At 39.6% G+C, this 144,179-nt stretch overlaps 2 protein-coding genes across 18 annotated transcripts in view; one reads left to right on the forward strand and one right to left on the reverse strand.

The window, feature by feature from the left end:
- Positions 1-7,583, forward strand: part of ABI2 (abl interactor 2) — a 118,978-nt gene extending 111,395 nt beyond the window's left edge. For all 13 annotated transcript variants that reach the window (XM_058549654.1, XM_058549653.1, XM_058549644.1 and 10 more), the window contains one exon: positions 6,442-7,583. In XM_058549654.1, coding sequence (XP_058405637.1) covers positions 6,442-6,617 — 176 coding nt within the window. In that variant the 3' untranslated portion in view covers positions 6,618-7,583. The remainder of the gene's footprint in view (positions 1-6,441) is intronic.
- A 6,863-nt stretch (positions 7,584-14,446) lies between these two features.
- On the reverse strand, positions 14,447-104,572 carry RAPH1 (Ras association (RalGDS/AF-6) and pleckstrin homology domains 1). Of its 5 annotated transcripts, XM_058549663.1 has the most exons (16): positions 104,329-104,566; positions 72,619-72,738; positions 69,642-69,747; positions 67,793-68,298; positions 56,327-56,407; positions 49,691-49,765; positions 40,860-40,937; positions 40,248-40,407; positions 37,591-37,712; positions 36,284-36,349; positions 34,834-34,977; positions 33,851-33,961; positions 26,231-26,329; positions 25,093-25,213; positions 21,719-21,861; positions 19,192-19,800 (listed from the first exon to the last, which is right to left on the reverse strand). In XM_058549663.1, exons 2-16 carry the CDS (start codon positions 72,736-72,738, stop codon positions 19,798-19,800), a joined length of 1,935 nt encoding a protein of 644 aa, XP_058405646.1. In that variant the 5' UTR covers positions 104,329-104,566; the 3' UTR covers positions 19,192-19,797. The 5 variants fall into 5 exon arrangements, with proteins under 5 accessions (XP_058405644.1, XP_058405642.1, XP_058405645.1 ...); XM_058549661.1 differs by lacking the exons at positions 19,192-19,800; positions 49,691-49,765; positions 56,327-56,407 and adding exons at positions 14,447-19,159; positions 97,465-97,596 and having other exon boundaries at positions 104,329-104,572; XM_058549659.1 differs by lacking the exons at positions 19,192-19,800; positions 49,691-49,765; positions 56,327-56,407 and adding an exon at positions 14,447-19,159 and having other exon boundaries at positions 104,329-104,572.
- Positions 104,573-144,179: the final 39,607 nt, after the last annotated feature.

Below are 144,179 nucleotides of genomic sequence, written 5' to 3' on the forward strand. Positions count from 1 at the left end.
GAAACAGGCCCGGAAATGACCAAGATGATGGAATTACCAGACAAGGATGTTATATAGCTATTCTAAATGCCACAGATGTCCAAGAAGGTAGAGGAGAACATAAACGTGAGAGAGAAGTCGAAGATATTTTTTGAAAAAAGAGAAAGAGAAACCCACATAGAATTTCTGGAGATGAAAAATACAATATCTGAAGTGACACTTCAGGAGAAAAAACCAGCAATCTTAATGATACGACAGTAGAAACTGTTCAAAATGAGGCACGGAGAAAAAACAAAAACCAAAAACAGAGCAACAGGTGTGTGGGACAAAATCAAATACTCTTCGTTTGCAGAAGATATGATCTTGTATGTAGAGAATCCTAAGGAATCTACAAAAAAGCTGGCAGAACTAAAGAGCGAGCTTAGCAAGATTACAGGCTACAAAGTTGATGTGCAAAATTAATTGTATTTTCATATACTAGCAACAAACAGTTGAAGATTGAAATTTTTTTTTTTTAAATCTTTTATTTATTTATTTTTTCCCCCAAAGCTCGAGTAGATAGTTGTATGTCATAGCTGCACATCCTTCTAGTTGCTGTATGTGGGATGCGGCCTCAGCATGGCCAGAGAAGTGGTGCGATGGTAAGCGCCCGGGATCCGAACCCGGGCCGCCAGCCGCGGAGCGCGCGCACTTAACCACTAAGCCATGGGGCCGGCCCTGAAGATTGAAATTTACGAAACAATACCTTTTGTAATAACATCAAAAATATGAAATACTTAAGGATAAATTTAGTAAAATATATGCAACTAGTATGATGAAAACTGAAACGAAGAAAAATTAATAAAGGTCTCAAATTGAGAGATATATTATGTTCTTTGATCATTATTTTTAAGAGACAAGTTTGCCCCAAATTAATCTATAAATTGAATGCAGTCCCAATAAAAATTCCAGCAGTCATTCTTATAGAAATTGACAAGGGTATTCTAAAAGTTAACATGGAAATGCAAAAGACCTAGTATAGTCAAAACAATTTCAAAACAAAAGGAGACTAATGTTGAGGATTTGAACTGCCTGATTTTAGAGTTCTGGTGGAAAGCTACAGTATTCAGGACAATGTGATGCTGGTGTAAGTATAGAAATATAAATCAATGGAATAGAATATAGAATCCAGAAGATCCACACACATTGTTTGACAGAGGTGCCAAGGTGATTCAATGGGGAAAGGGTAGTGTTTTCTACAAATAGTGCTGAAACAATTGGATATCCGTATGCAAAACATGAACTTCTACCCTTCACCAGACACAAAAATTAACTCAAAATATATTTTAGATCTAACTGTAAAACTTCTGGAGGAAGATATAGGAGAAAATTTTTGTGTTCTGGAGTTAGGAAGAAAATTTTGTAGAGAGCACATGAAAAACATGAAGCTTAAAAGAAAAAATTGACAAATTGAATTTCATTAAACTTTTCTTCTTCAAAGATGCTGTTAAGAAAGTGACAAGGCAAGCCATATGGGAAGAGTATTTGCAAAATAACTCAGTAAGGAGACAAACAACCTGTAGAAAAAAAGTGTGAATATACTTCACCAAATAGATACATGAATTGCAAAGAAGCACATAAAAAGATGCTCAGTGTTATTAGTCATTGAGGAAATGCAAATTAAGGCCACAGTGAACCCAGCTGAATACCACTAGACACCCTCTGGAGTGGCTACAGTTGAAGACACTGTCAGTACCAAGTGTTGGATGGTGTGGTGAACCGGAGCTCTTACACGTTGCTGGGAAGAATGTGATATGTTTCAGCCGCGTTGGCAGACAGTTGGCAGTTTCTTATGACATTAGACATATACATGTACCAGCTGATCTGGCAGAGGAATGAAGATGTCTGTTCACACAAAAACTTGAATTCGAATGTTCATAGCTGTTTTATTCATAATAGCCCAAACCTGGAACAACCCAGATGTCTTTCACCTGGTGTGTGGATAAACTAATTGTGGGATATCCATCCACATTCAATGGAATACTGTTCAGCAATGAAAAGGAACAAACTACTGATAAAAGCAACAATGTGGATTTCGTGTTATACTAGTAAAAGAATCCAGACACAAAAGACTCCGACTTTATGATTCCATCTAAATGAAATCTAGATCAGTGGTTTCCAGGGACCAGACTGGCAGGTGAGGGAATTTACATAGGGGCATAAGGAGACTTGGGATGATGGGCGTGTTCTGGATGACTGTGGTGTGGTTATACATTTGTCATGTATACAGGTGCATACATTTGTCAGAACTCATTGAACTCTACACTTAAGTGATTGTATTTTATGTCTAAATTACGCCTTAATAAAGCTGTTTTTAAGAAAAAAAAAAAATGAGCCCAAGGTACTACTACACTAGGCTGTGGCTGTAGACATTGACATGCTTTACAAACTCCTCAGCTGATTTTAACACTCTCCTAGGCAAAGTGATGACAGTTTTCAGCTCTGGAAAGCCAGCTCAGTTATTCCTTAAGAGAAAAGCACAATGAAAAGTTTTGCTTTCTAAAAATCTCTTCTATGAACATGTTGTAAAATTCTGGGGAGATTTGTAAGAGAGGAAATAAGTTTGTTTTCAGTCCAAGTAATTCTTGAAAATTTAAAAGAATATGCCTGAATTGTTCCCTAAGATGTTTTTCAAAGTTTGGTATATCTCTGTTAAGTTCAAGTCTTTGAAAACATGAAAATCAAATAAGCTCTTCCTTACTCTTTCTGGCAAAACAAAACCGAAAATAACCAACTCTGTTCAGCTTATGGTTGCTTTTTTGTGCGTGACTGTTCGGGCTGTTGCCTAATGACTCATTTTGCTGTCTTAGACCTTAGGACCTGGTTCTCAACCCTGCCTGCATATTAGAGTCACCTAGGGAACGTTTAGTATGTCTGTACCTCCAGACGTATTAAATCAGAATCTGTGGACGTGAGACCCAGGCATTAGCATTTTTTAAAGTTCCTCAGATAATCCCAAGGTTGAGAACCACTGCCATAGGAGAAGGTTTATCTTACCCCTTGATAACTACCCATATTAGCCAAGTGGAGATAATGTTATATGTAAGTATCTTGATTTAACTTGGGTAGACAACAGATATTTTCATGTATTTATTATGTGCCTGGCATAGTGCAAGACTTATATATATTACATGTGTAAGGCAGTTAGTTTCCCCATTTTTGCAAACTAGGAAATTGAGGTTCAGAAATAATTTATAATACTACAGAATATAATAGAAAATATCATAATGGTTGTTAATGATAATAAAAGCAGCTAACATTTATATAGAACGTTTACCATGTAAAAGGTATATCATATGTGCATTGCCCCATTTAATATAACAGTGCTTTGAGGTGTTAGCACTATTATGATTCCTATTATACAGTTGAGTAAAAAGCAGCTTAGGGGAGTTCCGTATGTTCTATAAACTGATAAGTGGTAGGGCTGGGATTTGAACTAGGTGGTGTAACTCCAGAGCCCATGTTCTTCACCATTGTCCTGACCCTGAGCCCAGGCGGCCCTGGGACTTGGCTGTACCGTTTACTAGGGTTAAACTCTTGGCAAACTTTGACTTCTTTGTCAGTGCCCATTTTATATCCCTGTCTTCTATCATGCCATCTGTTCTCGTGTTCTTCTGGGTCAGTGACATAACTTCTTGGTAGAAGTATAAACAATGTGTGGTAATTTATCAGATGACATTTCTGTCCTCACAAGACTGTGACAGTCCCTTATCTTGTTCATCTTTGTATCTCTAAAAATCAGCATGGATTTTCCATTAATGATTGTCAGAAAATGAATAGTGCCATTAATTCTATCTGGGGATTTCAGAAAGCTTCTCAGAGGACATGGAATTTGTGGTGTGCCTTGAATGATGAGTAGGTGTTTCTCAGGCAGAGAGGAGGGGTAGGAAGGGCCATCCAGGTGGAGGGAACCCTCTGGATGAAAGGGCCTGGCTCTTGAGGCGTGGGTGGGTTTAGGGAGAGAGTTGGGGATATGAGTACAGGAGGGGCAGCGAGTTGTGATTAGTGGTGGGAAACTTTGAATGCCAGGCTGTGGGTGTGAGGTGTTGGGATTTTTTTGTGTGTGAGGAAGATCAGCCCTGAGCTAACAGCTGCCAATCCTCCTCTTTTTGCTGAGGAAGACTGGCCCTGGGCTAACATCCGTGCCCATCTTCCTTTACTTTATATGGGACGCCGCCACAGCATGGCCTGGCAAGGGGTGCGTCGGTGCACGCCCGGGATACGAACCTGCAAACTTCAGGCCACCGAAGCGGAGCGTGCGCACTTAACCGCTATGCCACCGGGCTGGCCCTTTTTTTTAATCTGATGGTAGAGGGAAATTGTGGAAGATTTTTAGGCAGGTTAGTAAGTTCCCATGTACTTATATTTTAACTTTTTTTTTTTTTTCTTAAAGATACCTGATAGTAGTGTAGAGTGCATTAGAAAGGAAGAAAAAATAGGAGTTGGGAAGATCAGGTTGGATACCTTTCTAAGCAAGAGACAAGGGCCTCTACTGAGGCAGTGGTGCTGGACACCTTCTTCACATAAATACGTAGATGTACATGGAAGTGTTTGTCATATTGCACTGCCACTCAATTCTTTTAACTCCCTCAGAGTTATTTGCCAGATATCAAATAATGTTCTGTCTTTAAAAATCATGTTTTGTGATGTGTCAGCTGATAACTCTATTAAAGTCTTTCTTAAATTTTGTTAAAAGCAATGGAACTTGCAAAAAGGTCGTGGGTTCGTCGGTGGAGTAATTCTCACCACGTCAGTGTTTTGAATGGTCCCTTTGGCACCCAGAGCTGTTCTGCACTTTAAGATGGTGCAGCAGTGCACTTCTGTCAAGTAGAAGGATGGACAGGAAATGAGAAATTCATGACTGATGCCTGACTGACGGTATCATCTCAAGCAGGTCAGTTTTAGGAAGCAGTATTTATAAAAGTGGAGAATCTAGAAAGAGTCTCTACAAAATCATCTGCCACTCACACTGCTGAGAATATCTTCCGGTACCCCCAGAGATACGTGTGTTCCTGTGTACAGACTGCTGCACCAACCAGGCAGTGACTGTGATGATGTTTGGATTTGAGTGGTTTAGGGGGTAGAATTAACAAGACTTGGGGATATTTTCCTCTGAATTACTTTTCAGTGGGTTTGCATTTCTGTAAGCATCAAGAATATTATCAACTGTAAAAGAAAGTAAAAATTACTAGGTTGACTAGAAATACGAAATACTCTACGTATCTTGTATTCTCTTACACTCATAGTTAAACTCGTATGTCATTTAATTATATTTGTTTAGGTGTTTGGTTATATTTTGAGAGATACACACTAAACTCTTCCTAGGCCTCTCTAAAGTATTTTCTGGCATCCTTAATAGACCACTATAATGGCAAATATTCAGATTTTAAGAAAGCCATTTAATTTTTACTAAAGCAGGTCAGAAACACAAATTAACTGGGGCAAGTTGCACTATATCAAAAATCTGTGTTTTAGTTTCTGTTTCTTATTTATTTATGTGAGGATTAAGGTTGCATGAGAAACTAACAGTCAGTATATGCTTCTTATATATACTCCATCTCAGGGTAGATGGAGATTTATTGAGTGAAATTCTGAGTGGTAAAATAAAGGTACAAAGGATCTTTTATAAAAAAGATAAATCTTCAAGTGGATTTGAGCAAGTTAGAAGGTATCCCAATTTAACTAAACTATTGAGGTAGATGTAATACTTAGGAACCAGACTGTCCCAGATATCCTTGATAGGCCCCAGTTACCAAGTTATTTAAGCAATGAAACTCAGGAGAGCTTACAGATATCCTAACAGGTTTTCTAACACTTGAGTCTGTCATTGTGGGTGTGTTAAATTGGTGGATAACGCAGCCTGTGTTTTGAAAGAACGTGTATAGTAGATTCCCATTGTTCCCACACACAACTCATGAGAGTTCGGACACTGTTCTCACTCGGTGCACGGGCGAGGGCTCTGGAAAGTGCCGGAAAGGAGGCATAAGCCTGCTCTTCCCTCTGTCTGTCTCACCTGCCTCCTCTCATAGTGCCTCTCACTGCAGTAGTACAATTTTAACATTTAAAGTTGTGTGTTTTTACACGATATGGTGCTTCAACACAAGCTCAACTGAAGAAACAGCGTCTTTCCCAGTTCTGGGATTGTGTCTCATTCAGTGAGGTATTTTCCCATAGGCTGTTGAAGGGTAAGTTTGACTAAATGTGATTTTTTGCCATTTACATTGTTTTGACCCTAACTTCCCCAAGATGGGATTCCATTGTATAAGACTGGGTATTAGAAAAAAATTTTTTTGGTCTGTGTTTAAAAAGTCACTATGTTTGAAGTGCTGTGGGAGTTGGGAAGGGATGCATATTCATTTATTTGGTTCTTTCTCTCTAGGAATGTTATTCTTTTCTTTCACATCCTATTTTTTTTCCCTCTAGTTGTGGCAATTTATGATTATACAAAAGACAAGGAAGATGAGCTGTCCTTTCAGGAAGGAGCCATTATTTATGTCATCAAGAAGAATGACGATGGTTGGTATGAGGGAGTTATGAATGGAGTGACCGGGCTCTTTCCTGGGAATTATGTTGAGTCTATCATGCATTATTCTGAGTAAAGCTCGGCAGGGCCCTGTCGCCCTCACAGAACAGTCAGGTCTTCCCACATTATCACAAGGCCCTGGGGATTCCCCTCCAGTGAAATGAATGAAGGATACAAATGACAAAACTGCTTACGTTTCTTTGGTTTATCCCCCAGTATTAAAACAAACAAAAAAAAGCAAGCCGAGTCCGAACAAATGGATCTTCCTGCCATCACTTGTACTGTGCTGAGCTGTTTGGATTGAAATAAGGTGACCATTTCTAAATATGTCAGAGGTATAACAGCATAATGATGTAAAACAAATCAGGTTAAGACTGATTCAGAAAAAACGGGGATCTCTCTCAGGAATACTGTGTACCCTTGGGATTCCTCCTGCGGTCTGTGGTGTGGGATGTTCTTCAGTGCCCGCGCTGAGGGTTAGCCTCGTGGCCCCACACTGCTTCCCTGTGAGGACGGAACCAGTATTTAAGACCATACGTAACCATTTTTATAATTGTTTCCGATGGCTTATTTGTTCTTTAACACTGTAAATCCTGCATTCTCTCAGCACTTGAGTGCACCGAAGGAGTCAATGCTGGCCTGACTTGCATCCCTTCCTGTTTCTCAGTGTGTGGATCACGAGGAGGATGAAATGAGTCTCCAGACATGCTGAGGGTGGTTAACAGTTGCGGCTTGATGTCAGCCTGCTGCTGCTGCTGCATGAGGCTGCACTGCCGCTGGCGCCCGGCGTGCGCAGACCCGTGCGGTGTGGTGGCCTGGTTCAGGTGCGGAAGGGGCCCGAGAGTCTGAGGACGTGGCCTGTCAGCAGAGCGTTCTGCTCCACAGCGTCCTAGCCCCTTGCCTTAGGCGCTGTTTTGAGGAGTAGGATCCTGGAGGTCAGACCCATTATTTCTTTACTTCTTTCACTGTTTAGAAAACCATTATTGTTTTTTGGAAGATAGCAGTTATTTTCAGGAAGTCTCTTGACAGCCACTGAAGTACAAGGCTGGTGTGCTCTCGGAATGCTGCTGATGGCAGTGTCAGCTGCTGCTGAGTTGCTTACTCCCTTGACTTCAGAAACAGGCAGTACTCTCCTGATTTCGTCTGATTGGCCTTTGAAGTAGCTGCTTTGGGTAAGAATTTGAGCCTTAGATCTCAGACAACGAGTTGTGGCGTAAGTGGTATCAGGCCAAATACTTACCCAGTCACACACACAAAAATTAATGTAACTGAGGGAAACAATAACAAAGTATTTTTTTTCACCTGCACAATTATAGCTTCAAATTCTTTGGTGTTTATAAGGCAGGTGGCTTTAATTGTCACTTCTGTAATCAGTATAAGAAATACTGAAAGAACCTGGGAGGGCTTGCTGCTCGGCGAGTGAACACTGTGGTCATGAACCGGCTGGTCAGGCCCAGGGACGCGGCCGGAAGAGAGTGTGGCCAGGTGTCCTCCCCGAGCTGGTGAAAGAGGGGAGCAGCGGCTGACGTGTTTCATATGTGGGCTTCAGCGTGATGGTGCGCACAGAGGAGCGCGACTGAGAGGTGACCAGTGCGGCACGTGGGAGGGACTCAGGTGGTGGAGTGGCAAGTTCAGATTCCACTTGTGGACCTGTTATCTGAGCACAGAACTGCATCACTGTTAACTGAGACCGGGTACAGATGTCCCTTATCAAGAATTTTTCTTTTTTTAAGTGGCAGGGTGTTTTCCCCCACACACTGCAGGTTAGCTATTTTGCTTTTAGATTTCTTCAACACTTTGAATTTAGATTTCATTTACTTGCCTCCAGTACACATTCTAGGTCATGCTTTTGTTAGGTCATCTCGACATCCTGTGTTCTCTGTTCTCCTTCAGAGTAATGGCCGAGTGTCCTCTGAGCCTTGGCTTCATTATGGACCCAGCCTAGACTATACCTGGATAGATTCGCTCTTCCTAGTATTGGTGTATAGCTAGGAAGACTGTTTCGAAATTAGATGTTCCAATTATTTATTTAAAAAGCTTGCTGAGAAAGCTTAGTGGATTAATAAGGCAGAGGGTATTTTGAAATCCAGCAAGTAGTTCCCACAGCTCACACCTACAGAACCAGAGAAGACAACTTTGCGCGAGTAGGTGGCGTTCCCCTGGACTGCTGGCCCCCTGCTGGACTGGGCTGTGCAGAAGACCCTGGTGAGGCCCTTCCCCCCGAAGACCTGCGGCACGGGATCCGTGGGTCAGCTGAGCTCTCCTGTATTCTTTAGTACTGATGTGTGTGTTTTTGTTTTAAAAACATCACCTCTTGGATTTTCTGCATATTTTAAATTTTTGTACAGTTTTGGGTTCTATATATTGTCTTGGAAGGATACTGTGTAATGATGGGCCAGGCCTACACTAATTGGAGACTTAATGTATGTAATATTTCATAGATTGCATGCCAGTAGTAGTCTGTGAGGGTAGTATTTCTTGTTTTATTGTAAGTTTTCCCCATTTATCTTTTATAAACTACAAGATGGTTGGTAGTAGGAATTCCAAATGAAAGTGGAAGTCTTACATGCTGCATAATATTGTGGCAAAGATGATCCAAGTCTAAAATCTGCTGAGCAGTAAGCAACCATTTTATCAGGATAGAAGGAATCTAATGGAAGACGGGGTTTTTTTTCCCTCAAGTGTTTCTTTTTGACTTTTGTGTCCTCCCCCTTTTTCTAAAGAAAAAGGAGTGACTTAAGAGTTGTTCCTTTTTTTTTGGTATTTACTGTTGGAAAGGCCATGAGTGAAAATATGCTTTCTTGTTGTTGTGGACCTGATGGCCACAGCAGTAAATCGAAAACCAAAATAGTGTCAGCTTGTCAAAATCTAGACCTGAGTGGTTCAGCCTGCTGTGTTTGGAATAAATATGAATCTTTTCAGATGTCTCCTTCAGTATTTTCTATCTTTTGGCCACTTGCTCTTTTTGTCCCTCAGGCACACCTGCTGTTCCCATCTTAGGGTTGGCAAGGACCTGCTACTTTGGCTGTGTCCCTGTCACTGGGGGAGACGTTTTCTTTCATCCTCTTGCTGCTGTTTATAACCCGGCTAGAGAGAATGTTTTATGCATCTTTACAGTGGTCTGTAATGTAGCCATGCTCCTTAGCAGTCTCACATTGATTAAAGATGATTACGTAAGACTTTTCTGTTTGAGAGGCATCAAAATGATGGTAGTTTGCTTTCATCCTTTTGTGTTCTGGTAGCTGGTGACCTTTCTGCAGTAAGAACTGTGCTTTTATTTTTTATTACCTTTTCTCCTCTGTGGAGAGAGCATGGCATGTCCTGAAGGCCACGTTTCCCTTTGAAAAGGCTTTGGGTGGAGGAATTGGCAGGTGACTGAAAACTCTTTGAAAAGAATGGGGATCGAATCACGTCCCAGCTGTTCACTTCTGACCCTCTTGGCAAGGAACTTCTGATTGGTGTTAAGGTGATTTCCCTCACGTGATTTTCACATAGAATTTTAGAGCTAGATGAGATTTTAGAAATTTTAGTTCAGTCTCATTTTACTGCTGAGGTTAGATGTTTCAGGTAACAGCTGGTTAATAACAGTCGAGTTCCTGACTTCACGCCCGGTACTCTTTCTTCAGCTGTCTTTATTGAATGTGCCGTATGTTTCTTTAAGAGTTTAGAGTTCTACTTGATGTCTTGAGGAAGATACTTGAAAAGATATGCTATGTCTCGATAATACCATCTGAGTATTCAAACTGTTGTTTAAGGAGTGTACCTTAATTAGTGAACATAATCTTCATTTTAGCCCTTCAAAAACTACTCTCAGTACAAACGGCCTTTTCCGTAAGGTGTAGGGAGCAAAAGGGTGGTGTTATTTGAGCACTGACGGGAGCACGGTGCAGCCAGCAGCCTTATTTGAGAGCCTTAGACTCAGCGGAGGCGTTGTGTGCATGACCCTACCTTTACTTTATGCTGGTCTTTGTTCCTATTTCTTATTGAGAATCTCATAATTCTTTTAAAAATTGATTAATGAAATGACAGGGCCTAGCTGTGTATAGATGATCCTTGCTAAATATCTTGAGGGTTTTTGTAAAAAAAGAAAACAAAAAAACAAAAAGCTTATTTTCACATTAAAATGGAAATGTCTTTTGCAACTTCAGAATCTATGGAAAAGCAGATTTTATCATATTTTGTGTCCATGCATCTTTTTTCTTAACAAAATGGTTTACAAAAAGGAATGTAAACAATTTGTGATCTGGCCAGTTGTACTTTGAGCTCCCGGAGGGAGGCTATGTTAGGAGTTGAGGGAACACCATGCAGGAAGATGCGAGGGAGCAGTCTGTTGCCAGTCATGTTTCTTGTGTGTGCCATTCAACCACCTCCAGATGGGCGGGGAACATTCACTTTTTAATTTTGAAATCGTATTTGGAATTAATTGTTGCTGTGTACTAAGAACTTGACCTAAATAAAATCCTACAGAGTATATCCAGGTGTCTTGTGAATATATTTACGTAGGTCATCACCTCTCTTCTCAGATGGCGTGTCAGTTGAATGTGTGGGCAAGAATCCTTCCCTGTTGCTCTACACCAGGCGCTGCTTTTTATGACCGAAGTCTTAAAAATTTCAGATATGTAAAGTGAAGTTTTTTCCCCCTCTAGATAGCTGCTCTAAATAATTATTTTCTATCCTTATTTTTGCTGTAAGTGAACCTGAGGTTTTTCTGATCACTTCCCCCAAAATACATAAAATTCTTTTGATAGATAAAAAGGAGAGCTTCTGTTTTGTGCTCCAGTTTGGTAAATGATAAAGTGACTTGTGAACACATCCTGTGTCATGGCGGTCCAGCACACAAATCCCTTTTGGTACTAGTTTGTACTTAGTTGTACTTTGTTTAAAGAAAGAAATCTTAAAAGTTGTTATCATTTTTTAATTGCTAATGTATTTAATGACCAGAGCTCCCTAGTCTGTTCATTACTTAAAGGTTAACCAGTTGAATGCACCACACTGTAGTTTATTTACCTTCACAGTTTGTTCTTACTGCACAGCCTGTCTTTTTGGGACCCCAACATCAACAGCAAAACCAGGTTCTCAATGGTGCCGATCCACAAACAGTCGAGTCCCCATGTTTCAATGAAATCTATGTATTCTTTTTATTAAGGATTGGGTAAGCTGACATAATGAAAACTCATAACTGAAAAACAAAGTTTACACTGACTGTGTGACTACTGTCCTAAGCCATTACAATAGTTCACTGACAGGAACTGGCAAGAATAACTTGGAAAATAACTTAATCCAGCAGTAGAACAAAAACATCGTCAGTAGTACTGAATATATCTCTCTCGTATATATCTCTATATAGATAGGTTTGCACAATCAGGGAGCAAGGCACGTCATGAAATGAGAGCGCACACTGAAGCAGAAGAAAAGAACAGCGACAAAGCTGAAAGAAACATGGGAGCTTCATCTTTACCAGGCGAGCTGGGTGCGATCCTTTGAACAGTGTCCCCTATCGGGTACTTCATAATGCAGTTCCTTTTGCCTTCTTTTTCATGCTCAAAAAAAAGTATTCCTACATTGTATCTATTTATGGCAAAGCTCCCACAGCCTAGATGTCAGTGTGAGCCTTGACTCCATTTTTTAAAGAAAAGGTAAGAGAGGGAGTAATCCCAGTTAAATATAATGTGCAATTTTCCTTTAAAACAGTAAACAATGTTTTTACACCATTTAGCACAAGCTAATGATATTTTAAATGTACATATCTATAAAAGGAGTTCACTAGTGGCTGATAATAAAATAAAGCAAAATCGTGAAACATTCCAGTTAATGCTTATTTTCTAGGAGGGATTATTTACAAGTTGAGAAAAAATATACGACGTGGGAATCATCAAAAATGGCAGTTTTTGGTATTAGGTTACAATAAATTTAACAAACAATGGACAGCTCCCAAAGGCAAAGGTTATTTTTCCCTTAAGTGCTGCAGGCATGTTCTGCCTGGAAGAGGTGGTTTCCACAGTTACAAGCTTGGTATTAGCAGCCATCGTGATCAGCGTCCTCCATCCTGAATTTAGCCATCTGCTAACCATGCAGTGGTCGCTGTCACCCTGACTCGACCCCCTTCTCTCAGTGTCTTTGGTAGAAAGCAGCCAGACGCCGTGTAGGTAGATGAAGCATCTCCTGTGAGACAGTCCCTTGTTCTTTTTCTGCGCAAACTAGCAATACCTCCTTCTCTTTCATTAGCACCTCAGACTTCGCTTGCTGGGTTTTTTTTTTCTTTATGCTATTCCTCCAAAAGATTTCAAGGCACTGGGGATTAGAGCAGATCCTGTTTTCTCTTCTAAATGGTTCACTGCTTCAACAAGCAAAGAGCAAACCAATTGGAGGTTTTTTCCTTCAAGTATTTATATTGTTTTGCTTGTTTTTATTCAGCAAGTTTATTCTACAGCTAAATTTCAGATTTCTTTTACATATAGACCTTCCAATGGCACAATTAAGAACTGAGCTCTTGTTTAGTTTGAGGGATAGACTGGGAAAAGTGGAGAAATGTTCTATTGAATTTTTAAAGGAAAATAAATCTTAAAAGATAGTGGGATATGTAATTCTGTTCTCCTTGCATCTCTCTGGGGAGCAGATCTCAACTCTGAGTCATCACGTAGTCCTACAGGGTTTGGGACAACCTACGTTATGCAAATGATGTGAAGTGGATAAAACAAGACTCACAGTGCCCAAAAGCGCTTGTAACCTGAAGTCATGTTTAGAAACAGACATCCTCATCAAGTGTATAAAACCAAATTGTTATACCTGTTTTACTTAAAGCAGGTCATTACACCTGTAATCATACAGGGTCATACAGGTTTAATTCATCTCAACTTGAATACCTGTTGAGATTACATCAGTTATAATTTGTTAACTCTGAAAGTATATAAAAAAGTTTGGTATGACATATAAAACTAGGAAAAGGTTTTTTAGTTGTTGAAAATCACCTTGTTTGTAACAAAATTGCTTTTAGCTTAGGAAAAAAGATGACAAAAGTTTCTGTTGGGGACCTGATAGTCAAATCAAACCAATCACACCATTACCTGAAAATTTTTTCAGGCTAATTTATAACCTTGCATCCTTGACACAAGCCTACTAGCAGTTCTGTTCTCCCCGAATAGCAGCTTCTGAAACTCTACCTGGACGCACGGCTCCTGTTAACCCTGATCTCAGAGTTGTCACTCTACTGAATTATTATTCATGATCCCCTAATCTTGTTTAGATGAACATTCTGATAGACTCAGCATTGGCTTCAGTGGCAAGTCAACTTAATTACACAGAGGGGGACTTTCAAGATGGTTAGAAGCCCGCAGCAGAATGTGCCAGCACGGGCGGAAGCACCTTGTTTAGAGGACTGTAAGACCACCGTGTCTACATTACTTGGTTTGAAGTTTTCTGATGAAAATCGTTTCCTGTAACTTTTAAGAGTCAGCAATCTTTCTCATTTTAAAAAGTTCCAGAAGTTTAAATGTCCGATTTACAATTAAGTGGGCATCTGTAAAAACCTTAAGAACACTCTTCCTAAGTGAGAATGATAGCAGCTTAAGGAAAACAATGACTATTTGAGTAGTCAAAGCCAAGCTGTGAATATTCCTGTCGCCACCTATGAGCCTGATGCTGGCTGTTTTATTAACAAACAGAATAGGCTCTGCTGCCCTTTGGAGTTGGTGCCAAAACTTTAAGCATAGGGTGATCAATTTTGAAACTACCAAAGTTAATTATTACAGTTCAGGGCGTCACGAGCTCGAACAGGTACCTGTTTGAACTGTCCTCAGGAGCAGGACAAGTCCATCTGTGCTCTTCACCTTTCAGTTCAGCTGAGTCAACTGTGGGTTTTCCCCTTTGACCTGAAGCAGCTGTGCTGGGTGAGCTGCTGAGCAGAAGGCACAGTCCTAGTGTCACATGGCAGTAGGTGTTTCCATGAACACCAAGAGAACAGCTACAAAAAAAAAACCAGAGTAGTCTCAAAACCCCCACAAAACCACATCCCAACAAAAATTCAAATTAAAGGAAACCCCACTAGGGAGTAAAACACTGAAAGTAAAATCTAAAATATTTTGGTTTTTTTTGATGCAGTTGTTTCACACACAAAGGAAAAAAACTAAGTTGATTAATAGCCTTTTCTGTCTTTGGAGAAATGGAAACAGCCTGTTGTCACACAAGCCGCTGGACTGGGGTAGACGTGACACGGACCCTCCTCTGGCCCTGCCCTCTTCTTGGTGTCCTTAGTGTTCTAAAGGACATCTGCTCGTTTAGGAAAAGGAGACACTAAAGTATCGGTTCAGGATGGCTATCAGGATTGACGCGAGCAAGGAGTCCCAGCAGATCCCGCACTGGAAACACAAAGGCTGTAACTGAGGGCTCAAATCATGGGTGCAGGAAGATGGAGGGGAAGCATTGTTCTTTTCCTTCAAGGAAAGCTGAAGTTGTCCACTTTCATATTTAAAAAGACCACCGCCACCCCAACAAAAAATCCTAGTGATGCATATTTCTATCATTGGATTCATAGTAACTCTTTACCCCACAAATAAGAGTGATCTTTAGAATACAAAGCTGCAGGCAGAAGATGATGGGAAGGGACTTCACTCCTGAGTCACAGTGGAGCTGGCAATCTGGACTCAAGCGTAACCCACGTTGGTGTGCATGCTTGAATAACAATGCAGATGTGTTCAAGGTCACTTCACAAGCATAAGAATATCAAGCACACAAAACTTTGTTAACAACTGAAAGATCCACAAAGTGTCTTTTAAAGAAGCAGGGCTTTAAAAATGCACACTGGTGTATATTCTTATTGCTCTGTAACCACATGAATGTACTGACTCACATCCTGGAGATGTGGCGGGGGGAGGTGCCACTATCTTCTCTCTGATGCAGCCCTTCCTGGAGAGCCGGTTACAGGGATGGCCAGGGACACAGCACAGCTTCCACTTAGGCTTGAGTTATTACTATCTGCCCCACTTTTTCCTTGGTAACCCTTATTCACAACAGGCATAGACTTTCACTCCAAGATGTGCTCATTTGTCATTGCTGGGATGGCTAGTTTTTATTCTATGGTTTAAGAGCAGCTCTGAGATTGCATTTTATTCCTAATGGTCAATTTATCATCATAAATTGATGAGATGTACACATTTCTCTCATATACCAAGGAAAATTCACAAGAAAACAATATGAAGTATAATGTGAAGCATACAGAATTATAGTGTGTCATCAGAGCATGATTCCATGTTGTACGAATTTGCACATGCATGTTACGTAATGTCACTTAGTGTACCTGGACTAGACCACTCCATCAGAACACCTGGTGACCTGGTCACAGCTCCACAACCAGGCTACAAGCAGCAAGGGTCCTCGTGTGCTCCAGTAGCTATGGATGAAACTGTCCACAACCTCATTTTTTTTCCCCCTCCATGAAAGTCCCATACTTACATGAATTCTTTCTGTTACACATTACAATCCATATATAACCTGATTAATGACAGCTGCACAGGGGCCAGTTTTGTTCTCTTTTCTAATCACCCATCCTTCTAGAGAACAATACACATAAAGATGCATTTCAGAAGGTGATTTTGTTTTCCATAATGATGCACCGTATCAGACACAGGATGTCTATGTTTGAGAGAGCAGTTGTCTACAGATATCTAATAACATCTACCTCGAGCACACACTATAAGAGAATAACTGGTGACCCAGAGACACACTGGGACAGAGCATTCCAAGGGTATCATGTCGGGTATTCTCTTAGAATGAATCAAAGCAAGGATCATGAAGCCACGCATGAAGCTTCACGAAGCTCAGGAAAAGGACAGAAAGCTGTCCGGATCCCAGCACTCAATGATCCATGTATTGTGGGCAGAGCTTACCTGTGACAGAATGCCTCCCAGATCCGGGCGGGGCCCCTGCAGCAGGACTGCGGCTCCCATGGTTTAGTCGCCCCGTGAAGGTACTGTCTGTGCACAACCATGTACAGAGAGTGCCTGTGGGCGCCCCATACTGCACCATTAACCCGTTTTACGAGGCTGAGACTTTCCTGATTTAAAGTGCCCTTTATGAACAGTCATGAAGTGTCGGTCAAGCAGCTCTTAACTTCAGCCAGCTGGGGAGAAAACCAACACAAAAGCCCCACAGATACACCCAACATTCTGGTTGTCTTCTCAAACTGAGAATCAGCACATTATACATCTATTCCTTAATATATAATACACAACATGCACAGGTAGGCCGCAAATGGACACTTATAAAATACCTTCTAAATAACTCATTAAAAGTGTTTGGTCCAATCCACATGACAGATAATAGAAATCATAAGGGACAGGACACACATCGCCTTCCATGCCTCTTCCACCCAAAATACACAAAACCCATTTTCAGATTAGGAGAGAAAAGGAATAAATAGAATCACTCTCAGCTATATATATATACATATACACATACATATATGTATACATATACATACACAATGTATAGCTGTGTGTACACGCACACATACACACCGCTGGACACGACCCAAACGACGACGTCAGACCAGGAGGCTCTGAACACCTGAATTCACAGATGATCGGGTGAGCTGACTGGAGGACTGATGACAGCTAGCGTGGGAATAAAGTCCTAAAATCACCAGTCTCGGGAGAGCTTGGTGTTCTGGTCTCTTTTGGGGGGTGCCGGAGGGGGCCCTCTCCGCAGGGTTGCATAGCCTGAGATGTGACTGCCTCCGTAAGCAGCTCTCTGCGGGTCAGAAAGCAGCTCGGGGGGCGGCGGGGGCAGCGCCATGTCATCCATGGTGGCCGTGGGCTCCGCCCTGGACACTCGGGCGGAGGAGAGGGAGCCGTGCCGGGTGATGGACTTCCGCTGCAGGGTCCTGTTGAGGTCGGCCAGGAAGGCGGGCTGGACACCGAGGCCGGACTTGGGCGAGGTGGGCGCGGGGGGCACGGCGGCCGCCGGCTGCTCGGGGGGCTCCGCGCGCGTGAGGCGCGTGCTGTCGTTGCGCTTGGGGCGCGTGGGCGGCGGGGCCTTCTTCACGGACGCCTTGGCCCACGGCTGCGGCTGCGGGGTGACCACGGCCACCTTGGGAGAAGCGCCTCCCGAGAACACGGCCGGGATCTCCACGGGGGGCGGCGGGAGCTCTACTTCGGGCGGAGGGGGCGGGAAGTCCGAGTCGGACGGCGGGGAGGGAAACTCAGGCCCCGAGTCCCTCCCGCGCGCGCCCAGGCCCGGCGCTTTCGCGGACACGCCCCCCGGGAGCACGCCCGGCAGGTGCACTCCGGAGAGACTGAGTTTCCCGGGCTTGGGGGGCGCCGCAGGAGGCGGCGGGCTCTCCTTGCTGGGAGACCCCGACGGTTCTGCCGGCGCCGCGAACTTGCTGACCAGACTGTCCACCGAGGGCCTCTTGGGCTCGGGGGGCTCGGCGCCGCCGCCGGACTTGATGCTGGAGTTCCGCTGCGGCGTCGGGGGCGGCTTCTTCGCCCCGGGGCTGGCCGTCTTAGCGGCCTTTTTGCCTGGAGACCCGCTTTTGTCGGGGGCGGGAACAGCTGCGGGTGTGGCCGGCGGGGGCGGCGGCGGCGAGGCCGGGGCCGGGACCGGGGGAGGAGGAGGGAACACCAGGCTGCTCTCAGGAGGAGGAGGGGGGAACTCCGGAGAAGGGACAGGGACGGCGCTGGGTTGCCACTTGGGTTTGGCCTTCACGGCAGGAGGGGACTGCGGCGCCGCACCCGCTGGGGTGGGCTTCAGGGGCTGCGGCTCCCCCGGGGGAGGGGCCGGGAACTGGCTGGCTATCTGCTTCACGACCGAGGGCGCCGGGGACAGCGGGGAGGGAGGCGGTTTTGCACAGAAGCTCTGCTGCTTGGGTAGCGTAGGCGGGGGTACTGGACTGGGAGGGGCGGGGGGAGAGGGAGGGATGTGAGAAACAGGGAAAGCTGGCTGCTTTTTTGCTGGGGGGACTGGAGGAGTAGATGTCGGTGGCACAGCTTGTATCGCAAGGGGTAGCACAGTCTTGGTGCTGGTTGGCGGGGGCACGGTCACGAGGGGCTTGGGGGGGGCCTGGGGAGGGAGGGGTGCAGGCACGGGAGGTGGGGGGGCTGTCGGAGGAGCCGCTGGAGTAACATGCTGAACGTGATGAATCTTCAGTGGTGGCGCAGGGGGGCCGAACTGCGGAAGGGACGGGGCGCAGGGCGCGGGTTTCAGCTGGGCCATGGCCGAGCCCGGAGTGGGCGGCGGGGGTGGCGGCGGAGGCGGGGGCACAACCCCGTTAGGAGGCACCAGGATCTGAGGCTTCCCTGACTGTGAGGCGGAGGACAGAGGCTGCAGCACCGAGGGCGGTGGCGGCTTAAACAGGGGCCCCGAATGCTGAGACGCGTTCTGCAGCCTGGTGATCGTGCTGTACTTGACGAACGTGGGGGCCGCGGAGCCGGCCGAGGGTGCAGACTGGCTGGGCAGAGGAGGGGGCGGTGGTGGGGGCGGTGGTGGGGGAGGAGGGGGCGGCGGCGGCGGCGGCGGGAGAGGCGGTGAGGGCTGGGAGGCAGCGTAGGGGGTGACCAGCTTAGGTTGTGGGGATGAAGCGGGCATCAGTGACGTGTAGGGCCGATTCATGGACTCCATTCTGGCCTAAAAGGAGTAGAGAAGGGATGGGAGAGAGAGAACAGACAAAACAGTTACAGGGGCGCCGTGACTGTATACAACTAAAAAGCAAGCCTCAGGGACAGGGTGGCAGGATGCAGCAGCTGTGGCGATGCAGACGGGCAATGTCAGGAAGGGGCAAACCGGACCTCGGGGCACCAGGGGTGCAGAGAACATTCGTCTACCCACAACACTCTCAAACAACCAGGCTGCCTGACAGTCTGGGGAAAAGGTCGTCCTGCAGAAGCTGCTTAATGGTGCAGGGCAGGCTGCTCTCTGACCTCTGGTGTCACACACCCGCCCCCGGGGGGCTCTCCTGAGGGCTTCTGGGCCCTGGGCCCCGCCCGGCCGGGCAGGGAGATGCCAGGGCTCCAGTGCACCTTTCAGTCCACCACCGCATCCCCATCAAGCAGATGCGATGCCACACGGGGTTCAGGAGCCCTGCTGGAGGGCCTCGCGAAGAGCAAGGGTGGCTCTGGATGCTAGTAAGCTGACGCGTGAGTGTGAGAACAGCAGCAGGCGTGCACAATCACACAGGCGTGAATGAGCTTGACACACACACTTGCATCCAACATGCACAGAAGTCCAGCAATGCAGGTAAAGGGGGGGCAGTCTTTACATTTGTTTTACTGGAAAAATACATAAAGAAATGCTTCATAAACATTACAGCAAAAGATCATAAAAATATCATACAGAAAAAAACAAAAGAAAATGAGAGGAAACTTCAGAAGGCTTGTAAAGGAAACGTACCAAGAAATGGGAGCTAGAGTTTGCCAACACCCTGCTGACCAGCCCATGTGGGCACCTCTTGGCATCTCCCAAATTACCACATCTGGTCATTTATTTCATGGAGCTACTCATGCATGAATGTGGTTCAAGTACTTTTGAAAGAGCAAAGGAAGGATCCTTGGTGTAATAATTTTGGGTAGGTCTTTTAGGCTCTTTGAACAAACTGCGAGGATCCCAGACAATCATTTATTTCCAATTATGAATGACCTCTACTTAGCATGGAGAACGCTTAGGTTAGTAGACTGGAAGGCTCATTACAGGGCTGAGTTCTAATGCCCATCAGGACCTTCACATGTTTCTTTAAAAATTGCACATCAAAGTAAAAGCATTAGTCTGCAAGATCTGGTTACAGGAGTCACCCAGGTTAATGTGTTTCCAAAGATCAGCCCCTGACCTTAACTTGACCCTCCCTTGGCTGCTGCAGGGGTGCAGACCTTAGCTGAGCTGGCCTTCTCATTTGGCACCTGAGACTGAAGTAACAGGAGAAGAAACACACAGGAGGATCAAGACTCAAACACTCGTCCCAGCTGCGCGCAGGGCTTGCGCTCTTTCTGACACTGGGGCAAGGACGGACTACGCTGCTCAATCACAGCACACTTGGACCTCAGCCTTCCTCATAACCATGGGGTAGTTTTCTAATTTAGAGTACACATGGATAACACCATCAGAAACTCAGGAAGGTGAAGGGCTCTTCTTTAGATATCTGCATTGTGGAAACCTTCTCCACAACATACCCAGAGGGTTAGCACCAGATAGTGCTGCTCATCCAAGTGGATTAAGTAGGGGAAGGGAGAGAGAATTCTTTCTTAAAAGTCTGAGCCTCTGACAAGCGACTTCAACTGTCACTGTCTTGAGAATTTAGGTCATTAGAACCAATTTTCAAATACTTATATCTAAAAAAAAGTGTTCCACCCCCACACTGGGCTGCTAATGCCTTCTCCACCCTCCCGAGGGCCAGTTATTCAACCACATATGCAAATAAACAAACTGAGGGAAAATAGCCATTTAATTCTTATTGGTGAATGTACTTGTATAAGTGATCCAGACCATGAGAACAACAAAAAAAATCAAACTGTTCATTAACAAAATGGTCAGGCCGGGGGTGCCACTGGTGCCCTGGTCATGGCTGAGCTCGGGCTGCTGAGGGTGAGAGAGCGGGGACACACCCTTCCCACAGAACTTCAGAGGCAATGTGATACAGTGTCTTTCAACCAGGCTAAAGAAACCTATTTTTCTAAATAGCCTTGCAATAAGTATACTCGTCCTTCAGTATCACTGAACAGTCTACTATGCAAGGCTCAGGGATCCAAAATTTTAAGGAGATTAATTTGAATTTAGTCTTCCACATAAACTATAATTTGAGAAAATTCAAGTGCAGAGAAATGCCAAAAAGCATAAAAGATAAAGGAATGAGTCTGAATGAGTTAAATTAATAATGAATAAAGAAATAATCAACCATTAGCAGCTCCTATGGAACAAAATTAGGGCATTGGCACTAAATGGTGTTGCTCCATCCAAATTAATTAAGGGTAGAAAGGAAAAAATGGTTATTTCTTGATATTCTGAGCCACTGATAAAGGAATTAACCTGCCAGGTTTTTTTTAGATCTTAGGTCATTAGAGCCCATTCTGAGGGAAGTGAAAGAAAGAATACTGAAAGTGGACCAAGAAAGACTCCTGATAAAGGAACAAAAGAGCAACAAACTAAACCCGTGGAACACCACAGGGGTTTCTGTATAAATTAACACAGGTGTGTTACCTTGCTGGACTCTTCCAACTGTGTGCCCCGTTTCCAGGCCTCAGAGAAGATGGAGCTCACGACGCTCTGGGAGCGGGCGTGGCCTGCCGGCTGCGTGTCAGACACTCCACTATCAGACTGATTAGAGTGATTTGACTGAGACTCTGTTCAAAATAGATTTTCAAAAATAGGATCAAGTAAGTCAGTATTCTGACAGTGTGAATATGTACATTTAGACAGATCTTTTACACAAAACCAGATGCCATGTAGAAACAGCAACAAGTTAATTTTACTCAACTCATTTCATGTAAACACAGCCGGTATTTTCCACTAGAAAATTTCCCTTATCTTGAGGAGGATTGGCAATAAATGTTAGCTCAGAGCTGGTCCTCCTCAGCGAAAAAAAAAGAGGAGGATTGGCATGGATCTTAGCTCACGGCTGATCTTCCTCACACACACACAAAAGAAAACTTCTCTTATCTTAAGGCTAATAGGAAATTTCAATTCTTTTTAAATAGTTCACTACGAGAGACTGATAATTACAATAAAAGGTTCATATAACATTATTGGTATCCTGACAACCCATCTTGTAAGAAATCAATTCCTAGCAAATAAGAGAATTAATGAACCATCAAAGAGGAGTGATTTTTTTTTTTCAATCGTGTCTTCACTACATTGAGAATCCATCTTCTTATATACCCCTGGCTCCTGGCCATCCCAGAGAGTTCTCACTTATGAATTCAGATCTATACATGATGATTACTTCCTTTATCCCAGCAACAAACAGCACTTAGAATTTCACTCCCAAGTGAGAAGTGTTTTTTCTAGGATTCAGGTATTGGCACCACAAGGTAGCAGCCCCACTGTAGGCCCCCACAAGGCATGAAAATATCTTCAAAGGAGCTGGGAACTGCTGAGGATACAGTGCATCTTCAATTGACATCCAGGGAGAAGGAACTGGGAAGATTATTTCACTGGACTCCAAGTCAGGTGAGAACCATGCGGAAGCACCTAACTCAATGCCTGGCACCTGGTAGAGATGCAAATGTTAAAGCCAGTCCCATCCAATCACTCTGGGATTACGAGCTTGCAATATTTAGCAAGTCCAGCCAAGTTAGCCAGAGCAGTGCAGAGATAACAGCCACAAACTATTATGGATAATGGTTGGATAAAGTTAAGATATCCTCAGGGCAAAAATATAAGCAACATCAGATAAAACCTACTTTATTTTCTTCTGTCTTGATCATTCAGTAGCTGAGTGGTTTTTAAAAGTTACAGCTTCATCCCTATTTAATTAGTATCTAAGGACAACAGCTTATAAGAGGCTGGAACACATGAATCCTTGAACTCTCCTCAGCATGAACGAATATGATTTTATGATTTACATTAAAAAGTCTGCCTAATACTTTACACACTGTATATGGACAGACGGTGCTGGAGCAGGAAAAGGCACCAGGCCACTTCATAAAATAATTTGTGGAAGAACTTGAATTGCTACCTGCTATACAAATTTTAATAAATATTATGTATCTTGTTTCTCAGTCTTTCCCTTAATTTTTTTTCTTAAATCCTACTTGCAACATACTGTTAATTTGCCTTTCCTAATCTATTATCTCATAGGTTTCTTCCTATTTTAATAAATGTTTCATTTTAGAATAGTTTAAGATTTACAGAAAAGTTGCAAAGTTAGCACAGAGTTCCTGCATACCTAGGACCCAGTTTACCTCGTTATTAACATGTTACATTACTATGGTACATTTGTCACAACTAAGGAACCGACATTGATACATTACTATTAACTACACCCTACACTTTATTCAGATTTCACTAGTTTTCCATAATGTCCATTTTCTGATCCAGGATCCCACATTACAGTTGGCTGTCATGTCTCCTATGAAAGTTTCTCAGACTTTCCTTGCTTTTGATTTGTCTGATATTTTTCTCTTGATTAGACCGAGGTTATGGGATTTGGGGAGGAAGACCAGGAGAGGGAAAATGCCAGTCTCATCACATTGTATCAAGGGTACATGCTATCGGTGTAACACTACCATGATGCTGACCTTGATCACTTGGCCGAGGTGATTTGTGAGGTGTCACCACTGTAAAGTTACTGCCCCCACTGTGCTCTTTGGAAGTGAGCCCCCCTGCACAGGCCACACTTAAGGGGGCAGTTAAGCTCCACCTTCTGAGGGTAGAGTGTCTGCATGAATCACTGAAAAATCTTCTGTATGCAAGATTTGTCTCTTCTTCCTCATTTATTTATTCAATAATTTACATCATTATGGACTGATGGCTGTTTTATAATTTCCGTTATAATCTTGTTATTTTGTTGCTCAAATGGTTCCAGCTTTGGCCATTGGACGCTCTCAGGTTGCCTCCTGTGCCCCTTTTCCATACTCCCATCCTTGTGTTTTCTGGAGCATTTCCTTCATTTCTGGCATTACAAGATGCTCCAGGCTCATCTTCTAGTTTCTCTACCATAGCCCTACAATCAGCCATTTCCCCCAAGAGGCCTGGTTCCCTTTTTTTTTTTTTTTTTTTTTGAGAATGGTATTAGAAACCAAGATCTAGGTGGTCATTATTATTGCTACTGGGGGTCACTGCTCCTAGCCCCTCCCAATGGACAAAACTAGGAAATATATGTATATATGCTAACCCACGAAATACACATTCTAAATTTGTGTTTTTCTTATTTAGGGAGGAAATCACATCATACAGCTTTTTAATCAAATACTTCTTAAAGTAATTATTCCTTTCATAACATGTGATCTCAGAACAAAGAAAAAATTCTGCTTTTAGACGATCCAGATATCATTTATGGAACATTTTGAAGGGAAAGAAACCTTTATCTGAAAATGTGATCACAGCGTACTTGTTAGGATGTGGGAATCTGAAAATAAGCACCTTTTGAGTATCACTGATTTCCTCTGAAAACTTTAGAAAGTTTGATGATGTAAACAGCTTCCTTAACTGACACTGAGCTAATTCTAGTTATTTCCACTCTAGTGAAATGTCAGGAAACGTGTGGGGAAGGCGGGCAGTTTCATCATGGATTCTGAGCACAGAGAAGCTCTCCAAGTAACTTTCGATCCCCAATTATGCATCAACAGTTGTTTTTCAGTAGTATGATTGAGTTTTAAATAAACTTTATATAACAAAACTCCTGGCTTTACAACTCTACATAATGGTTTTTAATTTCAAACATGTTTGTGAACTAGCCCATGATGTTATCCCCTCTAACGACAACAAAAAAGCACATACACCTATTGATTATAATTTAGAAATTAGGTATGGCTCTGGTTTTTAAAAATCACGCTGCGGTAATCAGGTCTACTGTCAGTCTCTAGAGTGAGCCCTTCGTATTGGCAGTAAACAGTGCTTGGCATTCAGACTACCTGGGATGCTGGAAGAACTGGATCCTGATTTAATGCTGGAGCTGGATAAAGAAGTCCAATCATAAGCCGACTCTGTCCTCTTCAAGGCTTCTTGATAGTTCATGTAGAGCTGCTTCCCGTACTAAACAGAAGGCAGGAAATGATGACATCTGAACTTTACTGGGTATAACATGGATGGGGTAGGAACAGGGGACACATTTCTCTAGACTGATTCACAGTTTGTATTAAAATTAATACCTATAATACTTCAAAAATTCTTTTAACACCAGTAAGTTATAATCTACTCTTATTTTTCCTCATTTTCAGAAAGGCAGCAAGAAGTTAACACTTGATTCTGATTATGTTCATTATCAATATAAAGATTTTTTTCAGTTATTCCTAAAGCAACTTTGATTTTATGGCTATAATAAATTTTATTTTCCATTACTTAGTAGGCATAAATATTCATTCAAGCGTTATGTATAATCATCTTTAAGATGTCCTTAAAAATTTTTTTAAGACTTTTTTTTTAGAGCAGTTTTAGGTTCACAGCAAAACTGAGGAAGGTACAGACATTTCCCATATACCCCCAGCCCCTAAACATGCACAGCTTCCTCTACTGTCCACATCTGTTATAGTCAATGAACCTACACTGACACATCACATCACTCAAAGTCCACAGTTACCTTAGGTTCACTCTTGGTGGTGAACATCCTATGGGTTGGGACAAATGTATAATGATCATATATCCACCACTGTCGTATCATGCAGACTAGGAATATTTTCACATCCCTAAAAATCCTCTGTGCTCCACCTATTCATCCCTTTCCCCATCCCAAGGCAATTTAATTTTTTAAAAATTTCTTTTTGTTTAGGCTAAACTCTGCTATGTAACAATCATATAATGTGTTCTCCAAAGCCAAAATAAATCACTTTGATGCTACACAAGCTTTACCAGCAGATTATTCCTTGGATACGAACTGTTAAAAGTTTATCCCCATCATCAAGGAAAAACAACATTTAAAACATGAAACTTAGGCCTAAGAAAACTAGACATTGGCAAATCATGAACATGAAACGATCAGAATAATTGTCATGACAACCAAAGCCATATCATTCAACACCTCGTTGTTCCAGCATCCAACCAAAGAAAGCCCACCTTTGCGATGCGGATGCCATTGACCCACTGGTGCAGGGTCCTCACATCGTCACAACAAAGGTACTTGATGTACTGAGATTTCTTCTGGATCTGTGGATGCTGCAACATTAGAGCAAAAGCCAACTAAGTCCGCTGGAGAACTAGGAGAAATAAACGCTATCCAAGCTTCAGCATATCCTGACAGGCAAGTTACAGGCCATCAGAGTAATGGCCAAATAATTTCTCTCTCTTACATGGCCATAAGCCCAAATAAAACGACCCATAAGTATTTTTTACAAAATAAGCTACAAAGAAACGTGTGTTAAATTTTAGGTCAAGATGTCCAAGTTAAAAAAATCCTTCACATGATAAGAAATTCCCAAATACGTCTTCTGTATTTCAAAGAAACAAAGTCCATCAAGGTTAGCAAAGTCAGTAGAATTCTTAAATCTATAAGACTATGAAAAGGGCAGAGAATGTTTGATTTTACTTTGAATCCACTGAAATCATGGGTTCAAAAGACTCCAAACAAGAGTCTCGGTCGCGCTCCCAGTGCTCCTCTGGAGGTGAACAACGGGCGGGGTGGACGAAGTGCAGGCCAAGCACCTGGGACGCAGGTGGGCGCTCACACAGCTGCAGCAGGGCTCCTTGCCGAGGGCTGAGACAGCTCTGCTGGGTGCACCCAGAGCAGATGCCCTCCAGGGAATGAGCAGCTTGTCAACTGCATCCTCAGACTGAGTTTTCAGTTGAAAACTCCTCAGTTGAGCCTTGGATGCGAGGTGACCGACTTGACCTTGGCTCAAAATGCAAGTGTTAGAACAGACTTAAGGTATTTTAACTCCACTGGGCCACAACCACTAGGTCCCTAGGAAGAAAAACTCTAAATCACACTTGGTTCTGGATGTAATGACTGTTAATTACTACTTCTCTTTTCACTTATTCTGGAAAATAAAAAAATAATGACAATATTTTACCTGCAGAAATATGTAAATTTATGTTTAATGATAAGAAAGAGGCTTTAAAAATTCTCTAATCACATTGGTTTGTTGTGGAAACCAGTCAGATCAATTAAATAAGCAATCTTACTAAGTTCTCAATGCAGCAGGAATAGATGGCCACCAGTTCAAGTTATGTCTCTGTATTGTGAAAGGTCACTCCCTCTGGTCTACAGTGAGAGAAATGCAAGCCCATTTATTCTATTCTATTTTACTCATTGCTTTACAAAGCTCCCATGATAAAACATTTAATACCAATACCAATTTAGTTATGGAAGGTTACAAAGTTTTAAACAATAAACCCTCAAGAATAAGAGGGTAGGGAAAGCTAAAGCAATCCTGAGAAAAAAGAACAAAGCTAGAGGCATCACAATCCCTGCCTTCAAAACATACTACAAAGCAATAGTAATCAAAACAGCATGGTACTGGCACAAAAACAGACACACAGATCAATGGAACACAATTGAAAGTCCAGAAATAAAACCTCAGATCTAGGGGCAGCTAATCTTCAACAAAGGAGCTAAGAAAATACAATGGAGAAAAGAAAGTCTCTTCAATAAATGGTGCTGGGAAAACTGGACAGCCACTTGCAAAAGCATGAAAGTAGACCATCTTCTTTCGCCAGACACAAAAATTAACTCAAAATGGATAAAAGACCTGAAGGTGAGACCTGAAACTATAAAATTCCTGGAAGAAAATATAGGCAGTACACTATTCGTCATCAGTCATAAAGGGATCTTTTCGAATTCCATGTCTACTCAGACAAGGGAAACAAGAGAGAAAATAAACAAGAGGGACTTCATCAGATTAAAGAACTTCTACAAGACAAACGAAACCAAGATCAAAATGAATAGGCAACCCACCAGGTGGGAAAAAATATTTGCAAACCATACATCCAACAAGGCATTAATCTCCACAATATATAAAGAACTTACACAACTGAACAACAAAAAAACAAACAACTCAATCAAAAAATGGGCAGAGGAAACGAACGGACACTTCTCCAAAGAAGATATACAGATGGCCAATAGGCACATGAAAAGATGTTCAACATCACTAATCATCAGGGAAATGCAAATCAAAACCACACTAAGATATCATCTTACACCCGTTAGAATGGCTATAATCACCAAGACAAAAAACAACACATGCTGGAGAGGCTGTGGAGAAACCGGAACCCTCATTCACTGCTGGGTAGAAATGCAAACTGGCACAGCCTCTATGGAAAACGGTATGGAGATTCCTCAAAAAATTAAAAATAGAAATACCTTATGATCCAGCTATCCCACTACTGGGAATCTATCCAACGAACCTGAAATCAACAATCCAAAGAGGCTTATGCACCCCAATGTTCATTGCAGCATTATTCACTACAGCCAAGACATGGAGGCAGCCCAAGTGTCCCTCGACCTGATGAATGGATAAAGAACATATGGTATATATATACAATGGAATACTACTCAGCTATAAAAAAAGACAAAATCGTCCCATTTGCAACAACATGGATGGGCCTGGAAGGTATTATGTTAAGCGAAATAAGCCAGAAGGAGCAAGACAAACACCGTATGATTTCACTCATAAGTGGAAGATAAACTAACACGCGGACAGAAAGAACTATTTGGTGGTTACCGGGGGCAAAGGGGAGTGGGAGGTGGGCACAAGGGGTGAAGGGATGCATTTATATGGTGGTGACTGACAAACAATAACGTACAACAAAAACTTCACAATAAAGAAAAAAAAAAGAATAATAGGTTAGCAAAACAATACCTAACAGTTTTCCCTCCTGATAATATAGGCTCCACAGCCTTCTGCTACAATAAGTTCCCTTGTCCATATTAAGTCACATTATAATAAACCACCATAGTAATCTTGAAAGAGCAAAGGAGGACCAGTAGAGGATGTATTTTTCTATAAAAGGAAGAAGAAGAATTTATCTCATTCATTCATTCAACAGCTATTTATTGAGCAAGAACTATTTGCCAGATGCTTCAAGTAGGTGTTGGGATAGAGTGTGAGCAAAACAGAAGAGGCCACAGTTCGCGTAGAAGATAAAATGGGCTGACTGAACAAGAGCTTTCTTCAGTGTTGCCAGCTAGGGCTTTGAAGAGCTGTTCTCCATCTCCTGCTTCACTGAGGCCCTGACTACAGAGCAGGGATCAGACTCCTCAACAAGGGGCTACAGGATGGCACTCAGGCGTCATCACCAACCCCTTCCTCTGTGGTGATTTACAAACCATTCTTGACTGATTCCTTCCACTTCCCGAGAGCAGGGCCACCACACTTGGGTGTTCGACTGTAGCAGTAGTCCTGCCTGACAGTGTGTGTGTGTTCTATTCGTTCTCCACACAAAGAGAGTGTTTTTATCAACACGACATCAGAGAAAACCAAAGAGAAATGATCCTCTATCCTTCTCTCCACATCTCTCTAAGCTGGGAACCCAAATAGTACCCTGAAGAATACTATGATTAGTTGAGTATCTGCAGATTACTTGCTAGTTTAAAATTCATCTTAGGATCTCAAAAATTCTTTTCCAACCTCTCACATAAGACATTCCGGGCTGGCCCAGTAGCACAATGGTTAAGTTCACACCTTCCGCTTTAGAGGCCCGGGGTTTGGCAGCCTGGGGTCTGCCAGCTTGGATTCTGGGGGCGGACGTACTCACCGCTCATCAAGCCATGCAGAGGCGGCGTCCCACACAGAAGAACTAGAAGGACCTACAACTAGGATATATAACTATGTACTGGGGGCTTTGAGGAGAAAAAAGAAAAAAAAAAAAAAAAAGAGGAAGATTGGCAACGGATGTTAGCTCAGGGCCAATCTTCCAAAAAAAAAAGAATGAATAAGACATTCTTTCTGTAGCCTTCACAATGGTTGTCCAGGCACCAACACCTCAACAGGCTGCCTGTTCCCATATTGAAGGTGGCGCTTACTGAGCACTTAGTATGTACTGGGCATTATGCTCAATACTTCATGGTATTAGCTCATTCCACCCTCACGAAACCCTATGAGTTACATATTTTTATCTCCACGATCCAAGAAGAACTGGAGGCACAGACAGTGAAGACAGCACTCCAGGCTGCTCGCCAGTCAGGGAAGAACTGGGATCTGAACCAAGTGCTCTGGTCCCAGGGCGGGCTCTTAACCATTCTGTCACACTGCTGCCTTGTTAGGGGCGAAGTCGTCTTCTTCCCAGTTTGCTGCCTCTCTCCTCTTTCCCCATAATGTTATTCTACCACTTTTAAAATCCCACAAGAGCTGAGAGCAAGTATGGAGGAAACAAGTCGTTGCTACAAGCCAGAAGCTAAACATTTAGATTCTTAGAGTCCAGAGAACATATAATGAAACTGCTCCCAAAACAAAAGAACAGCTATTAAGAAAGAAAGGTAATCGTTTCACTTTTAAAATGCTGTTGATTTGGAAAGTTTGCATTCTCTGATAAAACATAAAAAATCTGAGAATTGCATAAAAACATCTAAGAATACAATAAGAAATTCTAGATTACTATTGAGCTATCAGATTATTTTTCTGTTTATGTCAAAAATTAGACTGAGACAGCTATTTCCTAAAACTCTGTGACTACAAGTGATGCCCTCACATCACAGTCCAAGTGCCAGAGGGAAATCAGAGTGTAAACCACCCATCATTCTCTGGAGACACATACAGGCTTGAAATTAACCCTCTCAACTGACATGCAAGATGGTAAATAATAAGACTATACAACACCCCTCCTTGTCACTTCCTGATTATCATACATGACATCTCTATCAATACCAGTGTTGGAGAAGTTCATGGACATATTCCAACCCTAAACCCTAACCGCTTTCTCCTTCCTACCTCACGTACTAAAATAAATTACTTTGTCTCATTTCTCTAGGAATGAAAATTTAGATCTGGGTAAGCTGAGTGCTATTCCAACAATTATTGTGGTATATATTTTTTAAAAACACAGGTTTCCGATGTGCAACTATGACATACAACTATCTACTGGGGCTTTGGGGGGAAAAAATAAATAAATAAAAATCTAAAAAAAACCAAAAAAAACCCCCCCAAAAAGAAAAAAAACCACACAGGTTTCCTTTAAGAAACTTATTTAATTACACATGCATACACATGTCCCAACAAGTGTGTACCTCTTTCAGATAATATATCAACATACGTCCTATTTATTCCTATACTGTCAAATTTCATGAATAAGCTCTTCCCACTATTATTTTTTTTACCTTTAAAAAAAACTAATTACTAAACGATGTATTTTATTACTTCCTACAAGTGTGTATATATTTCCTGTATCCTGCTTTTCACTGGAAGGACTCAGACTTAGTCATTACAGCCCGAAGCTGACAAAAGGGATCAGGCCTTATAAATATGTACCTCTGTATCTGTGTAGACCCTATGTGGCAGCACTTTTTGGTTTCATTTGTTTGTCAGAACCCACATGCTCAAGAATAAAGACACTGACATAGGCAAAATCTAGTACGACTTCACAGGAAAAAAGACACGCCTTAAATACTAATAGTTGTGTGGCTTTGGGCAAACTGATCTCTCTAAACCTCGGTTTCCACATCTGGAAAACGGGGACCCTAAAACAGACTGTGAGACTGACGTGTCCGGAGCCCCGGTCAGTGCCTGCCAGCCTTGGTTCTTCAGTGGTGACCATTACGTTTACTATTATTTGCACCTAGTGGTATGGTGTTTTTTTATTTCAATACATTGATATACAGGTTGGCAATATATGAATTTAGCTTAACCTACTTTACTAAAAGGAAATATGAAGTAAATCATTATTATAAAAACAAACAAACAAAAATCCCCTTAAAACAAAAATATTCTTAACCTAAGAATTCTGTGAGCTGCAAAAGGGAATAAAATAACAGTCAGTGGTCATAATTAATTTTAGCTGTAACAGACACTGTGGGTTGCCTTCCCCACAGCTATTACCTCCTCCCCCGCTCCTTCCCGACAGAGCCCCATCTCTGTTTGGAAGTCCACCGCTCAGCTCAGGGTGCGAATTCTGACTAGCCTGAGCCCAAAAACATGGCTTTGTTCCTTGCCAGGGATTGGTGTAAGAGTGAGCATGTACTCCGGGCCAGTGACCCTCAGGCGAGGGCTGTTGGTAGCTCTTGGGAAATATTTCCTTTCTCTTAAAAAAGAAAAATACAGGGAGAAATAGTCCCTCTTCTGCTGCTGGGTCTACATGTGATCCCAGAGCTTCAGGGGTCATCTGAGACTGTGAGGTGAGCTGGCCCGAGTATTCTCTCAGTATTCTGAATATTTTCTCAGTGTTCCCAGTATTCTCTGAGCTGGTATGCAGAAGACGGGACAGGGAAAGATGGAAAGAATTTGGGTTCTCACTGACAACCTTGTGGCATTGAAATAACCAACTCTTATTGTCTTCATGTTATGAAACCCCAAAATAACTTTCATTTATATGGGTTCTGTCTTTTGATATTCACCTTACAAGAAATTAAAACTCAGAAAAAATTTCCACTACCCAAGACAGCAAAGATATCATCACATGTCATGTAACCTCTTAGAAAACTCCACTATATTGGTGAGAAAATGAGAGTGCAAAAGGCAAATAACATCTTAGCATTATTAGAAGAGTAACTCTGACATCATAGACCCCTTGACAGGGTCTCAGGGACTCCCAGGAAACCCTGGACCTCATTTTGAAAACTGCTGGATTAAGCTACTTTGTACCGACTTTTTAAAAATTATTTGCTACTACAGCCTAAGTGATACAGTGGTATTCTTCAAGAAAGGGTTATTTAATGAAGGGTTACCATTACAATACACCTAATTTTACCAAAGCAATCAAAACTCAACCATAAAACCCTAAACAAATACTACCCCCTCAAACCCAACTGACACTTCTCAGAGAAAAGCAAAATCAAACGATGATATTAAGACCTAAGTAGTTACCAAGGGCTTACTAAGAAAGAGCCAATGAGAAAAATTTATTAATCCATAATTACCCTGAATTTTTTAATGCTGTCTTTATCAAGATCCATAATTATGGATGATTACTAAAAATTCACTAAAAATGTCAGTTCTCAAAAGTACAGATATAATCCGTGTGAAAAGCTCAAAAGTTTGGATAAAGGAGGAAAACAAACTCACTAAGAACAGCTCAGACAGGTTATAATACATGGGTGGGCTATCAGGGCTACGGTTTGGGGGAAAAAGAGAGACAAAAATTATTTCTGGACCAGGTGAGAGCCAGTCCACTTTGAACTTGGGCACAGTGCCCTCTGATGGTTCTGCTGAGTAAGTAAAGGAAAAGAACAGAACACACAAAATACCTATGTCCCACTTTTGTCTCTGATCTAAGTTTTCCTAAAATAAGCCTGCTATTAAATGAAAGCCTCAAATTTATAATCTAATCTATTTTGTATAGTATGCCTCAAAGCTTATAATCTAGTATCCATGTCTTAGTAGCATCAATCTAACGAGGGCCACTGAGCTAAGGGTCAGCTGTGGTAGAGCACAAGCTTCTTTTCCTTACCATCCTCACCATTCCTTTAAAAACCTACAGAGAAAAGCAAAAATAGCATACTTGATGGAGAGCCAAACTATTCTAAAACGTCCAATAACCAACTCTATGTCTAACACCAATTAACATTCCTAAAAAGAGAGACAAGTTTACCTTTAGCACTAGGCAATAGTCTGTAGGAGCTTTATACTTGTTCCGATAGTCCTGTCCATAGTACACGTTGACATGATCCAGCTGGAGAAAGCACACCAGCTCCCGAGAGACCTAAGATAAACACACACAAAAGACTGAATTAACAGTCGTGTAAACAAGCAAACATCATACCTGGTAACAGTTTCTAGTTGAGAATCAAAACTTTACCAAGTAGAAATTATTGCTACTTTGCAGAAGACAAGACAGTAAGATTCTCTATAAATGTTTCTTCTTTAACCCATGATGCAACAAAAAAGGCAGTCCATTTTACTTACAGCCTCGCCTTTCACAATGAACACTGACTTGCTTGGAAAGGGTGGCATTTTAAAAGAGACTTTAAATATAGTATAGTATATTAACTACAACACAGTATAACAGAACTCTCTGGAAAGAACAAGAAAACGTCATAGTTCAGCACCTGCAACGTATACCTCAAGTACGATGATTCTCAGGTCAGGGTTTCCTCACCAGTTAAACAGGGGCAACAATCTGTACCTCTCAGGATGGTGGTAAAGACTGGACGAGATGATACTGTAAAGAGCTTAAAACAGTGCTGGCCCCAGGAAACACAGAAGTGACAACTACCAAGGGGCCCTCAGCAGAATCACAGTACTCAACAAGGCTGAAACACCTACAAGCCCCCGAAGCTCTTCTCCCCAAACAAAAACAAGCAAAAACTACTCTGGCAGAAGTTCCAAAAATATTAAATAAAAGTATGATTTCAAATTTTGCAAGTGAATCGAGATGGCCCCACTAATGACCAAAGAGTGGACATTTTCAGATTTCCTCTTCTTCATAATGGATCAATAAACAGAGCAACATTCTGTGTGTCCCACCTGAGCTGAAACAAGTCAGAGCCCGGATTAACCCTGTCAGCATATTCACGACAAACTGAAATCAGTGCGCACAATGAGGAAGCTCAGAAGCCGGCAGAAGGGACACACCTTCGCTTTTCCTTTGGGGACATAGTAGATACCAGATGCCCGCAGGAGAAAGCAACGCTTCTTCCAGGACTTCCTGCCATCATCCTTCAGCCACAGGACGCCTTCAATTTCTGGCACAGTCACAGAGCTTCCACAGAAACATTCCTAAAGTAAGAAGACGATTTGGAAAGACATATGATCCTCGGATTCTCAGAACAAGTTGTGGTTACCCCTGTGAATGCATGACACTGTAATTAAGCCAAAATGGCTTTGTATTAAAACCATGTTGCTCATTGCACCACAATTAGAACTTTCTATTCTCAACATAATATGGATTTATTTCAGAAGTACTTTGGCAATCCCTACGAGCTTTTACCTAACACTGTTTTGAAGAAACTAAGGTGAAATGTCAGCAGAGTTGCATATGACAGTACCTAAATGCACTTGTAAACAGCATAGCTATACTAAGTTTAATAAAAGTGTCAGAGCTAACATAAGCATTAGACTTGATTTTTCTCCAAATTAACATCACATTTAGATTAGCTGTCAAGGTGAACAGGAATATATTTTAAAAGAAAGCAACATGCTAAGTGAATGATTAAACTTTCACAATTTAAAAACTATCAATTTATATGATTCTAAAACAAAGAGGGCATTTATTTTTTAAATATTTAATACTAGGCTGAGTAAAATGTAAACAAACTCAAAATTTTGAATTCCAGTCTATACTTAGATAAAATTAAATTTTAAAAATGAATCATGTATTTGGTAAAAGAAAAACAGAAATCCTCACTAAACATTAACATAGGACATTTTGAGCCTAAATTAATTTCTCTCTCCAAAGTACAGATAAATTGGGACTTACAAAAAGGATTTTTCTTAATTGTAGCTAGTATCACTGTGAAAAACTGAGTGCTGATCTTCATTTTCCTAATAGCCTTGTTGCTAAGTAAAAGTTTATTCAGGTTTTCAAACATACTAATTTCTTTGATATTAGTTTTCTAAAATCAGCAAAAGCCAAAAAGCCAAAAATTCAATTATGTTTGGATTGTTTTATAATAATCATTATAACTTTTAAAATTATTTGAGTTATTGAAGGCTAAGGCTTGAAATAGTTTGTAAACAGCTAACTATACTCAAATATCTCTCTGGAAAAGCAGATAAAACAGCACAATCGCATCCTTCATTGAGCAGCCTTTTCTCCCACTCATCAGCCCCTAAAAGCTCGTGACTCCCTTTAGTCCACTAGTATATTGCTTGGCAAAATAACAGTTTTTAAAAGGTTTGTCAGTGGCCTAATGTTTACCCAGTTGAACTCTCTCTGTCAGGTTATGGAAGAATATAAGCTTCTCTAGTTATAACTCTATTATAAATACACAGCCTTAACATATTTGCCTTCAAAAAGGTGCTTCATATTTAATATTATAATGTGCAGGAGGGAAAAGGGGGAGAAGGGAGGGAAGAGTCATACCTCCAACAGCACTTCTTTGTTTCTATCTGCCATCTCAGCTGTTTCCTTTTTCCCCAGAAGATAATTCTAGAAAAACGAATACATGAAAGTTGAAGGATAAACCTACTCTATAATTCCCTTGGCACAGGTACATGTATGATTTCTTCTAGAGGCACAGCAACTCTGCATCAGTTTCTGCCCGTGCAGAGGGAGAGGAACCCTCCTTCGAAAAGCAACCTGTGCATGGGCATCCTCACTAAAATGCCTAACACTGGCCTCCTCCTCACCTATGCGTTTCCCCTGAATTATTCCAAAAACTGCCCTCCCCCAAATCCTGAGGTAATATTAGATGCAACAGCTGGCAACCATGTTGTGGTATATCTAATGAAAGCTACACTTACAGGACCTGAAAGGTTTACAAATTATTAAGTATGAGTAAGGTAAATTTCCTTAAAATATGCTGAGTTTAACTGGTCCACATACAGAAAATTTTCTCTACGTTCTGGCTTTTACAGAAGAAATCCAAAATTCTCTGATAATAGTCTCATTTGCTTGACTCAACTAAAATCTGATTTCTAATTATTAGCCTTATGAAAAATTTTTTCACAATCACCCATAAAAAGATCTGTTGGTATGTGCATTCTTCACTAAAAATATCCAGTAAAGACATGTCCTGAGTAAGCTGTCTGAGGGATAACTACTCAACACCTCTAACACGGCTACTATTTTTCCTCATCACTACTTTTTAGAGTGGGGTTGTATTCTCTCACCTACTAATTTTTATAAAACCTCTGGGTATTAGGAAGTATTAACTCAAACATTATTTTGGAATAAGCAAAGATGCCAAATAAATCAAGGTAACATATATTAGAATGTGGAACCATTTATAATCAAAGTTACTGAGATTTAAAAAAATAAAAATAAAAAAAGAAATAAAAATAAAGTGTTACCTAGATAAATGGCTGAAGTAAAGAAACTTAAATATGTAAGTACTTTTCCCATGGATGAGAAACTCACCAAATAAATAGCTGGGTTCAACAGAGCTCTGGATTACAGAGAGCAGAAACCTGGTAACTCCCTGGAGTTACTTCTGCTTCCCCAAGGGTTCACCCCAGCTGCCTCTGCAGGACTGGTGACCTCTTGGAGGCCTGACACCTGGACCCCAGCAGACTTTCCACCTGAGCAGTAGGGAACGCTCCCATGAGGTTTTGCAGTCACAATGCTCCAACCACGTTGTTGCCAGTTTTTTAACTCTATTAACTTAGCGGTAATAGAATGATATAAGATGAACGTTTAAAAATCCTGACCTCTATGTTATTCAGCCTCACCTGTGGGTTTTTGAAAAGTGCGTATTTTTCTATACGCTCCATAAATATAAGCTTGTTCTGGCTATCTCTTGTCCAATTAAGAAGATTTTCAACCAAGTTTTCATGATCTTCAAAGATTCTCTCTGTCCCAAAATAAAATGTCAATATCTCATCAGTATTCACCAGAATTGCATCAAAGACATGAAACTCTATGAAGTAATTCACAGCAGAACCATAGAATCTTAACCAACACTATAGTCCTTGGCCCTTAGAGATTATCTGGTCTTCTTTTTTCAAATAAGGAAACATGCCATAGTGGTGTTAAGTGACTTCAGCAAGGTCACACAGCTGCTACATGGAAGAATTAGTTCTAGAATCTAGATCTGATTTATAGGTCTTCAGCCTTCAGCCTTTTCCCATCCCACCCTTAAAAAAAACCCAACATGTTTAGTTGCACTTCATAAATTCTGATATTAAGTACTACCAATAGTGTTCAATTCTTATCATTTTTAAACTTTCTGAGATGATTTCTTATTTGATCCATGGGTTTTGTCTAATTTTAAACATAGATGTATTTTCTAATTTCCAAATTAGGAATCAAAGAACATGTCCTATATATTGAACATATGTTCAAAGAACATATATCTAGATACTGATTTTTTGAAATTTCATAAGAGTTGCTTATGGCATCATAATTGAACCACTTTTTGGAAATATTCCATTTCTGCTTGAAAGAACGTATATTTTCCTGTTATTAGTGTTCTAAATACATCTATTAGATCAAATTATTTTTCAAATCTCCTACATCCTTTTTGTCTGCTTGATTATACTGATCACTGAAAAGGTTCTTAGGTGAAAAGGTTCTACTATGAAGGTTGACTTGTGAATTTCTCCTGGTAGTTCTGTCAACTTTTACTTTATACATTTTAATGCTATTATAAAATAAAATTTAGAATGATTATAACTTCCTGGTGAAGAGGCTGGTTCTCTTTATCTCTAGTAATGCATTCTGCTTAAAGTCTACTTTGTCGGATATTAACACAGTTATCTTTCTTTTGGTTAGTGTCTTTTCACATTCCTTTACTTTCAACCTTTCTGTGTCTTTAGGTAATAGGTCTTTTGTTAACAGCAAATGGCTGCATTTTGTTTATGCATCCTTTCAAATAATCTTTGCTGTTTAATTGAGTAATTTACATTTATCATAATGTGTTTTCACCATCTTATTTTGGGCTCTTAGTCCCTTCTTTTCTTTTATTCATTCAACAAGTAATGGATGACCACATACTATCTTTGAAGCACTCTGCCATATATGATTAAATAATAGTTACTTAAGACACTAGAGGCAATTATTTAAAAGGTCATAGAGAAATACTACATATATGGGTCTTTAACCTATGGCCATGGAAATATTCCAAAAACTTGCATCCAAACATCTTCTGTGTATTATGACGCTATATCTATGAATTCAAACCTTCCCAATTCTCTAAGAATAGCTATAAATGAGTATTGTAAGAAAACATTTTTATAAATGTTAATAAACTTCTAATAACTTATGGTTTACTTTTGGTGGTTACGTATGTACATTTTGAGTGAAAGAGGTTAATAATTATAATTTTATTTATTTATTTTTTCCCCCAGAGCCCCAGTAGGTAGTTGTATGTCATAGCTGCACATCCTTCTAGTTGCTGTATGTGGGACGCGGCCTCAGCATAGCTGGACAAGCAGTACGCCAGTGCATGCCCGGGATCCGAACCCAGGCCGCCAGCAGTGGAGCGCGCGCACTTAACCGCCAAGCCACGGGGCCGGCCCAGAGGTTAATAATTAAATCTTTATTTCTCTGGAAACTGTTGTGAAATATTTAAAGATATAATAGGTAGCAAGAGCAATGCAAATACATTTTTTTTTTGCTGAGGAAGAGTCGACCTGAGCTAACATCTGTTGCCAATCTTTCTCTATTTTGTATGTAAGCTGCTGTCACAGCATGGCCGCTGATAGACGAGTGGTGTAGGTCCACGCCGGGGAACTGTACCCAGGCTGCGGAAGCAGAGCAGGCTGAACTTAATCCCTAGCCCACCAGGGCTGGCCTGCAAATACATTTTTAAAATAAAATTGCCAGTTGATATTGATTACTGATTCAAAAAGCCTAATACAACAATTATTGCAAGGTTTCTGTAATCACCTGAGATTACAAAAAGAAAACATTTTAAAAGAGTCAATAATGGTATAAAGAATGACGAATTTTTAAAATTAGAAAATACCATACCAAACCACAAATCATAAAGCAAGACTTAGCACATCTAGCTAAAAACAAGAAAGATGTGCTTTATGTTTCCCCTGAAATCAAATGCTGGTGTATAGACTTCAGTACAAATGTAAATAAATATAACAGTCTTTAGTAAATGTATTGATCTATGTAGTTCTTATTTGAAGGGAAAGAGTATCTTATTACTTAAAAAAAAAAAAACTTTGTTCTAGCCATAAGAAAATCTGAAGTGAACTGGAAATCTTGTTATTCAAAGAAATCTCAAAATACTTGAAAAAAGAATAGTGTAAAAAAGCCAAGGTTATATTATAGAAAAAAAATATATATAAAGATGTCTCAAGGTGCTTTTATCAACATGAAAACTGTTGAAATTACATAGAAATTAAAAAGTAATTAAAGCAAGGATATTACTAACCCATTTGTAACTCAGAGATGGTTTCCACTAGTGACCAGTCTGAACTGTACCCACAGTGGGATTTGTCCATCAGGTTATCCAGCACTTGTCTCACTGTCTGCCTCTCATCCACCATCATTGTCTTAGAACTATCATCAGACATGTGGATTCTAATCACCAGCTATAATAACAGGTAGAAAGGCAATTAAATACAAACCAAAAAATAGGCATTCTAGAAATTTCTTCCAACATCAAGTAATGTTCTGAGTAATGTCCTCGGTTAAATATCAATTAAAACACAAATAATGACTTTATTATGCAAGAAAGATACTCTAAAATTAGGTATCAAATAACATACCTAAAAAAATTTAAAGCATTTTTAAAACTATAATAACAGGTAAGATTATAATAATAAGACTATTTTGTTTTGCTCTTTTAGGAGAATTTAAACCAGAAAGTTACTTCTTTTATAATGCATTTTATCCACAAAAAATACATGTGAAAAATATATTAGGAAGAAATACCCCTCTGCTTCTCCATGTGTCTTAGGGGTACGTTACAGAAACAAGGTAATTTTTTATAAATCCGTAAAACTGATAAAAATTCCAAACCAGGAAAAAGCCCAAATATCACCTTTTTCACTTGTGCTTCTTTAATTTTCTCTAGGGCAACTCTGATCTTCTCAGCTTTCAATTTTGCTGCCTGTTCTTCCTGTGAACACAAAGCACTTCAGATAAACTAATGCTAAAATAATGAGAATTTTTGAGAAGTTTTTTATCCTTAAGGATGTTGCTAGCATTGAATTTCAGTAAGAATATAACTCCACACACTTACATAGAACACATTTTAAAAATAACCCTGTTCATAAAGTGAGAGCAGACATATTATAAAGGAGTACGTTTTAAGATGCAGACTTGAAGATCTCTTATAATAAGACTAGATTCCATATTCTAGAGAAAAAGAAATTTGTTCTGTAGTAAATTAATGAGTTTGATCTGTCAATCTGAAGCAGATGAATTTCAGCTTCTGGGGTCAGGGAAACATGAGTGTCTAATGGGCTGTCTATGGGCCTGCCAGTTTGTTACACACGCAAAATCCCTTGACTCCTGAATTTATACCCCCTCTAAAGTATGGGCAATTTTTTGCATACTAACGTTTCGTTCTGTTATACTGAAAATGTATCATCATCATAGAAATAGCAAAAAACAGTATCGATTTATTTCTTTGCAACCATATAAAAATCCTTCATAAAAACAGTAGGTATGTTCTCATTAGTATACCAATACAAACAGAGGAGGCTGCAATACATTCTAGGTTTTACTCTGCTTTGGAAAATCACACAATTTAATCAATATCTCATGTCAGTAAACTCAAATTTGTTTCTATTAATTCATGGATAAAATTTTTTTAAATGCCAAATTTTCCAAATATTTAATTTCTAGTAACTTCTACTTTATAAAATTTCAATTATAAGTAGTAGTAAAATTATCAAGAACTAAAATATACTTAAGCCATTTGTCTATTTTTCCCTAAAATAACATACAGTACTGTAATACAGGTACTTACTTGTACTTTCCAGCAATAGGCCATAGTACACTGTAGCATTAATCTCCAGTTGAAAAAACTCATGTAAGTAAACCTTTGCTTATAAAGGATTACTTTCTAATTCTAGGCTTTTGATTACTCCGGAAAATATCTAAGAAAAATATAAAATGCCATCTTATATATTCCTTTATTTAAGACTTAGAAAAAAATACAAAGCAAAAGAAAAACCTAATTATATCAGCCAAATTTTACTTGCTCTGGATTGTGATTAAAAACCATAACCCATGTGTTTGTTATTCTTCATTAAAAAGCTAAGGCTTCCAGGGCAAAAAACAAAAACTCAATTCATTTAATAGATTTATTCCCTGTTTTCTTAAATTCTGTTGGCTTTCTTGTTTCTGAACTGCTTCTGTTTCCATTTAATACTCTAGGCTGTCTCCTCTCATTTCAAGCTTAGTATTTACTACTCTGCGGAACAGAGAAGAAAACAAGTAGGAAGACAGTGGGCTTGTTTGCCAGAAATCTGATCCTTTTCAATGAAGGGAGCCAGTGAATTAACATAATAACCAAGGTCTCAAAATACTATCTGTAAACCCAATTAGACAGAGAACAAAGAACTTTATTTTAACAATGGAGAGGGGTAAGATAAGACTTGATTTTCTTAGACTATTATAGATGTATTCCTTTGATTAAAAGACTAAATCATCCTATCCCCCACTTTATGCAAATAAAGAAGAGAATTATAAAATATGTTGACGGTATATTTTAACTTAAGATAAAAATTTTTTCTTTTTAAAGCAGGCTATAAAATGAGAAAACAAAACTACTGTCATTAAAACTCTCAGTTTCTAGAATGCTGTGTCTTAGCAAAACAAAAGCATTATTAGTCAAAGTACCAACTATATGTGATTCTGATGAGTAGAGCACTACTCTAATTTTAAATATACTATATTTAAATATATATAAATATAACCACTTTCCCATGGTTTTTTATGAAATCAGTTATTTGACACTTTTTTTTGGAAGAGAAAGAGGAAAGCAGGGGTTTTATGAGTGTTTTCTCAATGGGATAACGACCTTATGGCTCATTTGCCACATCCTTAAGGTCTGAATGGCTGTTATAGGGAAGAAAAATTTACCAAGGCATATTTTCAAGTTTTACTTCATGTCTCTGAAAAGCAAATTTAAATCTCAAAGTCTGAGAAAAAACTGCTCTGGAGAACCAACGTTTTGTATATTTAAAATATAAACATGAACTGCTAAAAGGCCAAATTCTTTTATGATATTATAACTAATCTGCAAAAGTTAAAAAAAAAGTTCAAAATATATCCTCAAAGCCAAAAAACAGTTTTAAGAAAAAAAGAATATTCAAGAGAATGAGAAGACAAGCCATAGACTAGGAGAAAATAGTTGCAAAATATTTATCAGACATACCTTGATAAAGGACTATTATCCAAAATATACAAAGAACTCTTACAACAACAAGAAAATGAACAATCTAATAAAAAATGGGCAAAAGACCTGAACAGACAACTCAGCAAGGAAGATATACCGATGGCAAACAAGCCTATGAAAAGATGCTCAATATCAAACGTCATTAGGGAACTGCAAATTAAACAACAATGAGACACCACCACACACCTATTAGAATGGCCAAAATCCAAAACACTGAGAACACCAATGCTGGTAAGGTTGTGGAGCAACAGGAACTCTTTATTCATTGCTGATCGGAATGCAAAATGGCACAGCAACTTTGGAAGACAGTTTGGTGGTTTCTTATAAAACTAAACATGCTCTTACAATACAATTCAGCAATCATGCTCCTTAATATCTACACAAATGAGCTGAAAACTTATCTCCACCCAAAAACCTGCATAGATGTTTATAGCAATTTTATTCATAACTGCCAAAACTTAGAAGCAACCAAGAAATCCTTCAGTAGGTAAATGGATAAACTGTACTTCATCCAGACAATGGAATATTATTCACTGCTAAAAAGAAATGAGCTATCAAGCCATGAAAAGTCATGGATGAAACTTAAATGCATTTTACTAAGTGAAAGAAGCCAATTTGAAAAGGCTACATCCTGTATGATTCCAACTACATGACATTCTGGAAAAGGTAAAACTATGGAGACAGTAAAAAGATCAGTGGTTGCCAGGGCTTAGGGAGAAGGAGGGACAAATAGGTGGAGCATATAGGATTTTTTCGAGAGTGCAAGTATTCTGTATGATACTCTCATGGCAGATACATGTCATCAGCCATTTGTCCAAACTCAGAATAGACAACACCAAGAGTGAACCCTAATGTAAACTCCGGACTCGGAGTGATAACGATGTGTCAGCATAGGGTTCATCAGCTATAACAAATGTACCACCCTGGTGAAGGATGTTGATAATAGGGAGGCTATGCATGTGTGGGGCAGGGGGCATATGGAAATCTCTGTACTTTCCCCCAAATTTTACTGTGGACCTAAAACTGTTCTAAAAAATAAAGTTTATTCAAAAAAAGAATATAAGAATTTAAATATTACATTTTGATATTGGTTGCAAATATAAAAATAGTATTTTCATACTCCCATTTTAGCATAATATTATTTGCCAAATACAACAGACTGCAACCAGTGCTATCTTTTGAAGCACTGACATAAAAAGTCATTCAGTTATAACATTAGCTTAAACTCCCTGATCAGTCTGTGTTCCACAGGCTAACAGGAAAAAAGGCGACACAGTGCAAGAAAGGATTAAAGAAACAAGCAACACATGCAACAAATTAACATACATTAAACCAATTAGATTTCTTAGCCACCAATAAGAAACTATTTTTACGTACATCTAAATTCAGCTATTCTTCCGTTTGCTCAAAATACTACTCTTTAATAACTACATAAATTGTTCTTGTTAAGATTGTGTCAAATTCAAATTTAAGAGCTATGTGCTTAATTTCAACCTAGGCAAATCTTTTTATTCTTTTCTGGTTTATTAACAAGGCTAATCCTTGCTAGAAGCTTCTTGAAGAAACAATTGATTAAGATACCTCTAACTTTCTTTAGAGTTGGAATATCATCACTGGAGTAAAACTGAAAATAAAAATATCTATATAAAATTGCAAGATTCATAGTATTTTGTTTCCTGTGGATAATAAGCTCTTCCTAAGAAAGTTTAATTTTTATCTACTATATTTAAGCTATAATCATATCTTTTAACCATAACAACCTAGGAAAGGAAGCAATTGTTTTAAGCTCATAGAGTGTTGTGCAATACAGGAAAGATCAATAAATCTTTGTTGATGTGTTTAGATTATATACTTAGAAGACATCTAATAGTTTATTCATAAAGGCAATGCAAATCTATGTTCAATGTCTGCAGCCCAAGTTTAATACAAAGAACAAAGCCTTATTCATCTCCTGTTCTCTTCTTTTGGTTAAAGCATATAAACTCAGGTCTTCAGTGTTCTGCCCCTTATCTTCTGACCATCCCTTTCTTCACACTGTTTGCCCCACAACCATCCTAAACATAAGTAAAAGAGACCTCACACATACAACAACTTAACTTTCTCTCCTATCCCTTCTCTTAAAAGAGCAAAAGACAACCCATTTTCTACCTGGAAAACTCCTGTGTGGCTATCAATAACCATCAAATGCCAAGCCTCCTCAAATTTACATAAAGGACAAAACTCCGTGAAGATCTTATGATTAAATGAAAGCCAATGCTCTGGTTACAAAGTGTTAGAGCATTCTCTTCAGTGTAAAAATTAGAATACTTACAGAAAGAGTTACAGTTGCTAAGAGATGGCTAGTGAATTCCTTCAGCTAAGAAATTACTAAAGCTTTGTGGGTTCAGAACAAATCTAATGGAAATTAAGGGGCTAAAGAGTGGTTAGCAGTTTCTTTGGGATCTAGTTTACTTTACGTTACAACAACAAAAAAGTTATGTAAATGAAAATGATTCAAAGAAAACTTGGAGTGATAACAGTTTAATGTCCACAAAATGCTCTATTCTATAAAACTGCTTATAACCAAAATAATAATAGTAACAACTAGTTTACTTCCCCTGAAGAAATCCTAAAATTGATAGACTCACTGAGAAGAGAACTAACATTAACTGAGCACCTAAAACTTGCCACATTCCAGGAGGCATGTTACACCTGGTCTCACTTAGTTCTCAATGCAAGGCTAATACCTTTATTACATCCACTGTACTGATGAACGAAGGCCCAGAAAGATGAATCTTTCTAAGAGCACACAGGCAGTAACCAAGTGGCTAATTACTTGCTCTTTTCACTATAACGTCATACACCCTTTTGTGCTTAAAAGTTATAGTATAAACTTTTGGGATCACAGTAAATAAAAACTGCCTGTCAAAAATAAAACACTTCCAGGGGCCAGCCTGGTGGCGTAGTGGTTAAGTTCGTGTGCTCTGCTTTGGGGGCCTGGCGTTCACAGGTTCAGATCCCAGGTGTGGACTTACGCACCGCTCATCAAGCCATGCTGTGGCGGCGTCCCACATACAAAAAATAGAGGAAGACTGCCACAGATGTTACGTCAGTGACAATCTTCCTCCAGCAAAAAAGAGGAAGACTGGCAACAGATGTTAGCTCAGGGCCAGTCTTCCTCACCAAAAAAAATAAATAATAAATAAATAAATAAAAGACTTTCAGAAATATAACAGAATTTTGATAACTTTTCTGAGGCAAAGAAAATGGTGGTTAACATTACAGCCTTCCTTGAAATCTCAACGGTCACTAAAGGACCATTCCTTTACATGACATGTTTATTGAGACTGTGCAGTCTTGGGTTTGCGTGCAGGGGGTACAGAGTCCCTGCTCTCATGGAGCTTACATTTAACAATAGAGACGAGACAATAAAGAAAGAGATGTGTGATAAGTCCGTCAGTGATAAGTCCTATGGGAAAAAAATAACACAGGGTAAGGGAGTAAAGCGTGATAAAAACACATTACTAGATCAGGAGTTCAGGGGAGATGCTGGGAACGGCACCCAGAGATCTAAGGGCATCAGATGAGCAATGTATCTTTGCCCACTGCTCCTATTTATGGCAAAATAGTCCTGTGCTGGCACAAATGTCACTCTGAGAAGAAACTGGTTGGCATTGTTTTTGCAGAAACTCCCAGCTCAGAACTGTATGTGGGATAGTTTTCCATGAATAGTGGTGTCGTGACAACTGGATTGGCGATGAAAAACCAATATTCCCTTTGCTGCCCTGGCCTAGGCACAGTGCTCCTGTCTTCATTCTGCCGTGTACTAACTTCCACGTGTCACAGTGTCCTAATTTACCAAAGTGCAGAGGTGGGTCAGTGATGGGGTAAGAGGAACCAGTCTGCCACACAGGTGGTGTGCAAGAGGTGTAAACCCATTTTAATTTCAAAACAGCCAGCACTGACATCGAGAGGCCCCTGCGGCTCAGGTTATCGAGGAATTTCTGCCACCTCACCCTTGACTCTTTCCCCCACACCACCTAAGTATTTGGGTTCCATCCTACTGAATCACATTCCTGCTCAAAGTTCTTGTTGTACGTAAGCAGGGCGATATATAGGAGGCAGCTAGAGCCAGATGTTGGCTACACACACCAGTAATGCCACCACTTGAGTCATGGGTGAAGATATGATTCGAGCAGTGATGGCTCTGGCACTGCAGTTGGTATCATCATCCCTTGGGCAGAGGCAGAGTAGAAGTTACTGATGCACTTATCCAAAACTTGCAAAGAACAACTCTCCCCATCGTAGGAACTGTTTTGTTTATTGCCATATCCCCAGGGCTGTAACGCTGTCTGGCACAAGTAGGTATGCAGTAAATATTTGTGGAATGGATGAAGTTATTCTTTTCAACAGTTTCCCACTGCATTTAGAAAAAATACAAACCCCTTAGCATGTCTTGCATGATCTGGTTCCTGCCCACCTTCAAATCCAAATCAAGACACCACATCTTCATTCAACTATTGAAGCTCCAGAAACAGTCTTTTTTCAGCTTCTCAAACATGCCAAGCTCTTTTGTCCCTGGGGCCTATCTACAGGGAACACTTCCTCTCACCCTCAAGCTGGCTTCTTTTCATCCTTCAAGCTTTAGATTAAATATCACCCCCTTAGAAGGGCCTTTTCTGATCTTACCATCTGAAGGGAATGTAGCCCCAGGCCTCTCCCCAGTATTCTCTATTGCTTTACCTTGTTTCTTTCACAGCACTTACCACGATTTAGAATTTTGTCAATGTTTTTCGTCTGTCTTCCTAAGTAGACTGTGCGCTCCTGAGGGCAGGGAATATGTCCATTTTATACAATGCTACATCTCAGCACCCAGCACAGCACAGGATTCAACAAATACTAGTTGAATGAATAAGCTACGGAGCTGGTGAAATGTTACACTTAATCTGAGAGCAGTGTACAAAATGGACTGGAGGAGGGATAGGCAGGAATAAAGAGACAAGTGTAATGGCCCTGCTATGAAATAAGGGCCTGTTTTAGGGTGGGAGCAATGGGAATGAAGTGGATGGGTGACCTCAGTTAAATCCTGCAGATTATGACAAGCTTCATTAGAGCTTTGAGACAATAAGTGAGAAGAAAGGCGCCAAGGATGGTATAGGGCTCAAACCTGGGTAGTTAGGAGAATGGCAGCATTCTGAACAGAAATAGCAATGTCAAAAGAAGAAGATGGATATAAATTGTGAGACCCCAGGGATAGGGTGGGTAAGGAAGCTAAAGACCTGGGGATTGGAGGTGCTGTAAAATGCCGGTAAACTTCCAGGAAACGCCTGATAGCCATCTGGAAATGTGCTGCCCTCAGAGAGTGAGATCTGATCTAGAACAGAGATCCTAGCTGAAGCTGTGAGTGTGGACTCCAGGGAGAGAGAAACAGAGAACGAAGCGCTGAGGAAAAGGAAAGAACTCTGCTATGGTTTTAAGTACATGGCTATCTGCTTAGACGTCTACACTTTTCTATCTTTAAAGCTCTTCTACCCCATTCCTAAATCTTAAGACAGAAACTCAAGCAAGAGAAAGGGTTTCATTGCTGTCTCTTGGATTTTCTCTTTGAGCTGCTTCTCGGGAAGATTTTAATTTTAGCTTTATCATCTTCTTTCACAACTTGATAAGATTAAGAAGAAATGAATTTTTAAAAAACCCTCCGATACAATAACAACAGACATTACCCATAGTTACTACGTATATTTTTCAGAAACTACCTATAACTAAGACTGACATTCTTGAATTGAACATTATTTAAATAAGATAACGAAAGAAAAACATAACTTGAAAAGAGGTAGGAAGCTATTCAGCTTCCCTATTTTGTTATTCCTTACTGAATGATGACAATGGTGGAAAGATTTTACATTGATGTAAAATACCAGCCCAATGGAAATCCAGCTGAACTGATGTAAACCATTCTGAGGGAAGAGAACTGAGAAATTAAAGTTGCAGCCTTCTCTTCCACTTTGATTAAGCTAATTAATGTAAAGTAAGATTCTGTTTATATAAATAAATGTTTTAATTAAACAAGGTGTTGATAACATAAACAAAATTAGAAAACAAAGTTTCTAAGGAAACTCACAGCACAGATAACCATTGGTAGTAAAAGTTAAAATTAAAGCAATGAAATTTTTAGACTTTAAAGTGAAATACAATGTTAAACTAGAAAAAGTGTAACGTACTTGGGAAGACTGTCAAGTATACACAAAAGTTAAAAACTAGTGAAAAATTACTGAAAATATTTTCTACTCTCAATATTTTCTGACAGTCATTAAGATCAGTAAATAATTACCTTCAGTAAGAGAAAAAAATACCTCGATTAAGGACAAAGGCGCTGAAATAAGAAAGCACAATCTGAGAAACGTGAGAGCACAATCAAAACCAGAAATTATATTCTACCCACAAGGCATAAATATTTACATGCAGGTGGAAATAAGAAGTGTCACCTTGGTCAGCAAATGGGCAGGTTTTCCTGCAATGTTTCTCAGAAGAAGGGAGGTTTCCCTGTCCAGATAGGAATGCTTGTGCAGAAAAGAGAGAGAAAAACAAAAAAGGCAATAGAAGTCAGTGGAGGTTTTATGTGTTTAAAATATAAAGTAGACAAAGAATGATTCTTTATCATTAATCTCATATCTTTTTTCCTAAACTCAGTGAAATGTGTCCAAAAGAAAATTTAAAAAAAAAAGGAAGAAGGGAGGCAAAGACATCATCTATGCCAGCAGGCACATCCTAGCCCGCTCCTGCTGATCCCTCCCTCTGGGAAAATGGATGGGACGCTGCAGAGAGCACAGCCGGTATGTCTTCTAGGGCCGTGCTGGTGAGTGCCATGCACACAGCACAAATAAACAGGTGTTGAAGACCAATGATCAAACATATTCCTTCCCCTTGCTAAAGCCTATACAAGAACTACATAGCTTTCAATAGTATATTCTTATGAAAACAGAATAAGACTACATCATTTTTAAAACTTCTGCAAGTATTTCTGACTATTTCAATGATAGCCACACCAAGAGGAAAAATGTCCATAAACATTTTGCCTAATGGATATCACCTGTTTTCAGTAAAATTGTATTAATTCACTCACTATATCAGAATACTAATAGGATTGTGTTGCGCAGTAAAGGACTTGCATAGCAAATGAATAATACGAACAAAATACTAAGAAATGTTGTTCCCTTAAATTGGTTAATTCAAGCAATTAATATATTTTCATAAAAATGATTTGTGAATAACATAGCCCCTAGCTATTCTTTTCCTCCTTAATAACTTTTTAGTATCACATTGTCAGGTAAGTTTATGCAATCATATTGAAACTCATATGGTATAAATTGCAGCTGTTTTGATACATATGTAATTCAGATTGCCTGTCCTTAAATAATTCTAAATTAGTATTTATTTTTTAATGCTATGTAGTTACTAACCACCATTTAAAACAATGCATGGCACAGCTGAGTGGAGTTACAGAAAATATTCTATAATGTTATATTTTATAAATCTACCTATATATCAAGTTATTCTTGAGAAACAAATTCTTTGGAAAGAAACTCATGTAAACAAATATTAGACCACTCTCAAAGTTCATTGTCACAGATAATAAAACACACACTTCAAGATTAGAAACATTCTGGGGCTGGCCCAGTGGCGCAAGCAGTTAAGCGTGTGTGCCCCGCTGCGGTGGCCCAGGATTCTCTGGTTCGGATCCCGGGCGCGCACCAACACATCGCTTGGCAAGCCATGCTGTGGCGGCGTCCCATATAAAGTGGAGGAAGGTGGGCATGGATGTTAGCCCAGGGCCGGTCTTCCTCAGCAAAAAGAGGAGGATTGGCAGATGTTAGCTCAGGGCCGATCTTCCTCACGAAAAAAAAAAAAAAGATTAGAAACATTCTGTTACAGAAAATGATATCAATGTAAACTTTGCTCATATCTACAACACTATGTAGAGCTGGGTTTGCCACATGGTATTTCACTGCCTATATTTTTTTGGCTTTGTATTAATGCAAGATGAACCTTACAAGCATATCTGCCCCTTTCACCACTCCTGGAAAACAACAACAAAGAAAAAAATCAAAGGTTAAGAAAAAAAAAAAAAAATTGGGGGGCCGGCCCAGTGGTGTAGTAGTTGAGTTCCTGCGCTCCACTTTGGTCAGCCTGGGGTTCGCAGGTCTGGATCTCAGGTGCGGACCTACGCACTGCTTATCAAGCCATGCTGTGGCATGCGTCCCATATAAAGTAGAGGAAGATGGGCATGGATGTTAGCCCAGGCCAATCTTCCTGAGCAAAAAGAGGAGGACTGGCAGATGTTAGCTCAGGGCTAATCTTCCTCTCTCTCTCTCTCACACACACACACACACACACAAATTGGACATATTCATCAAGATTAGCACTAACAAGGTCAAACAATAACAAGAACAGAGACAATTATGCCTAGGTCCTCATTTACCTAGACGGTATAATCTTCCTGAAGATAAAGATTAGTTAGCTCACCCATAATGACACTACGTAAGCAGAAATTTCTGAAAAGTCAATTTAATTTACGGTTAACAATGAGCTAAGACCAGGGAGAAAACTGGCAAGGACAATTAAAAAGAGCAACTATAACTTTCATTGTTCTTACTCATTTGTTTTTGCTATTCACATGTAATGGGAAAAAATGTATTCTTACACAACTGTGTCAATCATATAGAAAATAATTTCCTGAAAACCCACTCCTATTTACTTTATCTTACTCATGAAAGTTACTTTCTCCAAAAAGGATCCCCCAAATGAGTAGAATACCTACATTCAGATAATTATATTTCAAATTTTAAAAGCTAAATCTGCTTCAGGCCATCAAAACAAACTATTATTTGGTAAATATAATTCCAGACATTAAATTCAAGTTTAAACTTAAAAAAAAAAATCTTACAAGACTTACTCAATCAGTCCTCAAACTCAAATCACCTCAAGACTTCAAGTCACCAAAAAAAACTATAATCTGATCAGTAAGAAACAATGATATCTAACTATTTGTTTAAAGATTTAGAAGTTATTCATTTAAAAATATTAAAAGGTTTAAATAGCTTAGAATAAAAAGGAAATAATCATTTACGTAGGTAACCCTCTAAAAATATGCCACATCTAAAAAATGAGACCACAAACAATAGCTAACCATGGTCATAAATTACTGTGTGTTTGGGACAGTCACGTAGCTATTTGCTGCTTAATCACTAGAGGGAGGGAGGCCAGGTCTCCATGCTCCCTCTATCTAAGCTACAGGTATTTATAGCAGAAAAAAACAAAAACCTAGAAACCAGAAGCAGTGAACTTCTTCCTTCAGCAAATGCCTTACTTTATTCTATCTTCCCCCACTGGTGCCAGTCATACATTGCTCTAGGATTCCTCAGAAAGGGGGTGGAGGTGCAGGAGAACTGGTCACTGGAGAGATGCAAGAGGGGTGAGGCGGTCGGTGCAGCTGGAGGACTGAGACAAGTAAAAGACAGTGGTTTGGGCACCTCGTTAAATCAGCCTGCAGTCTCGGCACGTGCTGCTGGTAACGAACTATACATAGCTTCCTTCAAATAGGTCCTTCTTTATTTTCTTTCATTTCCTTCATTTTTAATCCATTTCACTGGTTTATTAAGCCCAATTTCCTTCTCTCTTCCATTTTTCCCTTTCTTTCATTTATTCAACTATTGATTAGGTTTCAACTTTGAGCCTGGAACCATGCCAGGCACTGAGAAGTAAAGGTGGCCTAGACTGGCATTTCTCGCTTGCACGGAGTTTAGAGTCTAACAGGGAGTAACCGACACCTACAAATCAGTGTGTGAAGCAGTCTGGGAGCAAGGAGGAGGTACGGTACCTCACCCCACATTAGGGGCTCAGGAAAGTAGTTCTGAAAAAGCTTAGAGTCCTGGAGGGTAAGAGGTGGGGGGTAGAGACAGAGCAAATGGAGGTATCAGCAGTTCTCAAAGGGAGTGGCACTGCCTGCCCTCCAGGAGGCATTTCAGAAAACGCTGGGGATACTTTGGGCTGTCACAATGAAGAGGAGGGGGGCGTTACTGGTATTTACTGGGAGGGTAAGTCAGAAGTGCTAGATGCCTGGCAAGCATGCAACAATGTCACATAACAACAACAAAAATGCCACATCACACAGGAATTTTTAATATCCTCATATGGAAAATCATATAGATGGGGAATCCTGTTTATAACAATCTGAGCTTAGAACCTAACTCTATTTCACACATAAACACAAAGATTTTTTTGTAACTTTAATATTCAATGACTTTTCCAGGAATGCTATTTACCATGTCCAATAAATGCAGGGAGCCTGCCCTTTCTCTTGTTGAGAATTCACCAAGAGTTTCTCATTATTTTGGAAAGTCATTTCACCAGTGGAAACCTGGCTTGAGGTAAGAGTTGCCAATACCCAAACTGGCAGCACTCTGTCGCGTGCAAATAAATGACAGGAGAGATGTGAAATTAAGAACTAAATACTGTTAAATTAACGAAAAGACATGAAATGCAGGAATTTCACTGAGCTTCATTAATAAAGATTATTTAAAAATATTTCACATTACTGTCTTATTTAAAACATTTATAGCACAATGAGAAATCTACATTGTAAAAAATTCAATATTAAAATAATTTTATCTCTACCTCACCCCATGTTATTATAAAGCAGGGAATGATTTTGTCACTACAATTATAAAGTTTCTTCTCATTTGCAAGAATTTTGTACTTCCCCATTTTCTTTCCTTTAACAGTCTATAAATTATCTCAACACATTATCCCTACTTCAGTTAAGGTTATTTCCCTTTTTCTATTACCATACACAGGTATGTTTTGTCTGCTATTATTTATCATAACATTTTAATTCTGGGTCCACCCATATTTCTGATTTTTTTCCTGTACTTCTTGTAAAAAATGACTTCTGACCTTCTCACTTCTCTTAAATCCAAAGTTCTTAATTATAAGTGGGTGTAGGATCTGACCACTTCATTGCGTCTTTTAATACAGTGGTGGCCAAGCATTTAAAAAGTGAGATAGATACTAGTATATTATAAATTACTTTTTGGTTATTTCTCCTTCATACTAGGTGTTAGGGCATTAAATTCATTTAAAAAATAGGTATGTAGGTAAGTTATATTATCTATGAACTTCATTTGGGATACTAAAGATGGCGTTATAAATTATTTGTTATTAAATGGGAGTACTGGGACTGAAAGGACTGAGAAGTGCTGCGTGGGCAGAAGAAATAAGACGATAATGGAAGTATTATAGTAAGTGCGGCTGACACTTAAGAGTGTAGGGAGGTGCAGGGAGTGTAGCAGAGGCGAGGGTGGAGAAGTGTTTCCACTATGCAGGATATAATCCATGAGTGGGTTGTGAAATCAACCTACTGCGTTACTACCAGTATTTTTAAAGGATAGGAAGGAAGGAAGGAAGGGAGGGAGGGAGGGAGGAATGGAGAGAGGAAGAAGGGAAGGTCAGAGGGAATCTGATTCCACTGGGTGGGGGTCAGGGATTTGGGGTGTTTTTTTTATGCTTCATAGATGACTCTGAAGCAGCACTGTCCTATGGAAATATAATACAAACCACAAACATAATTTAAAATGTTCTAGTAACCACATTAAAACAAAAGTAAAAAGCAAATGGGGAAATAAACTAATATTAGTATCTTTTATTTAACTGAAAATATCGAGCATATTACAATTTCAACAAGTAGTCAATACAAAAAAATATTAATGAGATATTTTGCATTCTTTTTTCATACTAAATCTTCGAGATCCAGTGTGTATTTTATCTTTATAGCACATCTCAATTTGGATTAACCATATTTCAAGTGTTTACTAGCCATGTGTGGCTAGTGGCTACCATATGGAACAGCATGGCTCTGAAGCACCCAGATTTGTCAACCACTGACCAGAGGATACATTTTTTTTTTTTGAGGAAGATCAGCCCTGTGCTAACATCTGCCAATCCTCCTCTTTTTTTGCTGAGGAAGACTGGCCCTGCCTGGGCTAACATCCGTGCCCATCTTCCTCCTCTTTATATGGGACGCCGCCACAGCATGGTTTGCCAAGCAGTGTGTTGGTGCGTGCCTGGGATCCAAACCAGCGAACCCCGGGCCACCACAGTGGAGTGCGTGCACTTAACCACTTGTGCCACCGGGCCAGCCCCCCAGAGGACACATTTTTGAAGAAAGAAATTAGGTTTTCAGTTAAGCATCAGTACAGAAGAGTCATTCTACTTGATATCTCCATTCTGAAGAACAGCTAAATTTGTTACTAGCTTAAGAAATTTACAAAATTTCTTAGCTTCAGAAAAAGCACATGGTTTCAGGTTCCAATACAAAATTTCTGTATATCAGATATGCTACTACCTATATAATCTTACCATGAGTACGATTATCTTACCTGATACTGTATCACATGGCTGCTCGTTTGTTTTTGGTCACTCATTTTTTTTGAAGAAGACTGGCCCTGCGCTAACATCTGCTGCCAATCTCTCTCGTTTTTCTTTATTCTCCCCAAAGCCCCAGTATATAGTTGTATATCAGAGTTGTAGAGTTGTAGCTCTTCTATGTGGGATGCTTCCTCAGCATGGCCTGATGAGCGGTGAGTAGGTCCGCACCCAGGATCTGAACCGGCGAACCCCGGGCCGCCGAAGCGGAACACGCGAACTTAACTGCTACACCACCTGGTCGGCCCCCTTTGCTCACTTATTTTTAAGCTTGATTTAATTTTTTAAAATCTTTTTTTTTTTTTTTAAGATTTTATTTATTTATTTTTTCCCCCTCAAAGCCCCAGTAGATAGTTGCATGTCATAGCTGCACATCCTTCCAGTCGCTGTATGTGGGACCGTGGCCCCAGCATGGCCAGAGAGGCGGTGCGTCCGTGCGCGCCCGGGGTCCGAACCCGGGCCGCCAGCAGCGGAGCGTGAGGACCCAACCGCCAAGCCACGGGGCCAGCCTCCAAAGCTTGATTTAATTTTTATTTGAAAAATTGAGGTATATGAAAAGGCTTAATCATCAGGAGTTCTAAAGAATGCATTCCTCTTCATTGATATTTAAGTAGTCCCATGGACATGTTTACAGAACTTACAGGTGTCAGCTCAGCCTGTTCTTCTGGGAAGTCAATATGACGCTTGGCCTGCTTGCTGGGACATCTCAGAGAGAGAGCATGCTGTGAAAATGCAGGAAGGAAGAAAATGATAGGTAAAGGAGCGGAAAAGGGCAGTTTTCATTATCATGCAGGAAGAGAAAAAGATCACTGAAATGAATTGTTGAAACAAAATAGTAATGAAAAGTTGCATGCACCTTTCATTATACTATGCAAAAATAAAAATGTAAGAACCAGATGATCCTAACCCTTGATAATTTAAGGATAACCTCACTCAATTTCTGGACAGTAGAGCTCTGTGGGAGAACTACGCAGAAACACCGTGTGCTTCCAAACCTCAGGTGGGCCTTGACTGCTATTTGGCAGTACTCTTAATCTTTTCTCCTCATTCCCTATGTCATTCCCTTGAAGCTTGTTCTAAGTAGTTTCCAAGTTCTTCAAGCTTCTAGGTTCATCCTTCCACCTCTTTATATCACCTCACTTCCCTCCATCACTAAGAAAATCACATCCACCTATCAGGAGGATCTTCATCACTAAAATGGATCCTATAACTACACTCAGATTTTCATTCTTCTCTCTAGTTCTATCTGAATAAATATGCTATTTTCCCCTCCAAAGCTAAGCATGTCCTAGATCTCACTCATTCCCTTTCTAATATCTCAGTTTCTGACCCTCAACTAGTCCCGCTTAGTGAGAGTTGGAAGGACAGAAAAATATTTAATTCTTCTGGGTACCCTCCTCTTGTTAAAACCGTTATTTTCTCCTTTTCACTGCTAAATTTCCTGAATTCAGCTATAGTGTACCTCCCCCACTTCACCCTTAATTCCCTGGAATCCAGTGTCTACCTTTCTTCTCCAAAGCCTTCCTCCAAGTTGTAATGCATTCTGTAATTCATTCTCAAAGTCATTAATGACCTTTCAACCAAGGTTTTCTGTCTTTCCTGTCATAGTACTCATGAAGTGAGTACTATGAAACTGCTGATTTGGCTGTCTGTACTGACAACCCTCTCTCCATACAGTCCATACAGTAAGTGATAACCTCGTAAGGACATTGGTATTACATTCACAGTTTTATCCTTGACAGCCAAACACAGTGCCTAGGTGCTCAAATATTTATGGAATATATGAATAACTGCCACATAGTGGGCCAGATCAAGACTGTGTTTGCATTCCCCTCTCTACATTTTCTCATTAAACATATCCTATGGCGTTGTGTCAATCACTACATCAACGGGAGGCCAATCAAATCTATATTGCCAATATACTCATTCTTAGAAATAAAGTCTGAAGTATTAAGGACTAAAGGGGCATGGTAAATGCGGCCAACTTTCAAATAGTTCAGGAAAAATGTATATATAAAAAGAACGATAAAGTAAATGCGGCAAAATGTTAAAAATTAGTGAATCTGAGTAATGAGTTTCATGAGTTCTTTGTACTAGTCTTTCAAGTTTTTGTAAGTTTGACATTATTTAGCTCTGAGCTAACATCTGTTGCGAATCTTCCTCTTTTTGCTGAGGAAGACTGGCCCTGGGCTAACATCTGTGCCCATCTTCCTCTGCTTTATCTGGGATGCTGCCACAGCATGGCTTGACAAGAGGTGCAATGGTCCGCGCCCGGGATCTGAACCTGCGAACCCCAGGCCACCAAAGCAGAGCGCGCGAACTTAACCGCTATGCCACTAGGCCGACCCCCCAAATTAAAAGTTTTTAAAAATCTATGCTATCTTGACTTAGTCTCACACAAGCTCCCATCATATTTCCAAATGTTTATTGGTTAATTTTTAAAAAAAATCTAAATCTAAAGTGTTCAACAAGAGATGACTGCCTATGTACTATGTTAAACAGTATGATGGAATATTATAGTTATTAAAATTCAACACATCCTTACTAAAAATGAATATATGTATGTGAAGTGACAAAAACAATAGAAAACAGTACATGTGCAAACAAAGATTAAATGTCATTACATTAATAAAGATGAAAAGGGGATTATGGAATGATACCAAAAGTTTACTTAATGTTAATTAGGTTCCATTTCCACAAAATATTTAAATACTTTCCTACAAAAAAATTATCTCCCTCAAATCTAATTTTTACTTACTCTTCATCACTACTTTCATAAATCTAAAAGCTGTGCTCAAAACATATAAGAAAAATGAATTTGAGGGTCAATTCTCCACATAAATTTGCTCTAGACATTCTCAGTTCCAAAAACTTTCATTTGTTATAAAGCTATCAAATTTTCCATCAATCTCTCAAAAACTCTCTACAAACCTCTGCAAAGTAAGTTATGGATCACTCCTTTCTTGAACTGTATCTGTAACATGTTAAAATGAAGTATGGTGGGGTATATAAAAGCACTGATCTGAACATAGGAGCCAAACCATAATCAAGAAATGGCCTGATACACCAAAGTCATGGTTACAAAATAAAACACTTCCTTTTGCTGGCCAACACCTTAGATTACAACTGGAACAAGGAAGTGGAGGTTTGTGAATGCACATTAGTGTTTCAATAAAACAGATTTGCATTTGTCTTTTACTGACACATGTATGAGCTCTCACAAATATTAAAACTAAGCGTAGCGTGATGTAAGAATGCAGACCCTGGGGCCGAGTGCCTGGGTTCCAGCCCCAGCTCAGCCTTTACTGGCAATGTGACTCTGGGTTTATTTAACTTGTTTCCTCGTGTGTAAAATGGGGTAATAACAGCATTTATCTCCAAAGATTGCTATAAGAATTAAACGAGTGATAATAATAATATTACTACTATTACAAGAGTGGGAAACCACCAGCTCTCATCTGAATTTTATTTAAGCCTCAATTCATTTAGATTAGAGCTGGAAAGAGCTGTTAAATCTTAACAGTGTATTCAGGAATATACTGAAACACCACAAGATGGGGATGTTACTGCAGAAATCTCTCTGCCTTTTTCTCCCGCCCACGCAGTTCTGTCTCTAGGTCTGGATCTGAGCGCACCAGCTAGTCAAGCCTTGTCTTGACTTCCCTTCATTCTGTGATGAAGCAGCAGGTGCTGTGCTATGAGCTCTACAAGCAGACCATCCGGGTTCAGATCCTTAGGAAAGTTCACTCTCGGGCTCAGTTCCCTCCGTGGTAAAACAGAGGTAACGGAGCCTATCCCACAGGCACGGTGCAGACTCAGTGCTCCAACATGTAAAGCACAAGGCCCAGCACACAATAAGAAAGCACTCAATACAGCAGCTGCTATTCCTTTCTATTTTCCCCCCTCTTCTCTTTATTTCTCTTCTTTTACTGGCCATTATATAGCCAGTAAATGTTTGAATGCTTTTAAAACTTTCTTTTATATGTTATAATCCCTATTATTTTAAAAACAGATGAATATATTTCTATTCTTGTTCAAAAAAAGGTCCTTTACCAGCCCTCCACAACACAAAACAAAACAGACAAGAAAAACAAAACAGATCTAAAACCAAATAAAGATGCTTTTCTACTTCTTCAGAGAGTAAGACCTGCACAGATTTCTAAGAAATACACACAAGAATCAGGGCCTATACGCCAGTGTTGACTGGGGTGGTGTGTTTGAAAACGAGAAGGGTTTGTGAGTGAGAACTAGACGGCCCCCTTGGCTTTCGCTGGCTCTTCAGCTTTTCTTTCATCTGATACTTATTCCTTCTGCTATTAACCTCACTAGGCCAGCGAAATCTGGAATTAAACACCCAGTTGGTACATGTGAATAAATTTCAGTGAGATGTAGCAATATAGCTACTAGAATTTTAAGAGAAATTGGTTAATAACCCCAATCTTTCAGATAAGTAGGCCTCTTCAAGTTTCCGAAAGCCCTGTTGTGCTCCCACCCAGTTAATACTTCAGAACAAAAGGCTGTTTGCCAAGAATAATTTGGGACTTCAATGCCAGTGGGGTTTTCCCCATGATGCTACAATAAACGCAACTGCTGTTTTCTTTCTAATACCTCAAAATTTCTGCACACATTAATTCTTAAAATAGTTCTGGAAGGTGAAGGAAGTAGAGGAATTGCATTGAAGCTACAATATGCTGTGTTGCATATCACAAGTTATAATGGTGTATCCATCAAAGATTTCATTTTTAAAAGCCCTATACATATGTGGAAAACAATTACAACATTCACAAGTATTAGCAGCTCAGATACTTAGGAATTTTTTCATATCATACTATTTACAATACAATCATCAAGTATTCTTAAGATTTAGCAAAACCTTTTGAATCTACCATAAACTACAGTAATAGCTTTTAAAAGTATTTATTTTAAAATACATTTTCATGTATAAAATTCCAAATTCAGAGGACTCATTAAAGTTTAAATTCCACCAGAATATAAATATAAAGGTATATTTCCGCATTAAGCTTTTATCAGTAAACTCTATTTTATAAAAAATTTATAGCATGCAATTACCATTTGAATATGCAAACTGTTGTCTTATTGAAAAGTACTCTTTTATCAATTAATGTGAATAAAAGTACCACAATGATGCTGGTAAATCAGCTGCAACATTTATTCCACACTGGTTATCAAGAGCCCTTATTAGAATTTATCTCAACTACAATGAATTCTAATTTTAAAAACTTAGCAAATGAACATTACTGATGGATTTCACAAGAATATTGACTGAAATTATTCCATAATTCATTTTTATGTTTATCCATGGATTTTTTGTTTTTTTTTTTTTTTTGGTGAGGAAGATTGGCCCTGAGCTAACATCCATGCCCATCTTCCTCTACTTTATATGTGGGATGCCTGCCACAGCATGGCTTGATAAGCGGTGCATAGGTCCATACCTGGGATCCAAACCCGCGAATCTTGGGGCGCCAAAGTGGAGCGTGCAAACACAACCACTATGCCAGTGGGCCAGCCCCATGGAAAATATTTTTATGCTAAACCATTCTTTAACATTCAGGAAATAATCATTTTTAACAATCAGCTTCACTTTATTTTTAAGATATTGATAAAAATTGGAAGGCAAATGTTACAGTTTTGAAATTCATACACAGATTTCTCAGTTATTTGACCTACATCATCTCTTCTTTGGAATGATGCCCCTACACCAAAGGGATAGTGGGAGGCTTAAATGACATAACATATGGGAAGTTTCTGGAAGTACAGTATTTCAAGAAAAGTCAAGAAAGAGAAAAGCAAGGAAATAAGACAGACTTTTCCTAATGTGAAACTGTACTGTGCCTATCCCTGTTGGCTTTCAGAGAGCAAGGACGCAGAAAGATAAGCCACAGAATTATTTTATTTTTAGATTGGCAGTTTGACTACCCACGTCCCCAAGATGAAATAGCACCAATTTCAAATTTATTTTTCTAACCAGTATTTGTGTCACTAAAGGTCAGCTGAAAGTAACTACTCTGTCCTGGGTTTCTTTAAAAACAGGTATAATTGCTGCCTCTAAGAAACATATTTGTAAAAGCAAAGTTTCACTATCAGAGTTTTCACATGCTACTTCACTTGTGGCACTCCATCCACCACCTTGAAAGAAAATATTGCTGATAATTTTAGAGTGCAGAGTTCTAGACAAAGACGGATTGGATACGTGCATATATTTGTTCATTCAAATATCTGAGTGCTTCTTATGAGCCACATCACATTCTAGGTGCTAAGGATACATCAGGAATCAAAGAAATAAAAAAAAAAAAATCCCTCTCCCCATGGAGCTTATATTCAAGTGGGAGGAAATAGACGAGTAAAATATATAGTATGTTAAATGGTGATAAAATAAAGAGAAATATAAAGCAGAAAATGGAAACAAAAAAGTAATCACAGGGCAGAGGAATAGGAGTTATATTTTAAAACAGGGTGATGAGGGGCTGGCCCCGTGGCTTAGCGGTTAAGTGCATGCGCTCCGCTGCTGGCGGCCCGGGTTTGGATCCCGGGTGTGCACCAACGCACCGCTTCTCCGGCCATGCTGAGGCCGCGTCCCACATACGGCAACTAGAAGGATGTGCAGCTATGACATACAACTATCTACTGGGGCTTTGGGGGAAAAAAAAATAAAATAAAATTATAAAAACAAACAAACAAAAAAAACCAGGGTGATGAAAGAAGGCCTCACAGAGAAAGGGACATCCAGGCGAATCCCTAAGGGTGATAAGAGGTCTACCATGGGAAAGGGTATCCAGGCAGGGGTACAAGTGAAAGGCTGCAAGGTGAGTTCTGACTGCTGGCAACAAACAACTAGGAGGCAGTATGGCTGGCAGAGTAAGGGAGGGAGGGAAGGAAGGATAATAGGGGCAGAGGCAATCGGAAAGCAGATCCAGTAAGGACCTGCAGGCCATTGTAGGGATTTTGGTTTCAGACTGAGTAAGATACAAAGCCTTTGGGTTTGAAAAGAGGAGGGGCAAGATATGACTTACCTCTTAATAAGACCACTCTGGCTGCAGTGTGGATAGACCGTTAAGGGGAAGGTAAATACAGGAAGACCAGTAGGAAGACTACTGCAAAAATTTACATCAAGATGATGCTGGCTTGGTGGCAATGAAGATGCTGAGAAGTGATTAAATTCTGGATATATTCTAAAGGTAAAGACAACAGAGTTTGCTGCTGGATTGGAAGGGGGGAGGAAAGAAAAAGAGAAGTAGATAAAGACTCCAAGGATTTTGCTTGATGAACAGGAAGGAAGCAACAGCCATTAACTGAAACGGAGCAGACTGTGGGAGGAGCAAGTCTGGGAAAAGAGATCAGGGCTTCAGTTGATACCAGCTAAAAATCTGAGCTACCTATCAGACATCCAAATAGAGATGTTGATTAGAGAGAGGAGGGATGAGCCTGGAGTTTAGGGGAGAGACACTGGCTAAAGATACCTGTATTTCCTTGAATGTAAGATGATTTAATGTTGGTACTTTCTTTTTTTTCTTTTTTTGTGAGGAAGCTCAGCCCTGAGCTATCATCCATGCCAAACCTCCTATTTTTTTGCTGAGGAAGACTGGCCCTGGGCTAACATCTGTGTCCATCTTCCTCCACTTTATATGGGAGGCCGCCTGACAAGCGGTGCGTCAGCGCGCGCCAGGGATCCGAACCCGGGCCGCCAGCAGCGGAGTGCACACACTTAACTGCTACACCACAGGGCCGGCCCCGATGTCGGTACTTTCTTAATCCTTATCAGAAACTGTTAACAGAAGGCTTCACACAACATAGTATAATTGCCACCTCACTGACAGTGGGTGACAGATGCCACCTGAATTTAGAACATGGTTTCTCAACCTTGGCACTATTTTGGGTCAGACAGTTCTTTGTTGTCGGGGCTGTCATGTGCATTGTAGGAATCTACCGGCTCCCTTGGCCTCTACCCACTAGATGCCGGTAGCACCCTTCTATCACTGACAACCAAAAATGTCTCCAGATATTGCTGAATGGCCCCTGGCAGACAAAACAGCTCCCAGTTGAGAACCACTGTTTTAGAGGGACTAAAATGTGAGGGGAAAAGTGTGTTTTAAATAAATGAAATAGGATATTAAAATTTGTGAGTTGTCAGTGCATAAGATCACAAAAGGAGTGGATATAGATAGAAAGGTAGTCTGAGGACTGCATCTTGGGACACTCCAAGGTCAAGAGAGTATAAACATGAGAAGGAGACTGTGAATGGCCAATGAGGCAGCTCCACTCCCTCCCCAAATCTCACTAAAATAAAGATAAAGGCTTTTGGGGTGTGTGTGTTTAAAGATAAACTCATAAGAAGACAAGACAAAAGTTTGGAAGCTAGACAGCATAAGGCTGAGTGGTAACCAACTCACCAGGCCCAAGGAAAGTTGAATGCTAAGCCAGCACTGGAGAAAAGCAGAAGAGCACCCCAATTTACATTATGTAACCTCAAAAGTCTCCAGAAGCAGCAGAAGTGAAGGTGGGACTAAAAGCAGGAGGATTGGTTGAAAGTATATTTAAGAAAGCATTTAATTCCCAGATTCCTTCCTTTACTTGCCCACCAGCAAGTCTCAGGTTCAGACTGATATTCACTCACAGGACCCAACAGACCATTGCTTGGCACCAAGTTCCCTTAGTTCTGCAGAAAGACAAAGACAGCATGCTACCATGAGACATGCTATCTTCAGAAGGGAGCTATATAGACCACGAGGGGCCTTTTTTGGACCCACCACTGTAAGAGAAAGAGATCACGTGGCTAAGTACAGAAATCACCCTGGCTTAGGGACACTTCATGCTCCACAAGAACCAGTCGTGCATTATAACAGCCAATGAGTTCCAGGGCCCCTCAAGGGACGTGTTCACGCTCATTTACAAGAGTTACACACTGCACACCAGGAAGTCAAGGTCCGAGTCTTTTCATAGGCTTCTATAGTTCACTCAGTCTTCCTGGTCCATATGCACTCACCAATCCGGGGTCAATTTATAATAAACAATATTACCTGGAAACATTCTATATTTATTAATCAAGTTTCTAGTAAAAGAATGCCAGGAGAAGGAAAACCCAAGGTCATTTTCCATAGAAAAAAGGGTTCAGACTTGCTATTAACTCTTCTTAAAGGAGTAATTCTCACATGGAGGCAACTTTGCCTTCCAGGAAACATGTAGCAATGTTTGGAGACATTTCTAGTTGTCACAACTGGAGGGTGTGGATGTACTACTGGCACCAAGTGGGTAGATGCCAGGGATGCTGCTAAACATCCTACAATGCACAGGACAGCTTCCTAGAACAAAGAATTATCTAGCCCAAAATGTCAATAGTGCTGATGGCTGAGACTTGACCTAGAAGGATTAAATGGAAGATCACATACTGAACATTGAGGACCACCCCACATTGCAAGCCTTCTTTCCCAAATGGGCTGCTAAAGCACTGTAAGACAGAGATATGCCCTTCATGCAGGAGACTGTAAGAATCTTCTCTGGAGAAGCTCACCCACCTGAGAGAAAAGACCTAAGAATGAACTCTAATAGAGTAGACCACAAAAGACAGAAAAGAATTTTAAGAAGATGAAATTAATAGAACACTAATTTTGTCTGAACCAAGTAAGAGATTTAATCAACTGGCGGAAAGTTTGGAGTTGAAATATTAATAAATATACCAAAAAAACTATATATTTTTAAATCTAAAGACAATTATAATTCCAGGAAAAACAAAATGTAATGTCCCAAAACAAAATGTAATAAAAGTATATAGAGTTGAGCAGTAAACTGCATGTATATAGCCATGATAATATAAAACACTAAATAGTAATCCAACCAAAATATATTGGGAGGATGGGGGAACAGGAGGGGAGAAGAGAAGGGAACTCTCTAAAGAGCATTATATCCTAATCTTCCAGAGTGAGAAGTCAGTAGATAATACATACAACTGAAAAAAAATCAAGATACAGCAATGTAAGTACAGATTTAATGATATGGAGGATAAAATCCTAAGAATCAGCTGAAAGAGTAGACAGTGCTTATCTCTGGGAGCAGAATATGGCATGTGTGAGTGTATATGTGCCCACAGCAGACTTTTTTGTAACAAATCTCATAGAAGTATTTGACTCTTTAAACTCTATGCCTGCAAAACTAATTAAAATATTTTTTAAAAATTCTATTTGAGTGTAGGGAAAATTTGATACATGGGTTTGAGATCTAGTAAGCTTCCCTCAGTTTTCTTGATTTAAATTAGAACAGACTAGATCCAGAAAAAGTATACTGAAACAAGTTCCAGGTTTGTTAAACCACTTTTCTACCCATCTGGGCAAGGCAAAAGACAGGCTGGACAGAAAAGATTTTAACTCCTTTCTCTGCTTTATTCCTGGTTTACTCACCAAACCTTATATTAAAGTCTTAGATTAAACATTACACCACTGAACACATTACATCCTTGCCCATGGATACCACTAGACACCAGATGAAGTGTTTGCTGGGACAGGACTTTTTACTTTTTTTTTTTTTTTTGCTCTTCTATTGTTTGAACTTTTATGAGTGTATTTTACAGATGAAAACACACACACAAACGAAGATCCTACTAATGATCAGTTCATAACCTGTCTTCATGCATGTTGATCCAACTCAAAATAATCTGGTTGGAAAGAAGGAATATCAACATACAAAACACAAAATAACCAGGAAAGCACATCCCTAATAAAATATTGCTCATCCCAGCAGGTAAATCTAGAAGACATAAATGACGCATACTAAGTACCTGGTGCTAAATATAATCCCCAGGTATCATAAGGTAGAAATCCGTTTTCATGTTCTCTATAGAGTATATACCATTAGGTAAGTTTCATTTTAAATAAATGAAAGTTTATTCTTTAGATCGATATAATTTGCTAACTTTCTTTACAAACAATAAAACTCAAGTTTATCTCCAAACCACCAAGATTCACACGTTTTTTGTGCTCCACAGTACTTAGAACAAAGCTAGGTACATGGGTTGGTACTAAGAGTTAGTGACTGATGGAAATTAATCTAATGAATTAAATCAGTGGGGGGAAAAAATCAATGTTGAATAGTAGGTGTAAATTTTAAATTTCTCTGCAATTCCTTAAACAATGTTTTACAAGATTTTACCTTAGTATTGATTATTCACAAATAGATTATTTTATCCTGTATTAGAGACTACTGTAAACAAACTGAATGAAAGGCTGGCTTTATTTTGCCCTCATTGATTTTCTTCTTTCTTGCTGCTAACCTAAAAGAAAATTGCCTTCTCCTTGATGAAAAAAACTCAATAAAGAATTCACCTTCACCAAACCCAGCTTTTGCTAAACTTATTTTATCACAAATACATTCCTTAACCCCACCTCATCACATCCAGAAAAACTTTATCTTTTAAAAATCTGTTCATGTATATTATACCACTTTTGATTCTCTGAACCCATCATATGAGGAAGGTAGACCAAGTACTATTAGCTCCAATTTACTTAAGAGAAATTGTTCACAGAGGTTGACTAACTCATTTAAGGTCCTATGGGCAGTTAGTGGCAAAGAAAACACTTCGAACCAAGTTTTCTGATTCCAAGCCCAGTGGCTCTTTCCACTGCACCACACTGACTCTTTGATAATAAAACAGATAATAAAACCCTGAAAACTAGAATCTTAGAGGACTACAATGTGGATACGAGTCTTTTTCTTAAGTTGTTATTTTATAATAAGCATATATTAAAAAGCAATTATTATCAGCTTAATAGCTATAACAACTTTACAAAATGTCATCAAATAGAAACCACATTTCATGTTTTTTTAATCATGTCAAACAACTGATATTAAACCAAGGACTTCAAATAGTCACAAGAATAAAAATGAAGAAATGATAAATCTCTTCTTAATCATCTTTGTGATACTGCCATATCTGGTAATATATTTCTTTAGCAGTCTGATTTTAAAACTTAGCTCAGAGCTATCCTTGACAAATTTTAAATGTAGAAAAAATAAGAAAGTTGATTAAAACTATATTTTTTTAAATATCATCTCCTCCTTAAAAATTAAAATACCAAGAAAAAAAAGTTCCATCTACTTACCTCAGTAATTGGCTGCCCCTGATGTGTCAAATCCAGTTCTTGAGGGCGTGCTACTTTATCGATATCCAAAGAGTCCATGCTGGAGGCTGCGGAAGTGATGCTGGAACGAGAGGAGTTACTAACAGAGTGTGCTTCAGCATCACTCACTGTGCCCGCGGAAGCCGTTCTTCTGTGCTGATTCATTACTAGGGGCTTAGTATCTTCTAGTACAGATTGCTGGGCAGCCTCATCCATGCTCAAGGAGGCCTGTTCTAACTGTGCAGTGATGTCATCCAGGGAATAGTTGGCATGTGACGGTTTAGTTATCCTATTAGACGAAGATGACAGTCCTTTCAAGGTGCCATGTTTTGATGTATGTCGGCTAGCAGGTAACTTCTGAGTGGCTTTTGTTTCTGTGATTTGACGTTTACTGTTTCCTGCACCGATACTGCTGAGCTCCTGCTCTATCGAGCAAAGATCAGCCATCAGGGCATCCAGATCCACAGTTTCTCCCTGATTCAGAGCTTCTGCAATGAACAACATACACGATGTTTCCAGGACACACTGAGTCAGAATTTATACATTCTACTGTAAGTCAGTTAATGAAGGCAGGGAAAGAAGCAAAAAAATTCATTGTATTGGGCCTAAAAGCCTATCAAATATAGTATTTAAAACAGTATCTTGTTTGTTTTAAATTCCAAGAGAAATTTTTAGAAGCAGATAGTCCATCTTTTAAGATTTGTAGTAATCAGAGGAGAATAAAATTATGAGTTAAAAAATAAAAATAATGGGGGCCGGCCCGGTGGCGCAAGCGGTTAAGTGCGCGCGCTCCGCTGCGGCGGCCCGGGGTTCGCTGGTTCGGATCCCGGCGCGCACCGACGCACCGCTTGGTAAGCCATGCTGTGGCGGCGTCCCATATAAAGTGGAAGAAGATAGGCACAGATGTTAGCCTAGGGCCGTCTTCCTCAGCAAAAAAAGAGGAGGATTGGCGGATGTTAGCTCAGGGCTGATCTCCTCACAAAAAAAAATAAAAATAAAAATAAAAATAAAAATAATGCAACAATTGTACACTGTGCCATGGTTTTACTCAGATCCCCCATGCAACTTTTTACCAGAGGCTCTAAGGTGTTAACATGATCAGTGCCCTGGTAGAGATGTTAATACCTAAAGAGCTGAGGGCATTAAAAAATTACAGATTAGAATGTCAATTCCAAATACTATAAAGGTGACCAGGTAGAGTACATTAAACAAAGGCCAGAGGGGCTGATTTTTGTGTGTGTGCGTGTGTGTGTGTGTGTGTGTGTGTGTGTGTGTGTGAGGAAGATCAGCCTTGAGCTAACATCCATGCCAATCCTCCTCTTTTTGCTGAGGAAGACTGGCCCTGAGCTAACACCTGTGCACATCTTCCTCCACTTTATGTGGGATGCTGCCACAGCATGGCCTGACAAGCAGTGCGTTGGTGTGTGCCCAGGATCCAAACCCGGGCCACCAGCAGCGGAGTGCGCGCACTTAACCACTATGCTGTGGAGCCAGCCCCCGAGAGGGGCTGATTTTAAAATTACTAACAAGTAATTTCACTGGACTTTATTCCAATCAAATACAACAACGCAATGAAGTTTGTTGTGGGGTTCCATCTGAGTACGTATTGTTAATTATTAACTCAACTAGAAAACTATTTTAGTTATGTTCCAGTTTGCTTTTTTCTATAATCATTTAAATTAGTAATAAAATGCACAAATCAATAAATATATGAACTCAGTCAAGTTATGCATACAGTTTTTATACTGAGTTGTTTGAAACTGTGGTGCACTGCTTCCACACTGTATAACTTCAGACACTATTTTACATTTTATTTCCAATTATATCTTACCATTCAAGTTGTATATGGAGAAGCGATAAGAAAAGTTGGCCATGTTTGTTTCCTGGCGCAGAGGAGATCTTTTTACTGGTTCCGTGGGCTTGTCAGAATCCAAACTCTTTAAAAAAGAAAGTTTAATAAGTCATATTAAATTTAGGCTTCAGTTATATAAAAAAGATGAATAAAGTTTGTTTTATGGTTAAGTGAATTACTGTCATATAATAGTTAATAAACCAAAGTTCTTCTAAGCAATAGCTTTAAGGAACAGTATAATTGGTTTTCATATGATTTTGTTTATAGCTTTTTCAATTTTTAGATATATGCTTACTTAAGGCACTTGAGACTGTCATAGTTTGGAGTTAATATCTTTCCAAATACATCAAGTATAGTGACTGAGCTCACTTTACATAAATTCACTATAAAATAAGCTAGGCATATGAATATGGGCATGGTAAGATAAGAAACAGAAAAGAACAATGCAGAGAATTCTGTTAGCTCTTTCCTCAAAAGGATTTGTTTTTGGTCCAGAATAGCCTCATTCTTGGCATGAAGTACCCTGAAGATAAGGCACAATTCTGGACTCAAAATTAGTGAGACCCAAGATCTTAACAGAGAATGGCTACAACTTCAAACAGTGATGGAATATCCTTGCTCTTTTCAAGTTCTAGCAACACGAGGGCAAACTGTAACCCAGCTCTACTGCCTGTGATGAGTCTAGAATTATACTGTAGTTCAGGGTGTGGTGTCCTGTCTTGTAAGTCATCTCACCACCTTTTTTTTTGTGAGGAAGATCAGCCCTGAGCTAACATCCATGCCAATCCTCCTCTTTTTGCTGAGGAAGACTGACCCTGGGCTAAGATCTGTGCCTATCTTCCTCCACTTTATCTGGGATGCCGCCACAGCATGGCCTGACAAGTGGTGCATCAGTGCGTGCCCGGGATCCGAACACGGGCCGCCAGCAGTGGAGCGCGTGCACTTAACTGCTATGCCACAGGGTCAGCCCCCTTACCACCTTTTTAAAATGACACTTTTCTCTCTCTAATCTTTCTACAATAAGGAAAATAAGATGTTCACAACAGAGAAATTCAGGAAAAGGGTCAATAGTTATTTAGTGTGTATTTAAATAAATTTGCAAATATTAAGATTAATCTTTTAAAACTTTAATTTCTATTTATAATTATCAAATAGATTTCAAATAAAAAAGAATGTTGGATAGTCTATTTGTAGAATCAAGGAATTAGAGTAGAATGCTATCTTCTTTATCTTCGTTTGTCTCAAGATAAAATGAATCCATTCAGATAGTGTCCATCCAGTTCCTAAAGCTATCATATGAAGGAGACCCACGACCATTCAGGGCCTTATTTCAAAGTTTCACAAAACAAAAATAATGAAATAAACAAGAGACTTGAAGTTTTAGCCAACTAACTTAGTAAGTAAAACATTTTTTGAAGATTTCTGAAGTGTTAAAAAGCAGCTTGTTAGCAGTGAGCCATGTTACACAACGGCTTTAATCTGCTTTCTCTCTGAAGACAGATTTATATAATAAAAAGAATAGTCACAGCATTAGTTTAGGAGCCGACGTTTTGGTGTGTGGCTCTTCACACTTATATGTCAGGGAATTTAAAATATAGAGAAGAATACAAGGTACCAAACTAGTAGAAACGGCACCAGCAGCGGAGTAGCACAGAGTTACTCCTCTACCTGGAGCAGCTGGACTGATACCTACCTGTCTTTTCTCTTTCTGGCCCCTTCCCAAGTATGGACAATAAAACTACAAAGTCCCGGAAACCCTCCTTGCCAGCTGGCCCTCACATACTTCCCTTCGTGTATTATCATTTCTATTTCCTCTACTTTGCTTCCTCTTTCCTTTTTGTCCTCAGCATAGAACTGCATAGCCTCGGCATCATCTCTATGCCAAAATCACCTTTTTAAAAAATTTAAGAATTAAACCGAAATGGTCTGGCATTGGCAACTAGAGATATAAGAAAAGACCTTTCTCACAACAAATAATGTTGTTTCTCCTTTTTGGAGATGAAGGGAATGATTATTAACAAAATTCTAGTAGGATTGAAAGCATTTTCCTCAAAATTCAGCATTAATAGAGTATAGTTACAAACATGTCTACATTTCAAAAGGATCTAGCAAGAATTACACGAAGAGTTTATCATGTCAATTCCAGACTGCTATAGAAAGAGAGACAGGAACAAACTAGTACTTGAAGTTCCCCCCTCACATCGTTACTTTCCACTAGTTAAGGAATTTCATACTTAAGCAATTTTACACAAAAGTTCTTCTTAGAGATATTATTAAAGGATGAATGAAAATAAGTTTTGTTCTAATATTCTCATTGCCATAAAGTTAAAGTTGTTTTAATAAACATAACCATCTTCATATATTGAATATAATGTATTAACCTGGTAGTAATAGTGTACCCTTTTATTCTAAGAAGTGTTCTGGTTTAGAGGATAAGGGCATTCTTTTTTTTTTTCCCACCCAAGATCCAATAAAACAAAATGAAAAAGCTGTGCTATTGTTTTAAAATGCAGCAGGGAATGAAATTTTGTCAGTATTCTGGAATCTGGTAATAGAAAATATCTGCATGTGAGGATATTATCTATGTTATAAAGTGTATTCATATTTACTAAGTTATGGAATAGGATTTGCTAAAATTTAGACTTTTAAATTTTAGGCTTCAAAATTTTTTAGTCAGCAATCTCAACTTTTGAAACAGATTTTAAGTAATCCCTCTAGATGAACTGAAACTCTATAACAAGGTTTTTTTAAAAACTCCTTAAAATAATTACAGAAGATAATGTCTTGTGTTCTAGAGTTACTATTCATTTACCTGTTAATGTTTTGGACATTTTTCCTTTCTAGCAGTATTTTAAAATGTAACCTATATCCATATCCTTACATCTCACACAGGAAACTTTCAGCACACAGCGATGACTTCAAATCCTCAAGCAGCTTTTCAAGCACTAATTCTAACCTGAGTGAGTTTGTCCAGCTCCCCCAGCCAGGCTCCAAACATTTTGTCCAGGTCCTGATCTTCCTTGTCACTGTCTTCTTCAGCACCATGGTCAATTTCTTCATCTGACAGTTGCTCCATCTGAAATACAGACATTTGTATAGAATGGTTAGAGGTTGAACTTGAAAAATTATGAGTGTATGTTCTGATGTATACTGCAACTCTCCAGAGTCAAACTTTCAAAACTAGAGACTATACTATAAAAGGAAATTAGAAATCATTCATGGAGACAAGACTGACAAATGAATAGAAACTAGCAATTAAGTATCAAATTTTTAGTAAATTGTGAAAGAAGAACACCGTATCAGATTATGACTAGAAAGTAACAATAATTTTAAAATTGCAGAGCACTCCTGTTAATCAGAGGATATTACAGTAGTATACTCCACTTCTCTCCACTAATAGATCCTATAACATCCCAAACACCACAGAGAAACAATTTCAGAAGACTCTGATGGAGCAAGTTGTTATATTTATTCTGTAAAAACCTGTTTAGACACAAATAAGTATTTATCTTGCAAAACCTTAGTCCAACAAGCATTTCAGAGAAAAGACAAAATTTTTCATCTAGGTTAGTCTGTTAAATTAGTTTCTCCTTCTATACTACTCTCACTTTCTACCCCATTTGTCTTTTATCTTACTTCCCCATCAGTTCCTACAAAATCCAAGGAACTAGAACTAAAATTGAAAACTTTAAATTCCTATACAAAATTTCCTGTATGTGGTGACTTTTCAAGTTTAAGTCCCTTGAAGACAAGATATTTTCCTTCTTCCCAATTAATAAAATAATGTGATATCTGACACAGAACTTGCATATTATTTTGTGAAAGGAGGAAAAGATTATACAAAACAAAGACAAATGACTGACCAGATACTTAAAGTTCTTAAAGTAAGATTAATCTCATTAATATAAAATATTTCAATATTAAAGGCTCTGAGGAATCTTCAGTAAAACTTAGATTTTATTAAACCAACATATTCCAAAGTTATTTGACCACAAATCCTTTTCCTTCAACTTGGAGTAATACCTAACTTTCCCAAGACACAATGAATATCATCATTGTACATTCCACACTCTTTTTTTTTAAATTTTTTTTTTTGTGTGGTTGAGGAAGATCAGCCCTGGGCTAACATCCGATGCCAATCCTCCTCTTTTTTCTGAGGAAGATTGGCCCTGAACTAACATCTGTGCCCATCTTCCTCTACTTTATACGGGATGCTGCCACAGCACGGCTCGACAAGCAGTGCGTCGGTGCGCGCCCAGGATCCGAACCAACGAACCCCGGGCCACTGCAGCAGAGCACGAGCACTTAACCGCTTGTGCCATCGGGCCGGCCCCTGTACATTTCATACTCTTGACTTCCATTTCTGAAATACAAATTTTGTTCCAGTGGATCTAGGCAATATTTGGAATACAACCTGTTAGTTGGTTTAAACAATTCCTCAGATTAAAGATATCTTTAATCTCGAATAAGAATTTGTACACATCTTACACCTCTAAAGCAGCAATCAACAAAATTACCTCTATGATCTTTAAATGTGTTTATGAGATATGTAAAGAATCTACTTATCTGATGAAGTGTCATGAAGCTAAATTTTAAACCTTATTTTACTATATAAAATTTTGCAGAAAGGGTCAAATAATGTTGCAAAATCAAACTGAACTCAGTTTTAATGATGCTGAAGATCAGATCATATCCCATTTAATCACTTAAGGGAAATAATTTTCTTAAGCTTAATACTACAAAAGATCACAGATTATCAAATATCTCTAACAGAAACTGATAATTCCCATTTCTTAATTTCACTACTTTAAGCATGCATAAATCAGGGCATTCTACCTTGACAAATAGAAAATGGATCAACTAATTCTCCAATTCATAAATCTGACTCTTAAAAAGATGTGGTTTTTATAATTCACTTGTGTTAATACTATTTCTAAGATTTTTATTCATTATTGAATTATTTACAGATCAACCTCAATAGAAACCTAATATCATACATACTTCATTGAGTTATCTACCCATGAAAAACATAAAATGTTAGTGCTAAGAGAAACTTCACCTGACCAGGTGACTTAATCACTCAAATAATTGTTGGAAGTTGGAGAACCTCTAGAAGTAGTAACACCCAGTCTTCATAACGAAAGTCAACAAGCAAAAGAACCAGGAACATAAGAGTCAACCTCCTCTTACTCCCTAATCTTCAAAATTAAACACATTGGAATAACCCAGAAGCTGACATATTCTAGGAGGAACTTTGCTTTGAGATAATGATACTTATATCTACATGTCCCTTCTGAGCACACACTGTAAGGGCCCATAAGGAAAAGGCTATACTGGAAAAATGAAACAATAGGAATATAATTTTACAGAGCAAACACAAAATAGTTCAAAATGAATATGAGTATTTTACATTATCACAGAGCCAACCAGAACTATAGACTTTACATCAACGTCTAATGTGTTTTGTGAGTTTTCTCCTATTATTCAAACTCAATAATTATTTGGATTTTAAAAATCTCTTTAAATATCTTCATTAATAGTTTTGTTTTTATCTGGATTACTGAAGACTCAAGTAGAGGAAAATATGGCTAGGGAACAATGACAGAGAGTCATAAAATAAATGGAAATTTTGAAGCAACTATTTGACAATGACCATTTATGTAACTTTTGCCAATTTTGTCCTTTCTCGAATTTCTGTCACCACATGGCTTATTTTATAAAAATTAACTTAAGACGCTTGTGAGATTCTTCCAATAAAAATTTTAGGTCCTACAACATTTCCTAAAGGATCTACACTCTAAAACAGCACTCTCCATTCCCAAGAAGCTGATGTCGATCCTTATTCTCCTACCCCCAATATGGCGTCACTTGTTTACTTGAGACACCAAATGAGGAGCCCCCAGGAAATTTCCTTATAGACTCTGCACTGTCTCAAGTCAGCAAATCTAGTAAGGAAATTCATTCTTTGTTATATATCAATGCCCCTACTGGAAATGATGACAGCAGAAAGTGCAAATAAAATAATCCAATAGTCACTCAACTGACTCTCCAATCAAAGGGGAGTAAAATTAAGGAAAAGAATATAGAACTTACAAGTCTTATTTTTAAAATAATTTGGATTTAAATGGAAAGCTTCTAATGTGACACTTTTCCTTAATGATGTGGAAATAGGCCTGAGGAAACCATAATACATACTAAAACAAATAATGTGAAATTATTCTATGACTATGAGATTACTCATATTCTTATAGAGTACTTTGGGGGGAATACATTTAAGTTTCACTTAAATTCCTGCTCCACTACCTCTGAGGGACACTATGTCCTAAAAGAAGAAATGTACCCTACCACAAATGAAAAGGTTACTCCCCAAAGTGCAGACTTATTGAACACAGAATAAAATCCAAAGTTGGTGGCAAGTGGAGAAGGCCCTGAGTGCTCCTGGCCTTCAGGTACCTCTCTGACCTCTCTTCCCACTCTCCCCTCCAGCCACAATGCCCTGCCCGCTGTTCCTTGGAGCAGTTGCAGGGCGGGAGGGTGTGGAGTCCGTTTTGAAGATAGATTGAGAAATGCCTAGCAAACATCCAACTGGAAAATAATGAGGAAAAGTTGACTCAGCTAATGAGAAGATTTGATTAGCCTGAATATTATTTCAAAATTATACACTTATTACAGAAAAATCAGAGATTACAGCTAATAATGACAACTAATATTTTAAACTAATTTATTTTATTAATGAAGTAAAAATAGAAATAAGGAGGAAACGATCTACCACAGCTTATACGCTGGTTGGTTTCGTTTTACAGATAACAGTGAATAACTGTGCTTCAATTATTACAGGTTAAAACTTGTAATATTTATAAGTAAGCTCCACTACATATAACGAAACTACCCATTTAGTATGAAATAATATTATTCCCAATAAATTTTCCAGGAAGTTAATTATTCAAGCATATTTTCCCTATTAACCTTCCTCTTGGGAGATATTTTGGTTTACTATTCACCTTCCTCATTGTGAGATGAAATAGCGATCTTTATCAAGAAGGTTGGGCTTAGATGAAGGCTTAAGATTTTGAATAAATATATTCCAGGTAGGCCAAATTACAAAGAGCAAAGGAGAAAGTCTGTGTTTGTGAGAATATCATGAGACTGACTCAAATAAAGCAAGAGGGAAGAGTGAGATTTAAAAGCCAAGGACTAAGGCGAGACCCGGTCATATAGGACCTTGAAAGCCAAGCCTGTTTTTTTTTCCAGGAGGCAACTGGATTCTTAGACACAGATGTGAACGGGGAAGGGAAAGAAATAGTATTTATGCAGAGGACTTGGTGACTGTATAAGAGTTATTAGAGAAGGGAAAGACCATTGGAAGGCTACTATAGATATCAGGTAGAGATAATTATAGATATGGAAACTGAAGTCCTGAGAGGATATACAATTTACACAAGTCACATACTTAGAGAGTGGCAAGAAAAATACAAGGTATACAGCCAGGGTGCCTAATTTATTACTGAACTCTTTTTGTCCCTTTAATAACTTAAAAATAATTGCTTTTCTGTACAAATGAGTACTCTATACTTAAAACCACATGAAAACTCTCAGAAGGCAGAGCTGCCACTACAGCATTTCTCTAGGTCTAGCACACTCACTGTTCCAAAGAGGCAAGAGAAGCTAGGATTTTATTTAATATTTACTGAACATCTACTATGTGCCAGACATGGAGGAGCAGAGATGAACACGACAGCCTCTGTCCTTAAGGAAAGTATGATGTAGGAGGGGAGAGACAAGAAAAACAACGATGAAACCCTGTGTTCAGTGCTAGAATAGAGGTATATGATGTGAGTGCAGTTTTAACTCGATTTGAGAAAGAGAGAGGAAAGGGTGATGCTTCAGTCAAGACCTGAAGAACGAATCTGCAAGGTAGAGAAGAGGAAGGGTGTTTTAGGCAGAAGGATCAGCATGTGCAAGGGTCTAAAGGTGTGAGCAAGTAAGACATGTTGAGAACTCTAAGTGGCTTAACATTTCTGAAGCATAACATGTGTGGTGTAGACCCAGGAAAACGGGGCTGGAGAGGGGATACAGGCAAAATTATAAGCCACACCAAAGAGTTTGGACTTGATGCTACATGGTAATATTTTTCCAATGGTCAGCTGATGACCTGCCCAAGATCTACTGAATACCAATTTCCAGGGAGTGAGCCATCTTTAATAAGTCCCCCCAGGTATTGTTTATGCCCACTAAAGTCTGACAACCCGTGTAGTGTGTTGTGTTATAATTACTGGGAGGACTTGCAAGACAAAAGTAATGCAGTTTTGCACAAGCACAGTTTGGTTAAAGGCAGAACAATCTAGAATGAGTACTCCTGAAGACCATAAAGAAATTAGGCAGCATCAAGACCCTTTAATTAACACATCCCCATTACTCCTCCTCCATTACCATAGTCCCACACTTCTTAGAGTTATTCATTTAGAAATAAATTTTAGTTCTGCACGTCCAGTTATGTTTCAGTAGCTCTCATAAAAATGGTTTTTGAAACACCTCATATGCTGCTGTAATCTGACAAATAATTCTAAAGAAAAACAGGCACTGGAGAAGGGGGGCTATGAAGAGGTCTAGGTTCAAGGAGTGCCCCCAATTGTGTGAGATACAACTCTTGCAAAATAAAAGCAAGAGGAAGGAAACCTAAATCAGACAAAAGACACAATAAGAAAAAAATCTGTTAAATTTAGTAAGGCACAAAAAGAGGAAGAAGACCCATCAAAAGGAGGAGGGAGGAAGTCAGAGCAGAGAAGGAAAAGGAGAGAAATAGGACACAACGTAATGTAAAATGAAGTTAGAATTGTGGGGGATGGAGGGCCATTAACCACTTCTCTGAATAGGACCCTGAGAGGTATGTTTCTCTCTTGATGTACAACTAACACAGGATCTTTAGTTCTGCTGTGAACTAAACGGTATCGTTTGTAAACTGCCCGAATGGAAACTGGAATTTAATAAACTCACTGAATTTACATGAGTTCTTTACAGAATTAAGATATTAACCAGGTTGTGTGTAGAGCAACATTTTCCTTAGGTTTTATCTTTTAATTTTGTTGGATGTATTTTTTTTTTTTGTGAGGAAGATCGGCCCTGAGCTAACATCTGCCAATTCTACTCTTTTTTGCTGAGGAAGACTGGCCCTGGGCTAACATTCACGTCCATCTTCCTCTACTTTATATGGGGCACTGCCACAGCATGGCTTGACAAGCGGTGCGTCAGTGCACATCCGGGATCCGAACCAGAGAACTCCGGGCCGCTGCAACGGTGCGCGCGCACTTAACCGCTTGCGCCACCGGGCAGGCCCCTGGATGGTCTTTTTTTTTTAAGACACTGTTAAACATTTTTTTTAAGTTATCAAACATAAATTATTTTCCCAGTAACTTCCTGCACCATGTTGTTCAGTAAATTCTTCTCCACCCAAAAATCAGATAAAAGTTTATGTATATTTTAAATTTTATTTTATTATTCATTCTTTTATGTAGTCATTACATTTTACACAGGTAACTTAGTTTGGCACATAATATGACAGTGAGAACCTACACTGATTTTTCCCAAAATTTAAAATTTTCCATCCTTGATATGTTTCTTGTATTTATATATTTATGTTCTACACATATAACAGGTTCTTTTTCTGAGGATCCTTTTCCACTGTGTCCCTGTTCTTAAATAAACATCATTCTAAAGCTTCTGTTATTAATTTATAAAGCAGATGAGTTAAAAAAAAAAAAAAAGAACTCAAAAGTTGCTTTTTGTATATCCGTTACTGAAGTGTTCTCCATAGGTTAGTGGCCCTCAACAGAAAAGGCCCAAGTTCTGCTTAGGGTCCAACACTTCAAAATACTTTGCCTACAAACAGCATTGTGCTAAGTGTACTAAGCAGGATACAAAGAAAGCAAAAAATACACTCCATGACTTCAAAAAACATTAATCCTAACCTTGGAAGAGATGGTAAACATAGAGGTATCTTGATTAACAAATTCTCTATGAACAAAGTTCCTTTTGTAGGTCTGGTATGAAGCAAATCTAAAGGAAGCTATGGTCTCCTAAGTGCAGAAAGGGACTGAGAAAGAAGCAATGCACTAGTTATTCAAAGATTTCGCAGGAGGAAGCCGAGTAAACTGGCCATCAGGACACTTGCATGACCTGGTCCTCTGGGAGTGAGCTGATACTCGGACTAAATTTTGTAGTTTCCACATGGAACTGAACGTCCCTTAGTAAATAAGAGAAGTGTACTTCTCTTGGACTAGCCATGGTGAAACCCTCCTTATCCAAAGGAAAGAGAAATACTAGGGAGGTGATTCACACCCTTGTGCCTTCTCTTTTATTTATTGTCTCTGTTTTTGACAACCCAGGATGTAACTAACACATCCTCTTCATTATCATGTACATTAACTGTGAAGTAACTAAAGATCATATAAGGAAGCATAAAAACAAATAAGAACTATTTTAATAGTTGATAGAGGTTATAATGCCTAAGAGCTATAGATCAAATCAAAGGCAATTTTGTTAATTTAATGCTTTATTTATCAAGGACTTAAATGCACCTAGTAAAGGAAATGCAGGAACTAGTAAAGGAATTCCTTTTACAGAATGATGAACCATATTCATTTCTTTATTGATGCTGGACTTTCATAATATTGGATACTTAATCTACTAAACCCCACACAGGAACTCCTTATCTAAAGTGAAAAAACCAATCTTAGTTCAATGCTGTAGAAACTCCTAAAATTCCTATCAACAAGAAGCTCTAATGATCAATCTTATACTTACTGCACAGTACACCATAAACCATAATCTGAAATCACAGAGCAACTAAAAAACAAACGCTAAAACAAATGAACAAAATCCCAAGAATAATAAGTGTAATATTCTTTTGTTTATATTCCAGCTTTGTAAGTTTATTTCAAGAACTGTGAGAGAATTTCTGTTGTTTTAAGCCACCCAGTTTGTGGTGATTTGTTATAGCAGCCTAAGGAACTAATACAGCCACTATACATATATCTGCAGAAATGGGGCTTCCATGACTACTTCCAGAGATGTTCATCTTAGTCACTCTGCTCCACACTTGGGACCTTTTCTGCTATACCACACAGGTATGTATGGAGTCATCTTTGGAGACAGCTGATGCTGTACATGCACTCTACAGCTTCCACTGGAAGTAGAGGCTAGGACTTGACTCTTGGGTAGGAGAAATTGTCTTGAAATTCTTGAAAGCCTCATTAGGGAGGCAGGTGACTACTGTTTTTCTCCACTTTTGCCCTATGCCACTACCAGACAGCCAAATGCATGGCAGGAAATCCAGCCCCTCAGGGCAGCATACGCTTTTTGGGGAAAGGGAGAGTTCCAGATGCTGCAGCCTGTAGCGCAGAGCCACTGGGATTGGATTTTGAGTCATCAGTATGAACTCAAGGTTTCAGAGACAAAAGTAAAGGGAAGCATAGAAATAAAGATGGATATATCTGTACATGTGTTCATAGGTATGCCCACTAAAAGGGCCTAGTAGTAATGACACCCCAGTAGCAATTAGCATACATACTGCCCAGTTTTTGGTTTCTAAATATATATTCTACCTAAAAAGTAACCAGAGATCCTTGGAGTAATGAGTCTAGGGCTGGGGCAGGGAAAGAAATAAGATGAGTCCCTAGAACATCTTCTTGTGCCAGAAAGTGCTCAATAAACATGGGGACACGTCATCAGGACACAGAAGCCAGCCTGAAGGGAGTTCCAGGGGCCTAATCTGGGATAATTTAAGCATCAAAATAAATGATGACAGAACTATAACTCATTGAATAAAATAAGAATCCATGAATCCACACTGACATAAATAAATACATGAGGAAGAAATCTCTTCCTTATAGTAGAATGCAGACTAATTAATGTAGATGAAATGACAGAAGAGCACCATTTTGCCAACCACTGTAGTAACGTTTGATTTAGGCAAGAATCATCAATACATGCTAAAACTAGTGGGAGAAAATTTGTTGAGACTATTTACATAGTCTCAAAGTATCTTCCCACAGATTACTGGGGGACGGGGGGGAGGACACTGCCTTAACCAAGTAATCAAAGTTAACGTCACCAATATTGGGGCAAACCAACCCAATATGCTTCCTGTAATGATGCACTGAGAAGACACATCATCATTTTGTGGTATTCCTGATAAAAATGCATTACCTAAATCAAATTTTAAGAGATATTTTACAAAATAATTGGTCTATAGTTTCCAAAAATGTGCAGCTTAAGGGCACAAAGAAAGGCTGAGGATATGTTTCAGATTAAAGGAAATCTAAAGAGACGTGACAACTAAATGTAATGCTTGATCCTAGACTGGATTCTGGACCCAGAGAAAACATATAAGTATATAAACATAGCTATAAAGGACAATAATGAGATAACTGACAAAATTTGACTATGGCTTGTGGATTAGATCACAGTATTGTATCAATGTTACATTTTCTGATTTTGGTAAGACTGCAGTTATGTAAGAGAATATCTTTGATCTTAGGAAATAAAGAATTTAGTTATAAAGGAACACAATGTCTACAGCTTATTCTCAAATGGCTCAGAAAAAAATGTGTTTGTATGTATGTGAGTGTGTGTGTATAAATATGTATATAGGGAAGGAAGAATGATAATTAGGCAAAATGTAAACAATAGGTGAATCTGTGTATGTTACATGCCATCAACTCCTGGCGACCCTGTGAATGAGTGATGTGCACAGTATCCTGTCCTCAGCAGCCCTTCTCAGCTCCTATTATAGACTCATGCCTATGGCTTCCCTTATGGAGTCAATCCATCTCATATTTGGTCTTTCTCTTTTCCTGTTTCTACTTTTCCCAGCATTATTGTCTTATCCAAAGAATCCTACCTTCTCATGTTGTGCCCAAAGTAGGGCAGCCTGTTTTATCATTTTTGCCTCCAGCAATAGTTCAGGCTTAATTTCCTCTAGGACCCACTTGTTCGTCTTTCTGGCAGTCTAGGGCATCCGTAGAGCTCTCCTCCAACACCATATATCAAATGAGTCAGTTTTTTTTCCTGTCAGCCTTCTGCACTGTCCAGCTCTCACACCTGTACATAGTAGTTGGGAGTAAGAGGATGTGGATAATCTTGGCCTTGGTCTCTAATGACACTTCCATACACTTGATGATCTTTCCTAATTCTTTCATTGCTGACCATCTAAGTCTCAGTCGTCTCTTGATTTCCTGGCTGCAGTCTTCACTTAAACTGATGACTGAACCAAGGTAAACAAAACCTTCTAACAATTTCAGTGTCTTCATTGTCTATGTTAAAGTTGTGTGGTTCTTCTGCAGTCACGATTTTTGTCTTCTGGATGTTCAAATGCAGTTCTGCTTCAGCACTTCCTTCTTTCACTTTCATCAGAAGTCACTTCCCGTCACTGCTGCTTTCTGCCAGTGAGATGGTGTCACCTGCATATCTGAGATTGTTGATATTTCTTCCACCAATTTTCACTCCTCCTTCATCTGAGTCTAGCCCAGTTTTTCGGTATGTTCTGTGTACAGAAAAAACCAGGAGATAAAATACACCGTTGTCTGACACCTTTGCCTACAGGAAACCATTCTGTCTCTCCAAATTCTGTCCTGACAGTGGCTTCTTGCCCACTGTACAGGTTACACATCAGGACAATCGAGGGCTGAGGCACATCCATTTCTTTTAGCGCAGCCCATATTGCTTTTCATGATCTACGTGGTCAAAGGCTTTACTGTAGTCTATAAAACAGACTAACATTCTGAAATTCTTTGGAGCACTCCAGTAGCCAACGAATGACTGCAATTAGATCTCGTATGCCTCTCGCTTTTCGAAATCTGGTTTGGACATCAGGCATTTCTTGCTCCACACGAGGTAAAAGCCTTTGCTGCAGCACCCTGAGCATCACTTTACTTGCATGGGAAATTAGAGCAATGATTCTATAGTTACTGCACTCCTTGGCATCTCCTTTCTTGGAGATTGGGATATATGTTGAGCATTTCCAGTCTGTAGGCCATAGTTTTGTTTTCCATATTTGTTGGCAAATTCTTGTTAGGATTTTGACAGATTCAGTCTCTGTGGCTTTAAATAATTCTATCGATATCCCATCTACCCCCAGTGACTTATTTCTTCCCAGTGCTTTCAGGGCTAGCTTTAACTTCACTTTCTAAAATTACAGGTTCCTCATGAGAATCTTCTTCAAAGTCATCTGTCATCCTTTTGTCTCTTTTTTTATTGAGATAACATCAGTTTATAATATTACAAAAAATTTCATGTGTACATCATTATATTTCGACTTCTGTATAGATTACATCATGTCTCTTCTGTGTAGATCTTCGGTATACTGTTTCCATCTTCCCTTTATTTTCTCCCCATCAGACGGTGTGCTTCTCTGTTGGTCGGTCAGCATTCCTAATCTAATTTAAATTTCCCTTTGATTTCCTGAATCTTCTGAAAAAGATCTCTTGTTCTTCCTTTTCTGTTGTTTTCTTCTATCTCTTTGCATTGGCCATTATAGTAGTTCTCTTTATAAGTGAACCCAGGTAAAGGGAATATGGAAATTATTTATGCTCTTCTTACAACTTTCCATAAATCTGAAATTTTATCAAAATAAATTAAGGGAGAAAGAGAGGAAGGGAGGGAGGGGAGATAAAGAAAGAAAAGAAAGAATAGTCTCTCCCCTTAGGAAGTTGTGATTTAGTTAGGAAAACAGTGTGTGTCAATTAATTGATCATTTAAAATTCAGAAATAAACTTAAGAAAAAGAAAAAACATATAGGCTGAAAAATATTTCTACCAAATAAAAACATGCAGTTTTATCCAAGGACATTGAAAAATAATTGCATATTTCTCCACACATGGTTTTTATTACACGTGCATATGTTACCTTTCCTAAACTGCATTTGCCTGGCTTAGTTAACTTTTTTAGCTTATGCTGGTCATCATAAAATTAGCTTTACTTAATGCAAATAAAAGCTTAACATCTTAGAAAAATAAATACTCATCACATAATTCTATCACAGAGGCAAAAGACAATCATTTCTAACCTTTGGAAGAAAAAAAATCAAGTAACTAAAAAAAAAACGTTGGTTAACATCACAAGTAGGGGGTCAGGAAGATCAGAATTCAATTCTAAATCAAAGATTAGTATTTAGTCAAATAAAGTTTAAGCTAAATAGACTTCAAGATTTTGTTTTTAAAGATGCTTTTTAAAAATTTTGTTACTAAATATGGGAACAAAGGGAATTAAACAGTAAAACACTTGTACTCTGCATTATTCATTATTAACATATCCCTGACCTCTTGCCAACATCCAGAGAAAGGAAGTGCCAGAGTTGACCAAGTACCCCTTACCCAACAAAGCTGAGATGTCTGCTTTCTGTTTCATCTATCTCATAAATGTAAAAATCCTAGGAAAGATATTTACAACACATTACTGATAGAAGATACATTCAATACAGTCTCCCATACAATCAACCAATCCATCTAAATAAAAGTCACATCACTAAACTGTAATTACCACAGAGCAATTCATCAAGTGAGCGCCAGGAGGCTCAACTATTTTTCTGACTCCTTGCCCTCCTTTGCATTTTGATGACCACCATCTTGGTTCAGATCCACACTGTATGGTCCTAAGATTATTCTAGCAACTTCCTAACTGAACTCTCTTCTTTAATCCATCACTGTCAGACTAGTCTTCTTAAAGACTCATTTCATGTCATGATTCTGCTCAAACACCCACAAGGGTTCCCCACGACTTTCTGAATTAAGTACCAACTCTTCATCAAATGCTTTCAGACTCTCTTAGACACGGCCTCAACCTCAATTTTCAACTTTATTTTCTACCCCTCAATCAATCTAAACTACTTAACATTCTCAAAAAACAAGTCATGCTTTCTTAACTTGGCCTTGGTTCATGTTTTCAACCTGACTGCAACATCTCGACCTGTCCAAAGAGTGACAGAATACATTTCTCTCCCTCTCTAAAATCCCAATGAAACGACAGTAAACAATTACAAAAGGGAATAAACTCATAAAGCCACTGAGAGCTGCAGATGGCAAAGGCACCAAAAGATCAGAGATTTTGGCAAATTTATGGAAGACAGAAACAGGTATAAAATCATACAGGCAGATGAACCAGAGCAGGCGTCACAGCTCAAACAAGCATTTTTCCTCAACATTTATTCAACAAATATGCAATTAAGCACATACTATGTGCCAAACACTACTCCAGAAGCTCAGGGTACAGCTATAAATGTGACAAGGGACCTGGTACCACTGAACTTACATTCTAGTGAAGGGAGAGAAATATTAAACAACAAAAACAAAAAAAATCTGACCCATGACAAGTGTAGTACTAATTAAATTAGGGTTGTGTGGAAAGTGACTGAGTAGCTGCTTTAGATTCAATGGACAGGGAAGGCCTCTCTGAGTAGTGATACTTAAACTGAGATATGAATGACAAGAAGGAATCAGACATGCAAAGATCAGAGAGAAGATTATTCCAGGTAGAGAGTATGAATGTGGTGTGTCATGGAACAGAAAGAAAGATTAATCTGATGGGAGGAGAGGGCAAGATCATGCAAGGATTTGTAAACCAAGAAAAGGAGTTTGGATTTTATTCTAAGGAAGCCCTCTCAAGTGAATAAGTCATCCCTCACAAAGGTTGCAAGAGAGGTGGGGATCATTCTTAAAGGAATCAGAGGATAGAGTGAGAAACGGGACAGAGGTAGGGAAAAGGATGCTTAGCAGGACAGCAGCTAATATTCCCCATACCAGCACCCCCAAGGTAATCTTGGCCCTTGCTTCCAAGGTTAAGGAAACTAGAAAAAACAACTCTCTGAAGCCTGGAAGCAACCGTGAATGCCTTCAGATGTCAGGTGGCCAATGTAAATACCAGCGGTAGCCAGATGTAAACCCAATAGGGAATAGTGGGGCCTGAGAACTAGAGGGCATACCTCAGCTAAAAACATTTGAGTTTTTTTTTAAATTTATTCTGGAATTAGCTGGTGGTAAAGTTGCACAACCTCGTGAATATAGTAAAACCCCCTGAATTTTACACTTTAAAAGACTGAATGTTATGTATATGTATTATATCTCAATTTAAAAAAAACTAAAAAAACCAAACAAACAAAAGAAGAGTTAGATAATACTTCCTGTAAGAGGCCCATGAACTCTGTACCTCTCTCGGCAGTTACAGCTAATCAGCTCTGTATTACATGGTGGTTGTTTGTGCACTTGCCTTATCACCCTCCACACCCGACTAGGTTGCAGGTTTCTGGAGAGAGACTGTATGATTCTCATTTTCCACCCCAGATCAACTACCAAAGAATCATATTATTTCTTCATCTTAATTTCAAGTTTTTTCTGCTAAATATTTCTAATTTAAGGTCACTCAAAATTTAAGATGACATCTAATTTAAGATGACTCAAAGCTAAAGGTGTATTTCTTAAACTAAAAAAAAAATTACGGCTAATTTATCCAGTTCTCAATAAATACTAATTTAAAGGAACCAACACATTTAAAATTATTTTCCCTATCAATTGAAGAATGGTTTAGAAAAATCAAACAAAATTCTACAATGCACTTTAGGTTCAGCAGAAAATTTTTATAATATTTCTATAAGTTTATCTGTTTTAGGGATATGATTTGATTCAATAGCTGAGTTATAACATGACTCTTTTGTAAAAATTAACAAATGAGTATTAGTAAGGGTTTCTGCACATGGCAGAAACGTAACTCGAACTAGTTTTAAGCAAAGAATCTATTCAAATATGGAAGTTTATCAATACGTTTATCACAATGTTATCTCTTCTCTTAACTTCCTTCATCTCCCTTTTTCTCCTTTCCAAGGTTTCATTCCAAAATTCTGTACCCTGTTCTGCAACCTGCTTTACCTCTCCATCTCTTTAGATTCTCTCTCCTCACTCTGTCCCACCAATTCTCTCTCTCAGTATCGCTCAAAGGAGCTACTCTCAATTCTTACATATGAAAATCCAAAATTCACACAGTTACTAAAAAAGATTTTTAGAATTAACCAGAATTCTGGATAGAAACTCAAGGTTGGGGAGAAATTACTTTACTAGTAAATCCCACAGATAGCAGTTCTTCCTCCATCTTTGCATGTCTTAGTATATTATTCTGGCAGGAATCAGAAAACCAACCAGAGATGGCTCATTATTCCTGATATTAAGCAGACACAAATGCAAATAGATAACATTGAATGGTCAAGAATTGCTCTGGGTGAAAAGGATAGGGTCTATAAAGTTACTGAAATTTTCAGAATGAGTTTGTTGGGTGTTTAAACAATAGATGCTAAACATCCTCTAACATTTTAACACACATTCTAGTTAATAAGAAAACTTAAGTAAGTAAATCTTTCATTTTTATGACCTAAGTTTGAATTAGTAAGAATAGAACTTTCATTATCTTATCGCACTGAAAGGGTTCATTTAAGGAAAGTCTGCAAGATCTTCCTAGCCTATGCCATGTAGGACTAAACAAGGAGTCAGGAGATTGGAAGTTTTTATTCTGCCACTAACTAGCTAGATCTTTGGGCTAAATCATTAAATCTTTAGGCCTCCTTTTCTTAATCTGCAAAAAAAAAGATGGACTAGTTGGATCCAAAGGTCTCTCTCCACTCTCCCCAACCCTTTCTTTTCTGAAGTGCTATTATTTAATTACTGACTTCTACTGACTCTAAATCCCTTCCAATTTATCCTTCTTCTCTCTCCAGTCTTAATTTCAGAGAAGTACCTCCCGCCAGGTACACTGCTTAAGGGGAGTGACAGGCTTAGGGAACTGGCTTTTCCACAGACACACCCTGGGGTATGGGCGGGTACATTGCTCTCATTTGAAAAAGCAGGAAAGTGGTGGTATCACCTCCAGCTTATTATAATGAGGAAATAAGTTCAAAGAGAGTCCCAGAAAGAGGAAAGATTAAAATATTTTATGGGCTACCTGTTTTTTATTAACCTCAATAAAATTTAAACAAAAAATTAAAATTTAACTAAAATTTAATTAAAAATTAAGGTAAAAAATTAAAAATAAAAACCAATAACTTCACTGATCTTCCTACAACTTTAAATAAACCATTAACAATGCCTAACCATTATAAGTTTTGGTTATACAGTACGTTGGATAAAAAGAGAAGGAGGTTTTCAAAATATCAGTGATTCTCATCTCACCACACTGGCCAAAACTAAATAACTGTCAGGCAGTGTTAAGTCTGGTGCCCTGTTTTTGATCATACCTAAAAGGTTCACGTAATTGGCCTCATATCCATAATATACAAAAAAGAAGACATTCTGGTTGCGATTTGTCATTCCACAGATGGCTAAATTGGCAGCTATGGCTAACCTGATGTCCTTCCTTCCATTACTATTTCATACGCATTCCCAGCTGAAGAGAATGAACTTCACGTGGTTAAGGGCTGGGCCTCTCCAGTTATTAGACTACCTGACTCAAACATTGAATAGCTCCATGAACCTATACTAGCCCTCTTAAATCCTCTAAACCTGTTTCCTCACTTGTAAAATCACCTCACATCATTATGGTGAAGTGTAAATGAAATAACTACGTAAAAGACTCAGCCCAGTGTCTGGAGCATAGGTAACATCTATTGAAAGCTTCCTATTTTCATTGTGGCCCAGCTCCTATCAATGAATGATGTTTTCTCCCCTTCTCTATTTGAGTGAGTGGTTGACAAAAACATTAAAAAGGGATTAAACACCATTAGCAGAGTTACTTAAAATCAGATTTAATAATTCTGGCATAGAAATAAATGATATACTGCTACAGTATTATTTCAGAGACTGTCACAAGGAGAAATGCCTTTGGCTTTGTTAAACCAAGTCTGAAACAGATAAGGAAAACAGAAACATCTATATGAAAAAAAGATTCCTTGTTTTTAATCTCTACATTTTAGAGCAAAATGATCCATTATGAACATCTCCAAGATATCTGTTTAAGTGACTACAGATAATGCTCACAACCAACTCAAGAGAAGAGTTTCCCGGCAATACAAAACATATCTAAGCTCCATCTGTTTTTCAAGATCCAATTTAAGTTCCACTTTCTCCAAGAAACTACCCTGACTGCAGCAATGTGTTCTTTTAAACGTCGGTTTTTCATTTACTGTCATATCGCAGTATTAAGCACTCTAGTATAGACTACCATTGTTTTCTATTGATATTATATATATTGAATACAAAGAGAGGAGGGAATTTTCAAAACACTAGTAAATCAATGCGGGGGGGGGGGGGAGGCGGTGGTTAATGCACGTGAAGTACAGGTAAGAAGGCTTGAAACCTCTTCAATAGTTGCCATGAAGCTTTTTAAATATACGCCTGAGGTCCATCCAGCGCATTCTGATTAGTGGCAGATTGGGATGGAGTCTGCATACTTGTATATTTTTAAAGCTCCAAGAAAAGTGAAAGCAGGATTAAACACTACTTTTTAACCTTCCTTCTTATAGGTGGCGGTATTTGCATATTTGTGACTTCCTTACCACTTGTAATGAAACTTTTTTCAGATAGAAGATAGATAAAATTTTGTTCACCAGAACTTCAACTGGGGATCAATAAACCTACCTGATACGTTAAGATAGATGGTATTTTCAAGATGATTGCGACAATATCCCCAGTCTCATATGTTCTTCTTACAAGAAGCAAGAGCTTCTGCCTTAAGACTCCCCCTGTTGAGAGGTCAAGTCTATTCCCTTCCCTGGTATCTGGCTGGACCTGTAACTATGAAGGAAGTGATGCTGAGTGACCTCGGGCTAGATCATCAAAGATGCTAATGGCTTCCACCTGTTTCTCTTGGAAAGCTGCCGTTGGAACTCAAACATCATGCTGTGAGGAAGCCCAGGCCACTCAAGGAGGCCAAGTATAGAAACCAGCCCACAGCCTCAGCTGAGGTTCCAGCCCACAATGCATCAACCACCAGACAGGGAAGTGAGGAATCTTGGAGATGACTCCAGCTCCAGGTGCCTCTGACTGCAACTGCATGAGACACTCCCAGCGAGAACCATCTAAGCCTGGTCAACCCCCAGAACCATTCGAGATAATAATAAAATGACTGCTGCTGTCTTCAATCACTAAGTTCTGGGGTGATCCACTACACAGCAATAGATACGGCAACACGGTGCTATTCCTTGTGAAAAATATATTGAGAGTGAGGGACTAGACTGAAGTTCTGAGAAAGCTCTACAGGACAGAAAGGGTGGCAGGTCTGAAGCACTGGCTGAGGAAAGCAGCCATGGCTGAGGCGCAGAGGCTGTCAGAGAGTAAAAGGCTTTGTATCACGTGATTTCTCCATTGTAAACTCCCAAACTGTCAACCAAGTCACTAAATTTATGAGACCTTTGGCTTGTAAAGGAAAGAGCTGGGTGCCTACAATGGACTAGGGGCAAAGATACAGGAGCAGAGAGAGATGGGACCATAAGGAAATAAAGTCAGAAATCATGGAGAGGGAACTGACACTCACAGGCTAAATACACCTAAATCATACAGAGGCTCCAAGTGAATTCTTAGGTTAAAAAATTAGCTCTCCTTTTTGGTTAAAAATAGATCCAGAGTTTAGGACTGCTGTTACCTGTATGCTTCTCTCTCAGAAGACCAGCAAGACCAAAGCTTAAATACTATTTAAGAATAAATACTGACAGAATTCTAGGTTCAAGCAGAATTAACTCTATGCTTATTTGTACTAAAAAAAATAGTTATTTTTCACTTAACAAGATACTACTTTTTAACAAGAAATAATATTGTTCATTCCACAAATACTTAATGAAATACTACTATGGGCCCAGCACTGTACTGATAAGCCCAGGGAACACAGCTCTTTAAAGGGCAGACACAATCCCTGCCCTCAGGCAGTTTTATTAAAATCTCTAACAAGAGAATAGAACTTTAATACTTTTTATACTCCTTACTTTTAAAATTAATGCGCCTACACGATACAATACTTTAAAGCTGAAATGTTTTTCATTTTACACACACACACACACACACACACACACACGAGGGGAAGTTAAAGACAAATTTTCTAAGAATGGTATTCAGCATTCCCAGAGTAAATCATTTCTACTCTTATAACTACTCATCAAGTAGTTGTTGAAGTGAAAAAATATACATAACTGGATATAATATTTTTACTTGACTATACATGATTACAAAAAATTAAATAGTTCCCCCAGGAAGCTCACAGGAAGTAAAATCAGTCATGGGTTCTATTAGCCAAATAATCATCTAAATTATCTACACAGATGTCACAACATAAGAATTAACGCAGTTTAGGAAATTCTCCTATATCAAACAGTCTTACAGCCAGGACAGATAATATTTCTACAGAGAAAACACTTATATCCCACTGTGAATAAATATAAACAACAATGCTTTTATGCAAAACTCTTTAAAAGCTTTAATATGTGACTGGAAAACATTTGTTAATGGACATATGCAAGAATACAAATCCATGGATAAAAGTTTCACTGAATATGCTACAGAACCTCACACTACTTATCCTAATAACTATATTTCTAGAAGTGTACTAAAAACAAATTATTATCCATTTTATACCCATCAAGTTGGCAAAAATAGTAAGTCTGATAAAACCAGGGATTGGGGAGAATGTGGAGCAATGCAAACACTGCTGGTAGGGACATATATTCCTCACCACTGTGGAGAGCCATTGGGAGATTACATACCCATCCCACAATACCACTTCTAAGTATCCAAGCACTTAGGAAGCACACATCACAAGAAATGTAAAAGGATGTGCACTGTGGCATCCTAACTATCTAACTATCCCTCAAAAGGGGAATGAAAAATTGGCTTTTTCTGATAAAAAGAAAAAACAAGATCTACAGGAACCAGTATCGATAATGTCAAATCACACAGTTGAGTAAAAAATGCAAATTTTAAAAGAAGATAAATACAGTTTATATAAAATTCAAAAGCACAGACAGCAATAAGTAAAATTTTATGGTTACATATGTATTAAATGCACTAAAACATGCACTAGAACACAAATTGTTAGCTGGGGGAGGATTTTTGTTGTATCTGTTACTTCTCCTTAAACAAATTATTTGAAGCAAAATATAAACAATTGATTACTACTGGTGATGTGTATGTAGACGTCTATCATATTTTATACTTTGGTTTAAAGTGTTTCAAAATTTCAAAAATTTTATTAAAAAAATTCAAAATATGGACAAAGATTGTAAATAAGTATGCTCAACAAAGCCAAATATATTTTTTTGTGTGTGTGAGGAAGATCAGCCCTGAGCTAACATCTGTGCTAATCCTCCTCTTTTTTTTTTTGCTGAGGAAGACCGGCTCTGAGCTAACATCTATTGCCAATCTTCCTCCTCCCCCACCCCCCAAAGCCCCAGTAGATAGTTGTATGTCATAGCTGCACATCCTTCTAGTTGCTGTATGTGGGACGCAGCCTCAGCAGGGCCGGAGAAGCAGTGCGTTGGTGCACGCCTGGGATCCAAACCCGGGCCGCCAGTAGCAGAGTGCGCGCACTTAACCGCTAAGCCACGGGGCAGCCCGCCAAATATTTTTTAAAAAACAGAAAAACAGGGAGGAAGAGGGCAACTAAATATCCTACAAGAAAAAAAAAAAACCCTGCGTAAATTCGAGTGTGTTTTATGTCCACCCTAGATTATAATGCAGATGTTGTAAATTATCCATAAAGCATTTAATGCATGGGAAAACGCTAGTGATATAGGTTTAAATGAAAGAACTAAACCATGCATACAATAATGAGCTATACACGGACACACACACAGATATATAAGAGAAAATATATCCCAAATTTTAATTGTAGTCATTTCTGGGTGGTAGGATTATGCTTTATTTTCTTATTTATACATTTCTGAGGACTGTATATTTCCATTAATATTATTAATGAAAGGGGGAAAAAAAAGAAGGCAAACTACAAAATGCAGGGCCTGCCCTGTGGCTTAGTGGTTAAGTGTGCGCGCTCCGCTGCTGGCGGCCTGGGTTCGGATCCCGGGCGTGCACCCACGCACCGCTTCTCTGGCCATGCTGAGGCCGCATCCCACATACAGCAACTAGAAGGATGTGCAGCTATGACATACAACTATCTACTGGGGCTTTGGGGAAAAAAAAATCAATAAAATTATAAAAAACAAAACAAAACAAACTACAAAATGCAAACTGAAAATTAAGATTCTGTTTTAACTTCTGATTCTAAAAATATCAGACTGTTAATAAATATAAACCTCTTTAAATATTAATATCCACAACCATACAAGCCAAAAGAATTATGCCAATAACTATCCAACTGTAAACTTCCACTTTAATGTTTCTAAACATAACTGTTTTAGTCTCCTCTGTTTCTGGCACTGTCACATCAGAATCGAAGGTCTCTTCATTGATGCTTTAGATAAGATTATCATACAGAAAATCTCCACACCAAATCTTAACTTATACCATAAAAATAAGCATGTGTAAATAACAATTTGGCTGAAAAAAAATGATACAAATAGGACAGTGTACAGTGTTTATATAACATATTCTATACCAACTGAAAAATATAAAATACTGCTGAAAGAAATTAGAGACCTAAATAAATAGACAGGTATACCATGTTAACGGATTGGAAGATGCAATATTGTTACATGTCAGTTCTTCCCATATTGAACTAGGTATTCAATGTAATTACAACCAATATCCCAATATTTGATTCTAAAATTTACATGGAAAAGCAAGTGACCCAGAACAGCCAAAACAATCTGCAAAAAGAACTTGGGGGATTTACCCTATCTGACTTCAAGACTCACTGTAAGACTTAAGTAATCAAGACACTGCAGTACTAGCAAAAGAACAGAGAGTCACATCAATGTAAGAGAATGGAGAGTCTAGAAACAGACCCACACTTACACTGCCAAATGATTTTCAACAAGAACATCAACGTCACAGTAGGTAACGAGGAAAGGAAAGAGCTACTTCCTAGCTTTATTAAGATATAATTGACAAAAACGGAAAGCATTTTGCAACAAATGATGCTGGAACAAATATAAACACGGTGGGGGAAGCTTCAACCTCTACATCACACCATAAGCAAAAATTAATTCAAAATGGATCACAGACTGAAATGCAAAAGCTAAAATTATAAAGCTCCTAGGAGAAAACATACAGAGATATCTTTGCAACTTTAATGTAGACCAAAATTTATCAGGACATAGAAAACACTAACCATAAAAGGACATATTGATCATTTTGATGAAGTCCAACATCAAAGCTTCAGCTATTTGAAAGACACCATTAAAAAATAGTTAAGCCACACACTAAGAGATATCTGATAAAGGACTTGTATCTAGAATATAGAAAAAACTGCTATAACTAAATAAAAAAAGATAAAACAACTCAATTTTTTTTTTAAATAATTTTATTTATTTTTCCCCCAAAGCCCCAGCGGACAGCTGCATGTCACAGCCGCACATCCCTCTAGCTGCTGTACGCGGGACGCGGCCTCAGCATGGCCGGAGAAGCAGTGCGTCGGCGCGGGCCCGGGATCCGAACCAGGGCCGCCAGCAGCGGAGCGCGCGCACTTAACCGCCAAGCCACGGGGGCCGCCCACAACTCAATTTTTAAAATGGGCAAAAGACTTGCAGTCACTTCCCAAATGGCTAATAAGAACATGAAACATTATTAGTAATGAGGGAAATGCAAATTAAAACTAGAATGAGATACCACTACATAGCCACTACAGTTGCTAGAATGAAAAAGATTGACAATACCAAGTATTAGGATGTAGAGCAATTAGAATTGTCATATAATGTTGCTGGATATATAAAATGATAACTTTGGAAAAGTTTGCCAGTTTCTTAAAAAACTAAAAATACACCTACCCAATATAACCCAGCATGTTCTCATAAGTACTTATTCAAGAGAAATGAAAACATATATCCATGAAGAGATTTGTACACAAACGTCATAACAGCTTTATTTGTAAAAGCCAGAAATGAAAGCAGCCCTAATATATATCAATAGGTGAATGGATAAACAAAATGTGGTATATACACATAATGGAATACCATTCAGCAATAAAAGGGAATAAAAATCGAAACAACAATATGGAATAACTTAAATCATTACTCTGCATGAAAATAAGCCAGACCAGAGAGAGAATGAATGAGAGAGAACACTGTATGATTCCATATATAAAACTCTAGAGAATGCCAACTACTCTATAGTGACAGGCTGCCCGGAGACAGAGGTGAAGGGCAGGATGACTTGCAAAGGGGTGTGAGGAAACTTTGGGGGATGATGGAAATGTTCCCTATCTTGAGTGCAGTGATAGCTTCCCAGGTGTATGAAAATTTATCAAATTGTATACTTTAATGTGTTCAGTTTATTAGATGGAAATATACCTCAGTAAAGTGGAAAAATTTTTTTAAAGAAACAAGCATACCAAAAAACTATAGCAGAATTAGGGTTAGGAGTAAGGTAGGAGGCAGGGGTATAGAGAAGAAAATATGAGAGAGGTTTCTGGCATGTTGATAATTTTCTTTTCTTTCATCTATATACTGGTTATACTGGAGTATTCAGATTGTAAAAGTGTACACTTCTGATATGTGCACTTTTATGAATGTATATTGTTTTTCAACACAAGTTTTTAAGAGGAGGAACATCTACCTATGACCTAGCAAGTCCACTCTTTTATCCAAGAGAAATGAAACATCTGTCCACAAAATGACTTTTACAAAACTATTCACAGCAGTTTTCTTTGTAATAGTCCCAAACTGGAAATAGCCCAGGTGCCCATCAACAGGAAACTGGATAAACAATCTTAACAGTATATTCACATATTTGTGCAACTGAACATTACTCCACAATAAAACAAAACAAACTACTGATACATGCAATAACATGGATGGATCTAAAAACATCATGCTGAGTGTAAGAAGTCAGAGACAAAGGAGTACATATGTACGATTCAACTAATACAAAATTATAGATCAGCAAAACTTACCTCTGCTTTGATGATGGGGAGAAGTAGAGAGGGCAGCAAAGGGAAAGGGTAGAGTGATGGAAAACGTTTTATAACATCTTGCTAGGGATGTCAAGAAAAGAAATGTTCACTATGGACATAGAGAAATTATAAGTCTATTGACACTACTGATTTACTAAATTCAAATTAACCAGGTACTTTTAATTCACCTTGAATAATTCCTGAAAGCATAATGCAAAATCCAAATTTAAGATTCTGAAATAAGTCAATAATTTGAATTGTGGTGATGAATAAATTTTATTAAGATCTCACTTTGCTGAAACTGATCCACTCTTCTTCCACAAACATTACTTTCTAATTAGTAAGAGAATCAGAATGTCTTGTCGCAAGTGCTTTATTTTTAAGATGGCTTCATATGAGAACATTACACACTATGAAATGGAACTTATATGAAAGGCTCATTATCAACAAGAGTAATTCAGTAAGATTGTAGAGTGGTTTCCAAAAATGGAAGTGACTATACCCCAGGAGCTATGAGAGATGATCCACTGGGGTATACGAAGAACAGATTAGGAGTTCTATCCATATGTAATTTTTATCTTAATACACATATGTATTTTTAGTATAATATAATGTAATACAATATAATATATATGTATCCTCAACACACAAAATGACACTGGCATCTTCATTAGAGCCACCTCTCAGACAGTCACACATTGTATAAAGTAAATCAAGTATTCTGAGGGAAGAGGGATAGTATTTGCTAGATTCGTTTTCAATAATGAAAGAAAGAACCTACCTTTTTGTAAGCTGCTACAAGAGACTGGTGTTCCAGAGAAGATACACTCAACAGTAAATGATTTCCAAAAACGATATTTTATGGAAAAACTGTATTATATAATCTTTCATGAAGCAGCTGCTTTGACCTCACCTAAACAAAGTTGGGGGTGCGGGAAGTAAGGTTTAATTTCAAAAGCAACAGACTGCAGCAAAAGAAGTTGAAGCAAGAAGAGTGCCAAGTGTTACAGGACGTTACTGATGCGGTTGAGGGGTGACCATGAGTATTTTGTACCAAACAGGTTTACTGGTTGTCTCATGGCAAAGTATTTAAGAGTTGTCATCTAAAGATGAGTCAAGCATCTATCTTTTACAAAAAGAAGAGCCTACATTTGCTGACTTTCTGTGATAAGTGACTGTTAGCAGTATGTTACCTAGCCATTGTTTTTAAAAACAAAAACTTGGTTAATCTATCTGTACCTTAAAGGTAAACGAGGCATTTTAAAACTTAGTGAGAAAACTGCATTCCAAAAGAAAATAATGTGTGTCATCTTGAAATACTGGTACCTGCACACTCTAAAAACAGAGAAACTATTTTCTAACTCTTTAAACGCCTTCCAAACATAGAATTTCTATGGATTTTGAACACATTTATTAAAAATATATAAATGCAAATCCTCACATTTGTTTGATTAGGAAGAGCAAACTTTGTTAATCAAATCTGCATAACTGAGGGATAGAAATTAAACAGTGAGCGTCTCCATTTAGGAAGCACAGCCAAAGACACACTTCCTCTTGTTGGGTGTATGTCCCTACATGTGCTTCCTTTTAGCTAAGGCAAGCATTAAGACCAAGTACCAAAACAAACAGACTTAAGATCCAGACTTTGGAATTCTGTATCACCCAAGTAGTAAAACCAAGATATTTCAAACATAATGCAGCATATTCATTACTCCTGCTTTTAAATATATATATTTATTTTTATAACTTAGGATCAACAAAAAGACTTTTGAGCCATTACTAACATTTATAAAGCACTCTATTCACAGATAAGAGGGATCACTCACTGAGTCCCTTCACCAGTCTCTAAAGTCATCTGTTACAATATGAAATAAACCAAATAAGCCAAGGAGGAATTATTCTTTATAAATAAAATAAACATTATTAGATTTTTGTGGATCCTTTCAGGAGATGTAACACCAACTGTAAAGAACTCTTCAAATAATGGCTTTCATTAAAAACATCTTACTGAATTTCTATTATTTTTTCAGGGATTGACAGGCATTTTAGATAAATAAAACCTTAGGTCCAATACTCCAGAACTCAGGGGGACGTAGGACACAAGTATGTACAAGATAAGGCAGATGAGGTAAGGTCTAGAGGAATGAAGAAGAAAGCAATTCTTTCTGCTTGGTGTCAAATAGCATCACAAAGGTGCATGGCAATGAAGCTGGGTCTCAAAGGATGAATGGGATTATCCTCAGTAGAAAAATTAGGGAAAAGAAACCACGCTTGGAACCATGGATAGAGGCATGTACAACCTGGGACACAAAAAGAATATATTGTATTTTCAAGTCACATTACTAGTTGTTTTGCTGTACTGACGTAGGTAACGCTTTTCTTCACATATCAAACTTAGTAAGATCCTTCTAAAAGCATCCAATTTTCAAGTACGGTTACAAAACTGGTTTATTACAATTCTACAATATTTGGGCTTATTTAATATGTTTACAGTTCTAATTTTCTCCAGCTTTCACCATTCTTCACCAGGGGGATTAATTTGTAAGTGTTATATAATGACAAGACATCAGTTATGAGCCTCCCAGTCTTGCTTTTCTTCTCATCTAAAGGGATGACTTGTTTCTTCTTTCCCAAATGTAATCTCTTGTTTTCAAATCCCAGCCCCTTCTGCTTCTTTTTGCACAATACTCCCTCAATTTTCTAGGGATTCCTTATATCTGGCACTTAAACTGGCATCCTCTCTATTTCGGAGGGGAGAATACCTATCTTTACGATTTCTCCATTTGCCTAGCTCTGCCTAAAGTAGAGAAACAATATGTATTTTATTAATAGCAAAATATATACTTTTTGAAAAGCCAATTTATAAATCACGAGTGATACATTTTAAGACATCTGTCCCAAAGTGTGTTAAATACTGTATCTTAAAATAATAGCAATAAGAACATGGGCTGAAGCTTTAGAGATCATATAATCTGGGGGTTTTCTAATATTTCATAATAAAACTTTTCCAGATGAAATCTTATACAGTATCCCAAATATATAAAACTGGCAAAAGGGTTGCTAATACTATTTTCTGTTCAAACACATCATATTAATTTATTACAAACTCAAAGAGACAAATTAGGGTTAGGGATGTTTAGTTACAGTCTTATGACCACCTCAGCACCCATTTATTTCTGTAAAATTCTGTTGTGATTTCATCCAGATAAGTAGTTGCAAGGAGGTAGCAGCTTTTTGTTTTGTGTTGTTTTGGTAGCAGCTTTTAATGGTTCACTTTGCAGTCTCAGGATATGCTTCAATAAATTGATTAAAAAATTTTTAAAAGTAAGAATTTTTTCTTTCAAAATGAGTTAGTAACAATACCTAACAACTGCTTACAAGGCAAACAAGAAAAACTCAAAACATGCAATGAGCTATAGAAACGTCTATAACATGATATCAGGACTTAGTGTTACATGTTCATTTGTTACTAAACAAATGACTTACACAGGATGAGCACACCCCCAGAGAAACGGGCTTGGGTCTTGCCTGTCCTTTAACAGGACACAGTGCATGTGCCACAGTAATGTATTGTTTGGACAACTCTACATGAACGGATATACACCAGACTGAATTTTTGAAAAACCTACTGCAAACTACAACTTTCTTTATCAATAACCTGTTTAAAATTCACAAATAAGCACAGAGATGGTAAGAGAAACCTTATACTAAGGAATGCTTGCCCCCTGCAATTAACCATGTATAACCATGTAGCGCTATGGTTTTCAATGCGTTAAAATTTTATATGTATGTACATGAGGGTGCCAAGACCATTCAATGGGGAAAGGACAGTCTTTTCAACAAAAGGTGCTGGAAAACTGGATATCCACAACCAAAAGGATGAAGTTGGACCCTTACCTAACACCATATACAAATATTAACTCAAAATGGATCAAAGAGCTAAAACTATAAAACTCTTAGAAGAAAACACAGGAGAAGAGCTTCATGACATCAGATTTTGCAATGACTTCTTGCACATAACACCAAAAACACAGCCAAAAATAGATAAAGTGGACTTGATTAAAATGAAAAACTTTTGTTTTAATCACTATCAACAGAGTGAAAAGCCAACCCAAAGAAGGGGAGAAAATATTTGTAAATCATGGCTCTGATATAAGACTAATATCCAGACTACATTAAGAATTCCTACAACTCAACAACCACAAAACAAACTGAATTAAAAAATGGGCAAAGGACTTCAATAGACATTTCTACAAGATACACAAATGGTCAATAAGTACATGAAAAAATGCTCGACATCACTAATCATTAGACAAATGCAAATCAAAATGACAATGAGATACCACTTCACTATTAGGATAGCTATCATCAAAAACACACAAAATAACAAATGTTGGTGAGGATGTGGAGAAATCAGAACCCTTGTGCATTGCTGGTGGGAATGTAAAATGGCGCAGCCGCTATGGAAAACAGTATGGCAGTTCCCCAAAAATCAAACATAGAATTACCATACGATCCAGCAATTCCACTTCTGGGTATATACCCAAAAGAACTGAAAACAGGGACTCGAACAGACATGTGTATGCCAACGTTCAGAGCAGCATTATTCACAATAGCCAAAAGGTGGAAACAACCAAATGTCCATCTACAGAGGAAAAAACAAAATGTGGTCCATCCATACAATGGAATATTATTCAGCCTTAAAAGGGAATGAAATTCTGGTTGATGCTACAACATGGATGAAACCTGAAGACATTATGCTAAGTGAAATACGCCAGATATAAAAAAACAAATATCGCATGATCCCACTTATATCAAGTACCTAGAGTAGTCAAATTGTAGAGACAGAAAGCAGACAAGCAGTTACCAGGGGCTGGGGTGGGGGTAGGGGGGAGTTATTGTTTAATGGGTAGAGTTTCAGTTTGGGATGATGAAAAAGTTCTGGAGATGGATAGTGATGATGGTTGTACAACTATGTGAATGTACTTAATAGCACTGAACTGTACACTTAAAAATAGGTAAAATGGTTATTTTATTTTACCACAATAAAAATATTTTACCAGAATAAAAACAAAACTTGCATGATTATTTATTTTATAATGGTGGCAGTAGAGGAATGTGGGTATGAATACAAGCTTAAGAATTATGCTGTCTGATTTCAAACCCAGCTCTGCCACTTGGTAGCTCTACAGACTGTGCCTGTTTTCTCAGATATTAACAGAACCCACTTCATAGGATTATGGCAAGGATTAAGTAAATAAATGTAAAGCATTTAAAACTGTGCATGTCATATAGTAGTCACTTTTTATTATTACAGGTTTAAAATACATTTTTAATGAGATTTAAGTCAAACATCTGCAGAACCTGTGAAGGTCCTCCTCAGAATTCCAGAGTTCAGTAAAACACAGATTGAAAACCAGTGATTGAAACCAAATTTCTCATTTTACAGGTAAAGGAATTGAGAGTCCAAGATAAGTGATTTGCCTGAGGTCACACATCTTTTTCGCTAATATTAATTTTCCTAAAATAAGAGTTTGGTTTAACAATTCGAATGTTTACATTCAACTACTTCAAAACCAAGGCAAAGCCATGAGATTCTATAATGTGTCCAAAATCTATGGATAGTGTGATAGTCATCCACCACACTAATCTAATAAAGAAATAATTATGCATGGGGTGGAGACCAAAAGGCAGCATTTTAAATGGCAAAAAAAAAAAAAGCCATTTTAATTATCTTAAAAGACAATGGTTAAAAACACCTCTTCCGCAAATAAAATGCTAAAATAATTGCGAAAACAAATGTTACTGATCAAGAGTTGGAGACACATAGTAGTGTCCACTACCTCACTCCTTTCTGCCCGTTACTTACTATATAATCTTTTAGTGAGACCTCTGAATTTGAAAAATCAGCTGCTTTTTCTACCAAATAGAGGTAATATTCATCACAGGGAAATATCTACCAATAATTCTTTATTAAATTCAAACAGAAGAGAGCAGCAGTCCAAATGACACAAAACGTCCCACCTAAAAAACCACGCACTAAGCTTTGTAGACATTTTTGTACTTACTTGAACAGGCTAGACCTGGTTCCTCGGAAATCCACGACACAAAAAGCAAAATAACAGAGACGATCTTTGAAGGTCAGACTCGAGAGCTAACAAGCTTTTGAGCGTCTCCCTCCTCAGGTCGGCTCTCAGAGGACAGCACCACCCCGGCTCGGCATGTCCTCCCTCCCCACCTCCACCAGCTGAAACCCTACCATCCTGAAGCGCCGCCGCTTCCAGCCACTTCCCCCCAGCGCGCCCAATCCAGAATCACTCTCTCTCCTGCCGGCTCCCCTATTTCCACCTCTACCCCAACGTTTTCTCATCTAATGCAACGCAGTACAATTACCTACGTTCACGTCTTCCCCCACCTTGCCCCAAGAAAACCCCAGGAGCAGCAGGTGAGGGAGCAAAGGAATGAACGCTGGTGCACACCTCGGCGCCCCGGGGTGCGGGCATTCCGCATACATTATCTCAGTTAACCCGTGTGACAGCCACCCGCGGGGGAGGCAGGCGGTGCTACTCCCGTTTTACTGGTGGAGAACCCACTGTCCAGAGTCAGCAGCTCGCCCGACGTCACACCGCCAGCCGACCCCGGGGCTTCTGGAACCGCCGGGCCCCGGCTTCAGAGCGCTCTTCGCACCGCTCTGCGCCGCGGGTCTAGTTCCCCCGGTGTCCCCGCCGCGCCAGCGGACAGCAGGTGCATAACTACCTGCGGAATGTTCTCCTCCCGCGGGCTCACCAGCACCCCGGAACCGTTCCCCCGCGCCCTCCGCCCCTCCCCGCGGACCCGGCTCCCCGTCTCCCCCGCCCCGGAGGACCGCTGCCGACGGCAGGGCGCTCCTGTCAGGGAGGCGGAGTGAGGCGCCCTCAGACCTCTCGGAGCCCCACGGCTCCTCCCGCAGGCCACGGAACCGCACGCCAACCAGCCCCGGGGGCGGCCACGCCGCACCTTCCGAGCGCCCGATTCCCACAAGCCACGTCCCCGTACTCACGAGCATCGAGGGCGCGCGGCCGCCAGCCCCACCGCGGGGACGCCCAGGACACCGTCTGGACGGGAAAACCGCGTCCTCCCGGCCGCCCCGAAACGCAGGCTCCCCGACACCACCCCCCGCCCCCCGCCCCGGGAACTGCAGTTTGGATTTCCGGCGGGAACGCGGAGACACGGGGCGATGACGGGGCGCAGCGGCGGGCGCCGAGCCCGCTCCACCAGAGAAGACGCAGGGCGGCCCGCCTTCCAATCTCTGCCCCGCGCTCGTCCGCGGGGCCCGGTCCCGCGCCCCGCATCCCCGAGCGGCCCGAGGGGCAGCCGCGCCCTCCCGGGGCCCCCGCCTCATTGTCTCCCTCCGGCCGGCCCGGCAGCGGCAGCGGCAGCCCAGGCCCGCCGACCCGCCCCCGCCCCCGCCCGGCCGGCCGCCGGGCGTGGACCCCGACCCCGACCCCGACCCCGACCCCGGCCCCGGCCCCGGCCCCGCCCGGCCGCCGCACGCGCTGGATGGCGGGGCCGCCGCGGGGAAAATGGAGGCGGGAGGGCGGCGGCGCCTCACGGCCCCCGCCCGCCGCCCCCTCCGCCGGCCCCGCGGGCGAGGCTGAGCACTCACCGCGGCGGCGCCTCGTCCTCCGGCGGCCCCGGCTACCGCACGGCCCGCGCTGCGCGGCCGCCGCCTCCTCACGGGCGCGGCGCTCCTTCCCGGGAGACGCCGACCGCCCGCAACCCGCGCCGCGCGCCGTGCCTGACTGACTGACTGACTGACCGCGCCGGCGGGCGGGGCGGCCGCAGCGCCCGGCGGCGGCGGCGGCGGATCCGAGCGCGGCCGCGTCCGGCCGAGACGCAGAAGGCGGGGCTGAGGGCCGCGGCCACCCGGCCGCCCGACTCGCGCCGGCCCCTCGCTCCCCCGCCCGCCGCCACCGCTCACTTCCGGCGCGGCCGCCGCCCGGCGCCCCCGCCCAGCCCGCGCCCCGCCGCCCCCCGCCCGCCCCTCGGGCTCCGGCCGCACCCAGCGGGCGCCGCGCCCCGCCTTCCCTGCGCGCCTCTGGGCCGCCGCCAGGAACCAGTGAATCAGGAATGAATGAGCGAGGGAGGAAAATCCCCGCGCCGCCGGCCGGCCGCTGCCTCCCTGGAAGCAGGCCCGGCGGCCTCGGCCCGCGCGCGGACCCCCGGCAGCTCCGTGGAGGAGCCGGTGCGCGCGCCGTGATGCTGGGGCGTCCCGCCGCGCGGCAGGGCTTGTCCCGGGCTCTCGGAGGACCATTGCCGTGGCCATATAGGACCAACGTGCGGCCTTTTTAAAGAAAATCCCGATTTGGCCAGCAACTCTCTGCAGTTTCATACACTCGATCGGGAAGCTTTAAAAATTGGACATTTCAATTATCTTTAACTACTTTTTATTTTTGAAATTTGCTTATTTTGCGTTAATTTCTGTCACCCCCTTATTGAAATTGTTCAGGAGTAAGGTGTTTTACTTTATCACCAAGTTGTAAATTACTCAGATTTTACAGTCTTGACTTAGACTTTTAAATTTTAATTTATATCTTTATTTTGACCTTTTCCTAAAGTTGATCAAAGGAAGGAAAAAATTTGAATTAAATCATTTTTGTCTGGCTACATGCAAAGCAAGTTTGCTGACAGCATTAAAACCACTGACACACAGGGAGTGTGACCTGGAATTCGTTGCCGTGAACACTCCTTTTTCGAGTCTTTCCATCTGCTTGCCAAGTAAGGGTATCTGGATCTTGAATTTTCAGAGATAAAGAATTGACTACAGGTTTGTGAGATCCTGGCTCCCTTTCTAAGAACCAGAGTGTTCATTTCTCTGTCCTGGGGCCAAATCTTGGTTTGGTTAATTACGTTCCTTCTTTCAGATATTTTGGAGGGCTTTCAAGTGGTTTCAGTCTTTTTTGCACAATCTGTTCCAAACTGGTATTTAGACCCATACAGTACAGTTACTAGCTGCATTTCACTCCTGAGATGTGTGTCCTTGAGAAACACAACTGCATTTTTGTATTTTAAGTTTAGTAGGTGCTTTAATGCTCCAGTGTAGAACAGTGTTCTCTCTTATAAATGAAGATGGTGCTGCTGACCAGTTCCTGTAGCCTTCTGTTCCTTTCTTACGGAATTCATCATTCATTACCTCTAATTGTCATTATTTCAGTAAGTTATGATCTTCCCTACCGAATGCAATAAACAGTTTATTCCTTCTTATATCTTCCATTATATCTAGCATAGTACCTTGCACAATAAATATTTTAAAATTAAATGCTTTAAACATTTTGATAAGCGATAGTTCATACAAATCTACCTATAGCCTCTCACCCCATTTCCCTATGACCAGGTTTGTTGAGATTAGACACACCTGGGAGCCAACCTAGTAACTCCCTCTTGTCATCAAATGCTCTTACCAGGCTGTGTGATCCTGGACAAGGAAGATACTCACTTCATCGAAACCTCCTTTAAAAAATAGCATTGAGTGCTCTTTAGATAGCTCTCAGCCAGCGCCCTCTCCTCCCAGTGCTTAGGTTGGTCAAGGCTAATTAAAAAAGAACAAAGTCGCTTTCAGCCATTGAGAAGAGTAAGCAGGTTCTCATCCGTTCCTTTAAACCATGAAATCATTCGTTCATTCCACAAGGGTTTATTGAGCTCCAACTAAGGGCTAGGAATACAAAGACAAGAAAGACACGCCACGGTGGTTCCTGCCCTCAAAAAGCACACGGACTAGTGAGTAAGGGAGGCAAGGAAGTCACTGTTAGAGTATGGAGTCCATTCCCAGGTCAGGAAAGCCTTTCACTGGAGGGGATGGTCGAACTGAATGTTCAGTGATGGGGAGGAGCTAACCCTGAAGACGGAGGAGACAGGCATTCCAGACAAAGACAGGTATGGAGGTGCCAAACAGCACGATGCCTTAGAGGCTCTGCAAGTAGTTCCATTTTGTCAGGACAGGCACAAAGAAGGGTCAAGGAGCTGTGGGGTAAGGTAGAAGAGGCTCACATGTGCTAAACTAAGGAGTTTCAACCTGATACTCTGGGAAATATAATAAATAATCAAATCATTACAGTATTTTAAGCCTCAGAACAAGTGAGTTTGTGTTCTGGAGACCAGGGAGACTGGCCTGGGGCAGGATGGCAACAACCCAGGTGAGATATGCTGCAGGTCTTCATGCAAGCAGAGGCAGGGACTCGGTGGAGAAACATTAAGCAGGTGGAATCTGCAGGATTTGGTGTGTGATTGGATATGAGGCAGTGGATAAGAGGGAGACAGCTAGGATGACTCTCAGGATTCAGGTTTGGGAGATGGGCTGGGCAGTGGTGGCCTTTTCTGAAAGAGGTCCCTGAAGGAGAAGCAGATGTTAGGGGACTGGCTGAATAGCTGTATGAGAAAGAGCAGTACCACAAATCCAGGCTTCTCAAAAGATCTTAGTCCATCATTCCCAAAGTGTGTTCTTTGGAACTCTAGTTCTGCAGGATTTAAGTAGGTGTGATTCCAACAAATACAAAAATTTTAATCAAATAAGTAAGAAATGCTAGGTTAAACAAAGTTCAACGGGTTTCTAAACTAGAAGGGCTTTCAGAGATTTTAATATGTTAATGTGCGCTGTGAATTTCTAAGAGGTGTATATATACAGCATTTCCCAAATGTATTCGACCATGAAATGCTTTTTCCAGTGGAACATCTCATAAGACATATGTTCCACAGAACACACTTTGGGAAATGCTGACCTAAGCCAGATTTTTGGTTTATAGTAGAGAAACTACAGCCCCTAGAGATGAAGTGACTTGCCTAAAGTTAAATAACTCTTACTGGAAGATATTGGACTAGAATCCATATCTTCTGACCCCATTCACATGCTCTTTCCACTACATAGTGCTTTAGGAGCTCAAACTTATTCCAACACCTTCAGCCAATCATGGGGAGAAAAATATTATAAAAGAATTATGGGATATATCCTTTTAAATGAGGTTTCAAATCAGTAATTTTTAAAGCTATGCTAATTTTTAATGATTACTACTTTTTATAAATTGAAAAGATTTGTACATTGGAAAAGTGGGACCAATTATTACCTTAGGATGATCCTTCTGATAAGTGAGCAGGAGCCCTGTAAAATTAAATCACCTAACTAAATAGGACATCCATCTAGTCACTCCAGCCCTGAGGTAGCTTTAAATAAAACAAACTTTCAGGAATGAATAAAAACATTAAAACTCTCCCCAGAAATTTTAGTGTTGAGTTTTTTCCCCTTCATATTGAAGAAAGGACAGGTTCTAAAATGTGTTGAGACTACGAAAATCCACACCAGGTTTTGACTTCCTCTCTGGCACAATTCCCCTGATTCTGAAGACTCTAATAGCTAATGGATGGGAAGGTTTTCATATCCTAAATTCATAGTCCTATTCCCCAGAGGAGAAGTTTTAGTACTTCCTATTCTTAGAAAAATGAGACAAATTGTTTGCTCCCAAGAGACTTCTTAGGACTCTAGGACAGCTTTCGTGTTAAGAGTGGCTTCTCTACACATTACCTTTGAAACTAGTTATCACTGTCTTAATTTATGATTCAGTAATTCGTAAAGCATTTGTTTCATTTCTAAATGCTGTGTTCATTTTTAGTAGGCAGACCAAGAACCGTCACATGTAGTATAAGTATGTAGTGTGAATGAATAATTATTTGCTTAGATAAATCAGTGGTTGTAATTAGTGGAAAGAACACTACTTATTAATCAATTTATCAGAACTGTTTCTTTCATGTCCACTGTGTCCCCAGCTCTGTCAAATCATTTTAAGGAGTACTGGAGAAATACAACAAATAGTCTCTGATTTTTAAAAATGGCTCCACCCATCATTGGCAAGGATGGAAAGAAAAACACTCGCATATTCTGCAGGTGGGAATACAAATTGTTACAACCTTTTTCTGGAGAGTGGTTTAGCAATAGACATTAAAAGGTGCATCTCTTTGATCAAGCAATTTCTTTTCTATGAATTTATTCCAAAGAGTAAGAATAAAGCATTAGCTAGGATATTGTGGGATGGTGGCAAATAATTGGAAATCCCCTAAATATCCAGCAATGAGATTGATAAAATGATTTCTAGAAGAATAGTTTTTGATATGAAAAGATGTTCAGAATATGTTAATCAATATAAACATTGCAAACATTATGTACAATATGAACTCATGAAGAAACATATTACATAGGAAAAATTTAGAAGGAAATACAAGAAGAAAAATGTTTATTGCAGAGTGGTATGATTATGGTACTTTCTTTTATTTCTTTATCTTTTAATGATGAATTTGTATTCTTTAGTTGGCAATCAAAATAAATGAACTAAATCAATATTTATGAAGATAAATAAATCTCTAAGACAAAATGTTGAGGAAAATAACACACAAAGCATATATTATTTAATAAAAAATAGTTAATTTTAATTTAAAAAGAGATCTCTGCATTCAAGAAACTGTTCATGAGGCAAGAAAGAACATATGAAATCACCAGAGAACAATTAAATATGTACTCAGCTCTGATACAGACTGTAAGTACGATGGGAGTTAAGAGAAGAGAGAAATCGACTGGGGATGGAGCAGGTTGAGAGGACTTCACAGAAGAAGTGAGACTTACCTGGTGCTTGGAGTCTGAATGCCAAGAGGAGATACAGAGTCCGGGACAGTAACATGAGGTGAGGGCAGGGCCTCGCACGCCTGTCCTGGACACATCTCACCCCTCCCGGTCGAACTCTAGCAACTGCAGAACACTTGATCTTTGCTGTAAAGGTATTTCTGCTTCTTTCACACGAGTTGGATTTACATGCCCTATGTAACATAAATATGTAGTAAATAAAGTATTACATAACCTTTGTAAAATATATATATATATGTTTTTTAAGTTAGATGTTTTTTGCAAGTAGCCCTTTTGGGGACATTTTATCTGCAAAATCTGTAGAACTGGACATTTCCAGATATTTACTGAGTGCAAACACCACGATTATGCAAGAGCAGTTATCACAACCTGTACCCTTGCGAGTGTTCTTACGTCCACAATCAGACCACAAGTACATTCTACCAATCAGAACTCAGCAATACTCGCATTACACATGTTATAGGGTGCTATTTTTAAGCCAGCTTTCCAGCTCAATAACTAAATACTACTAGTAGTATTAGCTACACATGCTAATTGAAAGCGTGAATGACTTGTGTTTCATGCCTAATGATAAACTGAAAAAGTTATGCCCATCTCAAAAATGTCTGCAATGGGAAAGAACAGAGCAGAACATAAACTTTCATCAAGTATTCCTTTAGTGTGGGTATTGCTAGGTCTAGAGTCTCCACTGTGAAGACAGAGAAGCATTCCAGATGGGGGGATGTTTAGGGCTTTGACATGTGAATTTGGGCAGGAGGGGGAAACAATTCAGTCCATAACAGCTGCCCAATAAATACTTGTTGAATTGAAAGGACTGCATCCAAGGTGAGAAATCAAGGCTGAAGAGGTGAATACACACACACACACACCTGGTGGCCATAAAGACTGGAAACATAGCAAATAAAGACTGGAAACACACACACATATACATATATATTATATATATAATAAATGGCTTATCGATATTACAATACATGATGTATTCAACGACATTGCACATGTTTAATGTGTTGTTCCTCATTAACAATGTATAATTGAATCCACTGTGCAAAATTGTGATGAATGTGGTACATTCATGCAGTCTTTCCATCGACCCCTGAACATGCATCTGTGATTTTTTGCTTCAGGTGTTTTGTGTCTCAGATTTTCATTGAATAAATGTGCATCTTTAGCATTCTACCTTTTGTAGAAGAGGTAATCAAGGGTGTTCAATCTGTAAAAAAATAAAATATTATCTAGGTTTCCAGACTTTATGGTCAAAATGTGTATATGCAATGTATAGGCAAAATGTATTTTGGGGGAACAATTAGAAGTTTCAGTTAGAAGTCCTGTTATTTTACCAAAAACAATTTTAGATTCTCCTACTATTATATATATCATTTAACACTTTTTTCTTTTATAATTCATCTAAAGGATTGATGAGTGAGCTAAGAAATGACTGTCTCCCTTTGCTGCCTCATGGTCGCACTTGTATGATTCTTTGAACAGCTTGGGAAAAGTCATTTGAAAAATATGTCATGGAAAAACAAACAAAGTAAACAGATGAACAGCAGATCACTAGAACTTTTGTTCAGTTATGTGCTTTGAGGCAAGGCTATGCCAAAGAATATGACATCACCTAAGTGCTGTCACTGAGTCCCATCAGTCATGCTTTTCAAATGTCCCTAATTGTCCCTTCTTCACTCTTCTCTCTACTACCACTCCTCTCAAGAGCTTCATCATCTCAAACTAGGGTTTTGCAAAAGTCTGTGGGCTTGTCTCTGCTAGCCTTTCTCTGCTTCCTTTGGAACACCTTGCATAACACTCCTAACCAATCTCTGGTACTACCAGCACCACTTTCACTGTATCATTTTTCTGTTAAAAACAAACCAAAAAAAATTACAATGTTCTTATTTTGAAACAAACGCTCACCACAAAACATCAAGTACGGTATAATTCTGATTTTGTTGAAAATAAAAAACTCCAACCCACAAAATATGTATGTGTGTGTGTGTGTGTGTGTGTGTGTATGTCCATTGTATTAGTTTCCTGTTACTGATGTAACAAATGACCATAAACTCAGTTGCTTGAAACATCGTGAAGTTATTATCTTACAGTTCTGGAGGTCAGAAGTTCAAAATCAGTCTCAGTTGGCTAAAATCAAGGTGTTGACAGAGCTGCATACTAATGGATGTGCTGGGGAGAATCTGTTTGTTAGTCTTTTCTAACTTCTAGAGATTGCCTGCATTCCTTGGCTCGTGGTCTCAGTCTCCATCTTTAAAGCCGGCAGTGTAGCCCCTTTCAATCTCTCTCTCTGACTCTGACCCTCCTGCCTCCCTCTTATAAGCACCTTTGTGATTACATTGGGCCCACCCAGATAATACAGAATAATCTTTCCTTCTCAAAATCCTTAACTTAATTACATCTGCAAAATCCCTTTGGCATGTAAAGTAGCATATTCACAGGTTCCAGGAATTAGGATATGGATATATTTTGGGGGGAGGGGCACACCCATACATAGATACACACAAATATGCACAACAAACGGAAAGGAAGTATACCAAAATATTAATAGATTGATTATCTCTAGATTAAGGACTTCAGGTGATTTTAGTTTTTACTTCTTTGTGTTTGATCAATATTCCCAGCTTTCAAAATGATCTTGCATTACTTTTTGACTCATAGAGAATGACAACGAATAAATGTCAATGTAGGAGATGTTTGCTATTTTCTCTGCCCTGTCCTCTTCTCTTCTTCTGGAGACGGTATGTTTCTTTTGGAACTGCTCCTCCCCACCCAGCCCCCAACTCGACCGTGTGGTTCTAAGGGCTGCTGTCAATCACGGTACCCCTTCATCCTGGTTACAGGTGAGGGCACGTGATCCCCACTGGGATAACCAGAAGCATTCCCAACAATTCTTTCTTTAACTAGAATTAGGAGAAAAAGTCAGTTCTTCTCTCATGAGGCTCTCAAGAAAAGACAAATCAAAAAATGTTGGTGACTGTGGTTCTAATATCACAGAAAACCTGAGAGTAAAGCAGAGGTGAAAACAGAGGGAGAATCCTAGCGGTATTTGCATCCTTGATGGGGGCTGTCTGAGGACCAGCTAGCTATACTCCTCTCCTTCCCCAGATTTGGATATATAAACCAATAGATTCCTCTTTCTGCCCGAAATGGCTGTTTCTATCATTTGCAACAAAAGAGTCGGGTTAAAATAGTTAGGAATGTTGTTAAGCCTGCAACGATTCCCCGTTGCCTGTTACTGTCTCAAATTAGCTCCTCTGACTGGCTTCAAAGCTGTTCACAGCCCCCTCCTTCTCTGCTCCCACTTCTCTCCACTGCTTCAATCTGGATCCCCTTCTCCTTTTCCTTACTCACTTTCTGGCATTTGCTTTTGTGGCTTTTGCTCTTGTTGTTCTCCTCGTCTGGACTATCTTTACCTCCTGCCCCTGCCCATCTAAATCCTGTCCAACCTTCCCAGCCACCTCCAGGACACTCCATGAAATACCCTCATGTCAGCCAGAGAAGGCTGCCATCTCTGAATGCTTATAATATGCACGATTTGCACCATGTATTCAACACCTAAGTCCACTTTTTATGGTTTGGGGTCACTCTAAATAAATGATAACACCCACAAGGACAGGAACCATACCATGTTTTAGAAATTGCGCTCATAGAGCTAGATGGTCATGTTGATTGATTAAATTATGTGTTCAGCAAAAGCTCAGAAATGTTATAGTCCTCCTTGGAAGAGAGCACAGTGGCCATTGTGAATATTTGTAAGTTAGAAATGACCTGGTGCATTGGAAGACAGTTTCGTGATACTAAGTTGTCATTCTTATGTTGCATGTTTTCTCATCATTTCCACAAAGATAATTTAAGAATGGGAAGTAAGACCTCATGGGAAAAGATGAGGAAGCCAGAGTCATTTAGCCATGAGGAAAAAAAATGGAAGCGAACCTAACAACAATCTTAACATTTGTGAAAACTTGCTGTACGGAAGATAGGATTCTTCCTCCCTAGGCGTTATTAAGCTGGAGGTAGAAAATAAATGTATAATCACATAATGAAGGTGTGCCTAGATAGATTTTTCACCATAAGTGTGTCAAACAATGAAATGAGTTCTGAACTTTGTATAATGCATTTCGATGGTAGTTATGAACAAAAAAAATCTTTTGAAAATGGCTTAAGGGTGATTTTGCCTAAAGGCAAGGAGTTGAATAAGATGACCACAAAAAATTCTTACTAATTGTAAGGATATATTTTATAAAATTTAGTCTTATACAGAGAAGAAAAAAATTTTTAAATGACATTTAAATATTACAGCTATGTATGCAGATGCTTTTATTGTTGTCTCTGTGAAAGGAGAATGTCTTGTTCCAAATATGTACAGGGATAAGTTAGAAACCTTTGTCTGATCTATTCATCTGCTTTCTTCCAAGAGAAAGCTTAACTATGTTCAGATGTAACACTCTTTCTGCCTTTGAAATTATTTCTACCTTTTTTGCTTCAAGTGGAAGCGTAAATTTTATGTCCAAATCAAGTATTAAAAACACTCAACAATATTCCCTACCTGGACATTGACACTCTTCTCCCAATAATTCTAACATGAGCACAAAACAAAGCCCAATTCTGTACAGACCTGTCCATTAGGAATATATATATAGCCAATATCTATCTGTAATAAATTGTCTCCTCAATCTTTTAAACATCAAGGAAAATCCCGTTTCTGTAATGATCAGTCTCATTGAAAATAAATTAAATTTGAAGCCGTGAACATTTTTTATGGCTTTGCTTACTCACTATGAACCAATATTAGGGAGAATACCTAATTGTCCTCCGTAACTGAAAGGACTTGTGACAAACTTTCCCTTTTCCTTTTCTACCTCAGCAATAACTCAATATCCATTTGGCCTTAATTTTTGGGGAAAAAAGCTGTATGGCCATCAATGCTGGCCCCTCATGGAGAGAAAGTAGTTAATATTTTCATTCACTGTTCTTGTCATTCCTCTGTGTTTTAGAAGTTGAGCAGATAATGGGGATACCACTCCTCTAGAAAGGATAATTCCTTTCAAAGCCCTATCTCTTATGCACTTTACAGACGAGTACAGAGGCTGGACACTGAGCATTATTAAAGGAAAGTAAGAGAGTAGTGTGGAGTGCGTAGCAGGGAATGTGCTCCGGGAGCGAATGAAATGGGTGCGTGAATGGATGGGGAGGTTTGAGCAGTGATGTGGGACTGGTGCACCAAATGCCTCGTACCACGCTTTTCAAGATCACATTCTCAAATGAGCACAGCTAGTTCTAATGTGTGGCTCACTGCAGTAAACAAAACTGGACTTTTTCTACAGAATATCAGTTGCTGGTGAAAGGGACCACTACCCTTTTTCAGTAGGGGCAGGAGAGATATCTTCCTCTCTGTGCCTTTTAGCATCCATATTTAGTTGTTCTGGCTATCAATCTCAATCCTGAAACTCAAAAGTGCAAAAAATCACATTTCTTTGTTTTTGTGAATTAATTTAATTTCAACTCGGAGTCTTCCCTTCCACGAGGTAGGCCAGAAATTCAACCTCAGTCATTCCCGGGCTTCCCTTCCCTGTTGTCCTTGCCCCCTGCCAAGGAAGCAGGAGGCCTTGCACAGCCTCAAAGCCCCGGGGAGGTCCTTTCGGTCCTCTGCCCACTGCCTTAGTCCCCAGAGTCCCTCAGATCCGGGACTCTGATGCTGTCCTTCAACCCTTGGGCGCAGGTTGGAGTCTTTGGAGAGCTAGAAATGTTTGTTCACTTCTTCAGACTACTACCGGGGAAGCGAGGGCGGGAGAAAGACAAGGGCCCACAGACCCCTCTCGTTTTCCTCAAGGTACACCTTTTTCCCTCAAAGGCAAACCCAGTTCTGTTTTCCCTCTAGGGAATCCAGCGTAGGCTTCTGGAGGGGGTTAGGCATTTGGAAACAAAACCAAGAAAGGAAGGATCTCGTAGGCAACTTCTGCTTTCCTCCTTGGGACATGTAACGCTCCACACGGCGAAGAAGCACAGGCCTGGACCTTTCTGAATTTAAGATGTGAAAGAGGAAGCCACAAATACACATCTCAGAAGCCTCATCCTCCCCCGCAGTCAGCTTGCCCAAGCTTGCTGAGCCATTGAGGATCTTTGTGCTTGAAGCCTTAATGCAAGAGAGTCAATCCCTAATAAGCTGTTTGAGATCTACCCTCTACAAATTCAGTCAGGAACCTCCCAGTGAAGAGGAAAAGTCAAAGATCAGGGACAGGAGGCGAATGGATGCACGGAATTATTCCCACAGTTCACTTCGATTAATACGAGATTAATTCCGGTAGGTAAAAGGTTAAAGTATGAGCATTTATAATATGGATCAATGATAAAGTTAGAAAATGTGAGTAGTGACTTTATCCTTTGAGAACCTGATTCTCTCCTAAAAAATGTTGATAAGAATGTAATTTACATAGTTATGATTATGTTGTAAGAAGGATCACTAGGTGATTTGTAGCAAATCCCCTCACATGTGTTTACGTTTAAGTCATTCATTGATTTTTTTTTCCCCTAAAATAATTTGGTAAAGAACCAGGCAAGTCACCACCAGGAGTTTCTTCAGTGATACATTTGCAACCTCTGTAATAGCTTTTGCTGTATTCTTACTGTCTCTCTGTTTCCTAGAAGTGCACGTGTTGACAAGGGGAAACACAGGAGTTTCCATTTTGTCTGGAGGTTTTGTGTTCTCTGTTCCTCTGCTCCAGCTTTGGATACATTTATGCCTGCGATAGCAATGCTAAGTAACAGTTATAATTAGAATAGCATGGTAATGTAGGATGAGTTATATATATATACACACTACAGAGCTGCTTTGCTGTTACCACAACAAACAATGGGAAACCACAAGGGCCTCTTATGTATTTTTCTATTTGAAGGGCCGTCCATGTAGAATACTTGTCAAAACTCTAAGTGAAAGATTTTTTTTCCTAAATATTTTTGCCATCTTTCCTATTTATACTTTATGCTTTTATTTGTGTGACAAAAACTTTCTTTCCTTTAAGTATTACCCAAAGGGACCATGACCTTTAATGAAGTATCAGTGCTTGTTTAAACTGTTCTTTAGTTAGATCATCTTTCCTTGAGCTTATTCTAGAGGAGATGTGTACCTCTGCCACCCATTATCCATGTCTATTTATCATGGTTCAGAGAATCAGCGACATTAAAACTGCATGCATGGAAGGCCAATAAAATAAGTTATTAGCTCTCAGTGTAATGTGAGGGTGTGTGCCTGATTCTGTCCTTACGGCTCCAAGAAGGGAGAGAAGAATCTTTTCCCTCCAGCACTCTCTAAGTAGCATAGCAACCGAAGAACAAACCATCTACGTGTAAATTTTTATCACACAGAAATGTGTACTCCTAGAGTGTCAGATAGAACAAAGAATTATCATAGATGTCTCCTTCTGGATTTTTGGCTTTGCCTAACCTTCCTTCACTCTAATCCATGTCTATCAGGTCAACCTGGACATTCATTCATTCAGAAAAACTTTTACCAAGGGCTTACCATGTGTCTGGCATACTCCTAGAAATGTAAGAGCAAAGGCAGTCTGGGACTGAAACCCTGAATTGTCCCCAAGGGTCGGAATGGAAGCTCAGCTCTACAGACTAGCTTGGCTTGAGGGATTGGGGTGGGGGGCTCAGAGTTTCAGACCAAGCACCTGGCATAGAGTGGGTGCTTTGAGGATGAGGCCAGCTAAGGAGATGAGAAGCTGTTCAGTCAGACAGTCTCCCAAGAGTGATAGCCATGCAATCATGTCAGAGCAATGAGTAGAACCTCGAGCATGTGGTCAGTAGTAGGAAGGCCTGGAAGCAGGTTGCACTGCATTAGTTATGGGTCTGGGGTTTGAGACGCTATTCTAATTCCCAGGAGGCCAAGAGCAGGATGGATCCCAGGCCTAGAATAACAGAATGGGAACTATGAAAGATAACCGTTTCTTGCCACCCAGAGGGATCCCCTGCTTCTCTCCCTGGCAGTCCGGGGTGGCCGTGGGATCCAATGCTAATGCAAGACATACTAAGCGATGTCTGTTGGGAGTAAAGGACAGGTTTTTGGGAAATATTTTGGTTTCCTGATAATTAGGGATAAGCATTACTGGCAAGAACCTTCTCTTCCTTTTGTTTTCCAACCTTGAGTGCAAACATGCTGCCTGCTGCATGAGCATACAGTGATCAAAGGCAACATGCTCAGGATGGTGGAGCAGGAGGAGAGAAGCAGGCTGTGTCTTTGATATTGTGCAGCCGCTGTCCCAGCCCTAGCTGCCCTCCTCCAGACGTCTTGTAATTAAACATTTTTAAAAAGGGAACACTTTGGTTAAGCCACTGCTGGGGTGTCTGTTGCTTACAGTCCAACACATTTCAAACTGCAATAAAAACCAAGGTAGAAACTCCATGGGAAATAAGGGGTGGAGGTGGGGATTTTGCTATTGAAGTGGGGTAAGAGATGGGAGGTAGCTTATAGGGAACTAGGTCACAACTCAGCGATTAGAACCAAGGAATGCGTTCAGACAGAGCGTAACTGACAGAAGGCTGATCTTCAGGCTTCTTAAATGCCCCATGGCCAGAAACAGGATTGGACTCAGACCCCAGGAGAGGGACAAGGGGTCTAGCTTAGGGGATGGAGAGTATTGGGTAGCAAGGAAGACAGAGAAGTATCAAAGTCTATGTCTTTGTCAAATTCCTCTTAAAACATCATCCCATAGTTTAAAAGCTCCAAGATAATGTGTCCCGTCATATAAACCAAAAAAGTAAACATTATTTTTCTGGAGTTCTTCTTGGAAAATCACAAAGGTTATTTTCCCATTGATAAGTTGACTAAAATGTCTATTAAAGTGGTTGATCTAAATTACAAAAATGAGAGTCAAGAGACCTTACAGGACTAAGACCTATGAAGACTTTGTTTCAGCCTAAAAAAAGTATAACCATAACATAAATGTAGTATTATATCAGCAAATAAAATGAGTCACATTTAAAGATAGTTAAAACCTTTATTATTGGACCTGCCCCGTGTCTTAGCAGTTAAGTGCGCGTGCTCCACTGCTGGTGACCCGGGTTCGGATCCCAGGCACGCACCAACGCACCGCTTTTCTGGCCATGCTGAGGCCGTGTCCCACATACAGCAACTAGAAGGATGTGCAACTATGACACACAACTATCTACTGGGACTTTGGGGAGAAAAAAGGAGGAGGATTGGCAATAGATGTTAGCTCAGAGCTGGTCTTCCTCAGCAAAAAGAGGAGGATTAGCATGGTTGTTAGCTCAGGGCTGATCTTCCTCACAAAAGAAAAAAGAAAAAAAAATAAAAGAAACAAAAAAAAATAAAACCTTTATTATTAAAAAGTAGACATATTATAGAAAGTACAAGATGTGGGAAAATAAGGCTTTTCATCTGAATATATAATTAAATTCTAACTGGAATTAAAGGAAATATTCTGGGAATCATGATCTATATCTGGGAGTCTTGGAAAAAAAAAGGGAAGGGGTAAATTTAGGGTTGAGAGGTGAGGACGTAGCTGTGTTAGAAGGAGTAGGGAGAAGTTCCAGGAGGCAGAGGGGCCCTGAGGAGAGACTGGGCTCCATTCTGGACATTAGTGGTGAAAATGAGATTCCTGCTCCTCTGATCCTGTCTTCTCTTGGGGATAGAATTCTGGGAGTCAGAGTCTAGCATCCTTCCCCGGGGAAAGCAGAAAGGGATCAAGGGGGAAGAAAGTAGTCATTGCTGACATCTCCCTATTCTCTGACTGGCAGGAAAGTGGCTAGGAAATTGTACTGGGAACAGTTCTGCAGGTAGAAACAAAGCAGTATCCTCTAAGGTGAGGCCAGGCATGGGATGAGGCAGCAGGAGGCATAACGGTCCCTGAGGTCATGCCAGGTGTGGGTTGCCGATGGTGGTGGTTTTAGAGTTTAGCGGTGGGTTGGGGCAGATGTCCACTCCCCTGACTTTGGGTATTCCTTAGATCAAAGTTCCAGGCCCACCGGAAGAAAGCTCTGGTCTACGGGATTACATAGAGCTTCATCCAGAGAGAGCTTGATCCAGTGGATAGAGCCTGGGGTACGAATAGTCTCTAACAAAGTGTAGGGTCCAACTGAGGTCTCATTCCTGGAAAGCCTGACCAGTTGGTTGACTTGACAGTGATGCAGAGCCATTTTGCTGTTCAAAAGATCTTACTCTTCTCTTTCAGACTTAGCTCCTCAAACTGTTTCCCCAGGAGCCTTTCAGCCAGTGTTCAGCCCACTGACCAAATGGTTGACCCCTCCCAGAAATCTGATCAGGAACATGAACAAATGGGGAGGCCCTTGCTTCTGGTCTAATTTGGAGCTGCACAGAAGTGACCCCCTTTCTTCAGGGAGATTGAGTGGGTTGGTTGAGGAGGCCTGTCCTCCCCCATCAGCGGAATCCTTCGTCAGTCGAAAACTGTTGTTTCTTCAAGGTCAGGAACAAGGATTCAGGCCAACGAGGACTCCGCCACACTTAACATACAGGAAAATAATTAATTCTTCAATCAGAGTGGGCACAGGTGATTCCTGTGCCCCCGACCCCACAAAGATCTCTTTACCTGCTTGATTGCACCTGAAATTCCTTTCCCTGACATCTCTTTTCATGGACAATTAGAGATAAAGGACAAACGCCTAGTTGAAGACATACATTGACTGAAACTCATTCACACCAGGATAATAGGCCAATTAATCAATAAGCCTCAGGGACTGATTGGGGGAAGATACTGGGTCCTTGAAGTGGGTGATGAGGTGGAGGGAGGCCTGCATGGAGCAGGCAGACTCAGTCAGGGGGATGGGGACTCTAAAGGCAAATGTCATTTATTCCTTTGAAGAATATTGCTATTGAGTTGCATGATGCACTTTTCCTTATGTAGAAGGATGTATGTGTGTGTGTGATTTAAACGTTTCTGATTTCACTATAGAGCATTTCCTTCTAGATGGAAGAGGTCCAAGTTTCCATAGTGAGCTATTATTCAATCATTGTTAGTCACTATTTCTATTAATTAAAATAATAATGATGACAATGCAAATGTACGTAAGACCACAGATTACTTATGACAGAAATACATGAAATGTGAAAATTCAGATGATTAACCCAAATTTTTGGCTCAATCTCTTTTTCCAATAAGAAGAAGTTGAAGTCCTATGATCCCATCTCATATTTGTGATGCCCTGTCTGCACTGACTTTTACTTCTTAAGAACTCTCCTCCGATACCAACTCAGGACCTTTTATTTTCCATTTTAACCCCTGAGTAAATGACCTTTTTTCATATTGTTTAAAGTATTTATTATGTCAGAAAATTACTGCATTATGAATCTGCATTATGAAATTGATGTAAAAGCTAAAAGCAGAAGTTTGAATAAGTGAGTGTTCCATATGAATTAACTTGGAATTCGGCTGACATTATTTTCCCTACTGTACATTCAACATATGCTGTGGGCATGGTATAACATAATAAGTTTTTATTGCTGGAAAAAAATGTTGGAGGCCATTTCTGTCAACATTGAATGCTTCTTATTTTTTAGAGTCTAGAAAAGAATTTTGTGATCCTTGAATCATTTTAAATCACATTTGAAAGTATGATATGTGGAAATTAAGAATGTGACAAAAGTAAAAGGAAAAAAATTATGAGAAAAGAAAAATCCTAAAATAATTTTGTAGGATTTTTGTAATTAAAGTGCATTTAGAGTACTGCAGAGAATGACAATTTGATTTTGTGAGAAGTCTGAAATTAAGATTAAACATGTTTTACAGCTGGTGGGAATGCAAACTGGTGCAGCCTCTATGGAAAACGGTATGGAGATTCCTCAAAGAGTTAAAAATAGAAACACCCTATGATCCAGCTATCCCATTACTGGGAATCTATCCAACGAACCTGAAATCAACAATCCAAAGAGGCTTATGCACCCCTGTGTTCATTGCAGCATTATTCACTATAGCCAAGAAGTGGAAGCAACCTAAATGTCCCTCGACTGATGATTGGATCAAGAAGATGTGGTATATATATATACAATGGAATACTACTCAGCCGTAAAAAAAGACAAAATCATCCCATTTGCAACAACATGGATGGGCCTGGAGGCTATTATGTTAAGCGAAATAAGCCAGAAAGAGCAAGACAAACACTGTATGATCTCACTCATATGTGGAATATAAACAAACACATGGACAGAGAAAACTGTATTGTGGTTACCAGGGGCAATGGGGGTAGGGGGTGGGCACAAGGGGTGAAGGGAGACATATATATGGTGATAGACAAACAAAAATGTACAACCCAAAATTTCACAATGTTATAAACTATTAAAACATCAAAAAAAATGATTAAACATGCTCTTAAAAACTGTTTTCAAATGCTATCACAGAGATGTCCAGCTATCCACCAAACTCCGTCCTCCCTCTCACAGTAGAGCTGTGGCTGGAACACGGCCGCTGAGCCAGTCTCTGGATTTCCCAGCCTCCCTTGCATGTAGCTGTGGCCATAGGATAGTTCTGGCCAATGGAATGTGAGCAGGAGTGACCTTGTCACTTCTGGACCAAGACGCTTAAGAAGCAGGCATGCCTTTCTACCTGCAATCTCCTCTTCCATTTCCTCTTCATCCTCCTCCATCTGGCTGGAGGCATATGACAACGGGGCCTAATGGAGATGGAGCCACAGACGAATTAACCTGGAAGAAAGCTGCCTGCCACGCGGAAGAACTACATGAGCGAGAAATAAGCCCCCAAACAGATAGCAGCTGTAAGACAATGGAAGTTTATTTGTTACAGCAGCTAGTGTTACCCCAGCAAACAGGGACCCTTATCACTGTCATCTACTGGAAATTTCCAATGAGAGATTCTGCTGGACTTAAGGTTAATGAATGGATGAGGTTCACTTGCGATTAACAGACCATTTGGATACAGATATTTTTTTAATCGTGGTAAAAAATGCAAAACATGAATTTACCCTCTTAATTTTTAAGTGTGAATTATAGTACTGTCAACTATATGCACATTGTTGTACGACAGATTTCCAGAACTTTTCCATCTTGCATGACTGAAACTCCATGCCCACTGAACAACAACTGGAGATATATTTTTAAGGTCTTTAATGACAGTTTATGTTCGTACGGAGGTAAAATATTTTCTTGAAGTCTTGATTTCAGCACCAGCAGAGTGTCACATTTAACATTGTGTGGCCCTTGCTGTGTGCCTGGCACTGTACTAAGTGCTTTTAATATATTATCTTAATCTGACCAAAAAATGTGTAAGACTTCTATTGGGGGAAAAGTGAAACTGTATTGAGAGGCAAAACTCCCTTTTATATATCAACCCTAGGACTGATAACCACATATTTCAAATTAATGAATCTGAAATAATGGAGTTTAATATAAAGCAGGATATTTAAAATAATTGCAAGAAGAGCTATTGTAAATATAAACGTCCATTAAAGTAGATCCACAAACATGGCCTGTTTCTGATAGTTCTGACATTTTACTGCTTGTGGTGGTAACTTGCACCTATTTTTCTTACCAAGATGCTTTTTTTAGCCTGAGTTGCCACAGTCCATTAATGTTCCTGCCCTAGACCCAGACATCCTATTAAAAGAGTTGGTGAATGGAGTGATTATAACCTAAGATCAATCTTCATCCAGAAAGCATACCGAAGGGTTGCTAATGGACCTTCGACTAGAATAGGAGTTTTATCCTCGGCTGTGTTGACTCCAGCATCACTCTCTAGAGTGGCAAATGAACACAGACAATGCCAGGCTTGCCCCTACCTACAAGAAGTGAATCATGACAATCATCGCAGCGCACTCCATAGCATACAAAAACTCTTACTCTAGATACACCAGGACTGCTGTTCCGCGTGGTTACATTTTCCACATCAGTTGTATGGGATGGGAAACTTAAACCCCCCAGTTTAAATTTAGATCAAGCTCTCATATCAAATTCCCACACTCTCTCTTTATTTTAACCTCCCAGAATAATGTTCTCTTTAATCCTTTGCTGTCCTTCCCGCTTATCTGCTTTCATTTTTTCTTATCTCTTAATCCACTTTATAAGATCTGTTCAGGCTCCTATCAAGGCTAATGCTTTAGTCTCCTCCCGGCTCTCAGCAATCGCCTCTCCTTTAGTCCCAACAGCTGGGATCCTGAAGCCCTCAATCGCAGGCTCAATCCTACGCTTATGTTTGGGAACAACTCTCGGTCAGGTCTGGGGAAATTTAAAGAGCCCTAGGCCAGTATCTGGACAATGCAGCCCCAAGTCAGCCTGTCTGCTGATGCCATTTGAACATTCACCTTTTATTTATTCAACACCTACCCCCACCATTCATCCCCTACCACGCGCCAGGCGCTGTGTAAAGCAATGGAGACCCAACAAATATCAAGACATAGTCCTTATCTTGAGAGTCTTTCTGTTTAGAAGGTAGATGGACAAGTTAACCAGAAGTCACGGTAAAGCAATAAGTGCTGTGACAGGGCCATGCACAGGATGCTGTGGGAACCCCTAGGAGAGGCACCAACCTTGGGAGCATGGTGGTAGTGGTGGGGGGTGCGAAAGGGGGAGTCAGAAAAGTCTTTCCAGAAGACTTGATTTCTGCACAAAGATCTGAAGGATGAGTAGGCATTACCTAAACACGCAGAGAAAAGTGTATGTATGTGTGTGTGCGCGCACGTGCGTGTGAAAAGCCAGAGAATAAGAACATAGTGTGTTCCAGGAGCTCTAAGTAGCTCTGTTTGCAGTATAACGTAGTAAAGACCATGATATCAGAGCCAGCCCACCTGGGATTGAATTCTGACTCTGCCACTACGTGACTTTGGGCAAGAGACTTAATCTTTTTGCCTCGATTTCCTCATCTGTAAAGTAGGAATAATAATAGAACCTGTTTTATAGGATTGTTGCAAGGAATAATAAGCTTAATACATACAAGTGCTTAGAACAGCGCCTGGCAACCAACATAATAATGAGGGTTTGCTATTATTTAGCTATTGTATCATATGAAAGATAAGGAGTGGCCAAAGAAAACTCCTGTGTGACATGGTGAGAAGTTTGGACTTTAAAACCGTTCACTGAATCCCTATCACCCTCAGGATAAACAGGAAAATTACACCTCATGTTTCTGCTTTAAACAGATCACTCTGCTGCAGTGTAGACATCTGCTTGGAGGGGTCCAGGCTGGAGGAAATTCTGCTCTGCCCATAGACCTTGCTGGGAAGATAACGAGCTGCTTGCTCCATCCCCTGCTCCATTGAACAGCCACTGGAAAAGACGGTACCTAGGGGAGCAGGTGGGCTGGGAAAACAATGAGTTCGTATGTGGCCTTTGAGATGCTTGCAGAAGCAAGTGTAAATTTCTCCTCAGCAGTTGGATATTTAGTTCTGAAGACAAGATTTGGAAGTAGTCTGTATTAAGAGGATACTTGAAGGCCTAGAAGTAGAGTTAAGATCATCCAGGGAGGCTAAGTGGGCGGAAAAAAAGAGAGAATCCAATAACCCCGAGATAGGTCATCATTGAAAGATCATCATGAAGAGACATGAAGAAAAAGAGCCCCTTGTGACAACATGGATGGACCCTGAGGGCATTATGCTAAGTGAAATAAGTCAGACAGAAAGACAAATACCATATGATCTCACTTATATGTGGAATCTAAACAAACAGAAAACCAAGCTCATAGATACAGAGAACAGATTGGTGGTTGCCAGAGGTGGAGGGTGGAGGATGGGCAAAATGGGTGACGGTGGTCAAAAAGTATAAACTTCCAGTTAAAAAGGAAATAAGTCTTGTACAGCTTGGCAACTATAGTTAATAATACTGTATTATACATTTGACAGTTGCTAGGAGAATAGATCTTAAAAGATCTCACCACAAGAAAAAAAAAGAAAAAGGAAAAGAAGAGCCCTTGAAGGATATGGAGAAGGAGTCACTGGAGAGGCAGGAGAAAATACAGAAGTGCACAACGTCGTGTGAGCCAAAGGGGGAAATCACTTCAGACGCAGGAGTGGTCAACGATGTCAAATGCTGCTGAGAAAGAGCATAAGACAGGAACGGCAAACAGTCCATTTGCAACAGGGAGGACTTTGGCAAAAACAGTTTGGTGGAATGCTTGGCAGAAGCCAGGTTGGAATGGTCCGGGGGTGAAGGGGAGGTGAGGAATGGAGGAGAATGCACAGAATTCGGGAGGGTACATTCAAGAGGACGGTGAGTTTGGGAGGCTAGTGAATTCAAGAGATTTAGAGGGGAAAAGGAAGAGATGGAGTGTGGTGGGTAGAGGCACCTGTGGAGTCGAAGGGTGAGTTGTTGAAATGTTGGTGGTAAAGAGCCAGTAGAAAAAGAAGATGAAAAGGCAATAACTGGAGAGAAACAAATGTCTCTGAGGTGAGTCAGGTAGCAGGTGGTGGGTTGAACCTTGGATAGGAGGAGGGACCCTTCTTGTGTTGGGGCAGGAGAGAAAGAAACAGGGATGGGTATGAACGCAGGCAGACAGGGAGACTGAAGCTGAGGGAATTCCCTTCTGATGGTCACCATCGTCTTGGGAAGTAGGAGGCTAAGTCTTCAGTTCAGCTGAGAGGGGTTCAGGGATGGAGTAGGAGGCGAGGAGAAGGATGAAAATGTGAGAGTGAGAGGGTTCCCCGAAGACCCTGTAGGCATGGTTGGTGTCCCAGTTTTTTCTGGAGATCATGTTTTTTCCCCAGTGGATTTCACACAGTAGAAAGTTTATTTCATGCTTATAGAACATTTCTGAAGGGGTGAGCAGGTGGAGTCCATACATATTAACAATGCCCAGTATGCACAGCCATGTCTTTTCCTCCTGCAGCCCCCAGTAACTTGAATATAGGAGTAGAGAAAACAGGAGTGGGATTTTATTAGATAGGTGAAACGAAAAGACAATCGAGCAAGAGAATTGTGGGATTGGCTGACATGATGAACTATGGATGAAAATATAGAAGGCAGACTGCGGGAGGGATTTCCATGGGGCAGGGAGGGGACCTGTGACCAAATTACAAGGATGCTAGTGCCTGGTAATGGTGTCCCCTCGAGTAGTGCACAACCCGCACAGAGTTTGGTGGCAGCACTGCGTGATAGGCATGGTGAGATCGGCTGTCCACAAGATCTCCAAAACAAGGGGCGAAAGAGGGCCTTAGATTTTCAGGAAGGGGCTCAGTATGACCTAGACTGATGATCTGCTAAGGCGACCCAAGGTCGGGCAAGGTAGACTAATTCTTGTGTGTTGGAAACAGCAGTCGTTCTGGGTGCTCTGGGCCCTGAGGTGAAATAGGGTGAACAGAGGACCTCCAGATATTGGTCCTAGTAACAGGGCCCCAACTTGTTAATTGCATTATATTTATAGTATAATATGATATGCATGTAATACAATGTAATAATGTATATAACGCATATAGCACATATAATGCATATAACATGATATAATTAATATAATATAAATAAGTACATGATACTTATAGTCATTAGCTCCCTGACTTATGCCCTTTTGCCCACGTCCTTGACTTGGGACTCCACCCTCTCTGGGGCTTGGAGTTCTACCTTACTCATCAGAGCTCCTGGGCCTGAACTCCTGGCCTTCTGTCGCAGCCCCCGAGGAGAGACTGGTACCTGTTAAGACCTCTTGGTTTCTGGTGGCCATCTACCTCCATCTCTGCTTCCAGCTTGCTCCCAGATTCCTCGGTTGATTGGGTTCTTATTTTCTGACCCTCACCTGCACCTACATGGAACCTTCCTGACACTTATCCCTTCCTTGTCTGGGCCTCTGCCCAATGTCTATATCTGGAACAGTCTCAGAGCTCCTGGTCCACAGGAGCGTGTCTGATAGGATCTGCATCCTAGATTCTCTGGCCCTTCTGGGTCTGGTCCATCTCACACCAACTGACCTTCAGTTATATTGCTCTACTCCTCTCTCAACTTTTTCAAAATATTGCTCCTGTGCCTAGAATACTTTTTTCCTCTTGTGTGATGTCCTTCTGCCACTATTATCATTTGGGTTTTTATTTTAAAGGAGTCTTTTTGAAACCATATTCCATAGAACACTGGTATGTGGAGGGATGTTAAAGTAATTCTGTAAAAAGAAAGAAGAGTGATCTCTGTGGACAATGAGAAGTACTTGGTAAAATAAAATTAAACAAGATTCTTGACCATAGGACTTATCAGAAACTCTAGTGAGCTAACATGCATTGTAAATTCTCTAGGAGGGTCTGTAGAACTCACCAGTGGAACCCACTTTTATGGTATACTTCTTAACATCTTTTGGAACTTTTGAGTAACACAGCTTGAAAAACACAGTTTTAGAGGAACCAAAAAGGCTCTATTTAATTATAAATCATGTATTCATTCAATTATTTTTCCTTCATCCAATCAAGACATATAGCGAGCCTGCAATCTCAGGCATGGTGCTGGATCCAGGAGACACCATGGTGATTAGTCTTGGAGGAACTCACTAACAGATATAAGCACGTTGTGTCTCTGGAACTCATCCTCACGAACTCCCCTTAGTGATAACTGATCTTAAACGTGTTCACTACCTACCAACCTCATGCAAAATTTGATATTTCTAGCAATTTGAAGCAGCTGGTGTGGTGGAAAGAACACTGGGTTTAGAGTCAGAAGGTCTGCTTCAAGTAGCGCTTACCCTTTTGGGTTTAGTTTTCTCATCTGTAAAATGGGGATGATAATTACCCCATTTGGTGGAGTTGTGGTCAGGATTAAATGAGATAATATTATGAAAGTTATTTGCAAAGGGCTATAAAAATGTAATTTATTTTTCAGAAGAGATAATTTACTGAGTGGAAGAAAACCATGATGGCAGCATTAAATAGGTATGTGAAGCATTATGGTCAGAGGCTCAAGTTTATTTTTCACTTTTTAGACAATACTCCTTCTTAGGCAGGAAACAAGACTGTTGGTCCAAATTTAAACAACAAAACAATCTCACAGTTTTCAAATGTCACTTTTCAGGAAACTATAGGGCTCTATTGAGTTTTTACTCTCCCCCTAAATTAGCATTATAATTATATTTGCAGTCCAAACTTTGGGGGTGGTGGTGGTAAATTTCCCTCCAACCAGGCTATACATATAGTTATGTAGGAGGTATATTAAACAAATGAAAATTTTTCAGTGCTTATTTCAAGAAACGCTATTTATAAGAATCAGATCTCTCTCTTTTTTGTGTGTGTGTGTGAGGAAAATCAGCCCTGAGCTAACATCCGATGCCAATCCTCCTCTTTTTGCTGAGGAAGACTGGCCCTGGGCTAACATCTGTGCCTATCTTCCTGTACTTTATATGGGACACCGCCACGGCATGGCTTGACAAGCGGTGCGTCGGTGTGTGCCCAGGATCCGAATCTGTGAACCCAGAGCCGCCGAAGTGGAGCGCAAGCACGTAACCGCTGCGCCACCGGGCTGGCCTCAGAACCAGATCATTTTTATGTGTATTGGGCACTAAAATGTTTACTAAAACCAACTTACTTGCCCTATGTAAATCCTAATTTGAAAGTCAAGTATGATAGGAAGAAAAAGAGGAAAATCGTCAGAAGAGTGTAACCCTCTGAACTAATAAATCTGTTTTTCATGGGCAGAGAATTCACGTGTTGCTCTGGGAAAGGAGCATTCTTACTGAATCTGCAGTTCTGTGTTTCTCAAACCCAGAGCATCTACTGGGGTAACTACCCTGTGTCAGTGCTCTATTTGAATCATGAGTCAACAAATTTCAACACAATGGAAACTGTAAAAACAGTACAAAAAGACCTAGAAAGGCTCTCAGCTGTTTGGCCTTCTGAGGCAAATGGCCTGTTATAAGGAAAAATATCTCGTTCCTATTTCTTAAAGTTACAAAGTAAACCATGTGGGTTTTCCTTTAAGTCCAGGGACTTTATTAATATGGAAACACATGAAAGAATCGCCCAAGGTAAGAGTCATATTGCCACTGATTCATTGCAATTAGCTAATTTGACTAACTCTTTTTCCACTGAAGGAAGACAAGCTCTCTGTGAGCTGGAGGGGGCCTGAGAAATCATCTTTTTACAGATGAAGAATCTTGGGTAATTTTTGCTAATTCAGAATGTGAGGATTGCATATTCATAATACCTCTCTCTGAGGCATCGTCCTTGTCATACATGTGGAAAGAGAATTGCTTCAGGTACGCTTTTGTCTGACTTATCAAGAGTCAACCATTTCTTGTGTATATAATTCTAATTACAGTGAAGAATAATGTCAATATTTAGTCCTCTTTCTCCATTTGCAAGTAAAAGAACTCTTAATCATTTATTTGAAAAAAAAATAGCTTTTCCCTGCTCTGCTTGAAAATGCTAGTATCCAATGCCTGTTTCTTTTCTGCAGTTGTTTCTTTTTTTTTTTTAATTTTTTTTTTTTTTTTTTTTTGGTGAGGAAGATCAGCTCTGAGCTAACATCCATGCCAATCCTCCTCTTTGTGCTGAGGAAGACTGGCCCTGGGCTAACATCCATGCCCATCTTCCTCTACTTTATATGGGACTCCGCCACAGCATGGCCTGACAAGTGGTGCATCGGTGCACACTCAGGATCTGAACTCAGGCCGCCAGCAGCAGAGCGCGCGCACTTAACCGCTACGCCACGGGCCCGCCCCTCTGCAGTTGTTTCTTGCAACATTTTTCTAAACATCTGAATTTAAAATGATATCTTTGGGAATGAAAATACTTCTTTTATTTACTTTCCAAATAATGAAACTGACTCAGAAAAATAGCATTGGCACTAGTTGGAAACCCCACCAGTTACAAAATCATACATAATTTGTACAACCTTGAGGTTTGGAGCTGCTTGTGGAAACTCATGCCATCATACCCTCCAACTCAATCCAATTCAAGTTTGGTAACATCACTGCTGGCTGTGTAACCTCAGCGTAATCAGGCAAAGAAATCGAAGGAGACGTTGGTAGCAGAAGCAGTGCTACCTGTAATTCCCATCATTTGAGATTCACTCTTTTGAAGTAAAATATCTTATTCCAGGAGTAGCAGGTTAAAATTCAGAAGCCTCTGGATGAAATATAACATTGGACCATTGTCTGCTATTAGCACCTTGGGGATAAGGAATTCATTCATTCTGGGAAACATAGGAGACCTAAGAACTGGAGGCCACGCGGGGATTCTGGACATGAAAGCCCTAATGACCACTCAGCCAGTAACCAGCTGTGTGCCTCTGAGCAAATCACCTCCCTCCCCAGCCTCTCTCTCCACGTTAGTAGAATGAAGGGATTGTTCAGCTCCCAATTTCTACAGCTCTCCTAGGGAAGGGAAGGCAGAGCGAGGTAGAGACAGGCGAGAGGAACTGTGAGTCTTGTAGTCCTGACATTTCTGTCGCCACAAAGCCAGAGAACTTGAAGGCCAAGTCCCGAAGCTGCTTCCACTTCCCGCTCAGCTCTGTGCGCCTAGCTTGAGAGCTGTGTCCTGTGAGAGGCAGTTCCTGATCAGGGAGCAAGGGCCTGGTGGTCAGACTTGCTCCACTTCGAGCCTCACCTCTCCTGACTGTGCTCAACGTTTAATGTTTTTAGCATAGCTGTGAACTTACTCCTTGATGACACTCTGCTCTTCACTTTGAGTGTGAAATCGCCCAAAATTACTCAATTTCTTCTGCTCTATTGAACTCTAAGACCCTGATATTCTCCCTCCTTTCTTTTCAGAGTGAGTCAAAGTCGCCCTTTAAAGAGGATGTATCGAGTGTACTAAGGCTGATTCTGATTCACTCAGCACCCCTTTCAGTGGTAGAGACCCTTCAAGTGACCTCCTTCCTCCCCCGCTTAGAAAACCACCTAGCCTCTTATGAAATCCAGGTACTGTGTTGGCTCTGATTTTTGGAAATCGCTAGATAAAAGTGAGTTAAACTTCTTTTCTCAGAGGTCATTTCATGGTCAGAGAGAGGCCAAGTCAGTCACTCTTGTTTTCTTTCTTGTCCCTTCACTGGTGTGCTCTGTGGGGGAAAAGAAACACAAACAGAGTCTCACCGGAATGGAGTTGTTGCTCCTGTCACAGCAGCACTAGGATAAAACAGATTAGCAGAGCTTGGAGAACTTTACACCCAAGCTCCCCCACTCTTTTTATTTTTATTTATTTATTTATTTATTTGTTTATTTATTTATTTATTTTTAAAGGAATCATACAATATGTGGTCTTTTCCATATCTGCTTTTATTTTATTTATTTATTTTTTTTGTGAGGAAGATTAGCCCTGAGCTAACATCTGTTGCCAATCCTCCTCTTTTTTGCCGAGGAAGATTGGCCCTGGGTAACATCTTCCTCTACTTTATATGGAATGCCACCACAGCATGGCTTGATAAGTGGTGCTTAGGTCTGCGCCCAGGATCCGAACCTGTGAACCTCGGGCCACTGAAGTGGAACTCGTGAATCTAACTGCTACTCCACCAGGCCGGCCCCTGTATGTATTTATTTATTTATATTTTTTCCAGCTTTATTAACATGTAATTGACATACAACATTGTGTAAGTTTAAGGTGTACAAGGTAATGATTTGATATATGTACATATTGTGAAATGATTACCACAATAAGGTTAATTAACATATCCATCACCTCCCATAGTTACAAATTTTTTTGTGTGGTGATAACTTTTAAAATCTACTCTCTTAACTAACTTTCTTTCCCTTTCATCTTTTCCTTCTTTTTACATATATGAGCTCATACTGTTCATCCACTTCTGCTTTCTTTTCTATGGTTGTATAGTATTGCATTATTTGGGTATGCTGTAATTTATTGAACCAGTCCCCAGTCGATGAACATTTTAATTCTACTTTTTGATTTGTTAGTTGGATAGGTCAGAGAGCGTAGATAAAGAACCAACACTTTCTAGAAAGTGCTTTGTAAGATTAGCTCTGGGTAGAAAACATATTATCTTCAGAGCAGGGACCCTTTTTTGTGTTTCTATTCTTTTTTTGGTGAGGAAGATTGTCCCTGAGCTAACATCTGTGCCAGCCCTCCTCCATTTTGCATGTGGGATGCCCCCACAGCATGGCTTGATGAACAGTGTGTAGGTTCATGCCAGGGATCTGAACCTGTGAACCCAACTATTACACCACTGGGCCGGCCCGCTTTTTGTGTTTCTTAATAGGTAGTGGGCATGGTCTCTGTAGGCAGAGCTTTCCTATACCATGAAATCTACATGATACCTGATACAGGCACTGGTATTACCTGTGCTTGGTGTTTGTTAATTGCTGATCGTCATTGCGGTCCGTGTTAGAGGAAAGAAGTGTTACTGAGAGATCAAACTGCAGGATGATGTGCCTGGGCAAAGAGCCAATGCTTGGCTGTTGAACTAGGTCCTTTTCATTAACCATTTCCCACAGTTTCAAGGATAGTTGTTACCACTACCATTAAAATAGCTGGTTTTGAGCTGGCCAGATAAATACAGACTAGAAGATTGATAAATCTCAAAACACAAAAAGTCTAAAACACAAGGGATGAAAAACCCAAAACGACCTATAATTTTTGTTATTGGTATTGTGATGCCCCAACTGAAATGAAATGATAAAAATTACGTTGTCATTAATTTATACACTGAAAATAATTGAAAACAGTGCCTCCCAGGAGTGTTCCTCAGGGTGAACAAAACTACAATTTTATGCAAGAGACTTCTCTATTCATAAGTGCCTCTTCTGTAATTCCAGGAAGATGAGATTTGTGGTGCAGTGAGCAATACCAATTACCCTGTTTCTCTTGTGGGCTGCAGCTAATGCTCATCCTCACCTTCCTCCTCACTAAGACATGCAGCAGACATCAATCATCATTACTGCACAGCCTGTCTGCATCCTTAATTAGGAAATAACACACAGTAGAGCTTAGTGGCAGAATATGCAATATTATGCATTTTTAAGAACTGTTTGTGGTAAGCAGTAATCCCAAATAAATTGTACAATAGCTTGTGTACTGTGAGCCCAGGACACCACAAGTTCTTAGGGAACCAAAACCGTTTGATAAAATTTCAAGAATCTAATTGAACATACCCTGTTTGCCTAAGCAATATGCAATTATGTTTTTGGGTATAAATAAGGATATTTTCCGGGTTATCACTCATATTTTTATGGTAGCTTTCCTGGTTAATTTACCTCGCCATGGCTGCTTCATGCTGTTTGCTTGGCTGTTTATTTGGCATTTGATGCAATTTGCTGTTGATGGTTCCAGCACAAAGAGAGATTATTCCCAGACAGGAAAACACCATGATTTATGTCTTATCATTGGCTTGTTGATTTGCTGTTTCATCATATCATCACGATTCATCTTGGTTATTATTGGGCAAGAGAATGGTGGAAGTTATTCCAATTTAAGGAAAATAAAGGCATTTAAAGCTGCAGCAGGGAAGGGAAAGGGTGCTAACGTTTTCTGAGTACCTACTGTGTTCCAGGCGGTACTCCAGGAGCATTTTCTTGTTTTATCCTCACAACACACCTGTGAGGTCTTTATTATCATCTCTACTTTACAAATGAAAAAAACTGAACTCAGATTCTATAATTGCTTAATGTTACACAGCTCACAGGTGGTGGAGCCAGGATTGGAACCCAAGTTTGTCTCACTCCTATAATTCTGTTTCTTCAAACGTTAATGATACCTTATATTTCTACAGAGCTGGATAGTTTACAAAGCACTTTCCTATATGTTGTCACCTTAATTTTCCCAACAGCTCTGAGAGGTACATGTTATTCTAAATTTTACAAACGAGGAAAATGAAGCTCAAGGAGGCTGTGACTTAGACACTTGTGAATGTAAGATCATCGCTTTTTCCATGACACTGATGAAGCCTCGGGCAAACCAATACCTATTTGGAAGAATGCAGATTGTTTTGCAGCATGTTGTGTGTTTATCTGTAACTCTGTGGATCTATAACCCATGCACTTGGAAAAATAATTAGTGAGAATCACAGCGTCAGACATAGATGTTGTTATACAATTAAAACCAAGGCACAAAGACCAAGCAGTGAATGGTGATATATTAGAAAACACACATTTGTGGTGGTGTATAAAAATAGTAGAAGTTAGATCTGAGGTCATGTACAGACTGGGGCATCTTCTTATTGTAGCATTGATGATGCAATTAGATGCTTTTCAGTCTTGTTTGATAAAGGACTCTCTTGCCCAAGAAGAGGACTCATTGAAAGTTTGGACCGGAGTGAGGAGGAAGTTGGGGGGAGCAAGAGGAGATAGTTGTCATAATGAATGGAATCTTTCTCTGCTTTTTTTTTAGTTACACTTTCCAACTCCTCACTCCCTTTTCTTTGACGTCCCCTCCCCCTCTCAAAGATGTTTACCTAATAAAAGCATTGGCACCAAGATGTGAATGACTGCTATGCTTACCTCTTCAAAGAGAAATCTATTTACACAACTGGACCTCCAAGTAGAATGTCCTTGAGAAGTTCTCTGGAGTAGGGGCAGTTTCTGCTGCTCTTTGATTATTTCAGGCAGCCACATCCCTAAACTTGCCCATACTCCCCTCAAAACACTTTATTCGACATGCTTTCAGCAACAGATGTTTATTAGGCACAATTTGTGACAGCCACTATGCCAAGTACTGGGGGATATGTTAGTGAGAAAACAGACATACTCTCTTACAGAATATAAGCTCCAGGAAGGCAGGGACTATCATTATATGGAGTTAGCATTGCTTTGTGCCAGCCACAACCCCCTTCTCACTTGGACAGATGACTGTGGACTATCTTGGGCTCAGTAAAAACAGAGAACTAATAGCGTGTAGGTGGGTTGTGGGTTTGTGGATGGAATCATTGAAACCACGAATAGAGTAACGGCAAGGGATCCTGTGTTGCAGAAATTTCTTCCTCCCTTCTTCCCTCACTCCTTCTCTTCCTTTTGTTCTTTCCTTCTTCCTCTTATTATCACTCATATTATTCTTGAAAACTTTGATGGATTTACAGAAATCAGGCTCTGGGGAAGACCTTCATTTTGGGTCTAGCCACACAGTGTAGACCTTGCCCATTTACTAGCTGTGTGCCTCTGAGTTTCATTTGCTCCACCTGTCAAGTGAGGCCTGTTAATAGCTACCTTAAAATATGCACTATGTGTATGGAATAGGTACTCAGTAAATGAGCTATTGTAATTACTACTGTTTAGATTTAGAACTCTTCATTAAATAATCCTTTACCTTTATAATATTGGGAGTATTTTCTTAGGGCATTATTTGTGGAAAGATGGTATGTATAATAATATTCTACACATTTCCAATTGTATTAGTTGCAGGACTTTTATTTAGCATAGTCATAACAGATTGTTTTGATCATCCTTGGTAGTTTCTTTATATACCATTAAGTCAGCCAAGCAGTTGAAAAGTCAAAAGGTTTTTGTACACATATGTAATACTTGCAAAATATACATTTATATGCCACAGGAAATTGGGTCTACTTTTCCACCTTTGGCCCTTGATCTTTTTTTCTCCTTGTGACACAGTATAATGTGACCAAATGATGTGGCTCAGTTGTGCTCTCTCAAGTACCCTGTGGAGTCCATAGTGTCATCTTAAGGCCCCCAAGTTCAAGTGCATGTAAGATTCCAGTGCTTATGTACCAGGTTTGGCAAGTATTTGCAGAGATGCAAAACATCCATGCTGGAGGCCCTAATTCAACTTTTAGCATGATTTAGAAAAACAAAGAGAGCCTAGAGTACCTAAACCAAATTAAACTATATCATAAGACACAACAAAAATTTGTGGACTGTTCTCCAACAACTACTCTGCTGTGAGGTCTGTTTGAAGGTTTTGCTGAGCCCAGTTTGGCCCTCACATCCAATGTTTTGGTTTCCACATAAGTTAATTTCCATTAGAAGGACGTGTTCTTATTAATTGAATACTTTCTTTAAAAAGCAATATGCATAAATGCAAGAAAAAATCCCAAATAATTTTTCTATTTGCCTTTTAGTTCTTTTGGAAAACAGGCTAAGTGTGACTGGTGTAGTAAATATGTCTAAACACAAACATTGTAAGTTTTTTTCCTTCCCAGTAAGATTATACATTTAATATAATAATACTACTATTACAAAAAAGAAGTTAGATATGATATCAAAAACACAAAATGTGGGAGGAGGGGAGTTAAAGAGTAGAGCTTTCAGATAGAGGTCAAACTAAAGAGACCATCAACTTAATATAGATTGCTATATACGTAGGTTACTTTTCATGAACCCCATGGCAATCACAAACCAGAAACCTATAGTAAATACACAAAAAAGTAAGAGAAAGGAACCCAAACATAGTACTAAAGAAAGCCATCACACCACAAGGGAAGAGAGCAAGAGAAGAAGAAAGGAACTGAGAAGAACTACTAAAACACCGAGAAAAAAAAGTTAACAAATGGCAGTAAATGTATACTTATCAGTAGCTACTATATTTTCATTTTTATTTTTTTCAATAGCTACTTTAAAAGTCAATGGACTAAATACTCCAATTAAAAGGCATAGGGTGGCTGATTGGATGAAAAAACAACACCCATATGTATGCTGCACACAAGAGACACACTTCAGACCTAAAGACACGCACAAACTGAAAGTGAAGGGATGGATAAAGATACTCCACGCAAATGGCAATGAAAAGAAAGCTGGGGTAGCAATACTCATATCAGACAAAATAGACTTTAAGACAAAATCTGTAACAAGAGACAAAAAAAGGGCATTACATAATGATCAAGGGAACAATCCAACAAGAGGATATAACACTCGTAAATATCTATGCACCCAAGATAGGAGCACCTAAATATATAAAGCAGTTATTAAGAGACATAAAAGGAGAATAAGCTGTAACACAATAATAGTAGAGGACTTTAACACTCCACTTACACCAACGGATAGATCATCCAAACAGAAGATCAATAAGGAAACATTGGCCTTAAATGACACACAAAACAGATGGACCTAGCAGATATATACAAAACATTCCTTCCAAAAACCAAAGAATACACATTCTTTTCAAATGCACGTGGAACATTCTCCAGGATTGATCACATATTAGGCCACAAAACAAGTCTCCATAAATTTAAGAAGATTGAAATAATACCAAGCATCTTTTCTGACCACAATGGTATGAAACTAGAAATCAACTATAGGAAGAAAATCAGAAAAGCCACAAATATGTGGAGATTAAACAAATGCTACTGAACAACGATTGGGTCAATGAAGAAATCAAAGGAGAGATCAGATAATACCTGGAGACAAATGAAAATGAAAATATGACATGCCAGAATTTATGGGATACAGCAAAAGGGGTTCTAACAGGGAAGTTTATAGCAATACAGGCCTATCTCAACAAACAAGAAAAATCTCGAATAAACAATCCTACAGTACACCTAAAGGAACTGGGAAAGGAAGAACAAACAAAGCCCCAAATGAATAGAAGGAGGGAAATAACAAAAATCAGAGCAGAAATAAATGAAATAGAGACTAAAAAACAATAGAAAAAATTAATAAAACCAAGAGCTGGTTCTTTGAGAAGATAAACAAAATTGACAAACCCTTTAGCTAGACTCACCAAGAAAAAAACGAGAGAAGGCTCAAATAAGTAAAATCAGAAATGAAAGAGGAGAAATTACAACAGACACCTCAGAAATACAAAAGATTATAAGAGAATATTATGAAAAGCTGTATGCCAAAAAATTGGATAATCTAGAAGAAATGGATAAATTCGCAGAATCATACAACCTTCCAAAACTGAATCAAGAAGAAATAGAGAATTTGAATAGACTGATCACCAGTAAGGAGGTTGAAACAGCAATCAAAAACCTCCCCCAAAATAAAAGTCCAGGACCAGATGGCTTCCCTGGTGAATTCTACCAAACAGTCAAAGAAGACTTAATACCTATCCTTCTCAAACTCTTCCAAGAAATTGAAGAGGAGGGGAAGCTCTGTAACTCATTCTACGAAGCAAACATTTGCCTGATACCAAAACCAGGTAAGGACAACACAAAAAAAAAGAAAATTACAGGCCAATATCACTAATGAACATTGATGCAAAAATCCTCAACAAAATACTAGCAAATCACATACAACAATACATTAAAAAGATTATACGCCATGATCAGGTGGGATTTATTCCAGGGATGCAGGGATGGTTCAACATCCGCAAATCAATCAGTGTGATACACCACATTAGCAAAATGAAGAATAAAAATCACATGATCATCTCAACAGATGAAGAGAAAGCATTTGACAAGATACAGCATCCGTTTATGATAAAAACTCTGAATAAAATGGGTATAGAAGAAAAGTAACTCAACATAATAAACGCATATATGACAAACCCACAGCTAATATCATCATCAATGGCGAAAAACTAAAAGCTATCCCTCTAAGAACAGGAAACAGACAAGGATGCCCACTCTCACCATTCTATTTAACGTAGTATTGGAAGTCCTAGCCAGAGCCATCAGGCAAGAAAAGAAGTAAAAGGGATCCAAATTGGAAAGGAAGAAGTGAAACTGTCACTATTTGCAGATGACATGATTTTATATATAGAAAACCCTAAAGAATCCACCAAAAAACTTTTAGAAGTAACAAATGAATACAGTAAAGTTGCAGGATACAAAATCAGCATACAAAAATCAGTTGCAGGGGGCTGGCCCGGTGGCATAGTGGTTAAGTGCGTGTGCTCTGCTGCACTGGCTTGGGGTTCACTGGTTCGGATCCCAGGCACGCACCCACGCACTGCTTGTCAAGCCATGCTGTGGTGGCATCCCATATAAAGTGGAGGAAGATGGGCACAGATGCTAGCCCAGGGTCAATCTTCCTTGGCAAAAAGAGGAGGACTGGCATCAGGTGTTAGCTCAGGGCTGATCTTCCTCACAAAAATAAATAAATAAGTAAAAAAATAAATAAATAAAACAACAAAAATCAGTTGAGTTTCTATACACTAACAACGAAGCAGCAGAAAGAGAAATTAAGAATACAATATCATTTACAATTGCAACAAAAGAATAAAATACCTAGGAATGAACTTAACCAAAGAGGTGAAAGATCTGTACACTGAAAACTATAAAACATTGATGAAATAAATTGAAAAAGACACAAAGAAATGGAAGGATATTCCGTGCTCTTGGATTGGAAGAATTAACATAGTTGAGATGTCCATGCTTCCTAAAGCAATCTGTAGATTCAATGCAATCCCTATCAAAGTTCCAACAACAGTTTTCACAGAAATAGAACAAAGAATCCTAAAATTTATATGGAACAACAAAAGACCCCGAATAGCCAAAGGAATCCTAGAAAAAAGAACAAAGCTGGGGGTATCACACTTCTTGATTTCAAAATATACTACAAAGCTATAGTAACCAAAACAGCATGGTACTGGCACAAAAACAGACACACAGATCAATGGAATAGAATCAAGAACCCAGAAATAAACCCACACATCTATGGATAGCTAATTTTCAACAAAGGAGCCAAGAACATAGAATGGAGAAAGGAAAATCTCTTCAACAAATGGTGTTGGGAAAACTGGACAGCCACATGCAAAAAAATGAAAGTAGACCATTATCTTACACCATACACAAAAATTAACTCATAATGGATTAAAGACTGGAATGTAAGACCTGAAACCATGAAACTTTTAGAAGAAAACATAGGAAGTACATTCTTCGATGTCGGTCTTAGCAACGTATTTTCAAGCACCATGTCTGACTGGGCAAGACAAACAATAGAAAAAATAAACAAATGGGACTACATCAAACTAAAAAGCTTCTGCACAGCAAAGGAAACCATCAACAAAACAAAAAGACAACCTAACAATTGGGAGAAGATATTTGCAAACCATATATCTGATAAGGGGTTAATATCTAAAATATATAAAGAACTCATATAGCTCAACAACAAAAAAACTAACCATCCAATTAAAAAATGGGCAAAAGACCTGAACAGACATTTCTCCAAAGAAGATATACAGATGGCCAACAGGCACATGAAAAGATGTTCAACATCATTAACTATCAGGGAAATGCAAATCAAAACTACAATGAGATATCACTTCACGCCCGTCAGAATGACTATAATTAACAAGACAGGAAACAACAAGTGTTGGAGAGGATGTGGAGAGAAGGAAACTCTCATACACTGCTGGTGGGAGTGCAAACTGGTGCAGCCACTATGAAAAACAGTATGGAGATTCCTCAAAAAATTAAGGATAGAACTACCATACCATCCAGCTACTTCACTGCTGGGTATTTATCCAAAGAACATGAAAACACCAATGCATAAAGATACATGCACCCCTGTGTTCATTGCAGCGTTATTCACAATAGCCAAGACTTGGAAACAACCTAAGTGCCCATCAAGGGACGAATGGATGAAGAAGATGTGATATATACACACAATGGGACACTACTCATCCCTAAGAAACAATGAAATCCAGCCATTTGTGACAACGTGGGTGGACATTGAGGGTATTATGCTAAGTGAAATAAGTCAGAGGGAGAAGGTCAAATACCGTATGATCTCACTCATAACTAGAAGATAAAAACAATAATAAACAAACACACAGAGACAAAGCTTGGATTGGTGGCTACCAGAGGGGAAATGGGGAGAGACGGGGGCGAAAGGGATCATTAGGCACATGTGTGTGGTGATGGACTGTAATTAGTATTTGGGTGGTAAACATGATGTAATCTATGCAGAAATAGAAGTATAATGATGTACACCTGAAATTCATACCAAGTTATAAACCAATGTTACCAAAAAAAAAAAAAATAAATAAATAATGCTGCAATTGTTCAAAATATGTTTAGAATAGCCTTCAAGGTCTCTAGCATTTTCTTTGAAATGTCCTCAGTTGTGGAAAATCTTCATTTTTCGAAGATAGATGAGACTTTCAAAAGTCTCCAGTGGTCATTTGGAGCCAGGTCTGGGTAATTACGCTGGATAATTCCGCTTGAGGTTAAAACAAAACAAAGTGTAATAAATATGATAAAATCTGATAAAAGATTATGATAAATATGGCATATAAGTTGACTTTAAAGACAAATCAGAAGAGGAGTTCTAAAATAACTTTAGGCAATGCCAACACCATTGGAATTACATTGCCTTTCAAGGTGACTGCCTTAAAAATCTAACTTCTGATTCTTTTGTGAAAATTTAGTTTTACAACTTATTGGTGACACTTTATGCCCATGTGGTCTGACTCAGAAGGAAATTCCAAGAACTCTGGGACTGTGCTTTCAACAACTAAGGTACATTTTTACTCAAGCGCTTGGTATGATGCCAAGCATTCTGTGGTAACTAAACAAATAGTAGACGATGATGATGGCTGGCTTTGATATCAATGGAGTTGATAATGTAAGAAGACTTGGCAAGACATTAGTGACCGTGTGCTGGCTGCTTCAGGATTGCCAGCATTGCCTTAGAATAGAAAGAATAAGATTGCTATTTACTGGTAGGTTTTGCTTTTTGTCATAGCCGCTTATGTGCCTCATGTTTGCTTCTAACATAGCTCATGGAAATTGTGCAGTGAAACCACTGTGTGCTGAAGAACGACCACTGACAACAGAGAAGCTTGGCACAGAGCAAACATGGAGTGGCTCGTTTTGAGGAAAGAAAGTCATGAGAGGCCATGCTAATCATATCAATGACTGTTGACCCCAGTGGAGGACTCATGGATTGTTGACCTGCAAAGTATGTCAGGCCACCGACAGTTTTCCATTCTCATTTATACCTTGGGAAGCATTTGTACTTGTATTCCAAGGTATATTAATGGACCTCTATATGCAAAAATTGTAGCATATGCTCTAAATATACAAAAAAAGAATTCTCTGTGGATTTTTCCCTGAGGAGGTTTACATGTTAGCAAGGGAAATCAAGATAGACAGAAATAATAAAAAAATGCAAAGTAGAAAGTGATGAAAATTATTTGAGAAGTACAGATAAAGTGACAAATTTGGTCCGAAGAAGGAGAGTCAAGCAATGTTCCATGGAGGAAGTAACATTTGAACCAAGATTTGAGATCAGATTTGAACTGAGATGTGAGATCAGAGACTGGCACATCAGATATGTATAAGCAAAAATCCATGGGATGGTGTGGGGGAAGAGTGAGCTGTTCAGTTGGCTGGAATGTGGGAGTGTGAAGGAGGAGGCGGTGTTGGAAATAGGGAGGAGAAGTAGATGAGACTTAGATTGTAGGAAGCGGGAAGGAGTAAACAGATGAGTGATACCATCCAAACTTTGCTTCATTAAAAACCACTGGCGGCACTGTTTCAGGGAGAGATCTATTTCAGCTAACGTTCCACAGTCGGCTAGTGTCCAAACATTAGCTTGAGCTGCTGTCAACCACTATTAGATGTGAACCAAACTTGAGTTGTAAATGCATCTTTAATTCTGTGGTTGTAGCATTCCTGATTGACTTAGTAAATTTAACTTTTCACACATGAATGGTGTTAGTGTATACATGTTAGCTTTATACTGTCCACTAGCCAGACCAAAAAAAAAAAAAATTAACTGTTGAGCTGGATGAAGCTCTTGAAAATGCAGGTTCGGGCATGAATTGCCTATTTTTTTTTTTCTATAAAATAATGAATCTGGAAAAATCCTTAAGGCAGAGCTAGGTAGGACTCTATCCATTTACCTGTTTTTAGCCCTTTAAGTAAGAAGGGACTAGTGGAATTATTTGTTCAAATTTTCTTAAACCTCTGTGTCAGAGTGCAGGTTGGTGCAAGCTTCTTTTCAGTTCCTTCTTTTCAGTTCCCCAGGCTATAGTAAACCCAACATCTGCTCTCTTCCTATTGGTGGATTTAAAGCCATGCATCTAGCGTTGGAATGCAGGCCAGGATATCAGACAGCTTGACCATGTTACCTTCCATTATACTGCTTATTCTGTTACCAAACCAAACAAAAACTAACCCCTAAACCTAAAACTTGTGATCTGTGCTCAGTTAACACCAAACCTGGAGTTGGTGAAGCCATCAGCAAAAGTAGAGCCACAGGCATCCTTCCAATGTTGAGTCACCTCAGAGGTGTGTGCTGTCACTGAGTTAAAGTTCAGTGTTTTGAGTGTAGCTTTTGACAATACAGAGCTCTCATAACCAAGTGTGGGAGTGGTAACAGAACAAGCAAATTGTAGGGACCTGGAGAAGGGATTCCGCTACTGAGGAAGTAAACCAAGGGAGTAGCTTTCACATGAGATGGGAATTTGTTTCCCCACACATTTCAATGTCCCTTCCAAATATAGACTTTTTTTTCATGTGGAGCCAATGGCTGAAAATGTGGGCTACAGACAATAAATTCGTACAGCAAGAACTCCGCGGATTGTGATATTACTTAGAATGTTTCTGTGATAGCTTTCCTCAGAGTACTGAGATGAAGTATAATTTTAGTTTAGTGTTGTTGACTGTAGATGACAAAGGACATTAGAAGATGTGAATAAAATGTATCAATGAATGTTCAATTTTACTTTTTCAACTAAATATGCCTACTATGCATCAGACTCTGTGCTAGACTGCAGAGTGTACGTAGTTAAGGAAAGTATAGTCTTTTTCTCAAGGTGCAAATTACAAGGGAGGATATGTTAAATGCCGTGAGTGAGCTTACAAGCAATATGTCTTGGTGGCTTGGAACAGAAGAATGTCCAGGAAAAGTTGAACGCAGGCGATAAGTGTGAATCTCCAAGCATCTGGGTGTCTAGGAAGATGGTGGCCCCATTCATGGAATATGGAAGTCAAGAAGAAGAGTAGGTTTGCCTGTCAATATGTTAGGTTTGAGAAAGCAATGAAACATGGATATCCTGGTGGTAGTTGGAAGCCTGTCCAGAGTGAATTTGAGGGTAGGGATTGGATGGACATGCAGGAATAATAGCAGAAGTTGTGGAGGGGATAAGATCACCAAGAA

The sequence above is a fragment of the Diceros bicornis genome, chromosome 10 (genome assembly GCF_020826845.1).
Source record: "Diceros bicornis minor isolate mBicDic1 chromosome 10, mDicBic1.mat.cur, whole genome shotgun sequence".
NCBI classification, from domain to species: Eukaryota; Metazoa; Chordata; class Mammalia; order Perissodactyla; family Rhinocerotidae; genus Diceros; species Diceros bicornis.

Coding starts and splice junctions, on each gene's coding strand:
- RAPH1 (XM_058549659.1), bottom strand. CDS start 72,738: ATGGAGCAACTGTCAGATGAAGAAATTGACCATGGTGCTGAAGAAGAC. Junction 25,214..26,230: donor ATGGCATCCGCATCGCAAAG/GTGGGCTTTCTT, acceptor CCTTCTGTTTAG/TACGGGAAGCAGCTCTACAT. Junction 19,160..21,718: donor AGTTGGAAGAGTCCAGCAAG/GTAACACACCTG, acceptor TACTCCTTTTAG/GCCAGAATGGAGTCCATGAA.